We start from the raw sequence: 120,934 nt of genomic DNA, 5'->3' as shown, positions 1-120,934 counted from the left end.
CTGAGAAGCAGCATGGGGAGGAGAAGATGGGATGGGCTGGCCAAGCAGGACACACCCCCACTGATGTCAGACACTACAAGATGAAGTTGATTTATGGGGGATGTAAGGGAAACTAAGTTTTTAGCTAAAAATTTAAGTCAGTTAAAAGGGTTCAACAGGAACCTGCCACTAGCTGTATTTGTGAAAATGTGATGACAGGTTCCCTCTAACCAGAACCAAAGACAAAATTGTTTAACATGACTACAATACACTGTGGTGCTCTGTGAGAACTCCCTCCATCATGCATATCTTTGTGGCTTTTAACTCCTGTCCTCGGAGCATTGTTCATTCCACAAATGTGTGAATAAGCCCTGAATTCTGCATATTTTTATCAGCAAATAACACAATGAAAATTCAGATAAAACAGCAAGCATCACATGTCAAAGCACACAAAAAAAATCTTCATCAAAACAAGATCGTATTGATTATATTGATACTATATTATACAGCACAGCAATGCTTTTAACGTGACTAGACCAATACGAAAAGTGTACAGAGAGGAGTATGTGTATTATTCTTATATAAAACACTGTGAACATCCACAAACAGGAAAATATTCTGATCTTTATTTTACCACATTATCAAGAGCACAATTACAATGTCATCTCACATCCCTATATTGATTCTGCATTTTATACAAAATTTTACACAGAATAAAGACAATAAAATATTTTACAGGCTGGGTCTAATGAATAATTTACATTATGTTCTTGTACAAAGAGAAACCAAAATTAAAAAAGAAAAAAAAAAAAATAATAATAATAATAATAATGAACCTGTACCTCTTGAACATTCAACATAAACATTCATGGAGCACTTACCATACTTTGTAATTGAAACTAAAACCATGGAAACAAAGAAACAAGTATAAACAATAGCTAAACCTCTTTATACAGATGTGGTCTTTACAAAAGCCAGATGAATCTAACATATTTTTAAAAAAAAAGTTAAAAAGACAAATTTACATCTTTACAGCCCCGTTCTTGTAACAAAAAGTGAAGTGAAGCCTTGATTATATCCTAATCTTAATATTATACTATGTATAGATTACGAGAACTGGATTCTATGCACGATGGAAATCATAAACACTGCACTGCAGGTATTTATTGTGTGGTGTAAGTTCAGTAACTATTAGATTTAATGTAATACATTCTGGTAACCTATAAAACTATTTCATTAGAATGTCAACGTGAAGAAAAGCCCCTACCTACAGTAAGAGCCGACAAAGAGGATTCACCCTCACCCCTTCACGTTGGTATCAAGTATTGGGCAGAGTAGACGTCATGTTCTTAATCTCTGGATGTAATTTAAAGGGGTTTTCCCTACTAACATCTCTTATACCCTTCCCAACTGCTTGGCGGCCACAAGAATGGGAGCCCACAACTCTCCTGTGTGAATGGAGTGGTGCTGCTCATACAGAACAACCAGTCCATTCAAATTTAATGGAGTAGAGTCAATCCCAACAAAGTACTCGTAGACACTCAAGTCTCACGAATACTAGTGATGCCGGCAGTCGGACACTATTCTGAGGAATAAGCACCGTTAGGCCAGTTCTACACTCGCAACGCGTGCTACCTGGATCACGGCAAACCGGAACTGAACTCCGTTCAGTTCCAGTTTGCAGCGTTCGGGCCGCACATGCTGCGAATTCATCACATCACACTCGCAAGTGTAGGCCTTAGTGGGAAAACCTCTTCACGTATGGGGCAGTGGGAGTGCCCACAGCTTTTAGTGTCATGTGCAAAGAAATAAAACACCTTGGACTGTATATAAAGCATAAGAAGAGTGGTGTCACTACATGCAGGATCATAAGAAGTACAAAAGTGCCATTAACATTTTACAAATTCCACCAAAGCCGGAAACATTAATGGGACTTCTATATGCAGGTTTACACTGCTGCCAGTATGTTATATGCAACCCTAGTCCAATTTTCTCCCTCAAAACTATTTCTGATCTGCATGCAGCAAAATACACGACCAGTTATATTAAAAAAGTGCAATTTTTCTCAATAATTTAAGACCCAAATTAAAAAAAAAAAAAAAAAAAAAAAAAAAAAAAGCCAAAACATATCACAAGTGTAAACAGCATTTAAAATCTCCATAAAAATCTCCATGTGCCAATTCACTGAAGAGGACAAAACAGAAGTACATACTATCAATACATATGGTGCACCGGTAACAACGTGTCAGCGCTTTCCGTCATGTAGTACGTGAATATATCTACGTTGTTCTTTGCATAATTGCACTGCATAGCCCGAAGATTACTTTTCTGATACAAATAAAATTATTGTCAACACTTTATACATAGTAGCCATCAATACTTTTACTGTAATCATTTCTCCAGCTTTCTCCCATGTGGTTTGTCTATATTACAATAAAGCGTTTCTTTCCCCTCCCATCCCAAAGATATAGTAACTATTCTGGGAAGTATTAGAGCTTTAGTATTTCATTAAAAGAAATCTATAAAAACCTCTATAAAAAAAGAACTGGGTTATATATTCTGATATAGACATTTCTACTTTTCTTCTTAGAGACATCCACATAACACTGCCTGTAAAACAGATGGTAGAAAAAGCAGCAAACCCGGTATAAAGGTTGTGATGGTACAGAATGAAAAAGAATAATGGATCCATGAATTAAAAGAAAAAGTGTAGATAATGTATAAGTAACTACCGCCTCCTATCATGGGACGCCGAATTGTATTCACTTAAAAAATGTTTCTGCGGATTAAAAATTAAATGGTTTCCCCACTAAAGACTTATCCACTAGAGAGACCCCTGGCAATCACAAGTCCTCTGTGTCCCATACAGAGTGGGGTGGTGTGCTCATTCACTCCATGAGGTTGGTGGTAGATGGACGTCACAGAAATCCCATAGAAGTGGATGGAGAGTTGTGCACCGATGCCCCAGTCCATATGAAACAATTTCCAAGTGGGACACTTTCCGCAAGAGCAAATTAAACATTGCAGATAGAGATAATATGCTATTATTGGTAAAACCAAAACGGACAGAAATATTACTACTTTTCATATAAAGACCCAGTAGCAAGTGTAATGGTTTCATTTTAGAATCTGCATTGACTAATTTTCAGACTAGGCCTCCAATGTGTGATCAGCTACAGGGAGACAGCAGCACCATTACTGCAATAATACATGCCCATCTAATCCATTGTGTATGGTAGTAAAGCCCTGGTTAAAGGACATCTACCACCATTTTACTGGTGGTGGACTGTCACCAACTCAATGCTCATTATCCTTAGGGGTTTAATGGCAGCAAGCTCCTCTATACCGAATAAATACATTTACAAAAATATGTTAATGATCCTATGCCAACTGAGCGCCTCCTTGCTCCGTCATATAATAAAATATATATGCCCCCTTTAATAAAATTCATTTTTCTGGCCAGTCGCAAGCGCTGCAGACAGGCAGTGACTTCATCCGCAAATCTTTAGCATGCGCGAGAGCTTCTACTTTGCGTGGACGAAGGTTTCCATTTCGGTTGTGCAAGTAACCACACTGCATTTGCGAAATTTGCAGACAGCCGGTAGACATGACCGGCTGCCTGAAGGGCTTGGAAGAGGCCAGAAAAAAGAATTTTGATGAAGGGGTCATACATATTTTTATTATGGGACAGATCCAGGAAATGCTGAGCTGCCATAGGCCTGGGCCCCTCTAGCTCATTAGCATATTTTTATAAATGTATTTATTTGGTATACAGAAGTTTGCTGAAGATGGGAAAACCGCTGCAATTAAACCCCTAAGGCAGTGATGGCGAACCTATGGCACGGGTGCCAGAGGTGGCACTCAGAGCCCTCTCGATGGGCACCTGCGCCATCACCTCAACGCAGAGTTCGCCAGACAGGACTCAAGGCCCCCTGCAGTCCCAGGCAGCCCAGAACCCTAGAAGGAAGCTACAATGATAATCCGAAACTGCTTCTCCTTATTTCTACTGTATTGGTGTCCTCCGGTGCCTATACAATTTAAACATGTAAGACAACAGGGAATCATAAGCTACTGTTTAAATTGTCGAATCGGCACTTTGCAAAAAATATTTGGGTTTCGGTCGTAGTTTGGGCACTCTGCATCTAAAAGGTTTGCCATCACTGCCCTAAGGTAACGAGCACTGAGCTGGTAACAATATGTAGACATAGTAGATGGCCTTTAAGCTTCAGTAATCGACACAGTCTCATAAAGCAAGAAATTGGAGCTGCTCCTTTCCAGTGAATGTAGCTGTTTCCTAGATCTGCTGGTCTAAATTCATCACAGATTTTCATACAGTGCATACGAGCATGAAACAGTGAATATGAAGAAACTGGGGTGAAGTGCTGGGCTAGGTGGAGAAGGGAGGGGGAGAACACTGCAAATCAGGTGAAAAATAGGACCTGCTCTACATCTTGCGTAGCAGTCGCCCGGCTGGGCCACTATGTGCTCACTGTGGCCACGTGTGACAGACCTCTCTGTAGGCCGTGACCTGGTCATAATTTGTAAGGCCAGATCACAGCCCCCAATATGGTCATCTGCATGGGGCCTTAGGGAGATCTTCTAGGGAAATCCTGGACTGGATCCAAAGAAAGGGGAAAGGTATTACTTTTACTTTTCTCTCTGGGATCCACTCCACATTTCCCTAAGCTTTAACAACTGTAGAAATGGGCCATTTTTAAAATTAAAAGGGGGGGGGGGGGAGAGTAAAGTCAAAATTACCAAAACAGCTTGACAAGGGCAGACAAATTTTGGAAGAAAGAACTGAACATACATATCCAGTGACCTCCTCATAAATGCAACTTTGTTAATTTATTAAACAAAGAGCCGTACTGGACTATAAAAATAATTATTCGTTTAGAGGCACATAGATTAATAATCTTACGAAAGAAAAGAGAACACAGAAATTCACTAAACATGACGCTGTCCTCTACAAGAACGGGTATATTTTAGCAATATTCTGCAAACACCACGACAGACAAGGTCACACTAAGCTAGCCTCTTTATGATGTTTCATAGTGTGTTGATTCTTTTCCGATGGCCGGCGGAAGCCTTTCTTGCAGTAGTCGCATCGGTGGGGATAGTCTTTGGTGTGGATGGAGATGACATGGCGTTTAAAACCAGAAGCGTCTGTGGTGTTGTACTCGCAGTACTCACACTGATACACTTTTTTACCACTGTGAGACTTCATGTGCTTTTTTAGTTCTTGTTGCTGCCTGAAGCCTTTACGGCAGCGTTTGCACCTAAATGGCAACTCCTTAGTATGTACAGACAAGATGTGACGGCTCAACACAAATGGGTCCGCGATCTGGAACTCACAATGCCTGCACTGATGCATCTTTTTACCCTTATGTGCCGCTTCATGCTTTTTAAGCTCGGAGGGTCGGTGGAAGCCCTTCTCACAGACTTCACACTTGTGGGGATAATCCTTGGTGTGCACAGAAATAATATGCCTTTTCAGGTCACTCGAGTTAGAGCTTTTGTGGTCACAATGCAAGCACTGGTGACTTTTGCTCTCCTGATGCAGGATAACATGTGCCTGAAGATCTTTAGAGTCTGCAAACGTTTGGAGACATATTTCACACTTGAATGGCATTTCTTTGCTGTGCTTTGTCTTTACATGAGTTTTCAAATTAGAGGAGTCAGCAGATTTGTAGTCACAATATTGACAAATATATGGCTTCTCGCCGGTATGAGTACGCATGTGCTTCTTTAATTCCGAAGGGTGACGGAAACCTTTTCCACACTCCACACAGATGTGAGGAAAGCTCTTGCTGTGCACAGCCAATAAGTGTCTGTTTAGTAAGCCCTGTTCAGCGGTCTCGTAATCACAGAACTTGCACTTGTGCATTTTGTTGCCTGCTTTTTCTTTGTGTGTGAGCTTGTGGGCAAACAAAGCATTAGCGTGTAGGAATACTTTACCGCATTCATCGCAATCCAATTCTTTTTCTGTTTTAATCACAGTTGCAGACAGTTTGTGACTCTCCAGGTGGTTATGCAGACTTACTTTCTTATTGGTAGTATAATCACAGTCTGTGCAGCGATATTTCTTACGCACCAGATGTTCTGGGTGGTTTTTCATGTGTCTTTTAAGAAAGCCTCGGGATTTGAATTTCTTGCCGCAGATCATACATGGATAAACAGTAAGCGGGTGCCCATCAGGACCAATAATTATGGCTAGAAAATACAACATACACATAAACAATTTGTCAGGACATTTGAAGCATTGAATTCCGCAATAAACATATTATTTATTATATTATATTATTGACGGAACAATAAAAATTAAAGCCAAAGAAAGAAAAGTTCTTATTGGCATTCCTAAAATGGTCTATATGGTCGCTTGGCTTGTGAGCCCTCTCCATACGGTCCCCATATTATCATGGCAAATATTATTGATTCACTATTTTAACATATAACTCTTTGTCCCGATGGAGATGCCTACAAAAACAGGCTATTGCATGACGGTGACAGGACCTTTTGAGTGCAAACAGTAATTAAATTATTCAATCAACTTCAACGTGTAATATCAATATATTAATAAGAGTTTATTAGAATAAAGTCTTTGTAACTAAACAGAATATTACACGATGCAGAATCATATTGCATCAGATTCAACAAATTGTAAAATCTAATACTGTATAGAGCAGTGATGGCTAACCTATGGCACTGGTGCCAGAGGTGGCACTCGGAGCCCTTTCTGTGGGCACCCAGGCCATCACCAGAGATGACTCCAGGTATCTTCTTGCAGTCCTAGACAGCCCAGGACTTGCTGTGCACAGAGATATTTTAAAGTGACAGCTCTACCTGGGACTACTGGAAGAGTGGGAAGGTGTGGACAGATCTGGATTATCATTGTAGGTACTGCTCCGACCCTAACAATTCTTGTTTATGGGACCCTGGAGCAAAGCTACAATGATCATCCAAATTTCTTCTATTTTATGCTTTATTGGTGTCCTCAGGGTGCTGGTATCAATGAAAGCTGTGACAGAGAAGGGAGCATAAATCTTAAATTAAATTTCTGTGTTGGCACTTTGCAATAAATAAGTGGGTCTTGGTTGTAGTTTTGGCACTCGGTCTCTAAAAGGTTTGCCATCACTGGTATAGAGGTTTATGTAAATAGTAAACTTAACTCAACAAAACATAATTCAGAAATCTTGAAACAAATAGGACCTCTAGTGGCAAGTGTTTAGTATTACAGTCTAACCATTATTCAAGTGAAAGCCTTGGGAAGGAGAATTTCACAACTTTAAGTGCCTTGTTCAGCTTCCGCATTTAAAAGAAAAACAAGAAGCTTTTCTAACATGCAAATGTTGCAATAAATAGGCGTTGGCTAAAGCAGAGCTCACTGGACCCAGGAAGGCTGGCAGTGGAGCCATAAAGGAACATGGCAAAAAGAGACATTTGTACTCCCTCCAGTTTATCACCAAGGCACACACCTGTTTGATACTGACGGTTTTCTCCCCTCCTCTTCTTCTTTGGTTTTTGCTTTAGCCTGTCCAGTCCATCAGATTCGTCTATGTGCAATAGGGCACTAGCAGTGCCATTTCTGTGCTCCATACCCTCCAAATTGTTATTCATATTATTACCTAGAAAACAATGCCCATTAAATGAGTAGTAGCAACATTAATCTATCTTATGAACTTTAAAATAAAGAAGCATTATAGTAGTGATACCAAAAACACATTTTTGCTTTACAGTATTAATATTTTCCTTGAAGAGGAACGGTTTTTATGACCAATAGGACATTTTCACTTGCATGGTGACATAACTTTCATGATTTGAGCTCTGCAACAAAACAACATTTAAGAAGAAATGAATGAAAAAGACTTTGTTTAATTCAAGAGGTTGACCCTTTGTATTCACAGTATTGGCATTTAAAGAAATCAAAAGTAATTGGACACTTTGACTTTACCATAAATAAAATGTTACACTCTTATTCTTTGCAAGCAACGACGGGTGATGTCAATTGCTGCCAGACTTCAACCAAACACTGGCTTTCCTCCTATGTGATGCTTGATCAGCCCTTTGGGTATTATTGTCTTGGCCGGCCTATGCGCCCGTTAGGCCAGGCTCTGTATTTTGCTATCTCTGTGTTGTATATATCAAAAACCGTTAAAAAAATGTTTTTTTTTTTTTAAGTAAAATAAAGGGTTTTGCACCAGCATTACCAAAGTGTGTTGCTCAATGATAAACTTTACGAAGTTTAAAGACTGTCTAGTGTGGACGTCCTATTAGCTGGCCAACTTAACGCCAAAAAAAAAAAAAATTTCAAAAGGGTATTTTTTAGACATATTCAACAAATTTGGGGGGGGGGGGGGGGGTTATGGACAAAATTTTAATCTGCCTCATAGGTACCATTAGAGTTTCAAAAACAGTGAATGTGGGCTTGTGATACGAGTGTAACAAGCATAGCTGTATGTGAAAGACTTGTACAGGTAAACAAAGACATTGGGGTGATAATAAGCTGTCCATGCAAGACACGTTTACAAGCAACTACAGCATCTCAAAACATGCAATACGGATTCTTTTACCATATGCTGCAGCCCAGGCAACCGGCATAAAAGTTTTGCTTAATTCTGCATCATCCAGCTGATGTTCATGTGTAATTGCTGCATCTTCCTCTCCAACAATTACTTCCATATATACTTCATCAGCTATTTCTGCTACATCTGATGAAACAAAACACACATTACATTTTTCTATATCCTGTATCCTGTATGTTGTTGAAGCAACAACATAAAAGCAGCCCACCAGATATAAGAATTTTATAAAGCTTATAGTCTACAATTAACTAGCACAAAATGAGCATGTGAACCTACCCAAATCATTATCATCATTCTGAGGATCATTTACAGCCATGTAAACCATTTTCTCACGGGGAAGGCGACCTCCAGTATGAGGATCAAGAAGTCCATCTCCAGGATCATTTTCGGACTCACTCTCCACAATGTCTACAGTGCCACCTGACAAGGAAGTTACTGATGTCAATTTTGTTTTCTCTAAAAAACATTTCACACACAATGAATGAAAATGAATTGAAATTTCATACCCAAGTCTTCACCAGGGTCTGCTTTAAAGATGTAAACCTTGATGACTTCCGGACATGATCCATCTAATTTAGTTGGGTCGCCATCCACTTCGCCTGCCATGGCAATCTCCTCTGCACATTCCTCACCAATCTTTTCAGCATCATCCACTAAGGAGAATTTAAAATACACATTATAATTTAAAATACATATTCACAGCAAATACATAGATTAATGACCAGGCCCTTTTTCATTTTTGCATTTCACTTTTCATACCTTTAAAAAAAAAAAACAAAAAAAAAAAAAACACCTTTTTAATTTTTTCCATGTAAAGAGCTCTCTGCCGGCTTGTTTTCTGTGTAATAAATTGCACTTCATAGTGATGGTATTTAATATTTCAGGTCGTGTAATGGACTGAAAAAAAAAATTCTGAATGCAGTAAAAATTTATGAAAAACCGCATCCGCACCATTTTCTTGTGGGCTTGGTTTTTACAGACTTCAATTTGCACCCCAAATGAGATGATTAGTATGATCACGACGATACAAAAATTTATATAGGTTTGTATGCATTTTCAAAATTAAAACTTTCTGTACAAAAATTAAATAAAAATTCTCTTTTGCCAACTGCTGGTGCTAATAACCTTTTCATACTTCAGTGTAGCTGATGTTTTCATTGCTATCATTTTGGGGACTGATGGAATTTGATGGCACTATATAAAGATTTATATAATATACAACCTTTTATTATACTATCATTATTAAAATATTATACAACCTTTTGATCACTTTTGCAAAAATGTGGGGTTTCGTCATTTGGGCGTTAATTTCCCTTAAGGGGTTCAACTCCGTGACTAACCCTTATTACATTTTGATAGAGAGGGTATACCTTGTCCCAAGAAGCCGAAACATATTTAGGATTTTTACTGTTTATTTTTAGATCACTTCTAGGGAAATTTTTGAATTTGTAAGGTTTTTTTTTATGATCCTAGGTTGTCTGACTAATCCTACAGTAAGGCAGTATATACCGTAGGAGAATTTTACACATGATCTAATACTATATGCCACTGGCACAGATCTGCAAAAACCATACAGCCTCAGGTGATGTCACGGTGAGTTATGATCTCAGCCAAGATGGCAGCATCCACGCACTGCTGGTGGCAACCATAGGGTCAAAACACGATAGGTGCTAAAATTGGGTGCCACTTGTGGGTATTTGCTTTAGTATGCAGCAAACACACACACCTTGTATGAAGAGGGCTCAGCCTGTGAGCCTCAGCCGTACTTATACATTACAAGTCGGTAAGGGATTAAGCACAATCACCAAAATAAAACTAAAGATTCTTTCTAAACTCTCCTGCAGGGCTGTGTGGTCATGATAAAATTTCTGACTCTACAAATATATAATAAATTGCTAGTTTGATCAATCCAGTATGTGCCAACATTTCTTTAAAATTCCAGTTCTATTCCTGATCAAAGGATTCAGGCCAGGGGCCCACACTGTCATACGCACTTACTGGGCTCTTGACTCAGCAGCATGACAGGCCGCGGGTTGCTCACCAGACTGTAGAACATTAATTGAACTTAATGTGTGCTGCACTTTATTTACATGTTCGGTATGGAAGCTCCTCTTTTATAGATCCAAGGAAAAGGCATTGGGATGGAATGCCTGCTCTCATCATACAACAGCTAGAGTGACCAGGAAACCAGGACTATGGAGTCAGAGACCATTTTGGTGGAGTTGGAGTTAAAGAAATTAAGAAGTCAGAAGTGAGTCTTACAGACTCCACAGCCCACACAGCACTACAGTCTAGGCCAATGCCGAGGCCCGTCACAGCTACAGAGACCAGTGGTGACATTAGTTTACACGCTAGGCTGTTACTTGCTACTGCAATAAGCCACTTTTTGTTTGATAAACGCACTGCAAAGACTAGCCAACAATCTAATGTGTATTGTGCCCTTACTCTTCCAGAGAGATTACATCAGGGATGTCAAATTTCAATGAAGAACAGGAAAATGAATCCAGAGTAAGAGAGCGGAAGTGAGAGAGCTGGAAGCTTCAAGCTCGCTCACTTCTAGTTATGGGACATATAGGATTCATCACTGGCTCACAAAAATAGCCACGAGTAAATGTGTCCACGACGCACTGAACACCTTCTAGATCATGTTTATTTCATGGCCCAGCGTGGTAGTATCAACAAGAGAATCAACATGTAACTTAGTTAATAAAGTCAAGGAGGTGGAGAGTTTAACACTGAAGTCAAGCTTTGCTCACTTCAGAATGCCCTATTTACCGTAATTGATGGTCCTGCATCCAGACACATCCCTAAACAGATCTCCTTCAATCTGATGTGAGGAGAGCTTGACTCCAGTGCTGAGCTCCTTTCTCTGCGACTTTATATAACCAATTTACATCTCACTTCAAAGTTGATTTTCTGAATGATGCCACCACACAGACATGAAAGAAACATGATCTGGTAGGTGTCAATCTGCTTCACAACATACTTGTAATGGTTTATTAGGTCAATTACTGATGATAGGTTTCCGTTAAATATGCCACATTTTTCTGATTGCAGAAGTCACGTGGATCAGCCTCCTCATATTGATGCCTTTAAAAAGTTGACCAAGGTCAATAGACTGATGAGACTGCAGCGTTCAAACTCCCTACCAAGCCCCTCAGTGTGGCCCCAACAGGAATGAAGGCGATGTACTGGCCTGTGAACCAGAAGTGCCATACATAGAAGTGATTGAGTTGTGACCACTTCCTGTAGCTGACTAGTCGGGGTACTCTGGCTGCCTGATCTGCACTGACCTCCAATTTATTACTTATTCTAAAGATGATCAAATTTGCAAACTTGAAACACCCCTTTAAAGAATTTCCACAAATGGAAATTCTTAAAAAAAATAAAAAAAACCTTAAAAAACATATTTTCATTTAAAATTGAATGTTACCCTTTATGATTTTAACAATTATGTGCTGAAACTTACAAGATATCATAAGGTAATCGTCACAATTGACTTCTTCCCCATCAGGACCTTGCACTGGAATGCCATTAGCATCGATCACAGCCTCTGAAGCACAGTCTGCTACAAGGACCTCTTCTGAAATAATGTCATCACCAAGGCTATCATCTGCCATCTCCTCTCCTACTACATGATCTGGATGAATAGCATTTTCACTGCTGGCAACAGTTAGGGTTCCTTCCACCAAGTCAGAGTCTAAGACATTCTCAGGAACATCACAACTGGATAACACATCTTCTTCCAGTTCCTGCTCCTCTGTGTCGGGACCAATCTCATCTTCTAGAACCTGCTCTGGTATTATTACAGTCTCTGATACCCGTGCTCCCTCCAAAATGTCAGAACACTGCACATCTTCAATAACAACATCTTCAATTACATCTTGGATGACAACAGAATCCGCATCGTCATGAAATCCTTGAACGGTCATGCCTCCCTCCCCATCTGCAACAAAGACAGTCTCTTGGATTTCCACAATGATCTCATTGCCATTAAGGTGAGGGGTTCCAGTTTCTACAAAATAAAATGAAAAAAAGGAGTGAGCTTAATTTTATAAAACTTTATTACTGAGACACATTTGTTTAATAGTACTCAATTCTGACTTCTTTCTCAGTAATTTTATTAATCTAATACCTCAGCAGGTTGGAAAAAGCCTTTCTGCAACTACCAGTCACAGAGATAGTCCTATAAATAACACAGAACTGATGAGAGCAGAGCACATGAAACACTATCATGGGCATAGCACCTTTCATATGGAACTTCTGGTAGTTCTTTAAGGGTTGCATTCCCTTGTTTCACAGGATAACGGGGCATTGCATAAAAAGGATAAGCCATCGTGTTATGAGATAGGAATACCATTTAAAACTTTACATGCAAGTGTAGAATATATCTCACTTGTAAATGGTTATTGTAGCTAAAGCTTAGGTACTGGTATGATGTAATCTAAAACCTAGCTCAACAATCTCTGAAACAGTTTGGCACAGAACACATTTAAAATTGTATAAAAATAATAAAAGTCCATTAGGCTTATCAGGTGAGTATTTTATTCCTTATCTATTGAAGCAATGGGAAGATTAGCAGCTGCAGATATAATTATCTATCTACCAAATTAGGACATTTGTCCACTAGAACAAACTAGAATGGAAATTTCAGTTTCTAGTGTTTTGATGTGATAAGTGCATGTAGATACCAGCATAAGTGATACATTCTTATCTTGTACTTCTAAGTTAAGTGGTTTTCAGAATCTCATGCTCTGGGGCCACACTTTCATCCTGCAGCATGCATTTGCATAAAATTGCCTTTAACTATTTCCATCAATGGTTTTTTGTGCTTGAATTTTCATTCTTGCTAAATAGCTGAGCCAGGCCTTTTGATTTAGCATTTTCTACCAATGACCTTTTACATTGGTACCCAACAGACAGACCTTCCTTTAATATATTAAATGTTCTAGTCCATCAGTAGTTTTGAGCAGACCTGAACTTCATCAGAAAAATCAGGTCCAGCTCAACACACTGCTGGTAACCCCTGCACCAAGCAAGGCTGCCAGAGGCATTTGAACTGATGAGGCGCATGTGTTGGGGAGGATCCCCATTCCATGATGACCTCATGAACACCCCCTCCAAAATTGTGGTGCACACCCACCACATCATTTGAATGCTGCCAGAGGCACTTAAAGGGAACCTACCACCCCGATTCTACCTATAAAGGTAGAAGGGGGTGGTAGGTGGATGGATGGGACGTGAGGATAGCCCTTTTTTTGGGCTAATCCTCACTTCCCGGGTGTCTTTTAGAAATGCGACCCGGACGAGGGTGCGCAGCTACCAGGAGCTGCGCGCCGAAGATGATCTGGTAGGCGGAGTAACGTGGCTAGTGGGGCTTGGAGTAGCCGCGACTAGTAGCCTCATGTCCGGCTACTCCACGCCCCAGTAGCCGCATTAAAAAATTAGCATATAGCTACAATAAAGTTTTCTAAAACATACCCGGGACGTGAGGATTAGCCCAAAAAAGGGCTATCCTCACGTCCCATCCATCCACCTACCACCCCTTCTACCTTTATAGGTAGGATCGGGGTGGTAGGTGCCCTTTAAATAGTTGACACCAAACACAGGTGTCACTAGTGGTCTGGTTCGGTTCCGTACCCAAACCGATTTCTAAGTATGGAGCCAAACACTTGTGGGTCTTTCCATCACTATCCATCAGTCCAAATTATGCACGCAGTCACATACAAGAGAAATAAGTTTAAGTACCTGAAGCATGAAAAAAAGCATGCGGTTCTGTTTGCAGTGCAAGCTCTGCTACATCTTCTTCCATGACTCTGAACAATCATTAGCTGATTTTTCTATAAAACAATATAAATAGAATGTTAATCATTACATTAAATTTACATAAAACATTTATAAAGAATATAGATTTCTAAAATGTATTTATTTAGAAAAGTCCAACAGTGTTAGGTATAGTTATTATACTTACTATCAAAGCAGCGCTGGCGCTCGTGTAATGTGAAGTCATGGTGAGGCACGGTGTATATATCTTGTCTAACCGCACCATGAACGTGCTGAGCGGCCAGGCCGCAAATGATAGGACAGATCCTGTTCCTAACCAGATTTCTGGAGTGGGCAGGCATTTTTAATGGACATCAGCGAGGTGAGCAGCTCTCGCCCACTGATGTCCAATGGGCCGCAAACAAAAAATCATAAATAACTATGAGGTTTTGCAGGGGCAAACTCAACCAGAAGCACCCAGGTGTCAAAATGTTTTTTTCTAGAAGGAAAAAAAACAAGGGCAAAACATAGCACAGAACTGCCCATCAATGAGAAACAATTATCGCAGGAGAGCTCATGGACACTTTGCAAGTTTCAAATGCAACTAAAATGTGGGCAATACTACTGCTATGGCAAGCACAATAGACCTAGCAAGTGCTAAAGGTTGGGTGTAAGGAGAATTGATGAATGATTGAGTGAAGAACATTACTACCACAGTGGGAGGGAAGGATGTACGTTACTTAGTGAAGTTACATTTTTAGTGATACAAGTCCAATCGGACGACCATTTTACAGATTTGGCTCTTGGGGAAATTTTAGTTTGACACTCCTGATCTGTGTCCACCGAGGGGCACATTTACCAAGAACAGTGCAAACTGCACCATGTATGTGTAGTGTGCAGGGGGTGCCAGATTCAGGCTCAGGTTTCTTCATGAATCTGGCGCGCTCTGCACTGCCCCGATAGTGCACCACTCTTTTTTGGTGCACTTTAAACATGAGCCGTGCAACACATTTCTGCTGGACTTTGCATGTAAAATGTGGCGCACGGTCCAACTGAGCACCGGAACGCCCCTTCCGTGCAGGAATTTGTGTTGCATAAAATGTAGTGCAGCCGCACCACAAAACAGTCATGTGCAAAACAAATGTGGCGCAGGCACTTCCCAAATGCCTGTGCAAACAGTTTGCAACTAAAAGAACATGCAAAATCAGAAAGAAAACGGTCACAACCCCCTAAGTCAATGTGCCCCAGTGTATTAATAAAAAAAAAGACATTTGGAGAGCCATTGAAGCAGCATTTCCAGTCTGTGAGGAACAGTGGATGAGAGGTCATGAAATCTTGTACAGACAGTTTTCATAGCAGATTTATCCACGCCAAAAACACATAATTTTCACAACACAAAATGGATTTATACAGAAATGTTGCAAATTTTCTTGTGTAGAAAGTCTGAAAGTGTTCCGTCCTTTGAGAAAATATCATAAAACTATTTTGTCCAGTTGGTTATTACAATTTCTATGTTGGAGTTTTATTGACTCCTATCGTTAAATTTTAGCCATACAGCTGACATCACATGCTATGCCAAAGGACGCCAAATCTCATTATTTTTATATGTTTTATGCTATTTAAAGCAATGCAGTACAGCATCACATTATACAACTGCATTACTCAAAAGCATGCAATGTATCACTAGTCAGTTTCCACGCCTATCTTCAATGGATTATCATGCATTAGGTTTGCTTTGCAGTAAAATGCACATTATGCCTCATTTTAGTCCGTTGCAACTTATCCTTTATCTCTAGAGCAAAACCTGTATGGGACTGACAACCAGAAATTATACATAGTAAATATATAACCTTCTTAGTCTCCTAAAGAAATCAAAAACTGGTTCCATTGAATCACATGGAGCCCAAGTGTAATATTAAGCGTTAGGCTACATGAACAGGTGCTGCTGATTGTATCATCAGTGTGCAATGTGTTGCTGAGCCGTATGTCCATAGAGCAGTCCGTGTGTCATCCATACACAATTTGTTTTTGCAGTTCCAAAAGAATTTTTTTTGTTAATGGAAAGGAGGCTAATAAAGTCCAAACCCCTTAAAAGATCACATGATTGTATTACCTATAAAATGATAAACAAATACTGAAGGCACACACATGACACCTGTGCGGCATCTGTTTAAAGAGGACCTGTCACCAGGTTTTGACCCCCCGACTAACAATGCCTGCTGATAAAGGGTTACAAGTACTCCCCACCTAAAAATAGCTGACAGTGAGGCACTGTACATTACAGAGGTTTTTCTGATATGCAAATTAGCTTTTCTGACTCGTATCTGGTATCTGTGACTCTCCTCTCTCGCTCATTATTCTGACCGACAGCTCTGTGACTTCATGTGGTCAGATACATGCATGGGGTACAGTTTGCTATTGTTAAGAGGCTAAGGGACTTTAGATGATGTCACTCTGGTCACATGACATGAACTGTGACCAGTAAGGGGGCATAAGGCATAGAGAGGATTCGATGGGAGGGGTCGGCTGAGCAAGACACGCCCTCTCTGATACCAGGTAATATAAGATAAAAGGTGATTTATGTGAATGTAAGCCAAACAATTTTTAGCTAAAAGAAGCGGGTCAGTAAGTAGGGCTCTATAGGAACCTGTCACTGGCTGTATATGTGCAAATGTGGTGACAGGTTCCCTTTAGAGGGAACCTGTCACCAGGGAGCTCATTTTCACTAAAGACAGGTTGCAGAAGCCCATTACACCTGCAGTGCAAATCTGCCTTTTCTAAGCATTTGCGTTACAATTTCTTTGTTCGTTATAACTTACCTTGCACCCTGACAACATCCTGGGGTAGTCCTAGGGGCTGGACTTTGTTTTGGATGCATTTCAAAAAACATGTGACTTGTCTGTGACTCCTCAAAGCTTGGCCCCAACCTTTGTGCTCCTGTACAGCTCCTCCTCCTGCTCCTTCTCAGAGGTCACAGCCTGGTGAGATGACATCAGTGGGGGGGAGGGACAGAGCTGTACAGGAGCACAAAGATGGAGGCAGCCTGCAGCTCAGACAAGTCACATGTTTTATTTAAATGCATTCAAACCAAAGCCCAACCCCTGTGACTACCCCAGGATTTTGTCAGGATGCAAGAGTAAGTTATAACACACAAATATATTTTAATGCAAATGCTTATAAAAGTCAGAAAGGCAGATGTGCACTGCAGGTGTCATGGGCTTTTACAATCTGTCTTCAGTGAAAATGAAGTCCCTGGCTACAGGTTCCCTTTAAGTTCACATTCCACAGACAGGGGAAGGAATAGGACCTGCTCTAAATTTTCTACACCCTACACGTGGATCCATGAAAAACTATTTAATGTGCAAGGGGTCCATTCAAATTGATGGGGGGGAGATTTATTATACCTTCTCTACCAGTTTTCTGGTGGAAGGCACATGAATCGCCCTTTTCCAACAAGTTTATGCAGTTTTACACCACGCACGCCTATTTAAGCATGCCGAGATGAGAACCGACCACTAGAAAAGTAGCAGAGGCTTTAGCAGAAATCTCCGCCAGATCAGACCTGGTCTTAGGCAGAGATTGTGCCTGAATATACTGAAAGGACAAAGCATCTTAGTAAATACCGGCACTGGGAAATTTAATACCATCAGTATACCACCCGTTACAAAAACAGATAGTATACGGAGGAAAACAGCATTGGAGTGTAAGTAGCCTTAGATGACGATTGATGAAATGTTCAAATAAATCCGGATACAGGAATCTTCATTTTCCGTGTCTACCAGTTGTTTCTCCTCTCACATATGATTCATTACTAGTTCAGACAATAAGATGGAAATTACTGCATCTGTTTTGGTTATACATAACCAATTGCCACATATTTCAGGAGCACATTGGTACTAGTACAAGTGTCCCATCACAAAATAAGTGATGGGCCTCCATAGGTCAGATTTCCAAGATAGAAAACGGTCTATAGACCCATGCACACAGCATCTCAGTCATCCATGGTCATATCTCTTCACTGCACTACAATCCAGTACTCAAGGCATAATTACAGTACAGAACCAGGGCCCGGTAAGGAAACAGCAATGATGAATATGGCCGACAGCCACACAGTGGTCTGCAGCCAGGAAGGGCTCTATACACATGTTTATTTGTTATTGCATTTGTCCAGAAGGAAAAAAAAGCCATTCAATATAAATCTCCTCAATACATTTTTTAAATGCTGTTTTTATTTTGCATATATAATCTGCATTTTAGAATTGGAAGCGTAAGCCCTGCAGCAGGTCATTAAACCAGGGGAATAGCTTTATACCTGATGATATTCTGGAGCCGTTAACACATAATGCATTAGTGTGTATAAGGTTTTCTCCAAATATCTTTAACATCAGCAGTATAAATGGATAAGACATATATCTTACAGTATATACAGGACACTACACGTCCTTATGTAGTGGCTGATCACTAGCAGTATAAATGGATAAGACTGTGCTTGATGTATAGGATATATATATCTATATACACATACAGTATATATAGGGTCATTCTACTGTATATATCTCCATCCTACCCCCCCATGTATAGGAGGTGTCTACACGCCTTGCCCCAGCCTGCACTGATCATGTTCTCTCCCTTATCTTCTTCCTACGCCCTGCCCGTCTATTCCTATCTGAGTCATTCAAGATGGCGGCGCCCCCTCCCTCCTTCCCTCACATGCAGCGTGTGCGCCGGCGCCATCTTGCTTCCACTGCATCTCACAATCACCTAATAAAATAGACGAGTTGTTGGCCTCTTCCCCTGCAGTAATGGAGGTCGCACATTACACACACAGCTCTGTGCACATCACTATAGTCCTGTGAGATCAGGCGGGAAGGGCCGCCATCACCTCAGCGCCGCCGCCCACCTACCTCCGCCCCCACCAGGGCCTAGCTGCGGCCTCCTCTGAGGCCTGGAAGGGCAAGCGGTCGACCGGAGGCCTAGTAGCGGGCCATACAAGGCCGCGGCCTGTCCCTGCTCAGACCGGCGGGGGCGATAACGGAACGGAAACGCAGCAAATGTCCGACGACGTGGCGGCCGCTTCCCCCCAGTCTCCTCTCTGCAGGTTAATTAGGCAAAAGCCAGTGAGCCGGAGCTGCAGAGCCCCGCGGCCGCCTCCTCGGCCTTGTAACTCCCCCCGGGCCGCGCTCACTTCCCGCCTAGGCCCCCGCAGCCTCTCCCGCCACGGCCTTACCTGTAAACGTCGCAGCAGTCCCCTCAATACACCGACACCGGGGCTCCTTGTCCGTTAGGCCTGTACGCGATGGCTGATTCGAAGGGAGGGGGGGAAGGTATAGAGCGAGTGCGAGAGGCAGAAAGGGAGGGGCCGAGCTCGATGGCTGAGAGAGAAAGAGAGGGGGGAAGGAGGGAGAGGAAAAAAGAGCGGGCAGCTCTCCTGGCCGGGGCCGCCGTCAGCAGTAGACGTCACTGCCGCAGAGCCTCAGGAAAATGCGGAAGGGGGAGGCCGCATGCGAGGCGCACAGGCTGCGAGAGCCGAGCCAAGGCCAGGCCGGGGCCCAGAGCCCAGCGCGGCTACACGGCCGGGGGAGAGACGGGCTGCCGCAGCCTGACTTTACCTCATGTTCACACGGATAATACGATGGAAAGAAGCGCGTACATCAGCCATAGACAGAAATATCCGCAATTTCGTGTCTGTGCAGTGCATGGCTGTAGACAGGCCCCTACCAGCCAATTCACTCCAGTATAACAGCAATGTGCTATATGAGGGGCCCCAACATCAGCCATGTAATTAATTTACAATCATCTGCTTTGTAAACCTGCGGTAATGTAAGGCAGTGTTCACATTTCTCATAGAACCAGGAAAGTAACAAGTGCTGCTCACGTGTCATGGAGGAGCAAGGCCGCCTTAGGGTGAAGCACAATGTTGTTTAAGAACATAATGCAAGGGCCCGGTGGCGCGCCTCTGCCCGAAGGTGTATGTTTTTCCATGATTGTGTATCCACCATCTTGCATTTAACCAATGCTTGTGAATGCAACGCAAGCTCTGCAAATGATCGCACCCTTAGGCCAGGTTTGCATGTTGCGTTTTAGTTGTGTCGTTGCATTCAAAGCATCTGGTGCTCCTTACAGGACGCATGCGAATGCAGCTGAAATGCAACATGTGAATGCGGACTCGTGTGTTGTTTGGGATTAGCAAATAACTAGCAGGGGGCGTCCTAAGAATAGGAATCCAAACCCATTACTCTCCTCTGTTCCATCGCATCTGGTCTCTGTATACAAACGTATATTGGAGACATGTCCTAGCCATTGCTTCAACAGCTATCACAGGACCCCATGTCTGATGCACATGACAATCCACGTATATGAGCCGATTGTCCGGACAGTAAAGCTCAGAGCGGGTCTTGTTTCTAATTGTGTTTGTGTTTTGGGCCCCTTGTGTAATTTCGAGCCATAGACAACGTTCTTGCTCTAAAGAAGAGTGGATCCCCTGTTAAGTGACACAGGGGTTCCAATACCTAGGGGGATCCCCATGTAAGGGGTTAACATTTACGATCGTAAACAGCTCAGATCGCAGGTGTTTCAGCACCATGTCAATTGTAGTGAAAAATAGAAAGAAAAGTCAGCTCACCTGGACACACGAGACGTGGATGATGGGTTGCACCGGGCAGGGATAAACTTTGCCAAAGGATCCAGGATAAAATAGAACAGAAGAATCCAGCTTCAAGATGACAGTCCTATAACAATTCTAAATTTATTGGTATTCAAAAATCATTAAAATAGTCCTATCTAGGACTGGTTACAAGGAAGACAAAAAGTAGCGGTCAGCAGGCAAGGCCGTCAATGTGTTATGTAATAATCTGGTGGTAACAGTACGACTTGTTGCAGGAAGTAGCTTCCCTCATGGCCATACAGGTGCACGTAGGGGTTAGACAAAAAGTGATGAAAAGGGCTGTGAACTAGCAGCACAAACTGAGGATAATTAAGGTCCATTGTGCACAGTGGCCGTGCCTGGGGGAGATTATAGTGCAGGTCCTATTCCTTCCTGGATTTGCTTTGCGACCAGACATTTTCAAAGGACATGACCCAATGTGGGTATGGAAACTATTCAGACCCCTTTATATTTTTTATATTATATTTAATTGCAGCAATTTGGTATTAATATACTCTTTGCACCCCAACTTGTCAGACAAACAGAAATGTAAATATCACATGGTCATAAGTATTTAGACCAGCAGCACCTTTTAAGCTAGTGCAGCCATGAGTCTTTGGAATGAAGCAACAAATCCTTCACACCTACATTTGGGGATCCTCTGCCTCTTCCTTGCAGATCCTCTCCAATTCTTTCAGATTAGATGGTGAACATTGGTGGAAGCCATTTTCAAGTCTCTCCAGTGATGCTCAGTTGGGTTTAGGTCCAGGCTCTGGCTGGGCCAGGCAGGAATGGTCACAGAGTTGTCCTGAAGCCTCTGCTTTGTTATTTTAGCTGTGTGCTTATGGTCATTGTCTTGTTGGAAGATAAACCTTCAGCCCAGAGCACTCTGGAAGAGATTTTCATCCAGGATATCTCTTTACTTGGCTGCTTTCATCTTTTCTACAAATGCAACCAGTCGTCCCGTCCCTGCAGCTGAAAAACACCACTTGATGCTACCACCACCATGTGTCACTGCTGGGATTCTCCTACTCTGTGTATAAAATACACTATGAAAGACACATGTACATGAATGTAAAGACATGCTTTATTAGTTAATGTACACTTAAATATAATATCTCCTAAAAGGAACATGAAAGAAAGGCAGTCATAGAAAGACAAACAGACACAAGGATGCACAAGAATCAGGTGTAGACAAATATTTGAATGTCTATCCCTGGCACAAAAAGGCTTCTGTGTTTTAAGTATGAACTGGAAAGATTCCACACCAGCCTACATAGGCACCAACAAAATTACCCACAATATGGTACACAACACTTAAGCGGGGACCCAAATAAGGGATGTAAATAACCACTGCAATCCTAACAGTGTAGATGAAATAAAGAACTTTGAAATTGAGCAAAAACTTTTGCAAGTTTGAGATAAATCTTCCCCCTGTAGCAGCAATGGACCCGCTTCCACCACCTCCTATGTGGTGTAGTTTTGCGATTACATTTGTGTTCTTTTGATAATTCTCAGTTGATAAATGTGGTGTTGCACACTCTGTGGTGTATTTTTTCTGCCATTGTGTAACTTTAGAGTTGCCTTTTTTCTTGCTAAAAAACTCCCCAAAAACAATGTATACAATTACTAATGATAAATCTCTACCACAGTGTCAGAGTACATGAAAATAAGGAGCTCAGAGGCAGAATTGTGGCAAGGCACAGATCTGGCCAATGCTACAAAAAGATTTCTGCAGCACTAAAGGAGCACAGTGGCCTTCATAATCCTTAAATGGAAGACATTTGGGAAGACCACAACTGTTCCTTGACCAGGCTGTCCAGCCAAACTAAGCAATCATGGGAAAAGAGCCTTTGTGAGAGAGGTAAAGAAGAACCCCAAGATCACTGGGGCTGAGCTCCACAGATGCACTAGGGAGATGGGAGAAAGTCCCACAAAATCACTGCAGCCCCTACCAGTCAGGGCTTTATGGCAGAGTGTGCAGACAGAAGCCTCTCTTTAGTGCAAAACATATAAAAGCCTAAATACAGTTTTGAAAAAAACACATGACTCCCAGACTCTCTTCTCTGATGAGAACCATTTGGTGATAATTCTAAAATGGTGATATGTTTTGCACTGAGGAGAGGCTTCTGTCTGCATACTCTGCCATAAAGCCTTGACTGGTAGGGGCTGCAGTGCCTTTGTGGAACTTTCTCCCATCTCCCTAGTGCATCTCTAGAGCCCAGCTTTACCTCTATCACCAAGGCTCTTTTCCCATGATTGCTTAAATTTGGCTGGACAGTCAGGTTAAGTAAGAGTTGTGGTCTTCCCAAATGAATTCCGTTTAAGGATTATGAAGGCCACTGTGCTCCTTGAGTGCTGCAGAAATCTTTTTGTAGCATTGGCCAGATCTGTGCCTTGCCACAATTCTGCCTCTGAGCTCCTTGGGCAGTTCCTTAGAGCTCATGATTCTCATGTACTCTGACACTGTGGTGGAGATTTATCGTTAGTCCTATGTAGCTTCTTGGCGTATAATTTTTGCATATGTTTGCACAAACATCGTTTTAGGGGGGTTTAGCAAGAAAAACGCACCTCTAAAGTCATGCAATGGCAGAAAAAATACACTACAACACCGTGCAACACCACATTTATCAACTGCCAATTTTCAAAAGAATGCAAATGTAATCGCAAAACTACACCACATAGGAGGTGGTGTATGTGGGTCCATTGCTGCTACTACAGGGGGGAGATTTATCTCAAAGTTGCACAGTTTTTAAGTTTTTGCTCAATTTTATGTTTGAGGTAAATGATCTGAGAATTTCTTATGCAAACACATTGCAAAAAAGCAGAAATTGAGCAGATGTTAAACATACTTGCGACCGGTGGAGTCTATTCGCACAGAGCACAGTTGAGTGAGTGAGTGCATGTCAAGTGCAATCAGTTTAATTAAACACAGCTGGACTCCAATGAAGGAATAGAACCATCTCAAGGAGGATCAGAAGGAAATACACAGCATGTGAAGTGAGTTAATTATAAGTGTCACAGCAAAGGCCTAAATACTTATATTTGTTTAATAAATTAGCAAAAAAAAAAAATGACATTATTTCGGTTTTCTGTCAAGATGGGGTGCAGAGTGTACATCTTACCAAATGGCTGCAATCAAACAAAGAGTGAAAAATTTAAAGTAGTCTGAATACTTTCCGTCCCCCTTCCTTTAAATTAACCCACCCATACTTCCTAAAAACTATGATTAAAAATAATTGCCGTACTACATTACCAGGGACAATTGGATTGAATCGCCTTCTACTACTGTTCCCCAAATTCCATTCTATTTCCATACCTCTTGACATATATAGGTATTTCTCGCCCTTATCAGGGGTGGCCGTGGGGTGGGGTGCAGAAGCGTTGTTGGGTGCTTTGTTTTGTTCATATTCGAACCTGTTGTTGTTATAAAGGCTTGTACAAAGCATTTGACTATATTGCCATAGGGTACACTCTGCACATATATATGCACATAAATATGATTGACGTTCCTGTTTGTTTTTTCCTGTGAAGATGATCCTCTTATGGAAGCAGACCAAGTATGCATATTGTACCACTGTACGCTGTCCTCTGTATCCTTCCTTTTTCCGGGATCCAGCAAGACCACCATATATGCATATTTTTTGTTTTCTTTTAAATAAAAAGCATTGCCCTTAGGCTACATTCACACGCTGTATGCCCGCCGTACCGTAGTGAAACCTAATGAAGAGTTGGATACTTAGTGAACGATGGAGGAAAACGCATTACAAGTTAATGCAGCAATATACGCATTTAATTTCCCCCTTAATCCTTCACGACCTGATAGAATAACATCGTGCCCAAAATGCTCATTGCAACGAGCAGATTTGTTTCTCTCCATTTTGACATGTCCAAGAATACAAGTCTATTGGAAGCAAGTGCAAGCATTTTTACAAGAAACATATAGGGATTTAGTACCTCTCACGCCTACGTCATGTTTATGCTATTTCGCTCACCTAGCACTGGGGAACAGGATGAAGAGTCCACACTATATTTTAGGCCGATCACCCATATGACACTGCTCATTGCAAAAAGGAGCATTCTAAACCATTGGTTAGAGTCCACATTACCCACATTGACCAAGGTCAATCAACAAGTTACTCAGTGTTTGCACGTTGACAGAGAGGAGTCATTTTTTAGGAAGTGGAGACTGTTTATTTAGAGGCAGCTTACCAGAGAAGAAATCAAGGAAATTATGTCACACTTCCAATATACAACATGGTATTTCACTGAGGACTTGGGCACGCTTGGAAAACTTGGCCACTTGATCACCAATCAGTCTACCTAGGTACTACTCAAAGGGTGGAGATATGACAAGAAATAGGCCGGGGAGAGAGATGGTAAAGAAAGAGACTAAGAGACATGCACTGGTTTAGTTGTTAATTGTTTTAGCATTGACTGTTATCTATGGGATGCACTGTTTGCATCCTACATATGCATCCAGTAGAAAGAATTTAAGTAACAGAGGAACCAACAGTCATTGTGATAACAAAAGGAAATGTGTCTACATTGTGCATATGTTAATATCTTGTAATATTTTGTTGATGCATTACTATGCTATAATTTACAGATTTATCCCCCCCCCCCCAAAAAAAAGAAAAATTTAGAAAGATTATTAACCCTTTGAGATTTCCATAGTACCAGTAATTAAAACAAAAAAAATATAAAAAATTTTTGTCCATAATACATTCATTTAGCCCTAAAATTTACACATTAAAGGGAAACTACCACCACGATTCTACATATAAAGGTCTTTTAAATCTGTGTATAATTTTATGTGTTATTCTGTATATGTGTAGAATCTCCACATCTCTTTTGTCCCTGTATATTTTGCCATGCATTAATGGAGTCGCAGCTTACTATACCTTTTGATCTGAATGCAAGCTTGTTAAAACATGTGAGTTTTAGGGTGTGTGATGTTTCAAAGTGTGGAGACGTGACAAGTCCGGGAAATCAGAGTGTGAGGAGGTTATAAGAGTAGTATACAGAAGCTGGGTGAAGAATGCCATCTAAAGATGGGTGAGCAGATACAGCCAACTAAAGCAAGCCACATGCCTGATCCTTTTGTCACCAGAGGGACCCCAAACATTGCATTCTGCAATAGGTTTTTATGTAATCCGCATAGAAGTGAGCTATTCCTGCAACTCCTGTAGAGATGATTTTAACCGGTTAAGGACCGGGCCCTTTCCTGTTTTTTCATGTCCATTTTTCACTCCCCACCTTCAAAAATCTATAACTTTTTTATTTTTACACGTAAAGAGCTGTGTGATGGCTTGTTTTCTGCGTAACAAATTACACTTCATAGTGACGGTATTAAATATTCCATGCCATGTACTCGGAAGCGGGAAAAAAATTCCAAATGCAGTGAAAATGGTGAAAAACCGCATTTGCGCCATTTTCTTGTGGGCTTGGATATTACGTCTTTCACTGAGCGCCATAAATGACAGGTCTACTTTATTCTTTGGGTCATACGATTAAGGGGATACCAAATTTTTATAGGTTTTATAATGTTTTCATACATTTACAAAAATTAAAACCTGTACAAAAATAATTTTTTTGATTTTGCCAACTTCTGGCGCTAATAACTTTTTTATACTTTGGTGTACGGAGCTGTGGGTGGTGTCATTTTTTTTGCGAAATTTGATAATATTTTCAATGATATCATTTTTAGGACTGTATGACCTTTTGATCACTTTTTATAGATTTTTTTATATTTTTCAAAATGGCAAAAAAGTGCCATTTTCGACTTTGGGCGCTATTTTCCGGTACGGGGTTAATCGTATTGAAAAAACGTTATCATATTTTGATAGATCAGGCATTTTTGGACCCGTCGATACCTAATGTGTTTATGATTTTTACTGTTTATTTATATTTATGTCAGTTCTTTGGAAAGGGGGGCGATTTGAAATTTTTTTTTTTATTATAATTTTTTTTTAACTTTTAATTTTTATTATTTTTCAGTACTTTAACCCTAGGTTGTCTGATCGATCCTATCATATACCCCCATACTACAGTATGGCAGTATATGGGGATTTTCCCTCTCATTCATTACAATGTGCTATTAGCACATTGTAATGAAGGGGTTAAAACGAAATAGCCTCGGGTCTTCGGAAGACCCAAGGCTACCATGGAGACGGACCGCCGCTCCCCGTTGACGTCACGGGGAGCGGCGATCCCAGGTAAGATGGCGGCGTCCATGCACCGCTATCTTTTTGAGGCTGCCTGCAGCCACCGGGTGTTACCGGTAAGCCTATGCTGCAATATGCCCGTGAGCCCTCTCCATGCAGCGCGACCCGACCGCCGCCGTGAATACACGGTGGGCGGTTGCGAACTGGTTAAATGGGGTATCTCAAGTCTCCATCCTGCTCTGTAAATCCCATTTACCATTGACAGAATGCAGTAAGAAACATACTATTCTTGTGACATTTCCACTTCTTCAGTAAGTGATGTAAGACCTGCGTGCATCCTTGTTATAATGCAGGTGGTGCAGTGGTTAAAGGGGTATTCCCACAAAGACAAAATTCTTAAATATACTCAAGATAACAAAATAACACATTCTCCAATTCACTGTTAATAACAAAAAAATACAGCATTTCACAGATATAAGTCCAAATTGTCTCGATCAGGGTGTATTCACACGGCGGGCATACTGCCATGTGCTGGAGAAGAGGAGTAGGCGAGACCCCCCCCCCCCCCCATAAGAAACAGCGGCATACGGCCGCACACTCTGGAACAGATAAAGCATGCTCTATTTTTTTCCCGGGGTACAGTGCGGAATAGTACCACCGCCAGGCACCCATTGCCGTCTATGGGGACGTACATGCAGCAGCAAAATTGCGGCCACATGTATGTCCCACCAGGCAGCCATCTGAATGAACCCTCAGTCTGTAATCACTGGTGTTTACAGTTTTGGTTGTCCCTGGCTACAACCGTAAATGTTCTGACTGTGGGCGGATTTTTCGTCGAATTTCTTCTCCTCTCTGTACAATGCAGTGCTCTCTGCATCCTACCCCTTTCCCTGCATTACAAGACCAGCTCGGACATAGAAGCTTCCTGCTGGCAAGCAGCAGAGTGCAGTCTTACTATACAAACTGCAGGTCTTTATACTAGGGGAGGGAGGCATATAGCAGAGCTGACTGTGTGTGTTATAGTATGAGATAGCAGAGCTGGAGTATGTCATTGTGTGTTATATTCATATTATGACTATGATCTCTCTTTTTCTGTGTGTCAGATGCTAGTAGACTGCTTGGAAGCTAAATAAGAGTGTAGATAAACCTGTACCCTGATACTCTAACCACATTGTCAGCACACGGCATCTCACAGCATTTGAGGGAAGATGAAGTGTCTGCTTAGAGAGTCCCCTCCCACACCCTGGAATTTTATACTAACCATCACTGTGTGATGTTTTTTTTGCTGTTTTTAGCAAAATGTAAAGGGATTACAAATTAGCTTTATTGTGCAAACATCACTAGGGGATTAAAACTTAAGAACTTTCTTTCATGGGCAAACCCCTTTAATGCCTATGGAGGTCTGGCCACAGAGCGGTGATGACCATTGTGAACTATGCACCTCATCACTTGGTGACCCTGCGTTGTAATGTTGCTGAAGTTCTCATATGCTTAGACTTTTGAACAAATCTAAATGGGAAGAAACTTTGCAAAATGACCAATAATAACATTGCCATCTTGAAGCAGGACAACGCTGGGGTCCGGAACAAGCCATTGTTTCACATAAGTTATCACTGATTAACAGTGCTGTGGTTGGTTTGTTAATCACGGACTGACCACAATGTCGAGGATGGGGCTCCTAGCATCATAGCGATACATAATGCAAGAAGACCCTTCTTCCCTGCAATATAGCAGTGCTGAACTGTTGTAAGGATTACAGTTTGGCAATGCTGATCTGCAGGGACTACTTGCATCATCAGTATAATGCTTGGGACACAATCCTGGACTCTGGTCAGTCCATTAAACAGGACATGACCCTTACTGATAATGATGGCATGCTTTTGTTGGCTTAGCACAAAAATTATTATTGAGCAGGATAAACCAGGGACACTTACTCAAAGATCCAGGCACGGTGACTGTGGTAAATCTATTTATATTTGTAATCAATGGTCTCCATTCTTCTAAAATCAATTTTTAAAATGAAGCTAATTAGCAAGAAGTGCTCTGGGGGTGTTACCAGAGCTCCTCCATGATCAATTTATGTTCCGCACTGAGCAGCAATTTCAGTGCATAAAAAAAACCCATCTACATTACTTATTCCAAATCACATTCGCTTTAATGCTACTGTATTACTTTTCAAACTTTGGTGCAGAAAGTGTAATAGCTCATACAGTTCCGGCTTGGCTGCTTGTCCAGCAGATGGAATTTTCTTGCATTATATTTCTATATAATGCAGGGACTCCCATCCTCTGCACTGTGTGCAGCACATGGGATCATTGGCACCTTTACACGGGCTGCACGTGCTATAGTGTGCAAGAGCTGTAACAGATGCATAGACCAGAGAATTCCATCTGCCTTTTATACTTCAGAGATTCGTTTTACTCCAGTCACATGGACATAGGTAAGCAAGTTACTCCTCTAGTTCCTACGACAGTGTCAAAGTCTTGCTCTTTGTGTACCCAAGCAGTAGTCGCCTTCTTGTTCAGACACCCATGATTTCTTTAGCTTTCCACAGCCCGAGGCCCCCTGCACATGAAGGTGCCAGTCTATGGAAATGCTTCAGTTTGCTGGTCAGATCCCAGGGACCGGATACAGTGCACTGGACGGGAGTCCTTCCATCACAGTGAATTATGATGCAAGGAATCCCTGCCTGCTGTTCAGCCAGGAGACAAAGTCCCTGAATTACATTTCTCCATGATGCAACGACTCCCCATCCACTGCTCTGTGCTCCGTCTGGGATCTGACATCACACGGGTCCATTTTAATGAACCGATCACATCAGTGTGCAGGTGGCCTTGTTCTAGTAGAATTCACACACATTCAATCATTTAGTTAAAATAGAAAACAAAACAATTGGTCTTTTTAAGTTTATTCAGCGGACATTCATTCATTGGTGAACCAAGTCCTGAGCGCTTTGACCACCTCAGGCAGAATGACGAGAATGGTATTATACTTTGTAAGAAAAGCATACAGGAGGTCTCTGGTCAGCAGCAAGTGTTCTTGTGCCGAGAACCTGCTCCGTTATAAATTAGAAATTGTGGGGCCTGTAAATATTCTGGCGTATGAAGAGTTAATTTTTCCAAGTAGGTGGCACTTGCTGAATAAATATAAAGCAAGTGTCTCTTTTATTAAAAACATTTTAGCAGCGTTGGGGGGTGTTGGTTTTAGTCGTCATCCACAGTGGGCTTTATTGTCACTCCTCTTCTTATCTGACCCCAGCCAATCAAACTGCAAGGAAAAACAAAAGCAAGGGATTAATACAATGGATACATAGGGAAGGTGACACCCAAACACTGTGACCCACACAGTAATTGTATTCAGAGGGACTCTTATTAGATAAGGTGGTAATGTATTTAGGCAAGTTGGCAGAAAGCACTAGTGGTTTTATTCCCAATATAATTTGTTTCTATGATGGTTTTACGCCCATTCATTACACATCAGCCCTTTTCAGTTTAATGAATAGCCTTGTCTTTGGTTCGGGGCTATAATGTGTATACCAGGTCACCTGTATGCAGAAATCGATCAGAAAGCGTTTTACGTGCACAGGTTTATTATTCTACCCAGTACACTAAGGGCTCGTGTATACAACCGCATGCTAGCAGTCATTTTTAAGTGCTCATGGCCAGCAGGAAGGCCGACTGTCCTCTCCACAAATTATAGAGCAGGTCCTGTTCAGGCAGTCATTTTCTAATGACAGCGATGTGAGCGGCGCTCATCCTCTGACGTCAGACCGGCCGCATACAAGCGACGCTTCTGCTCAGATGGGGACATTGCATAGCTCATTATGTCGCTCAGCCAGAGGGAGCAGGATGAAAAGACATTGCCTGCTAATCTTTTTCACAGGATGTGCCATATATTGAGCCTCTGTCAGCCAATATACATTAATGGGCACTCTTAGCGTAGGAAGCTTCCCCAGTGTATATGCTGAGCGTACAATAAAAGAGGCGTGGACCCAGCATTAGTGCATCTGCACCTTGTTTGAGAGAAAACGGCAGCATAATACTGTATGGGATTTATGATAATCCCATACGCAAATTGTGGAGGAAAAAATTGGTTTGACTGCAAATAAGCGACAGGTCATTGTCTGGCACAGAAATCTTTGTGATGCAGCTCGACCCCAGTAAAATTTGGGTATTATAGGAAGCAGAATGAAGCAGCTTGGTGTGGAGTGGCTTAGAGATTACCACTGCAACGTGTGCAGATACCCTCATGCACAAACACTGTTTTGGGTCATGTGCTAAACATGGTTTTAATAGAAAGTGTATGAACAAACTCCCCATGCCAGACATTTTTGTGCAGAGGAGTAATTTCTCTGACATTAGTGCATGAGCAGAATTCAATCGCCTATGGCACGCAGGGCAGCTGTTTGCAGCCTCTGAATGTACAAGCAATGGATACAACCTCAAAGCCTTCTCAGTTTAAAACAGGACAGAGTTTGCTAGTTTTCAGGACATGTACATTTATTAAACCTTTTTATACTAAAAATCAGTTTAAATATTAAAATGTACACAGTATCTCTCAAATGTACGCAATGCAATCTATCCCTCTGTCCCCGAAACAGAGAGGACAGAGGGGTGATGCACTGAAAGGACACATGTGCATATGTGCATCTTGATGAGATCTTGATTACAACTTGTACCGCTCCATAAGGACCCTTTTTGTTTTGTAAACCTGATTTATCCTTGCATGTTGGAACATGCACCGATCTGTGAGCGTTAATTCTTTATGGTACGATGTGAATGCTTTTGTTATGTTGTTTCTTTTATTTACTCATTTGTTTTTTTCTTCTGTCTTAAACTGGATTGAACTAAATATTTAAATTATACCAGATATTAGTCAAAACCAATGACAAAAGCCAAGTTATCCCGGACAACTGCTGTGTGGCTGGTTGATGTAGAAACTTACCGCCAATGTTTCTCAACTCTTCTGCTAAGAGCAATTTTCTCGCCTACTTCCGTGCATACGGGATTTGTAAGCACAATCTTTCCTAAATCAGCTTTCACAGCACTGACACGACCTCCAGTGGACAAAGAACCAATGTTGACCATCAGGACTTCATTCTTAGACAGTTTTTGAACCTGAAACACAAAATATCCAATCTTAGTCCTTGGCAAATATAGGTGTGTACACACCACAGCAGACTGATTTTCATTTCACTCTTACCTTTGCAGCCTTCTTATCCCCCTCTGTACGCACTCCAAGGAGACGTCGAAGGAGAAAGTAAGAGATTTCCAGCTCTGTGAATATTTCAGGAAGTGCTCCAACTGCACCCAATACTTGCCCAACCATACGATCAGCACGACATAAAGTTGGGTCAATCTTGGTACCAACACCTGCATAAAGGGTGGAATTATATTTAATAAGAAATTTCTGACAGTACTTATAAGCATCACTGGATTACATGCATGATCATTTTCAGTCTCCACTGCACGTGCACTGCAGTGACAAGGCCCAAGGTGAGCAACATGGCTAAACAAGAACAAAATCAGCCCTACTGACATCATTACAGAAGAAACCATGCAGAACATTATTTCTGACAGGTTCCCTGACAGGAAGTGGATCCGGTTTACTTCCCTTTAAATGTAGCAGATTCTATTCAGATGAATGATTGTTGGGGGCAATGTGCAGTTCACGTGTGTTTTTATCACTTTTTTGGCCTCTCACTAGACATTTTTACAATGATTGGGAATGAGCATAGAAGTGGAACCCTTCCTCCTTAACCACACAGGGCCCACAAGACCCCAACAATTGTAGGCTTTCCATACCCTTTAAGCTTTGCTATCACAAATGTTTCTTGCAGTGCCCTTTACTAAGCTTTTAGGTTGTTGAAAAGCAAAGTTATATGCTTTTCTAACCCTAGTTAAAACATGGAAATGCCCTTAACTAGTCATGGCTTGGAGTAGCTTTATGTAGTCACTGTGCCAAATCATGCCCTGTGTGACTGACATGTCTCTTACCGAACAATTCCAACCCAAGTTGCCAGATAGATGTCAAGTGATTTAGCAAAATTGCACACACAAAGGTTGATTTAAGCTGGAAACCCAACTGACAGATCTCATTTATGAAGACAAAAGGTAAAACAAAATTGCATTTCTTACCAATAAGGCCTCCTGGAGCAGCATATTGAAGGTCATTGTGCTCAGCAAAGAGAGACACAATTTTGGAAAAGATAGGCTTGCACATGAGCTTTCCTTCACTGTCCTTAGAAACAATCCCAGGGCGCACCTCTAATTCTTGACCAACCTAAGATTTGGAAGCAAAAATTAAGTTTTTTCTTTTTTAAAGTAAGCCTCTCTGCAGGGCAAATAATTTTCTCTGTTATGGCAATAACTACAGATTAGTTACTTATACAGCCATTTAGATTTACCGCGTGCCCCTTCTTAAAATATGTTCAATTTTATTCCCCAGTGTTGGGTGTACCTTGTTTGTTCAAGCATTAAGAATTCGGTAAGCTCAGTAGGATTTTCATACCTTTAATACACCTTTTAGAATACTGCCTCCGGCTACACCACCTTTCAGGTCATCCACCTCACATCCGGGTTTGTTCACATCAAAAGATCTGATAACTGAAAAGAAAAAAAAATGTTATTGTATTTACTTTACATCAATAATCTAAAAAAAACAGAGCTACCATTTATCACACCATTCCGGCCACCTCTAGCATTTAAGAGTGCTTATCTGTATAGGAACCCCCACGGCAACATTGAGAGCAATGAAACCACACATGGGAACTCTGCTGCCCCCTTTTATTCTTTGGACAAGCTGGTGCCAGGAGATCTCTTGTCTCTTTATGTACAATACACATTTTATTGCATGATTGACTTAAGGCCATGACCCTGCATTTGGGCAAGACTGACCTGGTATTGTGCCGTCTGTGATGCAATATTTACTACACCAAAAAACTTGCATTATGTTTTATGGATCTGGTGCAACATTGAGCCCAGAAGCAACCAGAGAAATACTATGTAGAGGGCCCCTTGTATCGGTCTATACCTAAACTAATTGCAGTTGTATTCATAAGGAATACATTGGCAACAGTTGCACAGTGGAAGTGAAGCAGTGGTCAATAGTACAGACAGTATCGTCCTTGGAAATACTTTATGGGTCTATTATTAAACTAAATGTGGCTAGAGCTCAGTGTAACATCCTTAACAGGACAGGTTTACTCACCAATAAGTCTTGGCTCGGATGTGAAGTCTCTCAGAGGCACTGGGATTTTCTTTACAATATATTCACAAACAACTTCAATGTTATATTTCAGCTGAGCGGAGATTGGGATGATGGGTGCCCCCTCAGCTACTGTACCTGTTTCACAAACACACAGAACATGTATAAGATCTGAGCCATAGAAAATACATTAAATATCTCCAGCCTCCTTTCAAAGTGTGTTCTAATGTGCCTCAGTCTGAGATGCATAAGAACATGCGTTTTTATTTCAGTGGTGCAAGTTTTTTTTTTTTTTACGTTTTAGCAACTTTTTATTTTTACTTCCATTTACGCCTAAAACGTCTCTAATTTGCTCAAAAATAGGAGGTGAAGAAGGCACAAGTGAGGGAAAACATTTGTCTTGCATAGGCATAGAAAACACTGGGGGAGATTGATATAATAGTGGCCAAGCCCCTATGCGGGTTTTCAGCACAATTTTTTGTGCTGGAAAAACTTGGCTTATACTCGAGTATATATGGTAATGTTCCACTAGGTTTCACTCACCTTGTACAAATGCAAGAATCTGCTCATACTGCTCCTTGGCTTGACTTTCTTTCACCAAATCAATCTTATTTTGTAAAATAAGGATGTGTTTAAGCTTCATGATTTCAATGGCAGCCAGATGTTCAGAGGTCTGGGGCTGAGGACAGGACTCATTGCCAGCTGTAAAAGGAAAATCAGACAAGACTGAGTAATAAGAAAACAGTTACATAAGGGGAGATTTTGCAGAAGTGTTAACCCCTTCGCGCACCCTGACGTGATACTACGTCATAGGATGCGGGTTGTTCCCGCACCTTGACGTAGTATCACGTCATGGCGATCACCCGGGCTTAGAAGCTGAGCGCGGGCGATCACCGCGGGATCCCGGCGGTACGCGGTAGCCGGGATCCCGCAGTAACAGCCAGGATCGCGACTATCGCGATCGTGGCTGTTTAACCCTATAGACGCCGCGGTCATTGAGACCGCAGTGTCTATAGTGAATCGCCGCGACGATCGGCACCCTCCGTGCATGGTACGGAGGTGCTGATTGTTGCCATGCCAACCCTGAAACCCGATAAGGACCCCAGGGTTGCCTTTACTAGAAGCCTGTTAGGATCGTGCTGTAAGCACGTTCTAACAGTGCTGATGTCAGCCTATGCAGAATGACTATGTAATATGCTGCAATACATTAGTATTGCAGTATATTACAATGAACAAGTGATCAAATGATCACTTGTTCATGTCCCACCCTGGGACAAAATAAAACAGTAAAAAAAGTTTAAAAAAAACAACTAAGTGCAATTAAAAAAAATTATTAAAAAAAGAATAAAAGTCCCTTGAAGTCCCATCCCATGCAATAATACAATAAAAAACATAAAAAAGTGAAAATCACCAAAAAAACACAACATATTGGGCATCACAATGTCCGTTACAACCGGTACAATAAAATAAAATCATCACTGAACCCGTACGGTGAACGGCGTAAAAAAAAAAAACCCACAAAAAACTTGCAAAAGTTATGAAATTTTCACATCTGACCTCATAAAAAGCACAAAAAAGTAATCAAAAAGTAAAATTTACCCCGACATGATACCAAGAATAAATACAGCTTGTCCCGCAAAAAAATAAGCTATAAACCAGCTCTATAAACAAAAAAATATAAATATTCTGCCCATTGTTACATGGCGATACAAAAACAAGCAAATTTCTCACAAAATGAGTTCTATATTCTGCAAAACAAGTTAACCATAAAAAAGCCATATAAATGGGGTATCGCCGTAATCGTGATGACCCGTAGAATAAAGATAACACATTATTTTTATGGTATGGTGAACGTCCGGCGAAAATAATGCTAAAAACCATAAACAAGAGTTAATGATTTTTTTAACCACCACCAAGAAAGAGTTAATAAAATATGATTATCAGCTATTGAGCCCCCCTGTAAATGATGTCCTTGAAAAATGGACTTTATCCTCAAAAAAAATAATCTCCCATATGTCCAAATTACAAAAAAAATAAACTTTTTATAGCCTGTAAAATGTGACATTGCAGATCTGCTCTGAATGGCGCAGCTTCCCTTCCATGCCCGGCCGTGCGCCCATACAGCAGTCACCACCACATATGGGGCATCCTCTGACTCTGGAGAAATTGGGTATCAAACTTTGAGGAGTTTTTTGTCATTTAATACTTTGTAACGGTTTACTTTTTGGCCAAAATTAATACATTGTCTAAAAAAATTACAGCTTGTAAATTACACCTCCATATTGTTTTAACCCATGTGAAGCATCTAAAGGGTTAACACTTAAAGTTGATTTTTTTTATACATTGAGGGGTGTAGTTTCTAAAATGGCGTGATACATGGGGTTTTACTGCTGTTTAGGCCTCTCACAGTCAGTTAAAGCTGAGGAGGTGCCTCTAAATAAGGGTTTTGGCGATTTTCATAAAAATGAGAAAAATTGCACCCAAAATTCTGAACCTCCTAACAATCTAGAAAAGAGAGAGGATGCATAAAACCCTATGCCGATATAAAGCAGACATTCGGGAAATGTTAGCTATAAAGTTACTTGGGTGCTATGACTATCTGCCTGAAAAGCAGAAAATTTTGAACTTTGAAAATGAAAAAATTTTCAGATATTTTTGCCAAATTAAATTTTTTTTCATAACTAATCACAAAAAGATATCATCAAAATTTTTCTATTACTTTGAAATATAATGTGTGACTGTAAAACAATCTCAAAATCCCCTGGATATGTTAAAGCGTCGCAAAGTTATAACCTCCTATAATGACACAGGGCAAATTTAAAAAATCAGGCCTGGTCCTAAAGGTCTAAAATGGCATAGACACGAAGGTGTTAAAGTTGCCCAAGGAACCAATTAGATCTCAGCTTTCATGGGCAGCTAGAACATTTTTACCTCAGACACTTCTGAGAAATCTACCCCCCATTATCCTGATGTTTGGACTAGATGGGGGCCAGTAGATTTTCTATTTATTTTCAATCATTTCCCCCCTGTATAATTACTTTGACATGGATTAAAGGGAATCTACCATCGAGATCAAGCATGATATCCCAAGGACGCTTAAATAGGATTCTATGGCACCCGCATGCTCTATGGAGGACGTATTGTCCCCCATACGTTCGTGTGAATGCAGCCCTAGTGCCCCCGATTTATCATGCTTGATTTAGGTTTCCTTTAGATATAGAAGAAATTTTTTTTCCCCTCTACCTGAGTAAATGGGGGCTTTTAAGACACACAAGACATGGAATGGATGCAAAACATGCTGCTATATGTACTACTGTTAGCAATATAAAATACTGCCTACTCACTGTATCCACAAAATGTATCCAGTCAATTTGGGTAAAAGAAAACGAAAGGGACAGAAAAGATCTTTCAGTTATGTGACAAACTCACCTATCAACAGTAAGGCAGCATCCATAACAGCCGCGCCGTTCAGCATAGTAGCCATCAAAATATCGTGACCGGGACAGTCCACAAAAGACACGTGTCTGGAAGACAAGATAGGAGGGGCATGAGGGTTGCAGTCAAGGTACAGTAGAACCGTATGTTTAGCACAAGAATGGGTCGAGGTATTACTTTGTTATACTCCTTATATGTCCAATTACTCTAATCCAGAACTTGTCCAGAATACTAATATGAACGACAAAATACTTTCCAGTCTACATTACATTTTATTTTGTCTTATTCTTCAAAACAAAAGCATAACATTCAACGCATTTAAGTTTCATCAAAACATCATCTTACCTGACCAATTTAAAGTTGCCTTTGGTGTTAGGTATGTCTGTAGGAAATTCATCCGGGGTGCTGCTGCCACAGGAACGATAGCATTCAGGACGAGAACAGCTGGGGTCATCAAGTTTGTAGACCTACAGTGCCAGCAGTCATTAGTAACAAGTCAGAGCCAAAAAATAACCTTCAAACTCTCCCCCCCACACCTCCCAGATGCCATTATACGCTTAGAAGATAAGACCCCTTCTTGCTTTCCCTGCAGAAGTTGTCATCTTAATTGCCACATGACTACTTATTCTCTGACACAGGAAGGAGCTGTGGTTGATATGGAGATTGTACACATTTTCATTTTTAATAGCATTGTGCCATAGCTTGTGAAATTACACTTCCACGAATGACAATGCCACAAAGATTTCAAAACTGGCACATTTATTAGGTGCTTCACTGCACAGAAGCCCCAGCCCGGCTAAGCATGAATGTCCACTACTTAGCTGATTAGCTAGATATGCACAAGGCCATACACCTGGATCCCCAACTGGTGTCATGCAACATTTTATTAAAAATCATTTATTGGGTCGCCTTTACTGTGCATTCTGCATAGACATGTGAACAAAGAGTCTACACTGGTAAATAGGAGGGACTAGCGCAGGGGATGAGGACTCGTCCTTCTCTCCCACCTCCCTGTGTCTGTCAGTGAGAGGGATCAAAAAACACACTGGAGGCTGCCATTAGGAGGACTGAAGGAGTTAGTGTATTTGTGTAGGGATGCAAAGTGCAGCATGTGGAGAACAGGGAAAGGCTGAAGCTCTCAGAGGAGGCAAAGACACAGATACACGTACATGCTGAGACCTGTCTAATGGAACAGATTTATTGAAAGTGCCCAACCCCTTTGATGTTCAATAAATAAAACGATACCGATATTTTATATGCAGGTATCTTCAATACACAACACAGCTTTTTGGTGAGCCAAATATACTGACCTTAGCGTTGGCATATCCAAGCTTGATTGTAATGTTCCTCTCAAGTTCATTCTTGAATCGGACAGTGTGCACGCCGGAAATAGCTTTTACTACAGTGGATTTACCATGGGCTACATGACCAATGGTACCTGGAAGAGCAAGAATAACCACAGAAAGTCATCAACACATCCTTCCACTAATACATGCTAAACTTCAGCATGATCACACACACACACCTCATATGGAAATCTATCCACAGAGCATGACATGCGTGTTAGTAAGTGAAAAACCACAAGTTTAGAAATGTATTAAACTGTAGAGAATAAGATCTGTATACATGTGTCATGTGGTTGTTAGCATTACCTATGTTAATTGTGGCTTGTCTGCTGATGATTTCTGGTGAAAGGGGGGTCAACTTGGAGACATCCTGTAAATAAAAGGAGACAAATCACTTTATAAACAGGAAGGTGGATGTTACAATATTGCAAGTATACATTATCCCAAGCTCTTCAACATAAGGGAACCTTCCAGATACTGAACTAAAGGAGGGATGAAAACAATTTGACTTTGCAGCAAATGCCAGCATTTGCCCTGTGCAAGTAAAACCATGTGACAAGTGTCTATATACTGGTTATAGCTCTGGATTCAGAGCCACAGAGAGCATTGGTAATTTTAGCTCCTAATACTAGTAACATATGAATCACAGGGACGTCTCTGTGTAGTCTGGGGGTCAGAGTCGTCGTTGTGGGATCTCCTCCTCTTACCAGACATAGCAAGAGCAGGAGGCATGGCTTGTGTTCAGTGTGGAGGATGACATTGGTGGCGAGGGAGCGGCAATATAAGGAAAGGGGTCGTTTTTACAATGCTGATGGCTATAATAGTGAAGCACCCTAGTGACCAGATACTGAATAAGCGCACACATACATTGGAAGATTCAATCCTTAAACAACATCTACCACTGGATAAAGGATTGTACATCAAGCAAACTGACATGCAGGTGTGTGCCTCCTGTCAGAAACGTCTTTTTTAGATACTTGGGCAACAACAGAATTGTTATAGCCAATCACTGGCTGCAGACGAACGTGTGCAGTCTGTGAAAACAGACACGTATGTTGGTCCAATCCCAAGATGGGAGTCCTTGCATAATGCTTTCATTTAAACCCACATGTGGATTTGGTCTGACAAATACGTTCTGAAACCTTGCAGGATTCCAGAATCAAAGAAATGAACTGACCTGCTGATTTCAGAGATTCTGGGTTAAATTCAGTAGATCCCACAAGAACCCAGATCTTTGTCAGACCAAACGCACGTGTGGATAACAGGCACGTGTGGACTAAGAACCCATATAAAAAGAGGTTGTCTCGGAATATGTACTATTTTATACATGGCTGGAGGGGTCTTTAAAAATTACTTATATTTGCCTCTCCACATGCTCCCCTGCCGGCTTCTATACAAACAGAAGCCGGCAGTGACAGGCAGCACTTCGGGAGAACGGGCAAATGTAATTTTTTTATTCATTTTCAAAGCCATTGCCGCAAACCATTTAGAAAATAATTAATATTCCAGGACGGGCACGATAATTCATCAGTGCGTGTACACCATTAATTTTTAATGGAACACTAATAAAGATGTTTCTAATCTAAGAGCACAGGATCCATTTATTGAAAGAACAGTGGCAATGCAGCCTTCAACCCCTGTGCACCTTCCAAAAGCCTTTCCCAAGCGGCAGCGTGGTGAGAGGGGACCAACATGTGCCAAGCTTGGCCACAGACTAACTAAAGCTGCAATATACTTTAGATAACAGTTAGCCTGCACTCCCCCATAGTCAGCTGAATAAGCATGTATCATGCATTAGAGACTGCCAGACACATCCAGCAAAGCTGCTGGTAGAACAAAGGCCTGTGCATGTTTAGAACCCAGCTTTAGTACCTGTTGTAGAACTCATCTAAAATCATAAAATAGAACAAAAAATTAGCACAAAAGGACTTTTTTGGTTGAGTGGAATAACTGACACTAACGGAAAATAGGTGGACCCCTGTTATAATTATCCACAGGGTTTGCATTTGTAAACTACATATATACGTATTCCTCAACTATATAGCAAATAGGTGACATAAATATATCCTTAAAGGGTTGTCCCATGAACACCACCAAATCATTTCCCATATAAAAGGAATAAGTGACCTACAGTAGAAAGATTCTGCATCTGAAAACATGGCTGGGGGTCCCGGGCATTTAATGTCTGAATGAAGAGGGTGTCATACGGCAGTGCTGCCACTTCATTCAAATGAAGGATAAGTAGACAGAAAAGTGTTGTCTTTGCTATTAAAAAGGTATATTTTGGAATTAGTAAAATCTCCCTGCAGAAACCCCTTCCGACTTGATCATGGTGGTCAAAGAAAATCTACCATCAAAACCATGACAAACCAGGGACACTTACTCATAGATCCAGGCAACGTGACTGTAGTAATCTCCTTATATTTGTTATCCAGGGACTCCTTACTTCTCAAGTCTACTTTTTAAAAGATTCTAATGAATCTGAAGGGCTCTTACAGAAGTCATCTGTGCTATGGCTTTAAAAGCTGTTACACTGTACCAGCATGCCTCAGTCTCACCCTCCCCTACACTTTGTGCAATCTCACGCCCCGATTGCTCCATAGGCTGGCGGCGACTGCCCCCAAAACTCACCCCTCATGAATACACCGGACCACTCCACCGCAGTGTTAGATACCGTAATCGGAGCTTTCCGCTAACGCTTTCAGTCGAACACTGCGCCGTTTGTTTTAGCACTGGTTTAGTAAGCAGCTCCTAGGTCCTCTTTAAAGGAAATCTACCATTTCAAAATGGTGATTCTGACCCAAACATACCTGTACTTAGGGGTAGATTAGCTGATGCTGGAGGTGGTCTTTATATGGCACAGAAATCCTTAGTTTTGTCCAAAAATCGATTTATACACTAGCTAAATCAACCTATTTGGTGCTCCTGCCACAGTTTGCTTGGTGCTTGGCCACTTGCATAACAATGCATGCACCTTATATGCTTGTAAGTTCTCCCTCCCAAGAACCGATGACGTCACCACGTTCTCTAGAACAATGGTGCATGCGCACTGTATCTTCAGTACTGCAAAGAGGATGGCCGTGCGCGCTGAAGATACAGTGCACATGCACCATTGCTCTAGAGAGCTTGGTGACGTCACCGGCTGAGAACTTACAAGCATGCAAGGCGCATGCATTATTATGCAATTGACCAAGTGCCAAGTGAACTTTGCCAGGGGTGCTGAATGGGTTCATTTAGCTAGTGTATAAATTGGTTTTTGGACAAAACTAAGGATTTTTGTGCCGTATCAAGACCACCTCCAGCATCAGCTAATCTACCCTAGGTACAGGTATGTTTGGGTCAGAATGACCATTTTAAAATAAATGGTAGATTTTTCTTTAAAGGAAACCTACCACTGCTCGCATGATAAAATCATGCAGGCAGACCACCTGTATCTGCGCATGCGCGATAGGTGCCGAGAGCTTGGTGACGTCACAGCTCTCGGCAATCCGAAGGAGGACGGCTACAATGAAGGAGGCGGGAATAATTAAAGATCGGAAGCCATCTCCCTTCCAAAGATGACGTAGGGTAGCACCGATCGCTGTGCCTAACTAAAGTATGTGCCGGCATTAGTATTAAATAGCTTACCAGGCGGTCTGCTCACATGATTTTATCATGCGAGCAATGGTAGGTTTCCTTTAAAGAGAACCTGTTAGCAAGTTGCAGCCCAGCATGCATTCATGCTGTTGGGGAATTAGGGTCCCAAGAGCATGTGCAAAGTGAAGCATAGGTCAGCACTTTAAACACCAGGAGCATGAACAGAGGTGTAAACTCCCTGCCATCACTATGCAGTGTGTATAAGCCTGGAGTCCTGTGCTGTTTCTACCTGGAATCTCAGGAAAACAGCAACAGACACAGGTCAAGTAAAATGGTTTGAGACTTTAAACACCAACTACATGTTAATTTATGCAATGCGCTTGAAATGCAATTCAAGCAAATTGTGTGAATGTCACAGGTCAGTTTGTGTTGTGTTGTGTTATCCAGTCGGTGCATGTGGGGGCCATCTGGTAACTGCTCACCACTGCTTTGCGGGCACCTGTATAGAGACCTGGAGGATTCACCACTTTGTTCATTACAGAGACTGGAGTGCAGATGTGAACACGGCCATGTGCAAGGAGATCACTTTATGGTAATAAGGGGCCACCACTTCAGGCAAGGAAAAGATAAAGATGGGGGAAAACAATGCAGTGCACTGAGCTGTATGTGCAGATAACCCGGCCGACACCGTGACCAAAGATCCCATCACCATCATCAGAGGGCCATGCAGCCTCAGTCACCATGTAGGTCCATTATTTTCACTTTCCTAAGACTCCACACGATACCAGGTGTGAAACCTCCACAAACACTGCTGTTCTCTGAGCTCTGTGCCTGCAGAGTCACCCAAAACACACAGAAGTGTGAGGCCCCACATACAGGTAGAGCCGCCGCACCATACACATAGCCCTGGGCCTGTGCTGCGCAGCCCGGCAACACACGAGGCAGGAGATAAGCGGAGCCGGCATGGTGCACGCATGTCTCCCTCCAGAGCAGCTCCAGCCTCACCACCACGCATCTGTCAGATGCTCGCCTGCTCTATAAATGGGCCACAAAACTGAAAGACTCACCAGAGTCGCCAGATCCTGCTTAGATAAATGAGGCTGCCCCAGAGTCACTCCCGGCTCGTCACCCGCCATCTTGCTGAAGAGGAAGTCACTGGCAAACTACAGATAATCCCAGAATGCTCACTAAACTCACTTCCGGTACCACCTGCGTTCCACGCCTCAAACTGAATTTAAAGAAACGCCTTTTTCCGGTGAAATGCTAAGTAGTGATTGGTGAACGAAGGGTGATGTCACGAATAAGGGGCGTGTCCTAACAGGGTACACTCTTTCAGCCCCGGGTGGACGACGCTTTCCAATGTAGAGCTGGTGGATTCATTCATTCAGCGACGTGTGAACCGGAAGTAGTCATTTCTTACTCTCATGAAGCCTACACCCTGTGCATTATCTGCACACCACAGATGATGCAATCCTATTACTGCCTAATACTTGTGATAAAGATGTCGCCTCATAGAGACTCGCAGTAAAGAGCTTACACATGTCATATAATCTTGGTTCCCCTTCTTATATTTTTCCCATAAATAATTACTATAGATAGAGCAATTCAAAGGAGCCCTTAAAGGGGTTGTCCAGCAAGTCTAACTTCATCAGTGTATAATAAAAGTTCCCTGATATTCAGGATAGCTGCTGTTAGTGAATGGAAAGAATCTTTCAAAATTGCTAGAGGCAGATTTATGTTATTTTTAGAAGTTTTTTCACAATTGAGCCAAAACTAGTTTTTGAGACTTCACAGAGATTAAGCCCATTATAAACTTTCCATATTGTCATATCAAAAAATTGTCATACCAAGAATGGCAGGCACTAACATATGATGCGTACATAGGGGGAGTTTATGACTGCTTCTATGCCAGTGAAATAATCACAAATTCTTAGGCATTGCAATAATTAGCAATTATAATGCGACTATGCCACCTCCACACCATGCGGGCGTAGAGGGGCCATAAAGGAGCAATGCTGCTGGCGGAGTGGGCGAGCGCTGGGCGTACTTTTCAAAAGCCTGTGATTTACACAAAACTATGCCATGTTTGACCTGGCATAGTTCTGGCGGCAGCCGTGCCACCCCCTGGATACATCATATATGACATTTCATATGTCACCTGTATGAAATAATGTGTTTTTTTGTGGTGTGTATGAATGAAAATATACAGTATTGACAGTACACCGATGTTGCTTGTATGTCACTTTTATAGTGTGTAAAAACATTAAAACAGTTACAGTTTTTACATATATTCTTATGATATTTCATTTTGCATTTTACATTTTCATTTTAAATTAAATAAACATTACCAACTACAGCAAGGAAGTGAGGATTGTGCAAGAAAAAAAAAATTGGGGGTATGTATCAAATGCTGGCGCATCATGCGTCCGTGTATGATCCTAGCCCTGACCCCGGAGCACCCGCCAGATTTATCAGGTGACTCCGGCTTCCTGATGCCTCAGGCTATAGCTACTATACAGGCCACTGCACAACCCCCATCTTGCCCAAACAGCGTAGAGGGTGGAGTAGTCAAATTCCCCGGCTCTGTGCAACTAAATTATGGCTTGTCTGCCAGTATTCAGTCGTTACAAGCCATGATATTCATCCCCCGCATTATTTACATTTATCCCCTACTGTTGAGCACATCCAAACTATAGAGCAGTGATGGCGAACCTTTTACTTACTGAGTGCCCAAACTGCAACTAAAATCCACTTATTTACCGTGAAGTGCCAAGTGGCATTTTAAGCAGTAACTTATTGCTATGTGTTTTTCCACATCTTTCAATTGTATCGGCCGCCTAATGCCACTAAAACAGTTGAAAGAAAAGAGGGCAAATAGCTTCTCTCCAGGGTCTCCTTGCAGAGGAAGAATGGTGGGTCTAGCAGGAGGACCTCCAAAGATGACGCAGTTCTGTCAACCCTTTCTCACTTTCCCCGCAGTTCCTAACAGCCAATAAAGTGTTGCTTTAAAATAGTGCTGAGAGCAGCATCTTATAAGTTGCCTGTGACTGCAGAAAGATTTGGTCCTGTTTGCTGAACTCTGTCTTTGGATGATGGCCTGAGTGCCCACAGAAAGAGCTCTGAGTGCCACCTCTGGCACCCGTGCCATAGGTTCGCCACCAATGCTATAGAGGATACAAGTATAGTTAAAGTGCTCCTGTAGCAGTTTATTTCAATGTAATTCTGAATGTCAGGATTTCCTACTAGAAAAAAGAAAACATTCTAAAACCATTTAAGAAAAAAGTGGATGAGAACCATGTATGTTATATATTCCTAATGGCACACTTTGTTTTCTAAAGGACATTGTACTCTTGGTTTTCTTCCCATCTCTCTGACCGACACTTTCCATGTCTCCTTTTCTGGATCTTTCTCTTATCTTCCTCTAACTTTCGGGGTTCCTCAGTCCTAGCTTCTCTTTTCCCTTTATACTGCCCCCATTGGGCAAACCATCAGCAGATCAGTTTTCCAGTATCATCTTTATATATACCCAGCTATATACTTCTGCTCGTGGCATCACCCCTGCTTTGCTTTAGATCACTAGTGAATGTCTCTCGGCTGTCTGTAGCATCCTGTCCTCTCTCCTCTTGAAACGTAATCGACCTGATCCTGGCATTTCCATCTAGGTCTGTGGATCACCATAACCCTGAGGCAGCAGGCCCACTGTCTTGGGGTTGCGCGTGACTCTGACCTCTCCTTTGCACCATATTTTCTATCACTTGCTCGCTTTTGCTGTGTGCATCTCAGAGACTTCTCCAGAATCTACCCATTTCTTAGAATTATAACATCTAAAATGCTTACTGTTGCTCTGATTCACTGTCGCCTAGACTACTGTAACTCCCTACTAATCACTCATCCATTCACTAAACTCTCTCCTCTACAATCCATTCCCAATGCAGCTGCCAGTCTTGTCTTTTAGACCAAACACTATAATGGTTGCCCGTCTCCATTGGTAAACAGTTCAAAATAATAACACTCATCCACAAAGCTCTGAATAATGTTGCACCTCTTTACCTTTCTTCTCTCATCTCAGTCTATCGCCCAACCCGTGCTCTTCAATCTGCCAGTAATCTTAGACTAATCTCTACCTTAATTCGAACCTCTCATGCACGTCTCCACATCTGCACCAATTCTTTGGAATGACCTTACCCGGACTATCAGCCAAATACCCAAACCTCCATCTCTTTAAACAAGCCTATCACACTTGCTAACTACATGAAATTTTAACTCTCTTTATTAACCCATCGTCCTCCTCCCGTCTGTTATCCAGCAAGCACTAGATACCAAGATCCAGGCTTCCCTGCAGTCCCATTGACTTTGTATACAAGATGGAGCCTGATGACTGGTTAAAGCAGCAGCATTTTTATTCATTTAATTATTATATTATGTTCCCTTAAAAAAGAATTTCTGGACCATTATACAAGCTCTTATACCTCTTGTGTCACCCCCTCATCCTCCTATTGTTCTATATGATTGTTTGTGCTCTGTAATGTAGTATTTTATTTGTATAGCTCCCCTATGATTTGTAAAGCGCTATGGAATAAGATTATAAGATTATTATTATTCTTATTTGGACGTTTGCTTTAAGTAATGAATAATTCTATACATTCTTAGAGTAAAAATATACATATTTATTATATAAACCAGCAGTTTGAAAAAAAATCCACACTTCATGTTACCACTGATAAGGAAACATTCAGATGTTCTATTTTAAGCAGCAACATAATAATATTATATTTTAAAATGTTCATGAAAAGCAGCAAAAAGAATATACAGAATTGCACTAAATATATTGGAAGGCATTGCAAGAGACTGTATTCCATTATCCTGTAACAATACGTCCTCTTTCTTTGGTGCACAGTGTCATTATTTCTCCTTACTGGTTGTGTATGTTCCCATTGTTTAAGAGCTCTGGCCATTTCTGGTCTGCACCACTGCATCAAAATGTCTTTTTCCATCCAAATACAGCATGGACTCTGGAAAAATAAATACATTCATGTATTCACAATTGCCCAATATTCAGAATATTAGTCCAGAGTCTGGCTGCCATATTGGCCCAGGGAACACCATCTGTATGACAGTTATATCACCCAGGCTCTCACACTCACCTCCATATGTCTGTGGCACAATCTGTGGCACTTCTTTATCTGACTTGTATGTAAAGTGGAAGATGTTGGTTGTATGATGTTCTCGGGTAATGGGATCTGAAACCTCGGTGTGCACCCGGATCTGGATGTAGTTGTTTTCTGTGTAACACACCTGCAGGAGATACCAAAACATTCAGGATTAACTGTTTGATTATGTTTGCTTTATAATTGGTTTTTATAACTATAAATCCACTAACTGTACAAAACATATTCTATTGTGGGATTCTCAATAGAATGTCAACAAAACAAAAGAGCATGTATACACAATAGAAGTGTCAGAAACTATCCACTTTCAAGCTGTGCCAGCAGATAGTATAGGCACTGTTAACATATCATATTCTAGCTAAATGTAATTAGCGGTTGTATAGTGAAGGATGAACTAAAGATGGATGTAACAAAAAAAGATTACAGATTACAATTTTCGACACATCCGTGTGCTGGTACCCTAAAGGACCAGTGTTGTGATATCTTTTTACTGAAACAGAAAAGCCTGTCACATCACAGACATGGTCTGGATATGTGAATTCTGTATAACATTATTCAGAAATATGCTGAGTTCAATGGCAAATATTATATCCCTTAAGTCCACTATAGGTTTGCACTGTGACTACCACTATAGTACACTCGATCTCCTTCCTTAGCCATAGAAGTGCTATATACTGCACATCTACGTTTACTCCCTGTGCAATATGTGCCTTCTGCTGGCCAGATATAGGATTTTTACATCCATCCTACCTGAGAAGACAGGAATAATAATGATCCAATCTCCACTGGTCTCTGGAACATGATGTCATCCACAGCTACAACATATGGCCTGGATCCACTAGAAAAGAAGTAGGTATGATCAGTGTATATATCAATAATCCTAATTAAGGGGGTTTTCCTCTCATCTCTGAAAATTATTCCACAGCACTAATTTCTGCCATTACTTTATGATCAGTGGGTTTCTATCCTCCTTCAATTCTAAAGTAACCGCTGTATCTTACTGTTATAAGAGCAGATGTACGGAAGAAGTGTCTACAGGCTATGGTTGACGTCCCTTAAAGGGGTTGGCCACTAATACCACACAGGGTAAATATAACACCCTTATACGGTCATCCATATTATACTTACCCTGTTGTAGATTGTCCAGAATCAGTCACGTGACCCTGGGCAGAATGACTTCTTGTGACATCCTGTATCCCGCTGGTTTCACGGGGGAAGGAGGGAGGCCGTGTAGTCATTACTGTATGCACATCCCCTCCATCATAACCACTCCCATATCAGTGGCATGCGGATTTCCTTGGCCCGACCCTCCAACCATTGATATGGGAGTGGTAGTGACAGAGGGAGCGTTCCCCCATCATCCATCCGGGGACGTCATAGGAACTCCCGAGTCCCATTGCCTGAGGGTCAAGTTATCCCGGCCCCCAGCCACGAACTGCAAATTTTAAGACTTTTTGCCCATGAGTACGTACCAAGCCCCCCACCCTCGTTAAGCCAACAGGTTATAGAGGTGGCGTAGCCTCAAAAATAATCACAATTTCCTGCAGCGCGCAGTACTGACGTAGAAGCATTCATAAGTTCCCCCGTCATATGTATCAGACAGAGCTTGCACTAACATTTTTCCAGAAGGGTAATAATATGCTTTCAACATTTTGAGGAGTATTTTTAGCCAAGGAGGAGTATGACATTTTCAGTAATACATATAAATAACTCCTAGGCATATATAGTGTGAATAGAAGAATATTAACGCAAGAAAATCATTACAACCAATGTTTTTGTCCCCCCACTTCCTGTCCAGACCATGGCTCTCGGACAAAAAAATACTAGTTCGGAAATAATGCCGGATTGGTAGCTGAACATCAATTACAGCAGATTGACTCTGAATATGGAAGTCGGGTCCACTCATCTCTACTGGCCACCCATTTTATTTTGGGAGGGATTTTTTCTCAACTAGGGCTCCATTTATGCAGACATCCAGAGAGGGTACACATCACATCTTCTCTGCATGTCTATTATCCCCCTTTGCTGTGGGAGTGCTCAGTATGAGCGCTGTATATGGGGGACAGGAAGTTCTGGTGCACACACTCCTACACTGCAAGACTGGCATAAAGGACCCCGACTCAGAAGGAGAGGGGAAAAAGTTCTGCCGATTTATCCGTTTGGGACTTTACATGCCTTAACATGCTTAATAGAGGAGTTAATGCGATCTCTGGTATCAGATATGACACCATCATCTTCATACACAACAGACACAGCACAAATATATTGTATACGTCTGCCTCATTGGGACCTTTGTATTACACATCATCTAGCTAAACTGCAGGAGCAGATACAGGGCCTGCAGAGCAGAACTGAAGTTGTCAGGTAAGTTTATTTTATCACTATGATACAGTGAAGCAGTACTGCCTGGATGTAGGTCGGCCCCGTTAGTGGCTGGACACATAAATCCAGTGACTTTACAGCAATAAAAATCTAAGAAGATTATGGGGCAGATTTATCAAGCAGTCTGAAAGTCAGAATATTTCCAGTTGCCCATGGCAACCAATCACAGCTCAGCTTTCATTTCACCAGTGCTCATGAATATTTTAAAGGGGAGCTGTGATTGGTTGCCAGGGGCAATTGGAAATATTCTGACTTTCAGACAGCTTTATAAATCTGCCCCTATGTGTACTGCTAAGGATTATGAGACCATCCATACAAACAAGTCATAAACTTATATTTCCATAAATTTATATTTAATTGATACATCTGTGAAAAAGTAATATCTTATATATATTGTTATACTTGAAATGTAGTCAGGTTGGGGGAAGCACTTACCCATATGAACATGCAGTTGCCCATGCCAATTCATACGCTTTCCTCATTAGAAAACCACCAAAGATCCTGTTGAAGATGTTCCTTTGCTGAAAAGCAAAGCAGGACTGTAATACACTTATATTTTATAGTAATTTGTGATAATAATAATAAAAGCTCAAAACACTACCCTATTGATCATGGACAAGTCACAACAAGGTTTTCAACACAAAACTTGTATATTCCCTTATGGTGAAAAAGAAGTTATCATCATGGCAATAGATCTACTATATACTAAAGAAGTACTAGATGACGCCTGATTACAGAGGAGTGGAGCAGATTGACAGTTTTAGGCCTCACGCACAAGATTGTGGCCCGTTTCAGCCCGGATGGAAATGGGAGGGGTAAATGTTGCTCACTACTTCCATTTCCATTGGAGCTGTACCGCAATACTGGCAGAAATTGGACCAGCTCTGTTTTGTGTGGTGCTTCTGTCTGGCTTGGTCACTGTTCGCTGAGACACTGGGGCTAGCACTTTTGAGGGACTGTGCACCGTTTTTGGGGCTAAACGGCTTGCACGGGTATTTAAGCTAAATTAGATTATAAATGGCCATGTCATTTGCTCTTGTTTTTGTAAAACATACCTGTGGATGACAGATTTCCAAACCCTTTAGTTTAGCATCTTCCATCCAAACTGAATTAGGTGGCAAAATACGGCTCCTGAAGCTGACTGTCCTGTAAGACACACAAGAAAGCTCTTCATCATTACAATCATTACAAATAGCCAAGCTAGAACTTTAATGTGAATACAGGTTATTAGCTATACCTCATTTTACATGTTCTTAATACCCATAACATTCTGGCACCCGTCGAGGGGTGACATACATTAGGAGGCAAGTAACCAACCGCTGGCCCAGTAACATGGTCATGTGCCCTTACTGGGTGTGAAGGCTTGTTGGTCTAGAACAATCTCAATGTAGAGATGCTAATGCATAAACTGTTAAAAAAAAAAGTTAGTTAGTTACAAAAAAAACCCGTGGCAGACCGCACACCACATCACAAATTGTAGAACTATGCCATGGCACAGCTCCAGACCATTGTGGGTGCCTATATTAACTCCTGTGCATAACTGCTATGCCTTCAATAGACAATTCAGCATCTGAGCTGCGTCATGGAAGGTGGTAGAAGGTGTCCTGGGTCTGATGCATCACATTTTATTTTATATCTTGTGTAAATAATGGATCTGCCACTCCTGTCTTACTGCCCAATCTCGCTTGGCACCTTCAAATGTCTTGCCAAGTCTACCACTAAGTAAACAAAAGCGGATTTGGGACTACAAAGAAGACCTACACAATGTTATTGTTATGGCTAATAAGAAAATACAAATGGCCAATAAGAAAACACTAATTATGTTGTAAAAGTCCAAAGGCTATGGCTACGTCATAGAAATCCATTGTAATCAATAAAATTGACAAATTTAAAAATTATACATTCAGAAAAAGTAAACATATTCACATGAATGTAATTGATCTTGTTATCAGCCCTCTCCTGTCTGCTAAACTGCTGAGATCTGTCCTCAGTGAAGACAGTCTTATTCATATTCCCACGAAGACAAGTTTCTTATATATACTCAGGATAACAAAATAATACACAGTCTATAATTCACTGTTATTAACAAAATGACAGCATTTCACAGATATAATTCCAACCCATCTATCAGTCCTGGTGAACACATTTTTGTTTGTTCCTGGACTCGACCCTGGATCTTCTGACTTTAGGGTCGGCAGACATATTGTACTTCTGTCTGACACTACACTACGCTGCTCGCTGCATCAGAGCTCACACACATACATACTGACTACATCATACAACAGCAGATAAAGGTCTTTATCCCAGGTAGGGGGAGAAGAAGGCATATCGCAGAGCTGTGCATGTTATTTCTGTGATAATAGAGCTGAGAATGTCATGTGTAATATGCATCTCATGGATCTCATCTCTGATATCCCTTTATAAATGTCAAATACTAGTGAATGTTCGAAAGTGTATATAAACCTGTACACTGATAATCTAACAACATTGTCAGCTCACAGCGCTACAGAAAATATGAAGTGTCTGGTTAGAGAGTCTCCACCCACACTCTGGAATCTTACACTGACCATCAGTGACAGGAGCTAAAACAGCAATACAAATTGATGTAAAAATTGTAAAGTTGTAAAGTTAGTTGTAAAGGGGTTAAAAATAATCTAAATAAAAAACTAGTGCATTGAAATTTGAAAATTTTCTTTCATGGGTAAACCCCTTTAAGGTGAGAGGAGCATTGCAGAAGATACACAAACACACATGACAGATATCTGTCCTATTTTTAAGAAAGGGTTGCATTACTCAAAACTCCTCAATTGGACTTTTTAATATATCTTATTTATCATGTTTTAAATAAGTAAATCAATTTATATTTGGTTTAATATTGGAGTTGAATCAGTTTCCTCTGATGTGGGTACTCCTAAGAATAGATTGTTAGTGCCCCATCAGAGTTTATTTTTCATGTACTATTATTATTACCGGCCCCTTTGTGGTATACCACTTTTTGGAGTCTTGGTAGCTGCAGAAAATAACCCACCACCTCCCGTGGTCATATACCCTGATCTTTGGACCTACACCTGGACCCATGGGATCTCTTTTCCCTGGAGTGGGCTCTCAATGCAATTTACTAAGTGGTACTCAGAAGAGAAACCCCCTAATACTATTAAATTGGAGTTTTGGCCTGACAATATCACCGGAGGGGCCGTCCTCGGTTGCGGTTTTGAAGTTCTTTCTTCTCTATACACATGACCACGGTATCCACGTCCCCATGTATGTGCCCACTGCAGTGATGCAAAACTCGGAAAAGGGTTCAAGGAGTCCCTTCTGCTCACACTCCAATGACACATGCCGCTTGTTTGTGACCTATGAAATGCACACATTTGAGTGCAGGAGTCTGTACACTACTATCCTCCTCACTGCAGACTGATCCGAGAAGTTTAGGAAAGGACTGATAACGGAAGACACATTTTCCTTTAATGAGACAGATTACAGTTTCTTATACTTACCTGATCTATTCATTAACAAAAAGTATTTAAAATGACAGATGCTCTTTAAAAGACAATGTTCTCTCTCTATAGCATGAGGACAATACAACCCAACATTCCTTATTTTTACCTTGTATCCAGCGTATTAAGAAAGATGTCATGTACAACCTTCCTTTCCTCAGCGGTTGGAGCCATTTTCAGTAAAGATGCTGTACTGAATTCAACTCTTCTCAATTTGTTCACTAGAGGTAAAGTAAAATGACAAAAAAAAAAAATCATAGAAGATAAAGGTAAAGTATAGCAGAGGAACCGTTTTCCGCTGTAAAATGGAACATACATTCTCCTTGCTTTAGGAGGTTTTCCTCTTCAGGACCATCTGGAACTAATGGATTGACAAATGCAGGTCTAAAGACGCAAAGACACAATTATAATCTGGTCATCATATATATCACATACACTTATAGAAATGGCAGACTTTATATTTACATCAATATATTTGCAATATGTAAAAATGCTGTAATTATATAGAATAGCTTAACAATTTAGTGTGATTAGAGAAAAATTATCTCACAAATTGATTTAAACTTGTAGAATTCGGAGGCGGGGCTTGCCGATGGCTGAGTGAGGACGCACTTCAGCAGAGCTCTGGCGCCCATACCACCAATACACCTTACTGTAGGCAGCAAAAACAGTCCGGTGAGCAGAGATGGGTCCTCGGAAGCCAGGGAACCGCCGTCTGAACCTCAGAGATGCGGTCCGCGGCTCGATCGTCCAGTTTCTGGACTCCACACAGGATCCCGGACCGGCCGCGCATACAGCCAAGATGGCGCCGGACCACGAGGCGCCGGCCACCGTGCGCTGTGAGAGGGAGCCGGGACCAGCGCCCGTGCCTATGCCGTGCACCGCAGGCACACCAGCTGTTGGAGCAGCTATAACGGGGGAAGGACCACGAAGCATGGAGGTATGCTTCCCCCCACATGAAGCCCCCCCCCGAGCTATCCCCGGCACACGCTGGAACAGAGGAAGGGGACTTCCCGCCACTACAGGCCTCAGTGTCACACACCAGGGGAGAAGCTCCTAAAATGGAGGGGCGATTTGCCAAATCCCCAATTCCAACAGAAGGCCAGCAGCACACCCCATGGCCCAAAGCTGGCCACGACATGAGCCTAGCAATTGGGGGGCATCCATCCTCCCCTCATCTCAGCAGCTCACCCCGACTCACTTTTAGCTCTGAGGGCTCATCCTCAGCATGGGCAGCAGCCTCCCCATCACCACCATATGTGCCAATGGCAACTCCAAACCCTATAGCACAGAACACTGGATGGGACTGGCAAACTCACCTGCGCTCCATACCGACTAAAGGAGATCTGGAATCCCTTTTGGCTAAACTTGAGACCTCACATAAAAGGGACATGGATATTTTGCGGCAAGATATACATCATGTGGGTAATAGAGTGGTGGAGATTGAGGAGTCGCAGGAACATACTCTTAAACTTATTGCGGATCATCATCAAGTAATACAGACCCACTCTAACCAAATTTCTGATATTTTGACACACATAGATGATATTGAAAATCGCCACAGGCGAAATAACGTCCGGATAAGGGGGCTGAGTGAAGAAGTAGAATCCTCCCAGCTGGAAAAGTGGGCCCAAGGCTTCTTTGCATCTATCCTCCCTACAGCTAAAGAGCGTCCTATTGAAATCGATCGTATACACAGGGCATTGGGTCCTAAACCTGCCGACGGCTCTAGGCATAGAGATGTCATTTGTCGCATACATTTCTTCAGGGATAAGGAAGCTATCCTACGAGCTGCTAGGGCGGCAGAGCCGTTATCTTATAAAGGACGACAGCTAATAATTCTACCGGATTTGGCGAGACGTACATTGCAACTACGGAAAGCCCTAAAGCCGTTACTGACTCTCCTCCGTGAAAAAGATATCCCCTATAGATGGGGATACCCATTTCAATTGACCGCCAGCCGTGGGGGGGAAGTCTGCGGTTTTCCGCTCATTGGGTGACTTGCCACAATTCTTGGGGACCTTAGAGCTTCCTATGGTCAGCCTGCCTGATTGGCCAACTACCCCCAGCCTACCCCCGATCCCTCCTAACGCAACCTGGCAGAAAGTGCAACCGAAACCAAGGAGGGAACCCAAAAAACAAAGAAGATCACCTGCGGACCAATCACAGGAATAACACGCGCTATCTTTGCTTGATATACGATGCTCATACATTACCTTACTGCTCACATAATGTTTTACTTTTTCTTGCTGCCTACTTATTGTTAATTCCTTAGGGATCATTTCGGCAGGTATGGAGTGACCTGGGAGACCTCACAGGCCACAGCTTCCCTTTCCTCCACATAGGGATAGTAGCTTTTGAGGCTACACTAGGTAATCTCTGACGAGTTACCATAGATTTGTTTAAATTTTACACCACTCACTGGTTATTGTTAACAAAAGAATTTTAGAAACCCTAGTCTGTCGTGTCTTACGTATATCGCCCCTATTGTACTTCCCCCAGTGTTTCTTCCCCACCACTCCCCCCTTCTACAAATAGGTCATAACACATAATGGCCCAACTTTCCTTCTGTACATTTAATGTACGGGGCCTTAACGCCCCGAACAAAAGGGGCCAGATTCTCTACCGCTTACATCGTAAACGCATAATGATAGCTATGCTACAAGAAACTCATTTCTGTGCCTTACATATGCCCAAATGTCCCACTAATTATTACTCTACCTGGTTCCACAGTCCACACCCGGATCGCAAGGCGGGAGGTGTCTCCATAGGCATTCACAAATCTCTACAGCACACAATTATAGCATCAACCATAGACCCCAATGGCAGATATGTTTTCATAAAGTTGTCATATGCTAATAAGGTGTACACCTTTGCTAACATTTACTTTCCTAACCAGGGACAAGTCTCATTTGGCATTTCCACATTGCAGAGGCTAGCGGAGTTCGCAGATGGCTCGCAGATCATCCTGGGTGTAGACTTCAACCTTTCCTTTGACCCTTCACTGGATTCCACAACGGGTAAGTCTGCCATTTCACTGGTTCAGTTGAATAGACTGAGGAGATCGCTGAGAGAAATGCAATTGATTGATTTGTGGAGGATTCTGCACCCACACGAAAAGGATTACTCCTACCACTCTCTGGCACATAATAGCTATCACAGAATAGACCATTTGTTTCTTTCCCATCACCTTCTCGATTCTACACCTAAATGCTCCATAGATAATTTCTTATGGTCAGATCATGCCCCAGTAATGGGAGCCATAATGATCTCAAGCGCCCCAAAACGCATTAACACGTGGAGACTCAATGAAAACCTATTAAATGACTCTTTATGTGTCGCAGACATTAAGAACACTATCCAGACATTCGTCACAGACTACACCATCCAAAACTCCAACGCTCCGTTGCTATGGGAGACGCTGAAGGGCAATATAAGGGGTGTCTTGATGTCACATGGTTCTCGCCTTAAGAAGGCCCGCACACACGAACTCAAAAAGCTATTGTCTGACTTAGAGCGACTTGAATCCAACAATAAATCCTCCCCTTCAGACCCCACCAAGGCAGAGCTGTCTGCGGTAAGACAGAGGATCTTGTCAATTCTAGACCAGAAGACACAATGCGCGCGTAACAGACTATGAAAAAGCTACTACGAATATGGGGATAAATGCGGTTCATGGCTTGCAAGGGCGCTACACCCAAAGGCCCCTCGCACACATGTTCTCTCTATCACCTCAGCAGATAAAGGCATAATTCATTCGCCACAGGGTATAGTAGATGAATTCCGAGACTTTTATAATAGGCTCTACAATCTAGATCAAACCACTCAACAACACCCTCGACCCAAACACGCGAAAATTGAGGAATACTTATCCAATCATGGGCCCAAACAAGACCATTCTGAGTTATTAGAACAGGATTTCAACGAACATGAAATTAGAAGGGTCATAAAAGACTTGAAATCCGGTAAGAGCCCTGGGCCAGACGGCTTCACTGCTCGGTTCTTCAAGCTGTTTGTAGAAGACATCACGCCTATACTCCTACAGGTGTTTAACCCCATAGCGCAATAAGACGTACCCTTACGTCTTACTGCGCATGGGGGAGTATGAAGAGGGCTCACAGGCTGAGCCCTCTTCATACTCACCGGGCATTTGCTTCATAATGAAGCAAACGCCCGTCGCTAACACCCGCGATCGGTGCTTGCACCGATCGCGGGTGTTAACCCTTTGATTGCCGCCGGCAAAGCTGCCGGCGGCATTAAAGAGCCGGCGGCGCGTGGGCGCCGCCATCTTGGCTCCGATCGTCACTCCCCGTGACGTCACCGGGGAGCGGCGATCCGTTGCCATGACAGCCTGGGATCACAAAAAGATCCCAGGCTGTCATGATCGAGGCTATCTATTATAATGTGCGATCTGCACATTATAATAGATGGTATGCAAAATCCCCATATACTGCCATACTGTAGTATGGCAGTATATGGTAGGATCAATCAGACAACCTAGGGTTAAAGTACCCTAGGGAGTCTGTAAAATAGTAAAAAAAATAAATAAAAAAAAGTAAAAAAAAAAAAATTATATTAAAAAAACATAAAAATTCAAATCACCCCCCTTTCCCTAGAACTGATATAAATATAAATAAACAGTAAAAATCATAAACACAATAGGTATCGCCGCGTCCGAAAATGCCCGATCTATCAAAATATAATAACCGTTTTTCACTGCGTTAAACCCCGTAGCGGAAAATAGCACCCTAAGTCGCAAATGGCATTTTTTTGCCATTTTGAAAAATAGAAAAAATTCTATAAAAAGTGATCAAAATGTCGAACAGTCCTAAAAATAGAAGCATTGAAAACGTCATCAGAAGTCGCAAAAAATGACACCACCCACAGCTCCATACACCAAAGTATGAAAAAGTTATTAGCGCAAGAACACGGCAAAATGAAGAATTTTTTTTCTGTACAGGAGGTTTTAATTTTTGTAAATGTATGAAAACATTATAAAACCTATCCAAATTTGGTATCCCCGTGATCGTATTGACCCAATGAATGAAATAGACATGTCATTTAGGGTGCACAGTGAAAGCTGTATAAACCAAGCCCACAAGAAATGGCGCAAATGTGTTTTTTCATCATTTTCACTGCATTTAGAATTTTTTTCCCGCTTCCCAGTACACGGCATGGAATATTTAATACCATCACTACGAAGTGCAATTTGTTACGCAGAAAATAAGCCATCACACAGCTCTGTACATGGAAAAATAAAAAAGTTATAGATTTTTGAAGGTGGGGAGTGAAAAATAAAAACGCAAAAACGAAAAAGGGCCTGGTCCTTAAGGGGTTAATGCAGCAGCTAATGGTACTCCCTTCCTGGCTCAATCCTTGCAAGCAATTATCACAGTCTTACCCAAACCCGGGGAAATCCTTAACCACATGTGGGGACTTTAGACCCATATCATTACTAAATGTGGATGTAAAATTGTTTGCAAAAATGATAGCCTATCGCCTCCAATCTCATATCCCAAACCTCGTACATTTAGATCAAGTGGGCTTTGTTCCAGGAAGGGAGGCAAAAGACAATACGGTAAAAACGATCTCCCTGATAGCGAGAGCGCGAGCAAATGGTAACAAACTATGCCTTCTCACAGTAGACGCGGAGAAGGCTTTTGATAGGGTGCGATGGGATTTACTGATGGGAGTTCTTAGGAAGCTCGGTCTAGGCCCCAAGACCATGCAGGCCATATTGGCATTATATCGCGATCCCACAGCTCTAGTCCGAGTTAATGGCACGCTATCAGATCCACTTCGCATCACAAACGGTACGAGACAGGGTTGCCCCTTATCCCCCTTTCTTTATCTTTTAGCAATGGAACCCCTGGCTAATGCTCTGAGGTCTAACCCTGACATTCGTGGTCTTCTGGTGGGTGGGAAACATTGCAAACTTTCACTATTCGCAGATGATTTATTATTATACATCACCTCCCCGAACACGTCTTTACCCGCAATAACGAGGGAATTCAGTGTCTATGGAGCGGTAAGCAATTTTAAAATCAACACACATAAGTCAGAACTCCTAAATATCTCCCTCCCCGCAGTTGAACAAGCATGGTTACAAGCTAACTTCCCCTTCAAATGGGCGACTGAATCTATACACTATTTGGGTACACACATCCCCTCGGACATGACCTCGCTTTTGACCTCAATTATAAACCTATGCTCCATACCATTGGAAAGGACCTAGAGAAATGGACACAACTCCCCTTATCGTGGTTTGGCAGGATCAACGTCCTAAAAATGGAGATACTGCCCCGCATCTTATATCTCTTCCAAACTATACCCATTCCCCTTCCCAGGTCATACTTTGATAGGCTCCGACGCATAACTCAAAATTTTGTATGGCGAGGCTCGCACCCACGTATTAGGCACACAACTCTCACGCAACATAAACTTGATGGGGGAACAGGGCTCCCAGACTTCCACAGCTACTATAAGGCAACAATTGCCACCTATATCCTAGACATCTTCCACAAGCGTTCCTCAAAACTCTGGGTAGAGATGGAACTAGATCAGAGCCCCACACAAGCTCTGGGAGCATTCTGGTGGTCTTCACTGCCGCCTAATACAGACTTTTCTCCCCTTCTTACACTCATCCTGACCTCATGGCAGAAATTTGCACGCACCTCAGGACTAATCAAAATCCCAGGTCCGCTCACTCCACTAATTGGTAATCCAGCTATTGCTGGACTCTATTCATTGACACAGGCTGGCCTCTCATGTTTCCCTAGAATGAGAGACATTGTCACAGACACAGGAATTAAGACCCAGAAGGAGGTGACGACCTTACTTGGCGTCCCACCCAACAGATGGCTTCTATATTTCCAGATTCGTGACTATGTCTCTTCACTGGGAAAGGTGGAACAATTATTGACCAACACCTCATTTGAAGACATTTGTCTCTCAACCTCTGCACCTCCACACGCGATCTCCTTGGTCTACTCCATGCTGACACGGCTGGATTTGGCGGATGCCCGCCCGGTTTGTGCAGGAGCTTGGGAGAGAGAACTTAACAAATCCTTCATTCCTGCACAATGGCAAAAAGCGTTAATATTGACGCATAAGTCGTCCATTTCTTGTCGTATGCAGGAACTGAACTACAAAATTTTAACCCAATGGTACAGGACTCCAGTAAGGGTACACAAAATGTTCCCCTCTGTCCCGGACACATGTTGGCGATGTGGAGCGGGAAGGGGCTCCATATTTGGTGGGAATGTGGTCCCATCCAGGATCTCTGGCGGGCTGTCTTTGACCTCTACAACAGTATATACAAGAGAAGCATTACTCCAACTCCTGAGGTGGCGCTTCTGTCCATGTACTCTGGAACTATCTCAAAATATAAAAAAAGAGCTTTACGCCACTTTCTTATGGCCACACGTCAAATAATTCCTAGGCTCTGGAGATCGACTGAAGCACCAACCAGGTTGCAATGGATAGAGGCGCTAGACGTAATCAAACAAATGGAGGAATTGAAGGCGAGTGATGAAGGTAGATATGACCAATTCAATGCCATATGGTCTGCTTGGATTGACTATCGGGACACCCCGGCTTTGCGTGATTGGTTAACCTCAGGTAACAAGATACACGCCCCTTAAACTTAGGTGTATGACGGAAAGTGCGGTACACCCCTCCCCCCCCCCTCCCCTCCCCTCCAAATCCCTAAACCCTCGTATGTGCTGTCTTGTTTTATGTTTGGCACCCACTCCCAAGTTCTTCTCCCCAACTACTCTTGACAGGCCATATGGTCGTCTTAGCATTCGTTGATGTTTTGATGTTTCTAAAAAGTTTGCTTTTTTCACCAAATACGACATATACCATCATAAAAGTACATATGCACCAATGATATAAATGTATACACATTTCTACTTGTTACAAACCAAATAACATGTTGTTACACTCTGTATTTTTATGTAACAGTCAATAAAGTTTGATGTTGAACCATAAACTTGTAGAATTCATATAGAAGGAATGCTTATAGGTCCTATGTACACAATTAGGCCCCTTTCACACGAATGTATGCGATACAGCCGGCTGGAGAAGGGGAGGGGGGAGCGCTGCTCCCCGTTCCTTCTCCATAGGGGGAGCCAGGCCGAACGTAAGGCAAAAGATAGAACGCACCATCTATTTTTCTGGTGATGGCACGGTACAGTAGCATGTGTATGTTCACCACGCTGTGCACAATGCACCTCTACGGCCGTTTCATACAGCTAGCATATGGCCGACATATACGGTTGTTTGAACGGGGCCTTAATGTGATAGTTATAATGAAGTTATAGCTAAGGACACATTTACATATACACATACCTTTTGTTCTCTGGATCCCTGGCCACCATAACAAATGTTGCATCCAAGACGGGACTGTAAATGCCATCATGGAGCTTTATAGGGGAATAAATATGACAGCTTTAATACTCTTTAGAGCATGAGACATTACAAACCCAGACTACAATGCTTAAAAGATAGGACTATGGGGGAGATTTAGCAACCTACTTGCACCATCATTCACAGCAAGGGCTTATACACCGTTAAACAAAGGGGAGGGGGGTCTCTGTAAATGGTCAAAAAGTTTGTGCACCAAAATAAATTTAGTTGGTGCCCAAAATTTGGCACAGTGAATGTACATCTTGTATATTACATTAAATGTTTTGGACTGTCTTGGTAAAAAGTGCCTGCATCTGATAGTTCGAAGTCAGAAGGATTCAGCACTGCCAGACCCTCCCGACCGATGTCCTGGAGATCGAAACTCTGAAAGTGCTGGATGTAGCAAAGCCATGTGTGTGAGTGGAAGAATCTAGCAGGGATACATCTGTGCGCCAAAAATAATGCAGCTGTGACAAAATGTTGACACAGTTTTCTGGATCAAACAAAACAACTCATAGATGGTGTAAAGTAAGACTACACAGTCCTATAGGAAGCCAGATTTATCATCCAGCATCAAACACGGTGATAAATCTGGTGCAGAATTAAACTTTTTGTCTAACTCTGCTCTGTTCTAGTTTGCATCAGTTTTGCCTTCCTTGGTTGGTCACCAAAGATTTATTAATATATTCTAGTGTTTAGTATATGTATTGTTTTATAGGCCTAAGTTATCACTGGCATATCATTATAGAGGCAACAAATCCTTTATAAAGGTACCTAAATGAGCACCAAGTTTCCCATACCTGTAACATGTGCATTTTTACTTCCATTGAAGTCTTCCCAACCCAAGAAACATGACCCGTCAGCTTGATATCACAATCAGGAGAAACAAGCTGTTTACGAAGATCTGAAATAGAATACCAAGAACACAAAATAATGTGCAATATATACTGCAAGTCATTTTTGTTACTTCTGTTTCTAAGCAAGATTGTAATAAAATGTCCAACCTACTCTATTATTATCCAGTAATCATTTTACCAGTGGACAAGCATGATATAGGACAGTCAGATATCCACATTTTGGTGAAGAAGTCTCTACCATTACATAAATAATATGCATAGAGGTTAAGCAACAAAAAAAGAAACCTAGCACATAGGTACCATAAACCTACAACGTGGAATCCAGAGGAAGGCAATAAAGTTTTGTGATATATCTCAATTGCCCCGTTTGGGCATAAAAATTGCCTACTTCAAAGATGGAAAAATAAATCACTACATCAATGGTGCATTTCCAGATATCTAGCCACCATAACTCTTCATGGCATCTGACTACCCTTTGAAGAACCATTCTGCCACCAAAACCCAATTGGTAGTTGGAGGTAGCTGCTACTTTGGAAGACAGTAGGCCTCTGAATGGCACCAGCCCTGCCAATCCCATGTTACTATTAAATAATATAGCAAATAAATCTTGATATAAATAAAGGCTTGATAAAGAGCTATTACAGCTTTCTATTTCATGAATGTTTTCACCCTTGCTTACCGATCTTGTCCACCAGGGCAGTGACTATTGACAGAGGAGACATGTTACGGGCCTCAGATTTTGTGTGAGTATAACAGATGAGAACTAAAACAAAATAAGAGAAAAAAAAAAATTATGCTTGGAGATCTATCTTTGCAAAATGTTTAAATGGCTTATTCAGGAATCCTTTAAAAAAAAACCCTGTGGGCCAAGAGAGGATAACTCAAAATAAAAAAAATACTTGCCCCACTAAGCCAGAAGCGTTGCAGCAGTCTGCTAGTATTCTGCACTGCTGGCCCAGTTTCCATCGATAAGTGGCCTCAGCAGCAATCACTTTTTTTACCTAACGATTTACTGGGAGACCTCCGCAATCCTAGAACCAGGAACTGGATACGTACCTTTTTTTTTTTTGCCAACGCTGCCCCCAGAATTGACATGCCACATATTCTAACAAATTAAGTTAACCACCCCTTTTAACGTCTTTTAAGTCTGCTTTCAGAATACTATACCTCCAAGGCTGTCCAGGTCTTCAAGTATTCTTCCAAACCTAGAATACAAACAGTATTTTGGAGTTCAAACTAAATCTGTAAACTTAAAAGAGTTTTCCTACAAACAAAATTACTGTTCCAGAAAATGGGAGAAAGTTGTCCGATTATGGAGGTTTCTTATACTGGGACCCTGACTGATCACAGTTCTCTTCTACAGGCCCACAGAGATGGACAAATTATGCGTACTGTCGCTCCGGAAATGGGGGAACATGTTCTAATAATTAGTTGGTTACAGAGCTTAGATACTTCTCTCCTATTTTGTAGATAGGTAATGGCTTTTGTTTATGTCCTCTGAAGGATCAAATATAGAAAAATAAATAAATAAAATGACTTGAATGAGCATGGTAAAGTTATTTTAGTCAAGAAATTCTTACCGGACATTGTTGTATACATTCAGGTACTTTTCTCTCAGCTGTGGTTCACTGCCAAGTGGCAACATAACCTCAATGTAGCTATCCTTCATCCTGCGTGGGGGAAGATCTTCTTGCTTCTTGGCTAGAAGAGACTGTAGAGCCTTCCTTTCCTCCATGGCTTGTACATGATCTCTAGAATAATACAAAAATAAACTCTCTTCATAACTATATACAATTATGAATTTACTATTTGCAGGAAATATAACACAATCTCTCAGCTCCTTTAAAGAGAACCTACCACCGCGATTCTACCTATAAAGGTACCGGTAGATCGGCTGGTAGGTGCATGTATAGGACGTCAGGATAGCCTTTTTTTAGAACTAATCCTCACGTCCCCGTTATCTTTTTGAAAACGTTATTGCCCTGATACGTAAATTTTGTAAAACGGCTACTGGGGAGTGGAGTAGCCGGACATGAGGCTACACGTCGCGGCTTTGCTCCTTCTACCCTGAGATCTTGGGCGAGCAGCTCCTCGTAGCTGCGTGCCCTTGTCCGAGAAGCCAGCATTCTACGCATGTACAGAACGCAGGCCCGTGGCTGCGCGGCCACAGCTCTGAGGACGGAGCTACTGCGCAAGCGCAGAACGCAGGCTTCTCAGATGAGGGCACACAGCTACGTGGAGCTGCTCGCCCAAGATCTCAGGGAAGGAGGAGCAAAGAGGCTACTGGGGCGTGGAGTAGCTGCTTTACAAAATTTACAGGATTAGCTCTAAAAAGGGCTATCCTCACGTCTCATACATGCACCTACCACCTGTTCTACCTTTATAGGTAGAATCATGGTGTTAGGTTCCCTTTAAGGAAACCTGTCAGGTTGATATGAAACTGGTGGTTTAGTATCCCATATAGTCCTATATACGTTCTGTCCATGGCTTGGTTAAAAAGCTGCTGAACTTGTGCTAGAAGTTAGTTGGGGGAAGGGGTATATCTTACATTTTTAATAATCTTTGTAATAATAAATCAGATTACACTACATAAAAATCTAGAAGACAATACTTGGTATAATATAGTCATGGAATACCTCCAGTTTGTCGAAGCTCCAACTATTTCCCTCAGTTTATCACGCACTAAAAAAAAAAAAAAAAGGAATAAGAAAGACACAGTTACTAAAGAGGACAACATACCAGTGCAGAGCGATAGACAAGGCCGAGAGAGATGAAAACCAGGAGAGAAGAAACAGACGGTACATAAAGACTTTCATGATCTAACAGCCTAGAACTTCTAACCTCCAAGAACCTCTAGAAGATTCAGATGGATCCAGTGTTGATGATACATGTATGCTCATAGGAATGAAGTTTAGGGTTATACACCATCTCTCTGCTAATTTATGTTAATTAAAAGGGGTTGGCCACTTTACCTCATGTTTTTTGTAATGTGTTTGTAAGGGTGGGGGGCAGGATATTATGCAATTTAAAGTTCTGCTCCACTTTTTTGATATGTAAAAGTGAAGCCTCCTGTCTTTTACCTCATCAGCCGGACATTCCTGACCATAAAATGGCCGCAGATGGAGGGTCATGGGATCTCTTACTAGACACTGTTCATGGACAGAGAGATCACATGACCCTCCATCTGCGGCCATTTTATGGACAGGAATGTCTGGCTGATGAGGTAAAAGACCGGAGGCTTCACTACACATCACTACATATCAATAAAGCAGAGCAGAACTTAATGGATGTGTATTGGTAAATTACCTAACATCCTGCCCCACACACTTACACACACATTACAAAAAAACATGAGGTAAAGTGGCCAACCCCTTTAAGGTTGAAAAAAAAACCCACTGGGGATCTGCAGCTGGGACCATGACAACAAATGTGACTGAAGCTGGACCTCCACCTTCAATAGTATTGTGCTATTCCTCCCAACCCAATGGAAACTACCATTGCTAGACACCTTCAGCACCAACTTTACTACTACTAAAAATGGGGCATGTTGACATTCAATCCTTCTTTACCATTAGATGACCTGCCGGTCCTGCCGACATTAGCCTAAAGTGTATAGCCTATATTATATTAGTGTATATTATCATGGCAGACAGATGAAAGCCAGCCAGAGATGCGATGGGCTATCATCAGTGACTTATCAGAGCCAGAATACACAGTCTGGATCATAAGAATCAATTTTGCCAGATGGATGCAGTGGACTAGGATTAGTGAACAGGATGTAATTCCTAATTTACAACACTAGGGAATCTCTGGTAGGGATGTCTTGTATGGAAGAACTTAGAATGGAAAACAAGAGTAGATCAAAACCGCAGCACTGGAGCCCAGCAAGGGAATAAATGAAGAATGAATGAATGAATGAATGTAAAGAGAAATAAATTAAGTAGGATGAAAATGAAGATATAAACAATACATGCAGCAATGCATTTTGCTGACTGGACCATGCTTTACAGACATCACTGCATTCTAATACTTACAATGGAATCCTTCAGTTCTTTAATAAATAATATTGAGGCCAAAATGGCAGCCATTTTGTTTGTATGTTGATTAGCAACAAAGATGTTTAATTTGTGACCCATCTAAATTTCCATGTGGTAACTCAGGGGATCCAGTGCTAGGGGCACATATATCACATGATGTACTCGTATATTGCTAAACATTTTTGTCATTGCATTCCTTGTGTTTCACTTATCCATGACTAGTGCTTATTGAAATGTACAGACATGCTAAGGTGTAGCCTTATCTCATGTCTATAAGCAGCACTCAATTACTTTACTTTTTTCTTTAGCTATTTTATTATAGAGAATCCTCAGTAGGGAAACTGTCATATTACTAGAAGATTTACTTAAAGGGACTTGGCCACCAAATTAAACTTCTAGCCCCTCAGGTAGGGTATGAAATGTCCTTTCTAAAATTCTGTCTATATGTGAAATCTCTCCCGTTAAGCTATAAAATAAATTTCCCACCAGGTTCTAAAATGTATTAGTATACAAATAATCCACAGTGCACAGAGTTTGAACCCTCATGGCATATTCTAGCAATATACTTTTACCTTATGGGATGGGATGAGAGTTAAGAGATTTTCAAGTTGGATCCATGTAGAGGTGGAAGGCTAAAATAACATATACAATCAGATTACCCAGTAAACTGGATGGTTTATGTTTAGACTTTACCATATTTTAGTGCATCGTAATGTTCTTATTGTAATTACATAAAAAGAAAACAATTATATTAGCTGCCTAGTAAACTGGGAATAGGCCATATGTTATTAGGTGTTGGGGTCTTTTGGGGGCAATTTTTACTATACTCAGTTATCAAGGAATCTTAAGTCCAGAACAGTCCAGAACAAAATACACAGAAAAGGTCCAAAGCAAGGCGAGCTGCGAGAACATGCACTGAATTACCACAAACCATTATTCACATGGACTTGTAAGCCTCCTGTAAGGGAAGACAAGATTATACAAATGGAATCAACACAAAACAAATACGTTAAATGTACCACACTCTGCCCATCATGCCATGCTACCATTCCCAGGCTATAATACACTGCTGCCTTCACCTGTGCTGTTATACCCTGCAAGTCCACATAAAGAAATATATTAGAGAGGACCCCACATGTATGTACAGTGAGATATGTCCTCTGGTTCAGGCCCCTCCCCCAGAAAGCGGGAGAAGGAGTGAACTTCAGTAGCGGCCAGTGATTGGTTGCTGCTGATGTTCATGGTGCTTCCCCAGTGATGTCTAGTTATATCACGCGGGACCCCCCACAGCGCAAGCTCAGTGGAGGCCGAGGAACAATGTAATACAGTTGCATCCGCCCCCCTTAGTCTATGATAGTCTATGATGACCGCAGCTGAGCACATACATTGCCCAGCAGCAGCAGGATGAAAAGATGCAGCTTTCTGTGGTTTTCCAACCAGTGTTTCCTAATGCACACGTAGTATACTGTGCAGATGGAGGCAAAAAGTCTGCCAATACAGGTCTATTGACACATTCAGCGTATACCCCGGAAGATTTCCTCCATGGCCGGTGCCAGCAATGGGCATAACTGGGCAAGTGATGGGGCCCAGAGTTGCTGGGGGGCCGCCATAAGAATCCATGGCGTTGAGGGGGGCTTTATATAAAATACCCATGAGTGGGTTGTTTGGTATGATAAACTAGGGATTATTTTATGGAACAGAAGATTGTTTTTGTTTCTGAATTTTTAATGCCGTCCCATGAGTTACCTGCAAATGGGCCCACTGAGGCTCTGTCGCCCAGGGGCCTACTGAAACCTGGAGCCGACCCTGATCTCCTCCAACCTTATAAAGGAGACTCGGGCGGCCTAGGTCTATAGTTATCTGCCTCTGAAAAGATCAATGTGTATGGGACTCACGGCCCCCAGATATGACATTAGGAGTTGATAGTTAAACCATGTGAACAGTGAAAGAAGCTTTAGGGCTTCCATATGCAACATAAGTAGTTCATTTATTACTGTACTGACAGCAAATAAAGCCCTTGAAAATATTGAGGAATCAAAGCAATAATATGTATATATACGAAGGTAGAGTACATTAATTTGACATGTATCACAGATTGTTTTCTGCAAAAAAATTACATGACAAGTGAGAAATGTGGAAAAAAAGCAGCATGCTCTCATACACATTCACATGCAATGCACTGGATTTGTGTATTCTAGGTGTTGTGTTTGACCCTTTACCAGTAAAACAGGCTATTCAAACTATCATGTGCCATATAAATAATGTGCACATGTGGGGAGATGATGAACATATGTTCTTCTAATAGAGGACACATATAATGTAATGGTTGTAAAAAATTCACATTGTTTCTACACTGAGTACATTATGGAACAAACTGTGCCAGGTATAATTACATGTTATGGCACATGCCAACCTGAACATGACAAATTAAGAGCAGCAGTGATGTAATGATCACAGCACTTCATATATTAATATCTTGGAGTGGTATCTGTTCCACTCTACACTATAGATTCTCCACTCATGGTACTTCTCTTTCATTCCAGAAATTCCTTAAACTGCCATGTTATGGCTTAAGAAGCCCAAAAAAATTGAGTCACTGTACAGTATAAATAACATGTATTTCTGCTTCAGTCAGAACTTTAAACTTTTCTATTAATGTAGTAAGTTAAGGGCTTGTTTTTTCCAGAATGAGGTGTAATTATCACTTTTTTACACTGTTCACTAAGCGGGTTACAAATGTTTTTTTTTATTATGTGGGTGATTACGGGTTTTACAAAACAAGTTATGGTAATTATTATATTTAATCTTTTAATATATTATAGATTATATATTGTCTTCTCTTTCATTTTTGGGGGTTAACGGCCACAATTGTTGTTGACACCAATTGCTACCATTGCAACAGGGACCTAGCTGTCAGCTAGTGCGAATGCTCCTGCCAAGAAGGAAGAGGATTTTCTTTACAGTCAGGATTGTTGATTTTATAAATTTTTTTAAGCGTTAATTCCAGACAAAACACTTCACCACCCACGCAACAGGGAATATGTGTGTGTTTGATCACAAAAATAAGTTCATTTACTTGCATGGGACTAGCAAGTATTTGTACCTCTACTCTATCTCCGTGCAGCATATGGGGACCCCTGTTTTTGAGATCATTGATGGTGTGTTTGGAATCTTATTTGGTAAGTGCTATATTTATGTGACATGATTCTCGGTGTATATAATATACTGACAATAATAATGGACCAACCCAGGGATCTTGCTAGGTTCTAAGCTGCAGTATTCAACCAGGCTAATGGAAAATCAGCATTTTCTCCATTCCTGGATATAAGTTGTACAAGGTGTTGTCAACCACTTTAAATATAATAATGCAGACACAACTCCTGCACTCTCTACAATAAGAGGAGGGTCCCTTTCCACCCCATACATGTCCATAATCGAGTTTAAAGGGGTCCAATCATACTTGACTCTGGCTACGCAGCAGCATGGGTATATATATATATTTACTTGCAATTACGCTGTGCAGTAATGGAGTGGTAGATAACACAGTAGAGATACGGGATATGTCGTAAATACCTGATAGATGGTGGATTCTACAAAGCTATAGAAGTGCCATAAATTGCCTGAGTTTGCTGCCGCTCTCTATTCTGCTCAGCTACTTGACGTGGGTCACAAGTGAAAGCAACATTTATCAAGTCCTGATAACTGATAACCAGTGGACAGGTCATAAAGGGCCATTTAATAAATGTAACATCGGGTTGATATGGTTTTATCGTCTTAGAACAAAGTCTATTCTGAAGTTTCTCACTACAGTACAGTTCTCCAGGTGACATAAAGATTATAGTAAAATGCAATTGCTGAATGACACCTGTGTTCAGGGCACATGAAGGAGGCTGACATTGGGTTTGTACCAGTCCCATTCCTGACGAAACCTGATTCAGCCATGCAAAATCTGACTTCTATAACAAGTACTTTTCTGTGTTATCTTCAAAATCAGTAATTATGAGTCTCATCATTTACCATCATTCATAACTGGTAGCTGGTCTTTTAAATACATGTTACTTGTGGTCATCAGAGATCTCTGGAGAAATCCAGACCTTTGACAGGTCACACCAAGTCTGAAATCAAAAGAGAAGAAAAACCAGTAAGAAGCAGATATCCAAGCGTTATTTAAAAAAGTAATTGTATGTGCATTTTAGTGTTGAATTTCAAAGGCACAATAGAAAGATGAAAGACAGCACTGTAGCCGAGTTATGCAGGTGGACTCATCAGTGACTGACAGCCTACCCCTCACCAACTATGCTTACAGGGATAGCCCTTAATCATTGATAGAACCGCCCTCATGACTCATTTTGTTTTTAATCATATGGAGAGGTATAAATTAGTAATATGATTTGTAAATCGCTATGGAATATGATGGCGCTATATAAATAAACACTACTATTATTAATTGGCAAGTTAGGGTGCATTCACACAGTCGTATGACCGGCAGGAGGGCATACCACCGTGCGCTGTAGAGGAGGAGGTGATCCCTTACCCCTCCATAGGAAACAGCGGTGCAGGGCCGCACACTCCCGAAAAGATTGAGCCATTATGCCGCCATTGCAGTCTATGGGGACGTATAAGCTACTGCATATACGTCCCCATAGACAGGCGTCTGCATGTACCCATAAAATGAATTTTTCCCCAAAAAAACTATAAATCAATCTGCTGAGATCCTCCTGCTCCGTGACATGTAGCCTACAGATAGGACATGGTGTATAATATGCTTTCCCCATCCAGCTCTATGACATGCTGCCTGCAGACAGGACTTTATGTACGATTTGCTCATCTCCTCCAGCTTTATAACACTGCATCTTCACAGGGACAGATTTCCCAGTAAAGTGTGTTGATAAAGCAGTGTCACTTATGGTGGCATCAGGGTAAGCGATTATCGGTCTGCCCTGATGCTCCCCAAGTGACACTGTATTATCAACACACGATTTGCTGATAGATTTTCCTTAAAGCAAACCTGTCACCAAGAATGTCCTAGTGACAGGCTCCCTTTAAAACTTCACATAGTAAGTAAATTGTTGCTATTGTCTGATGTATCTAGTAGATGAGGCGCAGGATCTTACACATACTGAATACATGTATTTATTGTGATGTGTATGACACTATTACATGTTGGTATGTGGAGTGCCACCTTCCTAGTCCACACCCTGTGCTGCCGATCTCCAGTCCCTGCCCCATCCTGTGCCCACACATGTATCTCTGCCCCAGAGCCCTGGGGCACAGCAGAGGTCATGTGAGGACACCCATCTGTCAGCTGATACAATGTACATGCCAGTAACGCGGCTTCTACCTGACTCCGAGCAGCATGTTCCTCGGTATCATGGGCACTCCACACTGACAGGGGCGAATAATACCAGCCTCCGACCCGACGCCACACCCTGCGCCTCTATGCGGCTCCCGCCCACCTGTCAATCTACTGCTCCTCCTGCACCATAGAGAGCGCAGTGCAGAGCGCCCGGGCGCCATTCAGAATTGGGTGTAGAGACTGCTAATGTTATTTTACAGCTTGATGGCAGATTTACTTTCTGAGAGTTAATAAAATATGACAAGACCAAAATATGTATTTTATTTGCTGTAGTTTTTCACAGTTTTACTCGTTCCGCGTTATATCAGAGTGCTGAGACAAAAGACGGCCGCCAGGTGGCGCTGACACGCTGCCGGGAATCTCACTCGCGTGAGTCACAGTTTCCGGGATCCGTGACGTCAGTGATGGCAGTTAGTAGGGCGGGGCGAGTGAGGAATGCGTTATACAATCCCCTTCCCATTGGCTAAACACACAAGTGGGCGGTATTATGAGGTCTATAAATGCGCTGCTGACGTCCTCGGTTTATACTTCGTTGGTGAAGTTTGCCGAGCACGGTGGCTGGAGTTCAGAGTTTGTGCCGGGTCAGGGTCCCAGACTGACTAAGGAGCGGAAGCCCCTGGGAAGCGAATGAAGAAACACCTTCTACTTCTCTTCACGTACAGAGGACTTGTGAGAAAAGGGAAAAAGAACAAGAGACGAAAATGGCCAATTATATCATCCGATCAGCTGTGCCCGGAGACTGTAAAGACATATTGCGACTCATAAAGGTGCATGACGTCATCGGTAGTAGCGAGCCTATGATTATGTAAATGTCCTTTAGTCACCTTATACATGTGTCTATTACATCGGACACTATAATCTCCGGCGTCGGGTACATTTTGTATCTTCTATGATCAAACAAAAAAACGGAAGTAAAGACGGAAGTGTAAACAGCTGAGCAGATTGCACTTGTTTCACCCTATACAAAGGCTTTTGTCTTCCATGGCACCGCCCCCTAAGGGGCAATGGGGGAAGTGTAGCCTTATTCAGGGCAACTCAAGCTTTTTATTTGGATTTTCTTATAGCAATCATGTTTGCCATGGCGCACTGTTATGTATTTTCTACAAGTCACTTTGTCCCTGCTGGAGGTGAACTATGTAACTTGCCTTGTGTGCGTGGGGTTAAGTGTACTGTAATATGTAGATGTGGTTATGCAATGGATGTTGATAATTTATGACTTGGTCATAGTTTCTGGCTGAACCTTGGCTTCAAAGTTATCAGGGTACTGCTCCTGCTGCTATGTGCTGTAAATTCTCTTTACTTTATAGTAACTTGGCTTTTTTTTTCTGTTTTCTATTAGGAACTGGCAAAATACGAAGAGATGGAGAACCAAGTAGTTTTAACTGAGAAAGGTAAGAGAACAAGCCATTATCTTGAGTAGTAGCTAATATTTAAATAACACCATCATATTCCACGGCACTTTAAATCATGGGGCTCCTCTAGAAACAAAATACATTCTGGTACCATGACATAATCAGAGCTAATAGGACGGAGTCACAAGAGCTTAGTCTATGTAGCTGGGAGCACCTGCTGGCTTGTTCTTATGGCTGACTTGTTTTGATTCTGCACTCCTAGGAATGGGCTCTCTGCCAGTCTGGTCCCATGAGCCTTTGGAGCGTTGCTTAGACAAATAAATGGAACATTGTGTGGGGGAGGGGGTGTCTGCTCACCATATCCTTGTAATACTACACTATGAATTCTCTTCCTCGTTTAGATCTTTTAGAAGATGGCTTTGGAGAACATCCTTTCTACCACTGTCTTGTTGCTGAAGTCCCAAAGGAGAACCAGACTGTTGATGGTAACCGGTTACTTTCTGTAGCCCTTTATCTTAATGACTTGTATTGAGCCTTGTGGCATTTCTTGTATTGACCCAATGTGTAAGCGGTTGGAATATTTGTTAAATCACATTTTCTCTTTAATTTGTCCCCAATCTTCAGGTTACAGTCTCTAGCTTCGCCATGTACATGGATGGCCCTTCCGTGTACATGGGTGGGTGGGGAGGTAACTAAAAGATCCGTTACACAATAACATAGATGAGCATGAAACGAGGTAAGGCCACTAGGGACTTCCATTCAAGAATAACCAACACGGTAGCTCAGAACCTGTGCAGCTTAGGGCTCTAGTGGAGAACACAAGGTTTTGGGCTTTTTTGTTCCCATTTTTGCAGAATACTCTCCACAATCTTTGTTCAAGAGCAATTAACCATCGTGAAAAATTGACATAGGGCAGGAGTCTTTCTTCTGAGAAATCTCTCCACAATGTAACTTCTGTGGACACTTTTTTTCTTTTTTTTTTTTTTTTTTTTTTGTAGCGTGAATTATTTATTTCCTCTCAAATATCTGCAAATTGGCATGAAGTGCTCAGTAACGAAGCAGTTTATACTGTAGTACTGTGAGAGCTGGATAAGCTGATGGTGCTGTCTATTACTATTCTGAACTGCCGTGTAAAAGGAATTCTCAATATATTTAGCGCGTATCATGCCACCTACAGTACAAGTATTTTAATGTGAACCTGACCTTTGTGTTGATGTATATGAAATCAACTTTTGGCACAAAATATATTGAGTTGGTTTCTAAACGGTTTATGTTTTTCTTCAACAGGATACACAATTGTTGGATTTGCTATGTACTACTTCACGTATGACCCCTGGATAGGGAAGCTTCTGTATCTGGAAGACTTCTTTGTAATGAATGAGTTCAGAGGTATGTTGTCTGTCCTCTGATAATTCTAGTTGCTGGTAAATGTTTGGGGTTATATATATTGACTTTTTGTTGTGCCCCTCTTCCTCCCATTTAGGGTCTGGAATAGGATCAGAAATATTCAAGCACCTGAGTCAGGTGAGTTATTGGCTGTATATGAATTGTTCTTTATTGGTAGGAATACAATAACTGCTTTTGCTCAGCTATACATGACCATATAATGGCTAGTTCATATGATTTGGTCTGAATATTGCTTAAATATGCAATGGCGGGCAGGTGCTTATGGGGAAAAGAATGACCGATGCCTTGATTTACTAATGGAATAGAAGCTGAACCCATGGCTGGAAAGCTCCACTATATGAGACTTGGCTCCATGCTGAACGTGAAATGATCACGGTTCACTCAGCTTCCTGCTGTAGACATGGGGTTTTAAATTTACCACCCAGGAGGTGCTCTGACTCCCTGCCCCAGAGCACTTGAACTTTTAGTTTTGGTTAAACTTTAATATTAAAGTAGCAGAGCTCTTAAGAAAACTAAAGGGGTATTCGCCCTGCTGAGAGTATTAAAGGAAACCTACCTGCCTCTAATATATGGTATACTGTCTTGTGGACTAACTTAACTTTTTTTTTTTCTCCTCCAGATTGCTGTGAAGTGTCGCTGTAGCAGTATGCACTTTCTGGTAGCAGAGTGGAATGAGCCATCCATCCGGTTTTACAAGAGACGTGGAGCATCCGATCTATCCACTGAAGAAGGCTGGCGCCTCTTTAAGATCGACAAAGAATACTTGTCCAAGATGGCTGCCGAGGAGTGAACCCTAATATATCAAGGAGATTGTAAAATAAAATGCTTTGCTTGCTTTGTTATGTAGTGTTTACATGGTGACTAATTCAGAAGCTTTAGTACCAGTGGCATTGTTGCATGAGATTACTCACCGCCTCTTCACCAATTTCCTTTTATGACCCACAACTGTTCCGAAAGCCCTCCAGACATAAGATCCTCAGTTATGTGTACATATAACTTCATTCTTGTAAGTCATGTGATTGTGTACAATGTACACACTGGTATTTAAGGTTTTTGTATAATTAACCTGTTTTTACGAATTAAAGAGCAGCATTTGTTCTGAATTGAGGTTTCTTGAGTTTTTACTCTATTTATAATCTGCATTTTCCACAGTACAGCAAAGATGTTCAATGTGGTCCATTGCCACAGTCTAAAGTCTTATATATAATTGGAAACCCAGAAAGTAGGAGTGCACAAGATCAAATGTAGGTGTAGCATTTGGTCATCAGCAGAGTGGGACACGGGAAGTGCTGTAACCCTGATGTCCTTTGTCATTTTTACTACCATGAAGCTTGACTGTATATAGAACTATGGGGGGTGCAATTCTGGGGTAACATTGAGATGGCCAATTGACCTCCAGTAAAACGCCATGATCTATTATGGGTACATTTGCACCTGTATCATCAAATCTACTCCCACCACTATTTCTAAGTTATCTTGCACATGTATATTCACACAAGTTAAATAGATCTCTATTTAGATCTTTTTACTAATAAAAATAAGTTTTATTGGTCAAAGGGCCTTTATTGTTACAATTATTTGAGTTAAAGTTGATATAGGTCTGACCATACAAGTGGTCTTAGGAATATCTATCTATTTCCATTGCGTCCCCCATGACGGCCCCACTTGGAGGATGACCCCTTGACCTCTGTAGGGACAGGAAGCAGAGAAGTTAAATACCCCACCCCCGGCATCCATACTCCAGTGTCTTCCTGTCCCTACACAGGGCAGGTTGTAGAGAAGATCTCTCCTCTGATCCTTCCATCCAAGAGGGACAGTGAGAGGGGAGCATGTGTGGCGCGGGGATCCTCCTCTTACCCCTCCGGTCCAGGACAGCGATCGGTGCATACGACCCTTCCCTTGTCGGCATGTTGGGGCTGGTAGTTCCAGCTCTGTCCGCGACCCCGTGAGGTTAACGACACCCGGACTTCAACAAAATGGCGGCGGCGTGCCTGACACGGCCGCCAGTGACAACTTCCGGTGGCGCACCGGAAGTGAGGTAATCTGTCGCACGGTCCGGAAACAGGCGCGTGGAGCGGTAAGATTTAAAGCTGGCGGGGACGCACAATGATCTGAGGTCTAATGCTCCTGTATCCCGGCGCACCATATCCTCCACTGCGGTCTATTAAGGTATTTTCATTGTAAACTCGGCCTGAGACATTTAATATGCAATGACTCAGTATTATATATGGGCTGTATATTTTTCAGGCACCACTCTATTGGGCCAAAATTTTGCCTTACCTCACGATCTTGTGTGTCCAAGGCAAGTATGAACAGCAGTCCATTATATATATATATATATATATATGACGTTTATTTGAAATATGCTAATATATATGTGTACACATAGGTGCCGTTTTTTACCATTGGCAACGTGGAATCCTGTACTATGGATGCTGTGTCTATAGATCCCCCGCCTATAGCTCCTGTGAGTGGTTTCGGGGTATCTAAGTGTTACTGTGGGTCATATCCTAACATACACAAATTTATTTATGCCTAAGATTTAGTATTACTATTCTTAGATAGTGACACTGTTCTCCTTCTCTGTTGGTAGGAACCGAAAGAGAAGGAGAAGCATAGAGAATCTAAAGATCCACCTCCCAAAGATGCGGGGAAAAGAAAAATTACCTCCCGTCGATGCAACATGTGCTTTTACAAATTGTCTATCGATTATAAAAAAGCAGTTTGCAAGGACTGTATTGATAGCCTCTTGAAAGAGGAAAAGTCATCCTTTATGGACGAAATGAGGACTTTTATAAAAGGGGAGGTTCAGTGTTCGTTAGCTTCATCTCTAGCTAACCTAATACCTCAGGAACCTGTACAAAAAAGACAGAGTTGAATACCAATCAGAGTCCGATATAGAATCACTAGAGGGTTCGGTCAAGGACTCCTTAGATTTAGATTCAATTCCATCTACATCAGCAGTAAAAATGGAATCTAAATACCTGTTTATGTCCGAGGATTTAGATCCTCTACTGAAAGCCATGAGGGACACCCTAAAGATTGAAGAGGTTGAAGAACCAACGTCTATTCAAGATGAGCTTTTTGGGATCCTTAAGGCTAAAAAGAGACGCGTCTTTCCGATCAATAAGACCCTGAAGGATCTAATCCTTGAGGAATGGAGAGAACCAGAAAATAGAATTTCTATATCAAGAGAGTTTAAGAGTCGTCTATCCTTTGGGGAAGAAGAATCAAAGATCTGGAATTCCTTTCCTAAGGTAGATGTCCAGGTCACAAAAATTGCGAAAAAGACCGATCTTCCCTTTGAAGACTCTATTCAGCTCAAAGATCCCATGGACCGCAAAGCAGACAGCCTGCTGAAAAAGACATGGGAATCGTCTATGTGGAATCTTAAATCGAACATCGCCACTATGTCAGTCTCTCGTACCCTTTTTTACTGGCTATCTGAGCTAGAAAATCACATCAAGGATGGAACACCGAGAGAAATTCTCCTAGAAACAATTCCTGTACTTAAATCAGCAGCAGCCTTTGTTGCGGACGCCTCAGCGGAAGGTGTAAGGTTTAGCGCTAAAGAAGGAGCACTTTCCAATTCAGCAAGGAGAACACTGTGGCTAAGACAGTGGACAGGAGACTTCAGGTCAAAATCTAAACTGTGTGGCCTTCCATTCCAAGGGGAATACCTATTTGGACAGGAGTTGGATACCATTCTTGAAAAGGCAGCCGATAGGAAGAAGGGCTTTCCGGAGGCAAAAACAACCCAGAAGAAGCAGCCCTTTCGGGACCAAAAAGAGAAGAGATTTCCCTATAGAGGGAAAGGAAAGCAAGGGAAATGGAGCTACCCAAAGGGGGGTAGAGGAAGGGGGTTCCTCCTTAGTTCCAGCAACACCACCCCATCATTTAGGAAATGACGCCAGAGTGGGGGGAAGACTCCTGAAATTTCACCAACATTGGATAAAAATTACACAGAATCCATGGATTTTATCGATGTTGGAAGATGGATACAGGCTGGAGATTACATCTCTTCCTCCCCAAAGATTCTTCCTCACCAGACAACCGTCTCCAGAGCTTGCTCTTCAGTTATGGTCGGAAATTCGGAAGTTATTGAATCTGGATGTCATCATTCCGGTTCCAGAATCAGAAATATGGGAAGGTCACTATTCCCCATTATTCCTAATAAAAAAAACCAACGGGACATTCAGGATGATATGCAACCTGAAAGACCTGAATCAGTACATTCTATACAGGAAATTCAAGATGGAGTCTGTAAACTCGGCGATCACCCAGATTCCCCCAGAGGCCTTCATGTGCACAATCGACTTGCAGGATGCCTATTATCACGTGCCAATACATCTAGCATCCCAAAAATTTCTCAAGGTTGCGGTCCTCAACCCAGAAGGCATCATAAGTCATTTCCAGTACAAGGCACTTCCCTTCGGAATATCCTCAGCTCCCAGGACATTCTCGAAGATTATCATCGAAATAGTTGCCTTCTTAAGAACAAAAAGGATAATCATAATCCCATATCTGGACGATCTACTAATCGTGGCAAGATCCGAACAAGAGCTAATACATCACAGAGATTTCACAATTACCACCCTCAAACAGTTGGGTTGGATAATAAATTGGGAAAAATCAAATCTGAATCCCAGCAGGGTTATTACGTTCCTGGGGATTTCTCTAAATTCATCACTCCAGATGTCCTTCCTTCCTCAGGGAAAAGTATCAAAACTTTGTCAAGAAGTAGAATTATTTCAGAACAGAGTCAATTGTTCCATAAGAGATGTGATGAAGTTATTAGGCCAACTGACGGCATGTATCCAAGCAGTACAGTGGAGTCAGTTTCATACCCGCAGATTACAAAGTTGGCTCCTATCAGTATGGGACAAAGATCCGACTCATCTAGATTGGAAGATAGAGATCCCTGCAGAGGTCAAAGAAGCCTTAACCTGGTGGACACATCAAGAGAACCTGCAAAAAGGGATAGCCTGGCACCCATGGCCCTTGTGGTCACTCCAGACAGATGCAAGCCGGTCTGGATGGGGGGCAAATTTCGAAGGATCCCTTCTTCAAGGGAAATGGCCTCTATCCATACAAAACCGTTCTTCCAATTACCGGGAGTTGAGAGCAGTGTGGGAAGCCATGAAAGTCAGCGGAGATTTAATGAAATCCCATCATTTAAGAATATACTCAGACAATGTCACCACAGTGGCATATCTACGCCACCAGGGGGGCACAAAGAATTTGGATCTTCTTCTTCTATCAGAAAAGATCTTCAGTTGGTCAGAACAGAACATATTATCCCTAGCTGCAGTCCATCTGAAAGGAGAAGAAAACACGGTAGCAGACTACCTAAGCAGGAAGACCATCAACCAGAACGAATGGTGCCTGAACAACGAGATCTTCAAACATCTAACCCTAAAATGGGGTGTTCCAAAAATAGATCTATTCGCAACCCGCACAAATGCGAAGACAAAGTTTTTCTTCTCGCTAGACAATTCAACACCTATGAGCCAACTAGATGCGTTCAGACATCCCTGGAATGCGGCACTGATGTATGCCTTCCCACCAATACCAGTAATCTCCAGAGTGATTCAGAAGATCCAAAGAGAGAAGGCAAAAGTAATCCTCGTAGTGCCCTACTGGCCAAAGAAGGTATGGTTTCCATCACTCAGGAGGCTATCTCTGGAAGAGCCTATTCACCTCCCTCCTCGTGCGGACCTACTATTCCAGGGACCACTTCTGCATCCAAATCCCCAGGCTCTCCAATTATCAGCATGGATCCTGAAAGGGAATTGCTAAAAACCAAGGGCTTGTCCCACAAGGTCATCTCCACCTTAAAGGCGAGTCGGAAACCTGTCACTCAGGCTATTTACTTCCGCATATGGAATAAGTTTGTAACATTCTGTGGACCTGAGATTCCTAACCAGAACTCTCCCAATATTTCCCAGGTATTGGATTTCCTCCAAGCAGGGTTTGACAAGGGCCTGAAGACCAGCTCTTTGAAGGTCCAGATATCTGCGTTGAGTGCCTTCTTCGATAGTCCTCTAGCGGATCACCAATGGGTAAGGAGATTTATAAGAGCTACTTCCCGACTAAAACCTACCGTAAGAATAGCTGTCCCAAGTTGGGACTTATCTGTTGTCTTAAATTATCTTACCGGTCCTCCATTTGAGCCATTAGACTCAAAAAATATTAAAGAGTTGACGCTCAAATTAACCTTTCTCATTGCCATAACATCAGCCAGGCGTCTAGGAGAAATCCAGGCATTATCTATCAAAGAACCATACCTGAAAGTATCTGAAGATAGAATAACATTAATGCTTGATAAAAATTTTATTCCCAAGGTATCCTCTAGCTTCCATCTAAGCCAGGAGATTATCTTACCTACATTCTGTCGAAATCCGAAAACTCCGAAGGAAGAAGAATGGCACTCTCTGGATGTCAGAAGGATTCTTCTCTTCTACCTAGAAACAACAAGGCAATGGCGAAGGGACTCAAATATCCTTCTACAATTTAGCGGGAGAAACAAAGGCACGAGAGCTTCAAAATCCACTATAGCGAGATGGATCAAAACTGTCATTAAAAATGCTTATGTAGCTCAAAATATGTCTATACCTGAAACTATTAGAGCTCATTCCACACGGGCCATGGCAACCTCATGGGCCGAAAAAAGGGGAGCTTCCATTAATGAAATTTGTAGGGCAGCAACATGGTCTAGTCAAATGACGTTTGTAAAACACTATAGGTTAGACCTACAGAGTACAAAAGAACTAGCTTTTGGCAGAAAAGTACTTCAAGCTGTTGTCCCTCCCTGAAAAAAATTAATCTGTTATGTCTCCAAGTGGGGCCGTCATGGGGGACGCAATGGAAAATGGGAATTATTCTCACCGTTAATTCGGTTTCCATTAGTCCACCATGACGGCCCATATATATTCCCACCCATGTATATTATACTGTACTTATGGAAAAATTGTGTGTGATTTAACATACAATAAAAGAGTTGCATCCGCTGCCGGTGTAGTTATTTGGTAGTCACTGGAGTATGGATGCCGGGGGTGGGGTATTTAACTTCTCTGCTTCCTGTCCCTACAGAGGTCAAGGGGTCATCCTCCAAGTGGGGCCGTCATGGTGGACTAATGGAAACCGAATTAACGGTGAGAATAATTCCCATTTTTTGTCTTATTAAATGTCTCAACAAAAATATTACTGCAATAAGAACTTCTCAATGAGACTTCTATAGAGTTACTTTGTCCTCTTTTTAGTTTCTGAATCCTAAATATCTAGGAAAATGTGTTGCAGTATGCAGCCAGCCCAATCTGACATAGGGTCCACCTACTACTAAATGGAAATATTACCAGTTAATTTTTGGAACACATTATAAATGTATCAGGCAAAATGCTTCCCAAAAAAAAGTTGCTTATTCCCATTGTGAAAAAGTTATTGGATAAAGTTTTTCTTTGAAAACATAAGAAAAAGTATATAAATAAGGTATCTAGGCAATTATGCTGTCCCAAAGGATAAAGGGGAGGAGTAATTTGGACTGCACAGTGAAAGTTCCCCAAAATTGTGTTTACTGCATTTGGAATTTTTTTTCCACGTTCCCAGTACAAAGCATGGGATATTAAATACTGATACTAGGAAGTTACATATCATAAAAAAAACTTTAGAGGACCTGTCACCACAAAAATGACCCCCACAAAATGTGCCCCCCCCCCATAATCCTCTCCCCAGCCCCTTTCTTCCCAGCCAGTGTTTAAAAAAAAAATGTATTTGTGGTAAATTGATTTAAACCGATCGGACCTCTTACTAAATAAGAGGTCGTATTCTCCTATCCTGTGTCCGGGCAGTCGGCCTTATTCATAAGGCGGCCGGCCGACACACCCCCAGCACTCCCCTGTCTGCGGGGACCTTTAGGAGAAGCCGGCAGCATCGCATGTATTGCGTAAACGCTGCCGGCTCTCCGAGATGCGGCCGTGGCGCACTGACAGCTGCTGCAGCCACAAACTTTCTCCTTCACATTGCTGGTCAGCCGCGCTGCACTAACAGCGCCGAGTCGCGGACGGCCGGCAGCGATTACACAATACATGCGAGGCTGCCGGCTTCTCCTACAGGTCCCCGCAGACAGGGGTGTGTCGGCCGGTCCCCATATGAATAAGGCCGACAGCCTGGACACAAGATAGGAGAATCCGACCTATCAGTAAGAGGTCGGATCGGTTTAAATCAATTTACCACAAATACATTTTTTTAAAAACTGGCTGGGGAGAAAGGGGCAGGGGAGAGGATTATGGGGGGGGGGGCACATTTTGTGGAGGTCATTTTCGGGGTGACAGGTCCTCTTTAAAAAAACAATAGTTTATTTCATAATAGATGCAATGCACTACAAATAATTGATGTGAAGGTTTCTTTAAATAACCTTATAAAAGGCCTTTTGATAACACAAAACAATCGCAGCTGTTTCTTAGCAAACAATTACACATTACAGCCCAGTGAAACTGGATTCATAAAGGTTACATAAGCCTCACATCCTGCACCCCAGGCACTCAGAGAAATTTACTTTTTCAGTTTTGGAGTCTCTTAACAGAGCTTTTACTTGGATCCTTCCCTGGAATGTTGAGTCATAATGAAGTACAAGCCCTGATGGGGAGGAACGTCCTATGAGACCGAGAGGATGTGACATTATAAAAATGGAAGCAGAGACGGCTGTGAACACATGGTTGTTTGTTCCTTCTCTAGTGTTGCTTCATGTGTATAGTGACTCCCGTGTAGTTCCTTACAAATAAAATGAGACTGAAAAAGACCTCATGTTCCCCCCAACCAAAAATAAATTCAATAGCTCTTCACAATCAGGGGTAAGAAAAAATAACCTCTGCCAGTTTTCATCATACACCTAAGGCAACCTAAGGCCTCATTCCCACGGGGAAAACAGGGCCTGAGGATGAGGGGTGAGAACTCTTCACCCCTCCTCCCTCCATAGGCAGACGAGCGGCCGCGCAGCAAATTAGCCAAAGAATACGACAAGTCGCACACTTTGCGGGGCAGTGGACCGACAATGATACACCGCATGCTCACCGCGGTGGAGCCGGGAGCCATAGAGGTCTATAGGGGCCGTGATCTGGTTGAGAATCATGCAACTAGATCATTGAGCCCATAGCGGCTTACCATGCGCGCGACCGTGCGCGCGGCTACATAGGAAGTGAAGGAGAGCCGCGCGCATGGTAAGCGCCGAGCGCGTACCTCCCTGCGCCGGCTATAAAGTTTAAAAAGTGTTTTATACCGCGATACAGCGGTTTAAAACACTAACAAAAATAAGCTCCGGCACCAGCTCACCCTGAGCTGGTGCCCGGTATTTCCATCTGAAACCTGCCACTTCAAGTGGTAGGTTTCCTTTAAGGTAGATAGTAGGTTTCTCTTAATGTTAAAGTGAGTATGTTTAGTTTAATTTGTCTTATAGTTACTGGTAGATTTCCTTTAACATGTGAATGCAATTCCCTGATGTTTAAATTAATATGGATACAAAAAGGGTTTGTATCAATATATCATTACTCCCTATTCCTTAGCCGAGATGCAATTCTGAGAAGTAGAAAAGCTTAGAATGCCCCCAAAAAATCTTCAGAAAAAATGATTGTAATATGTATTAGTTTCGTGCCTGGTATGACAGCCTTTGGGTTGGTGTCACAGATCTAGATAAAGGAAGTCAGCAGAAAGTGTGACTCAATACAAAAATAGCTTAAAGCAGCAGCCAAAAACCAAAACTGCCTAACCCTGTCATCCTCTTTAGAACAGACTTATACATGCGACATAACTTTAGAGAAAACAGTTTCATTGTCCTTAAACCTACTGACACAATTTTGCAGTCATGTAACTTATATAAACACAGCACTTCCTATGTCATTGATCTGCGAGTATCCAGGCACGAAATATTCCGGATACTATGTTATCAGACACGTCAGTTGTATGTTGTCTTCTATAACAAGCTGTAAGAGGAGTTACTTTTCTGATAACATGACAAAATCTTCACCAGTCTTAGTATTTATGTATAAAGGACCATTAATTCCACGGTGCTCTACATTCAATAAGGGGTTCACATACATTATATTAAGACGAGAAATAAGGCAAGTACAAAATACAAAAACATAGATCTGAAACAAGTGGAAGGACAACCTTAACTGTGAGGGCTCCCAAACTATATGGGAGAGTAGTTGGAGATAAGTCAGTTATTGGAAGTTGTAGGCAATACTGAACAAGGGGGTTTTCAGGTCACGTTTGAAGGTTTGGACGTCTGCCTTTTGGGAGAGAGTTCCATAGTATGGGAGATGCATAGAAGAAGTCCTGTAGATGGTTGTGAGAAGAGCAGATGGTAATAGAATGAAGGAGAAAATCTTTGAAATTATATGTAGAACAGTACTAGCTGATTGGGGGGTGGCGGCTTTGTAAGTAATGGTTAATATTTTGAACTGAATTCACTATGGAATGGGTAACCAGTGGAAACACTGGCAGAGCGGAGAAGCAAGGAGAGAGGTAGATTAGGCTGCTGGGTTGGGCCAAGAAAGAAAGTTCTCAAATTTTAATTCCCTAGTTATATTAACACAATATGGCCATATATTTGGAAGCAAACACGACCGTATATACGTCCCCATAGACGCCTATGCCACCTGGCATGGTACGGTAATCACAATGTGTATTTTATTTGAAGAGGGGAAGGGTGAGCAGCACTCATGCCTCCCCCTCTCCAGCGTTAGAAAGCAATAGAGGACAGGAACTTCATGATTTCTCTGTGATACGAGATGCTGTGTGCTGACAGTGTGCTTAGTTTATTAGGGTACAGGGTTTATCTGCACTTCCATTTGGTGACTGAAGATTTTACTAATATCTGACACATAGTAAAAGAGAGATGAGACAGATCAAAGAGATGATGAGATGGATACAAGACACAATGACACACTCAGCCCTGCTACCTCAGTGCAGATCCTATTCCTAACCATGTTACAGCTCAGGCCTTCCCATAGAAGTCTATGAGAACATAAGCAATATGGATGCCACACAAATAACAGCTAGGTTACACAATCATGTGAACCTTTTAGAGGCTGGAACAAGCTAGTGATATAATTTGCTATCTTTATGGGGTTTTTTTCAAATCTGAAAAAACGGCTGAAAAACGCATGACACAAGTACCATTTTTGTGAACATATTACTAGCTAACGGATTACACACGGATGACAGAACTGCAAAAACAAACAACGGATTAGTTGTTTGCGGCCAGAGAACAGCACACAAAGTAGGTAGCCTTATGCACATAAAGTTTAATCATTGCACAACCAACACGTTCTGACAGGGCCGGGACTGGGCTTTCCTTGGCAAGTGCTGGGGCCCAGAGCTGCTGGGGGGCCCACAGGGGCTGTTTGGTATGATAAACTAGGTAACAGGAGATTGTTTTAGTTTCAGAATTTTTAATGCCGCAATGTGAGTTCACTGCAAAGGGGCCCACTGAGGCTCTGTTGCACAGGGGCCTACTGAAACCTGGAGCCGACCTTGCGTTCTGATACCTTTATCATTTTTACATGTGCTTACTTTAAATGAACAGAAAAATTCTGGTTTACATCAAGAAAAGGAATATCTTCCGTGGCCAAATAATTTTTAAAAAAAGTATTTTTAAAATATTTTATTTCAATAATTGTATCATACATGCTGAACTCACCAGCAGTACTCCTTTTTATAATAGCTTGTGTATGGAACCTATATGATTTTCACATGCAGATTTGTGTGGTTTTCCTTCAGGTTTTAATGTAAAATCTGGCCACAAATGACTATCCATTTAATAAAATGATAAGTTAGCACCAATGGAACAAGGACCTCATCTTGTAGGAATGCCATTTCATTATGCCCACATGTCTCATGGCAGGGTCACTGCCAGCACTGGGCATACCCAGGCAAGTGCCAGGCCCAGAGCTTCTGAAGGGCCCACATAAGGCTGTACATAAGGAATACATGGGGTTGAGGGAGGCTGTATCTAATGAGTCCATAGGGGGTGAGGGGGGCTGTTTGGTAAGATAAACTAGGGAATATTTTAGGAAACTGGATACTGTTTTAGTTTCTGAATTTATAATGCCGACTTGGGAGTTCACAGCAAAGGGGCCCACTGAGGCTCTGTCACTCAGGGGCCTACTGAAACCTGGAGCCAACCCTGTCTCATAGTTTCCTTTTAGTGGGTAAACATCTTCAATTAGTAAAACTAATGTTAGGCATTAAAAGTCCTTTGTAATCCTCTGGACTTCTGTTATGGTTTTTGAGATGGACAATAATGGAGGCCCAAATGCAGGTACCAAGCGTGTCTTGTCTGGAGACAGACTTATCAGGCAGCTGTTTCTAGCAACTAGTCTGTCTCCTTAGGTTTTATGCTGTAATTGTCACTTTTTGGAAGGCTCTAAATGGTCAAATACAAGGTTCCTAACATGACCATCTATATATCTTACATATAAATATGTACAGTGTCTCTGTGGTTAAAAGGAGCCAGCTGCATTTCCTATTCAGCGGAGATACTTGGCCATGTGACTTATTGCACAATAATGTTCTTTTTCTTCTTTATGGAGACTGAATATTAATGTGTCTGTGGCTCGGAGGTGACCTCATAATGCAGTAATAGGAAGCATCAGTCATGTGATCCTGGCTTGTCTCAACTCGTTTCCAGTTGGCCGAAGAACCTTCCTAAATGAAGCACACAAACAGAATGTATACAAAGTCTAGTGTTCGGGTGAAGGCAGGGAGGGGCTGAGTCTTCAATAGCTCCACTTTACAAATGGTCTTTGACAACCTCAAAACCAAACAATTGCCCGTTATGTATAAAAAGAGTCACAAGATAATTTCCCATAATAGTCAATAAAAGCAGTCAGTGCTGCTTAGAACAGAATATTGCTGCCGACCAAACAAGAATTACATTTGACCTGGGGAAGATTTCAATAACAGGATCAGTATGTGGAACATGTTTTCTATTGAGGCAGTGGAAGAAACCTCAATCGTTTGTGTTTCGCCTATAAAAAGCACTTGCTTGTACTTGACCAACAAATGCTAAGCAGAAACATGAGGTCACCTTGGGCGTTTTCATGTTGATTTCCTCTTAAGGCTTTTTACAGCCAATTCCCATTCACAAATTGTATCATTGACCTCTAAGGCCATAGACCATACATCATGTTCTAGGAGTGTCGTTTCTCTACTTTATTGACTTCAATTGGAAAAACTTAAACCACACTTTATATAATGTTATTATGTGACAATGATTGTCCCTGTGAGTAGTGTCTTAGGATCTATACGCACATTGATAATCAGCACATTGACTGTCAGGACTGTGGGTGAGCAGAGACATAAACAAGGGATCATGACCCATAAAATTGTATAGACACAGTATTTAGGATGTTTACTATTTATTTTACGCATTTGGACATCCTCACTTTCGGTACATTAAACTGTATTTACTTAATGATTCCAATTATGTTAAAGGAAATCTACTATCAAAATCCATCACGATAAACCAGGGACACTTACTCATAGATCCAGACACTGTGACTGCAGTTATCTTATTATATTTGTTATCCATGGCCTATTTCCTGCTTAAATCAACTTTTAAAATAATGCTAAGTAGCCTGAAAGGCTACTGGGGCGGTTCCCAGAGCCCTTCCGTGCTGCAAATTCACAGGCTGTTACACTATCTGATAATTGTGGATTTGGTGAGTCTCATGCATCTGTGAAATAGAAGGTTCCATTCCAGTGCACCCACCATGACATTTTCCAGCCGTCTGTAACCCAGGGTCTGAGAGAGGATTATGCCACCATGCAAGGTCTGGTGTAATGTCCCTACAGATTCTATATGAATTTTTATCAAACCTATAGAGATAATATTCATTAAGAAAGTGTGTCTGAATGCTGGTAAAATAACTCTGCCATGGTCTGATAGGGTTTTACTGATGACATACATTGTGGAGATTGTTATGCCCTCTGATGCCATTTTATGGTAATCCCATTGTTATTCTGCATTTACATCAACTGTAAAGCAAGCCCTTTAGAAGGAAGGAGGCCATGGATAACGAGTAAGTGCCCCTGATTTATCAAGCTCGATTTTGAGGGAAGATTTCCTTTAAAGGACATCTATTACCAGATTATTGGTGATAGAGTGTCCTAATTTGGTTTCTCGTTCCATTTAGGGGATGGGGTAACTGTTTTAACAGGTTTTATTGCATATTTAATACCCTTATATTAACTTTGCAGAGGGCGGAGGCTCCCAGGCTGACGGCGCCTCTCGGCTCCCCTGGCTTCTAATTTATGCATGCTGCCCTCCTCGGCAAGCCTCCTCCTGCTCCACCTGAGAGCCTTCGCAAATTTTACAAAGTTAATATTTGGGTATTAAATATGCAATAAAACCTGTTAAAAACAGTACCCCTTTCCCCTAGATCGAACGAGCAATGCAATTAGGTCACTCTTCCACCAGTAATCTGGTAATAGATGTCCTTTAAAGGAAACCTACCATCACAGATTTACCGTATGTATTCGAGTATAAGCAGACCCGAGCATAAGCTGAAGCCCCTAAAACTGGACTCAAATCCAAGGCAAGTGTGCCAAGTGTGAGCCAAGTGTAGCAAATGCATTCGTCACAGCCTCCCAGTATATAGCCAGCCAGCCCCCTGTAGTATATAGCCAGCCCCCTTTAGTATATAGCCAGCCCCCTGAAGTATAATGCCAGCCAGTCCCCTGTAGTATTTAGCCAACCCCCTTTAGTATATAGGCAGCCCCCTTTTGTATATAGCCAGTCAGCCCCCTGTAGTATGAAGCCAGCTAGTGCCCTGTAGTATATAGCCAACCCCCTTTAGTATATAGCCAGCCCCCTTTTGTATGCAGCCAGCCAGACCCCTTTAGTATATAGCCTGCCCAGTGTTGTATATAGCCAGTCAGCCCCCTTTAGTATATAGCCAGCCCCCAGTTTCCCAGCACATAAAAAAATAAACTTACATACTTACCTTCCATTGGCCCCCGATACTCAATGCGGCTCCCTGATGCTCTCGTTCCCGTGGCTCCTCTTCTTTCTTCTCTCTGCTGTAACAGCAGGTACAGATGCGTTCATGTGCTCTGCTGGCCAGCACACACTACGTGATTAGCGGTGACACTGCCGGCGGTGTGCCGGCAGAGTGCATTGACGCGCCCCTGCCGGCTAATACAGCAGAGAGAAGAAAGAAGAAGAGCCACAAGGAGCCGGACCGAGCATCGGGAGGGCTGGAAGGTGAGTATGTAAGTTTATTTTATTTTATAGACTCATATATAGCCCAGGTGGGGGTTTTCAGCACATTTTTGTGCTGAAAAATGCTGCTTATACACGAGTATATACGGTACCTAATAAAGTAGATCCGGTGGCAGGTTCATCTAATGTATTGAAGCCCAATCCTTTTTTTGCTAATCCTTTAGTGGCCCAGAACATTATATATAATTTTTCTGATCTATATGCAAATCAAAGTTATTAGGGCATGTAATGGAGTAGCTGCATCATGGAGGTGGATCTACAACTACTCCACGCCCCAGTAGCCTCTTTGAATCCCTCCTACCCTCCTGTCTTCAGCGGGCAGCTTACTGTAGCATTCCCAGTCACTCCATTTTAGCCATATCTAAGCATGCGTACAGTATGTGCACAATAAATAATTTTTATGGTTTAACCCTCATTATACCAGAAACCACAGTCACATAAAAACAAGTAAAGGGACCATTATTCCTAAGACAACCATATTAGCTAAAACAATGCATGCATACAAGTGAGAAAACAGCCATAAATCTCAGTGATATCATAAGATATCGGGACCTTGAGGGTTTGCTGCACAGATCAGGGTTATGGCTTTACTTTGATTTATGAGGCTCAGCCAATGAGTGTAATTGTTAGTTAGAGATAAAAATGAAACAATCCCCCCTGTGTTATTCTAACCTAATTCCGATTCATAATGTTATTCTAGAAAAATCTCATGATACAGACAAGAGACAGGAAATGTTTTTTCGAGGAGAGCTAGACTTTTTTAACCACCATTTTTGAAACCTTTAGACTAGCATCTAGTGTAGCATACCTATAGTAGGCCTCTGGAAGGCTAAAATCATACATGATTTTTTTTGAGGACAGGCCCAAAACAGGATTTGATAAAAAATAATAAGAAAAAAATGAAAACTGTTGATAAATGTACTGCAAAATGGTACCAAATAAAACTATGTTTACAGTTTTCCCCAAATGGGGTTTTTCTTGTTTGTATTGTCATGTTTGCAAAAAAATTATAAAACCAATAAAGATCAATCTCATTAAAAAAAAACTAGAGTTCACAATCCAAAAAAGAGCCTTAACATAACTTCTATAACCCAAACAGGCTTCTATTTTGGAAAGTAGTAAAATCATATGTGGCTTTTTTTTGCGATCAAATATTTTTTGTTGTTTTTTGTACAAATATAAATTCAAAAGATGCATCTTTAACCCCTTTAAGGACTTAGCCACTTAAAGAGAACCTATAATACAAATTAACCCACCCAAAATAAATACTTCATTAAAGGGGTTGTCCGAGAGTTATGAAAAAAATGGCGCCCGGAGCGACAGCGGCCCGGAACACCGGAGGACACCAGAAAGTAAGTAGATCTTTATTTTTTTTAAAGCAGCCCCCTCCGGCCACCATTAGTTTTTTTTTCACAACTCTCGAACAACCGCTTCAAAAGCTATTATTAGAAAGCATAAATGGTTCCTTTCCATTGCTGCAATGTTACTAAATCAGTTTGTAAACATATATGCAATTCACCTGATGTGAGTCCAATAACACTATTTGAGTCCGGTGAGGCCCTGCCTCCTTGTTCCTGATTTACAGATCTCACTGCCACAGAACAAACTGCTGTATGGAACATTGAGAGTAGTGATGGGTTGTTCGCTTGAGCCGGCTCATAACGGGAGTTGGCTCCCCTCAGTGAGCCGATGGCACAATAAACCCCGCCCCTAAACGGCTCACCATGCCCCCTTTAACCTGATGAAATGGGGTTAAAAGTGGTGTGGTATGGGGTTACTACTGGCCTGAGGCTCCCTATTATACATGTAAAAGGGAGCCGTTCAGAAGCCACAAGAGCCGACTCTAGTTAGTGAGCGGAGCCTAATGAGCCAGCTCACTAAGAAGAGCCGGACTTCCCATCACTAATTGAGAGAGCTCTGTTACATTGTTGGCCGCTTCATGTCATGTGACCAGGGTGATGCCATCTAAGGTCATGTTATATTTGAAAGTCTACCCCATGTATGTAGTTGAGCACATGAAATCACAGCAGCCTCCACTGAGTATGGGGTGGAGTAGTCCATGGAGGCATGCTGTGATCATGCCATGATACTGCCATATCATCAGATGGAGTTGACATTGCAAACGTCACTGGCTAAATGACCTTGGATGACATCACCCTGGTCACAAAACATGCTGATGAGAGGCATGGGAGATGGGGAGATATAGATGGGAGGGGCCAGTCTAGCAGGACATGCCTCTGATGCCAGGTAATATAAGACAAAGTTGATTTATGGGGATGTAAGGGAAACAATTTTTAGATAAAATAAGTGTGTCAATTAGTCACCTGCCCTGGTGACAGGTTCCCTTTGAAGACCAAGCCTGATTTTTAAAAATCTGCTATGTATCACTAGAAGTGGTTATAACTTTGGAATGCTTTAACATATCCAAGGGATTTTGAGATTAATTTACATGATATGTTGTACTTTAAAAATTTGGATGCGTTCAGTTAGGAATAAAAACTTAATTTTTAAAAAAAATTTGGACTTATTTTCAAAGTTGTAAATGTATTGCTTTTCAGGCAGATAGTCATAGAACCCAAATAACTTTGTATATAACATTTTTACTAATGGATCGCAATTTCGTAGGAGTGTTCACGGTTTTCGGGATTTGCGCAGACTGGTATTTAACAGGGGTTTGCGCTGGGATTGTTTCGCACACGATTGAATTGTGGCACAGCTGTGCTGGCTTTCATGCGACAGAAATGGGGGGGGCGTGCCATCGGACGATACGACTGATTCGGACTGAGCGTGGGATTTAAGATTCAAATTTTGTCGCAAGACAATGTAGTTATATGCACCACAAAGGTCTGGTGGACCTGAGTGGGGATCGTTGGACACTCAGCAATTTGTGAACTTTGAGGGACCGGGTAAGTAAATGTGCCCCTATGTCTGCTTTATGTTGGTATGGTTGTTTAAGGGAACCTGTCACCAGGGACCTCATTTTTCACTAAAGACAGATTGTAAAAGCCCATGACACCTGCAGTGCAAATCTGCCTTTCTGCCTTTTCTAAGCATTTGCATTACTATATAATTGTGTGTTATAACTTACCTTGCTCCCTGACAAAATCCTGGGGTAGTCACAGGGGCTGGACTTTGGTTTGCATGCATTTAAAAAACAACAACATGTGACCTGTTTGAGCTGCAGGCTGTCCTCCATGTTTGTGCTCCTGTACAGTTTGTCCCTCCCCCACTGATGTCAGGTTGACCAGGCTGTGACCTCTGAGAAGAAGCAGGAGGTGGAGCTAGACATGAGCACAAAGGTGGGGGCCAAGCTCTGAGGAGTGGGTAACACAGACAAGTCACATGTTGTTTTTTCAAATGCATCCAAACCAAAGTCCAGCCCCTGTGACTACCCCAGGATTTTGTCAGGATACAAGGTAAGTTATAACACACAATTATATTGTAATGCAAATGCTTAGAAAAGGCAGAAAGGCTGTCTTTAGTGAAAATTAAGTCCCTGGTGACCGGTTCCCTTTAAGCACCCTCTTATTTTTGTAGAATGTTATGGGGCTTAAAATTGTGTGCCATTTTCCCTTTTTTTTTTAACCCCTTAAGGACGCAGGGTTTTTCGGCTCATTTCTCGCTCTCCAACTTCAAAAATCCATAACTTTTCATTTTTACGTGTACAGACCTGTGTGAGGGCTTATTTTGTGCATAACAAATTTTACTTTCCCGTAATGCTATTTATTTTAACATGCCGTGTACTGCGAAGCTGAAAAAAAAATTCCAAATGTGGAAAAATTTTTGTGGGCTCAGTTTTTACGACTTTCACTCTTCGCTCCAAATAACATGCCTACTTTATTCTTTGGTTCGGTGCGATCGCGGTGATACCAAATTTATATAGGTTTTATTGTGTTTTAATACATTTTCAAAAATTAAACGAATGTGTACAAAAAAGAAAAAAAAAATTTTGCCATCTTCTGACGCTAATAACTTTTTCATACTTTGGCGCACGTAGATGTGTGAGGGGTCATTTTTTGCAAAATGAGGCGACGTTTTCATTGCTACTATTTTGAGGTCTGTGTGACATTTTGATCATTTTTTATTTCATTTTTTATGTTAAGTAAAAAGGTGTAAAAGTCGCATTTCGGACATTTGGGCGCCATTTCCCGCCTCGGAGGTCACCGCCGCCCGTAACCGTTTTTATATTTTGATAGATCGGGCATTTTGGGACGCGGCGATACCTAATATGTTTGTGATTTTTACTGTTTATTATGTTTTATATCCGTTCTAGGGAAAGGGGGGTGATTTGAACTTTTAATATTTTATTAATTTTTTTTATTTTTTAAACTTTTTTTTAAATTTTTTTTTTCAATATTTTTTAGACCATCTAGGGTTCATTAACCCTAGATAGTCAGATCGCTCCTACCATATACTGCAATACTTCTGTATTGCAATATATGGCATTTTTACAGCACATTCATTACAATGAGCCACTGGCTCATTGTAACGAATTTGCAGTTGCCAGATAGTCTCGGGTCAAACGAAGACCCGAGGCTACCGTGGCAACCGATCGCCGCCCCCCGATAACGTTCGGGGGCGCGGCGATCGTAAAAGAGATGGCGGCGCCCGTGCGATAACGCCGCTGCCGATTGCGGTTATTAGCGGTGGGGGTTTGCTGCAATATGCAACAACCCCCACCTCTGTATGAAGAGGACTCAGCCCGTGAGCCCTCTTCATACATCCCTTATACCTCTGCGCCGTAGAGCTACGGCACAGAGCGTTAAGGGGTTAATTCACCAACACTTATATTTACAAGGTCCCACTCAGCTTTCAAGCGACTTTGAGAGGCCTAAATAATAGTAAAACCCCATAAATTATCTTATTACAAAAAAATAAAACATGAAAAATGAACTTTAAGAAGGGCAACTATCTGTTGGCCATAACATTTTTGCATGATCACTTCCTGGAACATTTGTGATCTCTTGTAAACTAAATATAATTGTTTCTGCTCTGACATTTGCAACCTTCTTCTGTAGATGTAAACCACAGCCCATCCTGAGACGGAAACAAAGGGATAACCTCTGAGTGTTACTACCATAACATAGTACTCGAGCTTGTCGAGACAGTCAACAAACACCCAGTTTAGACCAGAAAATACAGGAACAGGTCTCTTGTCATGAGCCAGCAACCTGACACTGTTATTTACATCTGAAGACATAGTTATTATACTGCCCCCTAGCAATGTTTTATACCTTAAGTTTCAATATCACAAAGAAATCTCTCAGTAAATTCATTAAATGAGAAGATTTATGAAAGCTGCACTATATAATCTTTGCACTATCTATGGGTTTATATGCCATTACTCACTAACAGGACTGTGTGTATCAAATTGGGTCTGCATTTTTAACATGCAGGAGTAAACAGATACCATATACTGCATATACTGCCTTATGATTAGTTATCAGCGATTCGTTTACCACTGGACAGGAAAGGGACTCACTGCGGCACCAACTATTTGGCGCAGGTGAAGGGCACCTCCCAGTTCCATTGTTCTATTTATGAGAATTATTCTAGTGCTTTATTTCTATACAGACCTGTATTTCTGTATGAGGACTAGTTATAGTGCTGTCTTTTTGTACAGAGCCTAGTTCTTGTTCTGTGTTAATGGTTTGAGAATTGATTGGTGCTGTACTTCTGTATGGAGGCTGGTTCAGATGCTGTAATTTTGCACTGAACTTTGTTCTGATGCTGTTTTTATAAAGAGAGTTTGGTTCTGGTACTGTATTTTTGCACTGAGCTATTCTAATATTTCATGGAAACCTTATATTGTCCACGCTGTCCACGCTTCGCTGTGTCCCCGCCACCTGGGGTGTGCACGCGCTGGCTCTAGGAGATTTAAAGGTCCACTGCACCGCTAATTGGTGCTGGCCTCCTGGTACTTAATAAACTGCCAGCCTCTTCCCTTATGCCCTGCTGGATCTTTGTGCCTCGTGCCTGAGAGAAAGCTTTATCCCAGTGTCTTGTGACTGTCTGTTCTGTTCCTGACTACACTCCTTTGCCGCCTACCCTGACCTTCTGCTCCACTACTGACTACAATCCCGTGCTGCCTGTCCTGACCTCCTGCCCGTCCCTGACTACTATTCTGCTCTACAACTCTGTACTTCGCTTTGGCCACCACCGCGGACCAAGTCGCGTCTGTGGAGCGACCTGGTGGTACCACGCCGCAACAAGTCCAACCTGCTTCGCAGCAGGCTCTGGTGATAACCGAGTACCACTTAGACTCTGCTCCCAGGTGTCAGCTTACGTCATCATCTGCGGTGGTCCAGTGGGTCCCTTACCCCTGAACCCTGACATATTGTTTATATTTCCAATAAAGATATAGAAGCAGATTGCTCCACACACTTTGCAGTGGTAAGGTGCCTTAACTGCAGGCATGGATCACATTAATTGAAAAGCCTCATTGAAAAGCCATCATTATATACACTGCTCAAAAAAAATAAAGGAACACTAAAATACCACATCCTAGATCTCTTTAAATAAAATATTCCAGTCGCAATTCTTTATTCATTACATAGTGGAATGCTTTGAGAACAATTAAACCTAAAATTGATTGCAATTAGGGTTCTGGTTAGTGTTGGGAAATGTATGATTATGGTTCAATCAGGGGTGGGAAGATCTTCTAAGGTTAATAATAGTACAGTAGTAATTAGTATTTTTTTTTAAAAGATTGGTGAAGAGCACAGTCATCTCACCCATAGAGAAAGTCAGATATAAATTCAAAATGGAACAACTTGCACACCATAGTTTGGGGAAATATAGGAGATTACAGCTAATTTGGAATAAATGAAGTACAACCCACCAGAATCCACCTAATTTATTCTATGGTTATGCCAAACACTATTCCATATAGTATTAGCACACATAATATACTTTACACTTGCTGTTCTATAAATAATTTCTGAGATAATACTGAATGCTATGTAAACTTTAGATTTTTTGATTATTTGTATATTGACTGCAAGCCATGATTTGTATTCCTACTAAAAAAAAATTAAGAATAAAATAAAACATCAAAATGATCAATAAAATCAAAAGGGATATCCGGTGGAGGTCTCAAATGATCGACATCAAAGTGAAAAAACAAACAGGCTGATCCAATGGATTAAGACACGGAAGTAAGGGTCAGTAGACGGAGTGTGGCCTCCGGGTTCCTGTATGACCTCCTTACAATGCCAGGACATTCTTCTGATGAGGCTGTGGATGTTCTCCTGACGGATCTCCTCCCAGACCTGGATTAAAGCATCAGTCAACTCCTGGACTGTCTGTGGTGCAATGTGACATGGGTGGATGGAACGAGATGAGGTCCCAGCTCAATTGGATTCAGGTCTGGAGAACGGGCAAGCAATTCATAGTATTAATACCTTCATCATGTACGAACTGCTGACACACTACAACCACATGAAACCTAGGATTGTCATACATCAGATGGAACCCAGGGCCCGCTGCCGCTGCCTACAATGGGTCTGAGGATTTCATCCCAGTACCTAATGGCAGTCGGGGTACGTCAATGATGTGGTGTGGCCCTCCAAAGAAATTCCTCCTTACACCATTATTGACACACCTCCAAACCGGTCATGCTGGAGGATGCTCCAGGCAGCAGAACGTTCTTCACAGTGTCTCTAGTCTTGTTAAGTCTGTTATGTGTTCAACGTGAACCTGCTCTTATCTAAGAAGCACACAGGACGCCAATGTGGAATCTGCCAATTACCCTACAATGTGTTGGGCTGTAAGCCCAACAATAACATATGGACATCGGGGCCCCATACCACCCTCATGGAGTCTTTCTGACAGTTTGAGACGACACATGGATACTTGTGCCCTGCCGGATGTCATTTTGCAGGGTACTGTCACTTCTCCTCCTGTTCCTCCTAGCACAAAGGTGGAGGTAGTGGTCCTGCTGTTGGGTTGTTGTCCTTCTACTGCCCCTCTCCACATCTCCTGGCATCTGTTTCATGCCCTGGACACTGAAACTGTGCCAACACAGCTAACCTTCTGACTTACTGAGCAACTTCTGTGGGTTTTAGACACTGCCTTAGGCTACCTCTAGGGGTGAAAGCAATGACAAAATGTAACCAAAACAACAGGTAAAAAGGATGAGAACAGAGAAATAGTCTGTGGTCACCACCTACCTGCTAATTGCTACCTGTTGTCTGTTCCAGTTGCACAACAGCAGGAAAAAATGATTCTCAATCAATGTCGATTCTTAACTGGACAAGTTGATTTCACAGAAGTGTTCATTTCATTGTGTTGTTTGAGTGTTTCCAATATATTTTTGGGCAGTGTATATGGTGGACAACCCCTTTATTTTAGTGTCAATATAATAATGGCAACCAATAGGTAATTTATATATCCAGGTGCAGAACTAATGTCTCCATACAGTGTCTACATAACACTGTTATATACTATATATGGTATATGTTACTGCCCATATACCATGGAAACTACCTCATTCTACAGTTAAGTATATAGTTATTATCGGGGAGGGTGAAAGTTTTAACTTGAAAGTTACTTCAGACATTTTTACAACATCAGATTTTTCATTCACAAAATTGTTCCATGGCTTAACTCGTCTCATTTCTCCACATAAAATCCATAGAAAGTGGTCACAGCTGTGGAGAATATTATGTTGAGTTGCAAGTCTCCTACGGGATCTTCCCACACAGAACATTCCTGAATGATTATGTTTCTGGAAAAACCCTTCTTTAAGATGTTAAAAAGTCTGAATTGACTACAAATGGCAAGAAAATGTACGGTAAAATTATAATCCAATCCCTTTTCCTAGAAAGCATATATAATATGCCTCCTCTAATAACATATAAAACAGTGAATGGCATAACAGATAAAGCTTCCAAATTGTGACTTTTTTAGGATTTTGACACAATTGGAAGTGAAAGCTCACATATTTCTCAAAATAATATCAATAAAAATGTCATATTTCACAGCTCTGTATACATACTATGAAAAAGTTGTCAGAATATGGCGACGAAAAGACTCCCCCCCCCCCCCCCCATATTTAGACAAGACAAAAACTATATGCATTTTTATCTATTCAATTTGGTTTAGTTTTTTCAAACTTTTAGTAATTTATACAGAATAGTAAATGGTGCCACAAGCTAGCACAAGGACACATGCAATACCATGCAGAAATTCTGCTGGATTCTTTCCCAGAGTATGAGGACCTTAAGAGATTAAACTTTCTGGTTGTACAGGGGAGTGGAGGGCTTTTATGGCCTCTGTGCTGTTTAGCATTACATGCCACGTGTTCAGTATGACATATAGCTGCAGCCTTTCCATCAGATAGTGGGGGGGAGGGTTATGCGGTCTATGTGAGATTGATAGCCAAGCATAACCCTATCTGAGTGAAAGTTGGAGCTGCCGCTATAAGTCTGGAGCATGTCTGCAGACGTTATGTGTAAAAAAAAATTGTCCTTTCACCAGATTAATTTAACCTGCGACGCCTCCTAGCACAGGGCTAGTCCTGACTTCATAACTTGAGAGGGTGCGCTCGCAATCGGGCCCAAAAGTCTTAGGGGGCCCAGAAGATGGCACTTTCCCTTATGAGAAGACTAGTACTATAAACCATACAATACAAGTCTCACTGGGGCCCATCAGATTGAAGTTACGACACTGCCCATGACATAAAGTACTGAAATTTCTTCACTCTGCTCTGATGTAAGTTAACAATGTCACAATAATGAACAAAATCATAATTGTGGCCATCTGAAAGGACAAATAAACTGAATTAGTAGGTGGACAGATTTTCCTCTGTTTTATATGGGTTGTGTATGGGAGACCCCATTGAAGCAACTGAAAATCATAGATAGAGCCTTCATAGGGAAAACTGCTAAGAAATGCAGAAATAGTATTACCCCTCAGGTATACACACAATACCCTATTGTTTTATGCACTGCTAGTTTTCATGATAGCTGTGACAGTCCAAACCGTGGTTGATCAGTTATCCGTGCTAATGTTTGTAACAAGCTTCTGTACTCACAGCTAAATTTGGCAAATCAAATCCATGAATATGCAGCATCATTTGACTAAGGATAGAATCTTTCAATCTGATCGATCACATTTTCAGCAGATAGAAGTCTGCAATCAGCCATCACAACTAAATAAATTAATAAAATGGGAAAAAAGGGGCACATTTACTTACCCGGTTCCTGCGCGATCCCCGAGGTGCATTGTCCAACGAGGTTGAAGTCTGCCGCGATTCAACAAGATTGTGTGCCCGAGATCCTGCATGTGTCGCTTCCCCGCTGAGGTCCGCCCGAGTTCACCTTCTTCTTCCCTGTGTATGTAAGTGCATGTCTTGCGACACAATTTGAATTTTAAATCCTGCGCGTTGTCCGAATCAGTCAGGTTTGACCAACGGCCATGCTCCCCGATCTGTGTTGCATGAAAGTCGGCGCGTGCGCCAAAAACCCTGTTAAATGTGGCGCAAAATGGAAATAGTCGGGAAACCCAACGGAAATGTGGTCTGCGGACCCTTAGTAAATGTGCCCCAAAGTTGACAACTGTGGGTAAACCATGAACAAATAATTGGTGTAATGCTAGTTTAACTAACAGAATAGAATAACATGAAAAATCTGAAGGTGACTTTTGGGGCACATAAGCCCCTACAGACAGGGCATGGGGGAGCCTCTTGTGAAACTGTTTTACTTTGTAGGGAGATCCTATAGACATCAGGGTACTTGGGGTCATAGGATTACCTAGTGTATCTGCTTATGCTTATGGGGTTGAAATTAACCAACCCCGGGTAATGGGTTAAAGGGGTTGGTCACTTTTCAATAAATCTCTTCCATAAGACATATCTCCGCATCTATATGTTCCTGTACTTTTTCCTTCTTTGAAAGCTTCAGCCTTTCCCTGTTCTCACCATGCTGCCCTCTGCGTATATGCACAACTTCCTGTTTCTCATTCCTCCAGTCCGTCCTCATGGTGTCACCCACTGCGCCTCTTTCTCTCACAGTCCTTCTCACTAACATTCATTCCCAGAATTCCCTAGTGGAGCATCTATGGCTTTAAGTCTCCACACGCCTTTAAGGTGGCCTTAATTGGCAATCTCTCCTTAAGGAGAACACCTACTGTCTGACCCTAGTCCTTCTCACTGACAAATGCAGGGAGAGGAGCAGGGGGAGAGCAGGATGAGTCATATCTCTGCTGCTGCAGCACCTCCTGTACATAAGAGTTGAAACATGTAAACAAAGATCCATGAGTTTGTAGACAGCACTCAAATAGCAGGAATGCTGAATTACTTCATTCACATTATTATTAAGGCAGAAAGGCACAACCCCTTTAACTGCAGTTGAACACACTGAGCAGACTGTGCTCACATGCAGAGGTTGCAGAACGTGCGGTCACAACCAGGCCCAAGAGGCCTAGGGGACCATATGATGTACCTTTCCTATAGGGGAAAACTGGTGCTGTAAACAATACTGTATAATTGGGGTCCTGGCACACATTTTGCATTGTTGTCCAACAGCTTCAAGTTACGCCACAGCTCACACGAATGTGTATATAACATGAACATCTGAAGTAGAGGCAGTCACCGGGTACAATATTGGTTCTGTAGGTTTGTTCCTAAGTTGCATTTGTATGTAAGTCAGAACTGTATATTTTATAATTGTAACTCCAGCTAAATTTTTAAACCAGATAAGTGTAATAGCTGTTTATTGTAGCCCAGGGCTAAATTACCAACATCCAGTGGTCCGTTTGTAACTAGGGGTCGTCTGTAAGTTGGGTGTTCTTAAGTAAGGGACCGCCTGTATATGTAAGTTTTCTGCCCAAGCAGAGATTGTGAGAGATTTTATTATTTATTTTTATTTGTGTACTGTGCTATACGAAACACAATTTCATGTTCTTTTATTCCACAAATACAATGAAATGTTTGTTTTTTTTCCTCCAACTCAGTGTGGTTCTTTGTTATAGTGTTGTGATGCAGTTCTAACTGCACTGTGTGAACACACCTTCAGGAGGCCACATGTTGTGTCTGTATTATGAGTATTATAATACAAAGGTGATTTTTTTCCATTTCATTTGGATTCTGTATTTTGCTTTCGCCTGCCTTCTATTGTGATGAAAGTGATGTAAAGAAAGCACTTGTCTTATCTGTATCACTCCTCACAAGTCTTTCCTGGCTTGTTTATTATGATTGAATTTGTGCTAATGGGAAGTCTGGAGCACCTCCCCTCTTGCCCTTTTTTTACCACCCAGTGGCCTGCAAGAGATTGTAAAGGGAACCTGTCACCAGGGACCTCATTTTCATGAAATACAGGTTGCAGAAGCATATTACACCTGCATTGCAAATATATCTTTCTGCTTTCTCCAAGCATTTGCATTACAAAATAATTGTGTGTTATAACTTACCTTGTACCCTGACAAAATCCTCTGTGTAGTCCTAGGGGTTGGGCTTTGGTTTGGATGTATTTCAAAAAACAAGTGATTTGTCTGTGCTGCAGACTCCTCATCTCTTGGCCCCCACCTTTGTGCTCCTGTACAGCTCCTCCCTCTCCCACTGATGTCAGCTCACCAGCATGTGACCTCAGTTTAATTATTATCCCTTCTTTTCAGTACACCTAAAAATAAGTGATTCCTTCTTCTGCTCTTTTAATAAGGCTCTGGTGAGAGGCATAGAGAGAACAAAGCAAGTGTACCAGCAGACATGGCTCCGTCTCTGGTGCACTTAGAAAACAATTTGTATATGGTAAGTGATTATTCACTAAAATGACAGCTCACTGGGATACAGTAATGTAGATACAGTAATGTAGATGCAGTTTGCACATATTCTGTGTAGACAGAGGATCCTCCAGTGACATGATCAATTCCTTAAACGTTCTTTAAACTTTGACCGACACATGAACTTGTAAGATTGACCTCATTTCTACCAGCAGAGCGATTCTAAAGGCTGATGTAATTAATAAAGGCAGGAACTGGACGCCACCTGCAATAAAAACTGCAAGTTACAAACATCTGTACTTCATCTCCTATTTACATTAGACACATTATTAGCATCATAATGTGATGCTGTGCGGTTATTTCCATATTGCAAGTCCAAAACTCTGAAGAGCTTAGGGCAGCTTTTCCTTTACTATGATGTGAAACATTGTGTTTAATCAAAAATGAGACAGGTGTCTTATATTATTTTTTTCTCGGAAAAATGGCTTAGGCATTAGTTTCAGATGTCTTATTTTTTTCCCCAATCTAAAAATCCACATTTATTCTCATATACATAGTTCTGAGAACCGCTCCTTTAATAGTGCATAAGGATTGCATTTTAGGTGTCACAGAGAGATCCACAGTTAAAGTGTGGAGTGGAAGCTACATTTGAAAATCAGATTCCTGGCTGCACCTAGAAACACAATCATAATGGGGCTCATTTACTAAGGGTCCTGCGGCCTCATTTTCATCGGGTTTCCTGACTTTTCAGGGATCGTGCCGGTGATTGTGTCGCATGGCATCGGATTGTGACGCAATTGCGCCGGCAAATCAGGGGGACAGGCCATTGGACGATCCGACAAATTCGGACTAAGTGCGAGATTTAACATTTAAATTTGTGTCGCAAGCCAAGAACTTACATGCACCGGGAACAAGAAGGTGAACTCCGGTGGACCTGAGCGGGGAGCGACACATTCAGGATATTGGGAGCCGGATCTACTTGGATCGCGGCACACTGCATCATCATTGGACACTCCGGATCGGGGATTGCGACTCGGACGGGTAAGAAAATCTGCCCCAATATGTTAATAAAGAGAAGATTCTTCTCTTTAAAATGACACCAGTATTTTTAGGTGCCACACTTCATAAGATAGCAACCACTTTTTTCAGGGGGAGGGCTTATAATTCAGCCCTGCTATGAAAAGGTTGAAAAAACATATTAGAATGTATTTTTTTTTTTGGAAGGTCTTATTTTCTGAGAAACACAGGTTTTATATTATTTATTATATTTGTGCATATAATTCCTCAGTAGATTATTATATGTCATAAATAATTCAAAAATGTAATATTAATAAACACAGTGAGTTGGACTGCTTTACACAAACAGATTATTAATTTTAATAGATATTAATGAAATTAATTGCACCCCAGAGGAACAAGGATCAAGCAATAATTTCTGATGTAGATATTCTTATCAGAATGTCAAGTGGTCTTGGAGTGAATTTCTGCTACCATGCAAAATATATTGCAGAATGAATATCAATTCTAATAGATATGTACACTCACAAGGACTTTACACACCCGGTTATACAGGTTCCTGGCTCTATCTGACATATCAATCATTTTATGACCTTTGAGGCCTGTAATAAATGCTTCATCAAGCCAATCATTTCACTAGGACAAATTCCAAGAATGACTGTTTCTTAAACTGAGCCTTTTTCTGTTACAGTAAACATTTGGGAAAAGACGGAAAACAGTTTTTATCCTAGAGGACGTGCTACCCCTATAGAGCACAGAAACCGAATGGACCAGAGACACTCAAAAGTATAGTCCATAGTCAGACACAGCCCTCAAACACTGAATAAACTCATTTCCCACCAAGGACGTAATTAATAACCACTTCAGTGGGGATAAGGCATTTTGGTGCCCTAGACAAGCAACGTTGCACTCCCCCCCCCACCCACTGTAAAATTGTAAAAAAAAAAAGCAGCAGAATCAGGGCCGATCCTGAGGGTGGTTCCCTCGATTAAAAAAAGAGCCCAACTACTATGGGGTCATCTGCAATTAGACCAGCACGGGGGCTTTGTGGTTAGCATTTCAGCCTTGCAGTGTTGGGGACCTGGGCTCAGGTCCCATCTAGGTCAACATCTGCAAAGAGTTTGTATGTTTCCTCCCACAGTCCAAAACATACTGGTAGGTTGAATAGATTATGAGCCCCATAGGGACAGGGACTGATTTGGCAAGCTCTGTGTAATCTGTGTGCACTATATAAATTAATAAATAATTATTATTATAACAGAAGTAAATCTAAATATGCATTTAGTACATATATGCAGCCCACCACATGCCTCCAGCATATAGGTAGTCTAGCATATGCCCCCAATATATAGGTAGCCCCAGTACATTCCCACAGCAAATAGGAAGCCCCGACACATGCCCCCATTATATAGGTAGCCCCGGCACATTCTCCCATTAAATCGGAAGCTCTGACACATGCATATACGTATATATTTAGCCCTTACACATGCACCCAGTATATAGGTTTCCCTAACACATGCCACCAGTATATAGGTAGCCCAGCATATGCCTCCAGTATATAGATATCCCAGCACATACCCTTAGTTTACAGGAACCCCAGCACATGCTCCCAGTATATATGTAAGCCAGCACATGACACCAATGTATAGGTGGTCCAGCAAATGCTCCAGTATATATGTAACCAAGCATGTGCCCCCAGTACATAGGTAATACAGCATGTGTCAGCAAAAAATAAAAAAATTGTATACTCATCTACTCGAACTCCCTGCAGCCTCCTCCAGAAAAAAATTGTGGAAAAATATTAATATTATTATAGTAGAAATATATTTTGTCCCTGTCCTTTTTGTGTTCACTAACAACATTATATCAGTGGAAAAAACTGAAGTGTGAAAAAGCACATTTAAAAGAATGGTTCAGTGAAAAATCACTAATGTTAAAAAAGCCAATTTGAGTCTACCCTTTTTGTTGTGGAACCGCATATAAAACCTGCATCATGTGTGCAGCAGACCTTGTGGGCCACATTCAATGAGGTGTGTGTGGGGGCTGGATATAGCCCAAGACCTTATGTTTGACATGTGATCTAGGTAATTATTTTCCCAATATTTTCCCAACTTATCATCTTTATAATACTTATCCTGGGAAGAGAAAAAACCTAAAATTTTTAATCAAATTGTGTAGTAATACCCCCCATATTGTACAAATATAACAATCTACAAAAAAAATGGTGCTGCCTGGGTAATAGAGTGACCAGTGCCACCAATGCCCCTGCGACTCATATCCCGGGTCGCAGGCACACCCGTGTGCCTTACTGTGCCCCCGGAGCATGCCTGCACATTGACTCACCTCTCCCTGCTCCGGCGGCGGTCTCCTCACTCCCTGCGGTCTGGCACGAGCGTACTAGTCTCCTAGGGTGAGTGCGCCGACACTGTAAGATTTAAAGGGCTAGCACGCCGATAATTTGGCGATAGCTGCCCGTCTGCCAAGTTAAATTCCTGCCCCTTCCTGTGTCCCCTGCCAGATCTGTGTGCTTCTATGCCTAAGAGAAAGCTTTGTTCCATGCCCTTTGCGATCTTCCTGATTTTCTGTTGTGCCCTCGATTCCGTTCCTGACTCCGATCCTATGCTGCTTGTCCTGACCTACCACTACGCCCCCGATTTTGAACCTGTAATGCCAGTCTTGACCTCCTGCCTGTCCCCGACCACGAGTTTGCCTAACGATTCTGTACTATGCCTTGGCCGCCACCTTGGACAAAGTCGCGCTTGTGGAACGACCTGGTGATACTACGCCGCAGCAAGTCCAACCTGCTTTGCAGCGGGCTCTAGTGAAAACCATGTACCACTTAGACTCCGGTCCCAGGTGTCGGCTTACGTCATCGTCTGCGGTGGTCCATGGTTCATGACAACTCCTAGGTTATGATAGAGACAAGAAAACATTCTGCTTCCTTCAAAAATAGCACCAAACCTTGTTAAACATCATTAAGCACTAACCAATACTCACCTAATACTAAGTCGGGAAAAGCAATAGTACTCTCAACACCAGCATTTGTATGAGTTGAGTGGTTATAAGCGATATAGAAAATTTCTATCTCTTTCCTGAATCTTTTTTGAATAAAAAGTTACTTAAAAAAATAGCACCAAGGGGGCGTGGCTAGCTAATGGCGGGATAGGACGCTCAACTGCAGTGCTCCGCTCCGAGACCCGCAGAAATAGAGCAGCAGGCATCCAAAGACACTGACCGGTGACATGATGGTGGGCAGGGGAGGCAGGAGCGCCGGGAGATCCCGATCCCGAAAGGAAAGTGGGAGCGTGGCCACATTCTTTGAGCCGGTCGGCTCTGTCACCAGCAAGCACGCAACAGCCAAGATGGCCGCCGGCACAGAACACTCCAGCGCTACTGCCCCAGCTCCGCAGGAGAGCAGGAAGCTGTCACAGCCAGCAGCCGCAACAGCTACAGTGCCGAGGGAAGGAGGAAAGGAGAAGGGCGCACAGAGGGAGGCAGCGCAGTCTGCCCCGGCCAAGGTAGGCGCAGGGGATCGGGCCGTGATGGTGGAGGACCCAGCTCACCGTGAACATGCCACGTGGGCCGACATGGCGGCTCCGCCAGAAGAGAGGAGGCCTGACAGGTCACCAGGGAGCTCCCCTGGACATTACAGTCCCCAGCAAGTAAATGCAACCCCCCCTTCTCCAACTGTTGCAGGAGGGATAACAGGTGCCCATATCAACACCTCTCAAAAGAACCAGCATGGGCTCTCTCAATCAAGCCCTGGGGCTCAGTCTGCCTCATTGGGGGCTTCTCCTTGCTGGGCTTCAGCTCATAGCCCCGTTTCCCCGCTCAATTCCCTTGCTGCTGGCGGCATGGGACTATGGCAGGAGACATGCACACCACCACGGTCCACGCATGATGAGTGGGACTGGAAGTCACACATAATGGCGCTCCCTACCAGAGAAGATCTACAGACTCTCCTAGGAAAGATGGAGGCCTCACATAAGAAGGATATGGAGGATATTAAATCGGAGATTAAGCACGTGGGGCACAGGGTCCTAGAATTGGAGGAACATCAGGAAGGTCTGCGTGACGTTATTCATTCTCATAAAGAGGTTATTGCACAACATTCGTCTCAAATTGCAGATATCATGGACCATCTTGATGATATAGAAAATCGTCATAGACTAAATAATTTGAGAATAAGGGGCCTCTCGGAAGAGATCCTGCCATCACAGCTGGAGAATTGGGCCCAAAAATTCTTTGGCAATTTGCTACAAATGCCTCCTAACAAAAAGATCGAAATAGATAGGATCCACCGTACTCTTGGCCCGCGGTCCTCAGATCCTAAACGTGTACGAGATGTCATCTGCCGTATTCATTTTTATAAGGATAAAGAACGAATCTTACAACATGCCAGGGACTCTGGTGAACTGCAACATGGGGACTCGCCTCTACTGATCTTGCTCAACGTACGTTATTCCTCAGAAAAGCTCTCAAGCCTTTACTGCAATTGCGACATCTTATATAGATGGGGATATCCCTTTCAACTGCTGGCCAAAAAGGATGGGAAGAGTGCATCTTTCAGACGTCTAGGAGATTTGCCTGGTTTCCTAGGAACTTTTGAACTCCCGATGGTGTCCCTGCCAGACTGGCCGCGTCCGGCCTCTTTGCCGGTGTCCCCTCCAAGGGAACAATGGAACAAGGTCCCGCCGAAACAACAGCGAGACTCCAAGAGATCCAGAAGTGCTACCTTTGCGGGTCAACCCTGAAACCTTGAGCTAAGCATGTAGTTGAAGTTCTAGAGAAATATTGTTAGCTTAACGCTTTTGTAGATATCCCTGGTTGTATCGCTAATAGGGAGATGGTTTAAAATGCAAACTTGGATTTGCTGAAACAAATGCCTGCTGCCTTTATATCTGGCCTGAGAGGCCGTGTGTTCTTTTTTTTCATAGGGTCCGGTGCTAATGCACGACCGTCAAAAGTTTTTGCCTAAGTTCCCAAGTAGGGTTGGCGACATATAGTGTTGCCTAGTGTATAACACTGTAGTGTAGCATAGTATAGAATACGAGTTACCCTGGTCTAACACCTGGTCTATTGACTGGGAACTAGGGAATCCAGAAGTTCTTATTTGTTGGTAGTTATATTATTTGTGAAACCCCGGTCTGTCTTTGTTCGTCTTGTAAGTAACATCTAGTCCCTGTCTTCCTATCCCCCCCTTTTTAATTATTAGTCTATCTTTCTCTTGCTTAGGCCGTGTACAGGCGACCCTACCGTTAGCTTAGAATGACTAATTTATCTTTCGCCACATTTAATGCTAGGGGCCTGAATAGCCCAGGAAAAAGAGGGCAAATCCTTTATGGATTCCATAAAAAACGTGTGCAAATAGTCATGTTTCAAGAAACTCATTTTAAGACCTCCTGTGTACCCTCGTGTCGCAATAAATTTTATAATACTTGGTTCCATGCACCAAACCCAGTACAGAAGTCCAAAGGGGTCTCTGTGGCATTTCACTCCTCCTTCTCTCCGCAGATCTTGGATTCCAGGGTGGATCAGGAAGGCAGATTTCTCTTCCTAAAAATTTCTGTCGCAGGCTCTATTTATACTCTGGCTAATGTCTACTTCCCTAATGTAGGACAAATTGCATACGGTATCCATCTCCTGGAAGATTTGGCGGGCTTTGCTGGAGGCTCGGACATCATTCTTGGCGGCGATTTGAACGTACCACTTGATCCAGACCTTGACACATCTGAAGGTAAGTCCTCGATCTCATTTGCAGCCACCCGTAGACTAAGGCAGGAGTTAGCTAAACTAAATTTAGTGGATCTCTGGAGGATACTGCACCCGGCACAAAGGGACTATAGTCACTACTCTAGTGTGCATAACACGTATAGCCGTATTGATACACTCCTGATCTCTCATTCCCTCCTTGATCTCAGCCCTACTTGCTCTATCGATTCCATAATCTGGTCTGACCACGCGCCGGTAATGGGTGCTATAAGACCTTATCCTCAAAGGAGGAAGACATTCTCCTGGCGGCTTAACGATCATCTATTAAAAGATGCCCTGTGCTCGGCTGAGGTCAAGGAGGCTATAGAGCGTTTTAAGAATGGCAACCCTATTGATTACAATAATGCTCCGCTCATGTGGGAGGGGCTAAAATGCGAACTTCGCAGAATTTTTATGTCACACGGGGCTAGAATTAAGCGGCAAAATGCGTCCAAACTTAGATCCCTACTAGCTACTCTGGCTTCTCTGGAGTCTGCAAATAAAGTTCAGAGGTCTGATGCTCTGAGAGCAGAATTATCCTCAGTTAGGCAACAAATCTTGCAAATATTGGACCAGAAAACCCTATGCGCAAGGGATCGCCTAAAATTTGGCTTCTTTGAGTATGGCAACAAATGTGGCAAGTGGTTATCTAGGGCCCTGCATCCCAGACTCCTATCTTCAAGGGTTATGTCTATTAATTCGCCAACTAATGGCACGATTTTCAACCCGTCTGGAATTTTGGAGGAATTTAGGAAATTTTATGAATCCCTATATAATTTACCAATGCAGGAAGATGCGGACAAAAGGGAGGCCATAGATGCATACTTGTCCAAATATGCCCCAAAACGTATATCACAGCAGTTGGCTCAGGGTTTGGAAGATGAGTTCACATCTGAGGAACTTGCTCAGGTGATTAAGGAATTGAAAGTGGGAAAGAGTCCGGGACCGGACGGCTTTTCTCCGCGCTTCTACAAAACGCTGAAAATGGATATAATTGAACCCCTCCTCTCCTCCTACAATGCGATAGCTAAGGGGGCTATTTTCCCAAAGCAATCCCTAATGGCGCATATATCTGTGATTCCAAAACCCGGGAAGGATGTCACCCTGTGTGCCAATTCCAGACCCATCTCTCTCATAAACATAGATATTAAAATATACTCTAAATTATTGGCGCAACGCCTGCAAACATTAATTCCAGGTCTTATACATAAGGAGCAGGTGGGGTTTGTCCCAGGCAGAGAAGCCAGGGACAATACTATCAAAACAGTGTCATTGATGAACGCTGCCCAAAGGCAGAAGATCCCCATGTGCCTGCTCTCTGTTGATGCCGAAAAGGCATTTGACAGAGTAAGTTGGAACTTCATGGAACAGACACTCAGGCAGATAGGTCTTGGCCCCCTCATGCTAGCTCGTATAATGGCCCTATACCAGAACCCGACGGCGATGGTCAGGGTGAATGGGGATCTTACTACTCCGTTTGCCATAAGCAACGGAACCCGCCAGGGGTGCCCCTTATCACCACTGCTCTACATCTTAGTGATGGAATCATTGGCAAACGCCATTAGAACTAATAAATCTATCAAGGGCCTTAAGTTGGGAGGACTCCGTCATAAAATGGCCATATTCGCGGATGATTTATTATTATTTATCACCCAACCACGCACAACGCTTCCGTCAGTAATGGCTGAGTTTAAAATCTTTTCTGAACTTTCTAACTTTAAAGTAAACCTCACGAAGTCCGAACTGTTCAATGTAAACCTGCCTGACAATGTGGTGGGAGATATTAAGAAGGAGTTCCCCTTTCGATGGGCCGAAAAAGTCATCACGTATCTGGGGATAAAAATCCCGACGGATTTATCTTGCCTCTTTCAGGTTAACTATCAGCCCCTTCTGGGGTCACTAGAGAAGGAGCTCCTTGCCTGGAAGCGCCTTCCGCTCTCATGGTTCGGAAGGATTAGTGTAATTAAAATGGATATCCTGCCGAAAATACTCTATTTCTTCCAAACTATACCCCTCCAAATAGCCCCTGCCTTCCTTATTAGACTTAAAAGGGTGATCTCGGGTTTTATATGGGATTCCTCTAGACCTCGGATGGCCCACACTTTACTTACTAGGCCTAAAGAGATGGGAGGGGCGGGCTTGCCGGACTTGGGTCTATACCATGAGGCCTCTATGCTGACTTGCATAATAGACGCAGCCTTGAATTCCTCTTCCAAGCTTTGGGTGACGCTGGAGGCTTCTTTGAACTTGCCGCCTCTGATGGCATCCCTCTGGCTTTCCCCGATAGACCGTGACACATCCTCTCCCTGCACACCCCTATATAGGATACTGCTAGGCAGTTGGGACAGAATGAGGAAACGACATAAACTGACATCCATCCCGGGCCCCATGTCTCCAATATTTTTAGATGCTAGGTGTCCCCTACGAGATATGAACCCTGAAATATTCGGTCTACCGTTAAACGGGGTAGTACAAGTACGACACGCACTAAAAGGCCGCGACATACATTCTCTGGAAGGGTGGTTCCCCGCTGAAATGAGAGGCAGCAGATGGTTTATGGCTAATCAATTGAGCAGCTTCCTACAATCCCTGGGGCACACACAATCCCTTAAAAGGGAACTAACATTCATAGAACAAATTTTTACGAATAAAGAACCTCCTAGGCATCTAATATCTATGGTCTATGGGTGGCTGGTGAGAGAGAGGACTAAAAATACGCCAGTCCCATACAGACAAGCTTGGGAACAGGCGCTGAACAAAACATTTACTGAAGAGGATTGGGATAAGGCGTCTGTCTTAACTCACAAACTCTCTGTCTCGTCACAAATACAGGAGACTAACTTTAAAATCGTCGCCAGATGGTACCGAACTCCGGAGAGGCTGCATAAGATGTTCCCGGAGGTGTCTGATGTATGTTGGAGATGTGCCAGGGAACGTGGTTCCATGTTACATATCTGGTGGTCTTGCCCTGGGGTGAGTGGTCTGTGGGAGGCGGTCTTTGCACTTTACAATAAATTATGGTCGGACTCGGTTGTACCGATCCCAGAGATCGGGCTATTATCTATGATCCCTTGCTCTATCTCTGTGATAAAGAAAGGCTTTCTGAGACACTGCATTGCCGCCACTCGACAGATTATTCCCAGACTATGGAAATCAAGTGCAAGTCCCTCAAGGGCCCAGTGGGCGGAAGCCTTAAATCATATTATGAGAATGGAGGAGATGAGAGCCGTGGAGGGACTGGCGGACTCTCAGATGGAAAAATACACCAGAGTCTGGTCCCCATGGATCGACTTCCGCAGTTCGGCAGAATTTGCCACTTGGATAGAAGCAGGTGGAGGATGCATGGCCTGAGTGAGAAATTTTCCCTTTTCTTCTTACCATTCCCTCTTTCCCGGTGTGTTTTCCCCTCCCTATCTATACCCCCTTCCCCTCTGTATACCGCTATGTGTTTTCCTATGGTTCCCCACGTCGTAAGTGTTTAGTGTGGTTCGAGTTGTTAATAATGTTTAGTAACATAGACTTTCTCTCCAGTTTCCTTGCTCATTGCACTAAAGGAGACAAGTATTATCTAGGTATAACTATCGTCTTGAGAAGTGCGGAATTCATTTTGTATTGCGAATGTAATGCTGGACAAGCCAAAGTTATGTGTGTATATGCCTTGAAAGCTTATATTCTGAAATCTTACTGTGACTCAATGACAAGTCTATGTATGTTGACACTAATTACTTTTAATAAAGTTTATTGAACAGAAAAAAATAGCACCAAACCTGTCCATGGGTTTATTCCTATTCACTTAAATGGAGGGTATTGCATAAGGCATTGCATATGGAAGAAAACAGCCATGTTCTGGACGAACCGTTTTTACATTTTCATTGTTCCATTTCCACCTTCCAAAAGCCATAACCTTTTTTATTTTTGAGTTTAGATATGGCTTGTTTTCTGCAATAGAATTTACACTTCCTAGTGGCACAGTCAATTTTAGGTCCTGGATTATCGTGACCATATCCGCTGACGTCTGTGATATTATTTTGACAAATGTGCGGCCATTCATCCAACAGCTAATGTTTGGGTGAAACTCAGTCACGCAAAGGAACAAAAATCCAATGGATAATAGCAAAACTACAACAGAATGGCTGGAGAAGAGAAGAAAAGTGAAAAGAAGTGTTGCAGTAGTCTACTCACAGTTCCGACCTCAACCCAACAAGAGACCTGAAGCGAAATTGCAAAGAGTGGACCAGTAATATCATAGTTTATCACTGTTTAAGTACAATTCCCTAATATTGGACTTGCCAAGGTAAACTTTTCCCTTCTTTCTATAGTAGCCACAGGTCATGTGTCTTGCCAACAGGTGCTATCTGGACCTCCGGTGACATTGTGTGTCCTGTGCCACTCCAACAAGTACAAAAAATGGCTGCTGGTGGCTCAAATAACTTGCAGCTTCTCCAGACAAAAGGAGAAATTTTACTAAGGTAGGTACAATATAACTCTAAACACTTAGCAATCAAATGTCTAATATTTTTGGAAAAACTGTAATAGAAAAGGAAGTGAAAGAGAAAGAAGGGGAAAGATGTTCAAGGTAAGTACAATATTGGTCTGGATTGCATCATGACTATTTGCACGAAGGGATTTGGCTCTCTTTCCCCTACTTCTGCCCCTCTATTCTATCCCATTACCTCCTTTTGTGGTGTGTCTTGTATTTATCCAAATTTTGCATCATGAATGATCATGTTTGCCTTAGGGGCCTGAGTGCCCCATTGGTTTTGTGTCCCTATTGAAAAAGATTGCAAAAATAAAGAATGGAAAAAAAAAAAACATTGGTGACCCTATTAAGGATCGTACTATGTTTCCTCTTTGGTACTGCTGGCCAACTCCGAACGAATTATCTGCGTGTGGACAATGACCAAAACTCAGACCTCCATAGAAATCAAAGGACCAGCAAAAACAGACGACACATGGATGACATCTGTATGCATTCCATTTTTTCTTAAATGTTGCTAGGCATCCAACTGGGCGGGTCAAAAAGTGGATTAGCAACCTATCCATTTTTTGGCAGATGTGAAAATAAATGGATGTGGATACTGAACACGGACATCTCCCTTGGTCCCAACATAGTAAGAGTCAGTCATAGGGAGCAGTAGGTGGATTGGGTGGGTATGTAACCGACCAGAAGGTTGATGCCCCCAGAAGGGATGTAATTTTCCCCAGTTGAAATACACCCATACCTAGACATCAGCATAAGGGTTACCTGTGCATACAGAAAAACTATGCCGTTCATAGGTAACCAGCCATGAAAATCCTGCTGTTTTACCAAATTATGTTATTTTATTACCAACAATAAACAAATCTGTATATGTCAATAATCCAAAATGGCTTCATTGAAACAAACGCCAATGTGAGTCCACCTTTAGAAGTCTTGTAGTTGTGGAATCTGGATCAGGTTTATTATGTGCAGCAGACCTTGTTGGGCCACATTCAATGAGGTGGGGGGCCGGATACAGCCCAAGCCCTTATATTTGACATATGATCTGAGTAATCATTTGTTCTAAGGGCCTGGAATAAAAAACAGCAGCGTGATAAAATTTTTAATTTTTAATAAAATTGAATAGTAAAACCGTTATAAGAGTTCACCCCCACATATTGTACAAACAATGTAAAGAGTAAGAACCAAACAAAAAAAAAACTGTCCCAAAAAACATATATCTGAAAGCTGAAAGTAGGATAATCTCTCTAATAACAGTCATTGTAACCAGTAAAACCTGCTGGGGTAGAAATTGTATTCCTAGCATATGTGTCTGCATGTTGTTTGAATAGTTATTACATTCATCAGTTTATGTTTTGGACTTAATTTTAGAAATTTTAGATATACTATTCGTAACAATATCACATATGCATGTATATTGATTTATCACCCATGTTATATTCTGTAATACACTACTACAAAGTTGTTAGCAGTCATGTTTGGAACCGAGTGTGTCCATATGGTGGTCGATGGAATATGTTACCATAGTTGTAATATTAAGAAGTTTCGGACTTTGTAAGTATTGCACATACGTCGTAGCTGCAGCCATGCAGTTGGCTTGTTTGCTCTGTGTAGTAGGACAGATGATTGATGATGAGGTGTATAGCTGTGTGTAGAGCATATTTCTTTGTTTTTTAGAGAAGACAAATTCCAGAGACAGCCGGTTATGTTCACCTAAGTCACAGCTGATCTCCAGATTAATGACGTTAAAATGTCACAAAAATATTTTCTCACATGGAGCTCAACACCGCTGTAAACAAGCAGCTCGACAGAAGGGTGACCCCTCCCCTCTCCATAGTGATGTACGGCGCATGGCCTGTAACAGAGGGAAAGATGGGACATTTCCTATCTTTTTCCTGTGTATGGAGCGGTATGGTGCCGTTGTTGTCAATGGGGGGAGGGAGGGGGGGGCGGGAGGATGTACGGCCGACGGTTGTGTGTATGGAGCCTCACGGTTATATGAACGCAGACTTAGACGTATTATTCGATTTATTCATCCATTTACTGCTATATCTGTTTCCCTGTACCAAAGATCTGTTTTATGTAATTAATTGATAATTTTTTATGTGTAAATTGTGTTATAGTTATTATTATGAGTTCTATCACCTTTCCATCATATTTTTATTCACTCATTTATTCATGGATTTATTTAATCTACTGTTATAGTAATAACATTATAATACATGAATCAAACAATTCTCAAATTCTGATTGATCAACACATTCCGTTTCAGAAATGCACTCAGTACTGTTTTTATTTGTTTTTGTTTTATACTTTTACAATTTGTTTTTGTTTTATACTTTTTAGTCTCATTTCACTTGATAAAGTGAACTCCGAAACGCATTGTGATCTGAGATATCAAATAAACATTTTGTCCATTCTTTATGACGTGACCTGTGTGCGCCTCTTCTGTCTCCAATATACTCCAATATGCTTTGATCCAGACTGTCTTGGCAACTGTGTCTCAATGACCACTGTCTAAAGACAGTACCTGAAGGGACCCTCACCCCACCCAAAGAAGCTAAAAATTAAAAAATAGGGTTGTGCCTAATTGAGCGCAACCACATCTGCTGCACCTCATTCCAATTGTTTAGGGTCAGGGGGTAAGAGATCTACTTATGGAGCGATGAAGGGAGCCTTGCAGGTGTGTGGAGACTTTCATAGATTGGGCAAGAAAAACCCCACCTCTTTTCCTACCTTGTAAGGCAGCACCATTTTCATCAAGCATGACTTTGAAATGTTTACTAACTTTTAAGCTATAAACTGTATATTTTTAGAGAAAAATCATCTTTTATAATGCTAATTTGTTCTTAATTCTCTGTTAACCCCGTCCTACTAAATAATGCAACTGTATGTCACGTACAGGTAAGGTATACTAGGGCTGAGCTGAACCCAACAGTGGTGGTACATGGAGGTAGGGCTGAAATACGTATCAGTATTGTCAGAGTCAGAGGTGGTGGACCCACTGAACCACCACAAGTGATAACAACTGGGAGGGGAGTCTAAGTGGCACCCGGTATTCGCCAGAGCCCGCCGCAAAAGGGGACTTGCCGCGGCGTGGTACCACCACCTCGCTCCACAGGCGCGAATTTGCTTGTGGTAGTGCCAGAGACGAGGCACAGGCAGGTAGAATCAGAGTCAGGCACATAGCTGAAGGTCAAGACAGGCAGCAGAGAATCAAGGTCAGTAACCGAAACAGAGGTCACACCGGATAATCACAGGAGTTACAATATAACGCTTTCTCTAAGGCTATGATGCACAGAGATCTCACAGAGCCGACACGCACACCCTAGGACCATAGGAGATGCCGCTGGAACGTGGAGAGGTAAGACTCGTGGGGTGCCGCTACATGTGGGCCCATGGGTGCACCTGCGACCCAAGACGTATATTCACAGCATACACCATACAGAGCCAGGAAAACTAAAAATTTTAAATAAAAAATATATATAAATTAGATTTTAAATTCAAAGCAACCCCCCCTTTTTCCAGAACACAATCACATACATAAATTTATATGCAAAATCATAGATATGTTAGGTATTGTCTCCACCCATATTGCCCAACCTGTCAAGATATAAAAATAATCTCAAATGTTTACACATACAACACTGTAATGGGAAAAAATGTCCAAGTGTCAACAAATTGTAAAGGTTCCAAAATGGTATTTATTAAAGTTATACAACTTACCAATATAATTTTTGTATCAGTATATAGAAAACTTCTTTGCTTACTCCCACTGGATACAAATCTGTCCATGGTTTTGTGATGTCACACAGGTGCACCTGCGTCTCCATCACATGACCATGGACAGATTTCTATACACTGGAAGTAAACATAGAAGCTTTCTATAAGCAGGACAGCAAGCAGAGATCTAGAAAACAGTAAGGACTTGATACAGAAAGTATATTGGAAAGTTGTAGAACTTTTCATTACACAAACAATATCAATGATTTGCTGAAACTGGACAACCCCTTTAACCCCTTCCCATCGCAGCGTTTTCATTTTTCACTCCCCACCTTCAAAAATCTATAACTTTTTTATTTTTCCATGTACAGAGCTGTGTTATGTCTTATTTTCTGTGTAACAAATTACACTTCAAAATGGTGGTATTTAATATTTAATGTCGTGTAATGGGAAGCGGGAAAAAAATTCCAAATACAGTGAAATTGGTGAAAAAACGCATTTGCAACGTATTCTTGTCGGCTTGGATTTTACGGATTTCGCTGTGCACCCCAAATTACAGGTCTACTTTATACTTTGGGTCGCTATGATGATGGGGATAGCAAATTTGTATAGGTTTTATAATGTTTTCATACATTCACAAAAATTTGAAACCTCCTGTACAAATTATTTTTTAAAATTTTGTCATCTTCTGGCGCTAATAACTTTTTTATACTTTGGTGTACAGAGCTGTGGGAGTTTTTTTGTGACTTTTGATGACGTTTTTAATTATATCATTTTTAGGACTGTACGACCTTTTGATAACTTTTTATAGTAGTATGTATATATGGGGATTTTTTACTTTTTATAGTAGTATGGCAGTATATGGGGATTTTCCTCCTCATTCATTACAATGTGCAATTAGCACATTGTAATGAATTGGTCAAAACGAGACAGCCTCGGGTCTTTGTAAGACCCAAGGTTGTCATGGCGACAGATCGCTGCTCCCTGTTGATGTCACGGGGAGCGACGATCCTCGACAAAGGCGCTGCCATCTTTTTGAACCCGCCAGCGCCTTTGCTGGCACCGTTCGCGTGAGCCCTCTCCACGCACCCGCACCTGGCATGTGACGTAGTATTACGTCACATGTCAGTAAGGGTTTAAAACTGCCTCCAGTAATAATACACTGGGTTACAGAAGTATTGCAATGCATTGATCTAGGTATCAACTGTTGAGTTGTAAAAAATTTGTAGTAAATCTTAATAAAATAAAAATTTAAAAAAATATTGAGTTGTATAGTTTCTAGAACCTTGATCTTTGTGTCATATTAAGAATCCAACCTTTTATACTGAATCTCTTGTGGTTCTGTGATTTACAGAAGATACAGGCAGTTAAAGGGAATCTATCAGCAGAATTTAACCTAATAAGCCACTACCAGTATGTTGCCAACATACACCTCCCAGATGATGTTTCTTTCATGACCTGGTGTGGTGGCATCATCCAGAAAATCAACTTCAGATGTAAAATGGTTGCAAGAAGTCATGGAGGTGGAGAGTTTAAAGGGATATTCCCACCTCAGCTGTTATTTTTTAAAAAAATTGCCTTTATTCCCTAGTAACGGCCCTCAGTTATCACTAGAAGCGGCCACTGCTGCTTTCCAGCAGTGGTGGCCGTGCAAGCGCTTAGAATGCGGCTTCTCTGAACCTGCCGGGAGTGTGTGAATGTGCATAGCTAGCGCATGCGCAGGTCACATATACCTTGCTCGATCAGGACGGCTGCCGGGCACGCGCAGTAGCGTCACAGCATTCCTGGACGATCAAGCCTTACCGCGGGACAGCTGTGTACTGCAGCGAGCCGGCACAAGTAAGTTCTCTTCATCTAGAAGTGGCGAGACGAGCAGTCGCACCGCAAAGGATACAGCAGCTCCATCTTCCCTTCTCCACCTGGCCGTGTGCTTTTCCCTGGGCAACTGCAGGGGTGAGCACATGGAAGTGTATAGGGAGCCTTAAAGGGCACCTACCACCACAAATCTACCTATAAAGGTAGATCGGGTGGTAGGTGGATCAATGGGACGTGAGGATAGCCCTTTTAAGGGCTAATCCTCGCGTCCCCGCACTTTTTTGGAAACTTTTATTACCCTAATATGTAAATTTTGTTATGCGGCTACTGGGGCGTGGAGTAGCCGCATCTGAGGTTACACGAGGCGGCTACTCCACGCCCCGGTAGCCACTTTACCCCTCCTACTCACCATCTTCGGCGCGCAGCTGCTCGTAGCTGCACGCCCTCGTCCGACGATCCTGCCGTCTGCGCATGCGCAGAAGAGCAGGCCCGCGCCTTCGCGGTCACTGCTCCGAAGCCGGGGCTGCACAGGCGTGGGCCTGCTGTTCTGCGCATGCACAGATGGCAGGATCGTCGGACGAGGGCGCGCAGCTACGAGCAGCTGCGCGCCGAAGATGGTGAGTAGGATGGGTAAAATGGCTACCGAGGCGGGGAGTATCCCTTTGAAATTGTTGTTATATGGGTACATTTCACATGTGCAAGGCCCCAAAAGAAATCTCAGTACATTCCACACTCAATGGATTATTGTATTAGTTTTTATGCTTTACCATATAACCCCTGCACATGACTCTGCCCTTAGACTCGGTCTTGTTTTCACAAATGTGCAAGTTTCCTGCGGAGACAATGTCTGCTGCCAAATGAAGTTTGCCCGGGTCTGTCTAGTTAGAATCAAAGTATATTTATTTTACTGATTAACCTTTACAACTTTACAAATCACCGGAAAGTTTCCATCCTCTTCACATTAAAAAAAAGAAGTTCTACAACAA

At 42.1% G+C, this 120,934-nt stretch overlaps 5 protein-coding genes across 8 annotated transcripts; 2 read left to right on the top strand and 3 right to left on the bottom strand.

Annotated features, from left to right (window-relative positions):
- Nucleotides 1–583: 583 nt before the first annotated feature.
- On the bottom strand, nucleotides 584–19,865 carry ZFX (zinc finger protein X-linked). Of its 3 annotated transcripts, none has more exons than XM_072137997.1 (8): nucleotides 19,552–19,865; nucleotides 14,310–14,401; nucleotides 12,031–12,576; nucleotides 9,068–9,214; nucleotides 8,838–8,981; nucleotides 8,550–8,687; nucleotides 7,455–7,604; nucleotides 584–6,192 (listed from the first exon to the last, which is right to left on the bottom strand). In XM_072137997.1, exons 2-8 carry the CDS (start codon nucleotides 14,371–14,373, stop codon nucleotides 5,000–5,002), a joined length of 2,382 nt encoding a protein of 793 aa, XP_071994098.1. In that variant the 5' UTR covers nucleotides 14,374–14,401; nucleotides 19,552–19,865; the 3' UTR covers nucleotides 584–4,999. The 3 variants fall into 3 exon arrangements, with proteins under 3 accessions (XP_071994098.1, XP_071994099.1, XP_071994100.1); XM_072137998.1 differs by lacking the exon at nucleotides 19,552–19,865 and adding an exon at nucleotides 19,229–19,500; XM_072137999.1 differs by lacking the exon at nucleotides 19,552–19,865 and adding an exon at nucleotides 19,086–19,212.
- A 10,161-nt stretch (nucleotides 19,866–30,026) lies between these two features.
- On the bottom strand, nucleotides 30,027–43,920 carry EIF2S3 (eukaryotic translation initiation factor 2 subunit gamma). The gene is made up of 12 exons (XM_072138005.1): nucleotides 43,765–43,920; nucleotides 39,428–39,491; nucleotides 39,086–39,213; nucleotides 38,121–38,242; nucleotides 37,770–37,864; nucleotides 34,884–35,042; nucleotides 34,344–34,478; nucleotides 33,645–33,739; nucleotides 33,272–33,416; nucleotides 32,337–32,506; nucleotides 32,079–32,251; nucleotides 30,027–30,401 (listed from the first exon to the last, which is right to left on the bottom strand). Exons 1-12 carry the CDS (start codon nucleotides 43,831–43,833, stop codon nucleotides 30,338–30,340), a joined length of 1,419 nt encoding a protein of 472 aa, XP_071994106.1. The 5' UTR covers nucleotides 43,834–43,920; the 3' UTR covers nucleotides 30,027–30,337.
- A 3,420-nt stretch (nucleotides 43,921–47,340) lies between these two features.
- Nucleotides 47,341–72,547, bottom strand: ACOT9 (acyl-CoA thioesterase 9). Of its 2 annotated transcripts, XM_072138003.1 has the most exons (16): nucleotides 72,389–72,547; nucleotides 71,065–71,162; nucleotides 67,979–68,005; nucleotides 65,647–65,692; nucleotides 64,591–64,761; nucleotides 64,178–64,215; nucleotides 63,690–63,773; nucleotides 62,954–63,057; nucleotides 62,097–62,170; nucleotides 54,061–54,128; nucleotides 53,854–53,965; nucleotides 51,303–51,393; nucleotides 50,683–50,768; nucleotides 48,616–48,703; nucleotides 47,842–47,992; nucleotides 47,341–47,709 (listed from the first exon to the last, which is right to left on the bottom strand). In XM_072138003.1, exons 1-16 carry the CDS (start codon nucleotides 72,418–72,420, stop codon nucleotides 47,636–47,638), a joined length of 1,344 nt encoding a protein of 447 aa, XP_071994104.1. In that variant the 5' UTR covers nucleotides 72,421–72,547; the 3' UTR covers nucleotides 47,341–47,635. The 2 variants fall into 2 exon arrangements, with proteins under 2 accessions (XP_071994104.1, XP_071994105.1); XM_072138004.1 differs by lacking the exon at nucleotides 67,979–68,005.
- A 308-nt stretch (nucleotides 72,548–72,855) lies between these two features.
- SAT1 (spermidine/spermine N1-acetyltransferase 1) lies at nucleotides 72,856–76,265 on the top strand. Its single transcript, XM_072138011.1, has 6 exons — nucleotides 72,856–73,170; nucleotides 73,743–73,794; nucleotides 74,157–74,240; nucleotides 75,043–75,144; nucleotides 75,239–75,279; nucleotides 75,782–76,265. Exons 1-6 carry the CDS (start codon nucleotides 73,105–73,107, stop codon nucleotides 75,950–75,952), a joined length of 516 nt encoding a protein of 171 aa, XP_071994112.1. The 5' UTR covers nucleotides 72,856–73,104; the 3' UTR covers nucleotides 75,953–76,265.
- A 2,500-nt stretch (nucleotides 76,266–78,765) lies between these two features.
- LOC140119204 (uncharacterized) lies at nucleotides 78,766–82,321 on the top strand. The gene is made up of 2 exons (XM_072137996.1): nucleotides 78,766–81,224; nucleotides 81,507–82,321. The coding sequence occupies exons 1-2, from the start codon at nucleotides 79,134–79,136 to the stop codon at nucleotides 81,975–81,977; spliced, it is 2,562 nt and encodes an 853-aa protein (XP_071994097.1). The 5' UTR covers nucleotides 78,766–79,133; the 3' UTR covers nucleotides 81,978–82,321.
- Nucleotides 82,322–120,934: the final 38,613 nt, after the last annotated feature.

Source organism: Engystomops pustulosus, chromosome 2, assembly GCF_040894005.1.
Source record: "Engystomops pustulosus chromosome 2, aEngPut4.maternal, whole genome shotgun sequence".
Taxonomy (NCBI): Eukaryota; Metazoa; Chordata; class Amphibia; order Anura; family Leptodactylidae; genus Engystomops; species Engystomops pustulosus.
The sequence above is the reverse complement of the archived record's forward strand: the minus strand, read 5'-3'. Positions and strand labels throughout refer to the sequence as shown.

Excerpts from the sequence above, each read along its gene's own strand:
- ZFX (XM_072137997.1), bottom strand. The coding sequence starts at position 14,373 with ATGGAAGAAGATGTAGCAGAGCTTGCACTGCAAACAGAACCGCATGCT. Across the intron at positions 9,215-12,030 it reads CGATTACCTTATGATATCTT|TGGATGATGCTGAAAAGATT; the intron begins GTAAGTTTCAGC and ends AATTCTCCTTAG. Across the intron at positions 7,605-8,549 it reads TGCCTGGGCTGCAGCATATG|GTAATAATATGAATAACAAT; the intron begins GTAAAAGAATCC and ends ATTGTTTTCTAG.
- EIF2S3 (XM_072138005.1), bottom strand. The coding sequence starts at position 43,833 with ATGGCGGGTGACGAGCCGGGAGTGACTCTGGGGCAGCCTCATTTATCT. Across the intron at positions 37,865-38,120 it reads GGCAACTTTAAATTGGTCAG|ACACGTGTCTTTTGTGGACT; the intron begins GTAAGATGATGT and ends CTTGTCTTCCAG. Across the intron at positions 30,402-32,078 it reads AGAGTTGAGAAACATTGGCG|TTTGATTGGCTGGGGTCAGA; the intron begins GTAAGTTTCTAC and ends TTTTCCTTGCAG.
- ACOT9 (XM_072138003.1), bottom strand. The coding sequence starts at position 72,420 with ATGATACCGAGGAACATGCTGCTCGGAGTCAG. Across the intron at positions 48,704-50,682 it reads GCAACTGCATGTTCATATGG|TGGATCCAGGCCATATGTTG; the intron begins GTAAGTGCTTCC and ends CTTCTTTTCTAG. Across the intron at positions 47,710-47,841 it reads TGTGCCACAGACATATGGAG|AGTCCATGCTGTATTTGGAT; the intron begins GTGAGTGTGAGA and ends TTATTTTTCCAG.
- SAT1 (XM_072138011.1), top strand. The coding sequence starts at position 73,105 with ATGGCCAATTATATCATCCGATCAGCTGTGCCCGGAGACTGTAAAGAC. Across the intron at positions 73,171-73,742 it reads ACATATTGCGACTCATAAAG|GAACTGGCAAAATACGAAGA; the intron begins GTGCATGACGTC and ends GTTTTCTATTAG. Across the intron at positions 73,795-74,156 it reads AGTAGTTTTAACTGAGAAAG|ATCTTTTAGAAGATGGCTTT; the intron begins GTAAGAGAACAA and ends TTCCTCGTTTAG.
- LOC140119204 (XM_072137996.1), top strand. The coding sequence starts at position 79,134 with ATGGATTTTATCGATGTTGGAAGATGGATACAGGCTGGAGATTACATC. Across the intron at positions 81,225-81,506 it reads CTCTAGCGGATCACCAATGG|GTATCCTCTAGCTTCCATCT; the intron begins GTAAGGAGATTT and ends TTTATTCCCAAG.